A 144179-nucleotide genomic window follows, 5' to 3' on the forward strand; every position below is an offset into this window, starting at 1 on the left:
TATCCCTCCGAAAACAAGCTTCCTGTATGTAATGTGTAATTGATGGGGTGTATGTTTGTGATGTGCTATATACATCACTTGGGGCAAAAGCATCCCAATGGGCAGAACATCAGCTCAGTAGGTAGGACTGGACTGTCACACCCCAGGGTTGGAGGTTTGAATCCTGCCCCCACTGTGTCTGTGTGAACTTGCCTGTGCTCCCAGTGTTACACAGGTCTCTTTGGGGGCTCTGGCTCCCCGCCCCCACAGTTCAGAGATACAATTAGGCTAGCTGCTGTTTCTAAATAATGGTGTGTGGATTGTGATTGACTGTCTTCTTATCCAGAGTATCCCTCTGTGGCCTGGGATGGGCTTCAGGCCCTTTCCACTGCACTGTATAAGCATTTAGATGATAGCTGGACATACAGGCTTAAAAAGAAATGTTATATGCACAGATGTATAATAACAATAATTCCATAAAGTGAATGGCAGTGATGAAATGGCTCTCTCTCTTCCTGTGCTCATTGCTGTCAGGCTGATCTTGGGCACTTTCCATAATTGATGACACAGCCTGGGTCGTGGCCCCAGATCTTCTGGGACCAAGGGCCTGATAGAAAGCCACGGCACCAACAGCATTGTCCAGATTGAAATTCTTCTTTGTCAATTTCTTATGTTCTTTTGTTATTCAGACATGTCAATGGACTCATTGCCTTTTCGTTTACAACTTTTCTTAGTTTGTGCTTTTAATAATAAATAAGCTCAGAACAAATTCTCTTTTCTGTGCTGTACCAAAATTAACTGAAAACCTAAATGAACCATGAACTGAAGACTGAGGTTTGTACTAATCTGTGAATTTTGTGTACCATTACAGCCCTCATACTAAACATGAACAAACTGTGAAAATGACAATTTAGTCTACACAACCAGAGGTAGAAGGAGAATTCTTCAACTTTTTTTTGTTTGTTTCAGATCAATTAAAACACTGAGGCACAGAAGACTATGGTATATTGGCTTGTACCTAGGTTGGCCCTAGAAACAGTATTGTAACATGATTCAAATGTCACAACTTAAGAAGTGGGTGAACTTCTTTTTGAGTCACGAGTGTTCGAGTCTGAGTTAAGACTAAGCAAAAATTCACCGGCGTGTGTGACAAAAACAAATTCACTCATACATTATGTGGACTCAAGATCAGATTTGGGTACTACAGCTCTGCCAATTGGTATGTAAGACTCATTACTTGGGAGGTTGACCACAGCTAGGATGGGCTGTTTGTGACGTTGAGAAACACTTTGCTCTGGGATGACTGAGGCCACCTGTCCTATTCTCCCTCTTCATCACAGGCACCTGGATCAAACAGCTGGGACTATAGCCATCTCATCTCATGGTACTGGCAGACATCATATAATTGAAGAAACAATTAATGAGGCTCTGTACGACTGAGAGATTCTTGAAATGAATCTGCTGCCATCCACCAGGATGCTGAGGATGACACGTAGGTGGACCTTCCAGCAGAACAACAATCCAAAACACAGCAAAGGAAACTCAGTTGATTTCAGAACATTTGTGTATTTCGTGAGTTAATACCAATGTCTGGTGAAAACTTCATGCGAGTGGCCTCTTTGGAAATATATTAACTGAAAAAATGTTGATACGTTCAATATTTATTTCCCCCACTGTATGTGTGTTTTGGCCAGCTGCTTAGCTGGATATGCTAAGACCACAGGGGATTATATGTGATTGTACTGGGCTGTCACTGTTCAGTTGGGGCTTGCACAGTAAGCTCAGTGTCCATGACATGTTGATCCCTGTTATAAAAAGTCATATCTCTCACTTAGTGTGACTGTTTCTGATTGACACGTTAGGTTCCTGTTATTAAAAGTCAGATTTCCCACGCAGTATTATTATTATTTCTCCTATTATGATTCCTTCATATAAAGTGGCCCCCAAAGTGCTATTTTTGAAACCAGATATTCAGGTGGCTTGCTCACACATAAAACAATCTCCACCCTGTAGGCATGTAAACTGATGAGACAGAGGAATCTTACCCAGTGTTTTATGCCTTCATTCAGCTGTGTATCTAACAGCTAAACAATTGATGTGTCACGCCTTCTATGTCTATGTTTTCCTGCAGATAACAGACAGCTTACAATGTCACAAAGGACACTAGACAGCGAATATGGCTCTTGGTGACCCATCATGCCAAACTCCACTCATCCATACCTTATTCCCCTTACCAATGTTTCCAAGAAGGTGCCCCACTTTTCGCTTGACAGATGACCATGGAGAAGTGTCTCCTCATGACACAAACACACACACACTTACACAGGCAGTTATACATTCAGACTGTCCCTCTTGTATTTCAAATATGTAAAAGTCTTTTGTGCTGGTAAATGGTTTTGGATCACCTGGGATTCTTTGGACTGGGACTGGGGCAAGAGGGATGGAATTTGATGGCTGTCATTACCATGGTGACCAGTCTACCAAGGTTATCCGATCCTGTCCTTTATTTTAAACCATGATCTGTACCACATGCCTTGGGGAATTGTAAGGGAGACAATATAAATTCCTATTGAAAAGGACAAGATTGGTTTACCAAAACAAGCTCTCTGATGGACTGTTGTGGCTGTTTTTGGAGTTACAGCTTGATATTTGTTTCTCCCAGGTAACAGCCAGGTAGCTTGAAGGAGAGAGGAGGAGTTATGGGTAACAATGAGTCAGGTGGGAGGAGATAAGCGGAGCTATAGGTAATTGGATGGTGGAGTAGTCCATCATGTGTTAGCATCAACACTGTGTTGAGGTCTATCAGAGAGCATAGTGTGCATAGTGGTGCCGCTAGAGATGAAAGCATAATATATTGGACCTCCAATCCAGTTATGTTGCAAATGTTAGGGCCCCTGTCACTCAAAGGCCCTTGGATTGTCTTAACACAATCCCCCCCCCGTGTGCCTTTAGTCCAAAAGTACATTTGAGACAAGGAAATGTCAGACTGTGATGCCTTGAGAGCAAAAGATTCCTTTATTTATTTCACTGATGCTTTTGTTCAGTGTGACAAACAATTGAAAGCAGTGTGAGCGGCTCCCAGGACCAATTAAGGTCAAGGGCTTAACAGTGAAATGACTTGGATTAATACAGGATTTGAGGCGGTGACCTGCAATCATAGCCACAGAATCATACCCCACAGAGCCACACACTGCCACGACGCAAGTGTATTTGCACACAGTTTCAAACTAAGGACCTTTCACATGTGAGGTGAACATGATGTGCACTAAATGATGGAAACCAATCCTCCCAGTCTTCCATGGTATGTTTTGTTCCAGCACATGTACGAGTTTAATTTCCTCCTCTTCATTGCTGCCAATCTGTTTCAGTCCTCCTGATTCTCTGTCACTGATCCACAAGACCTTTGCTCTTAATGCCGTCTGTTCTTTGCATTTAGCACAGAAGCCTGCCATTAGCCAGTAGCCCTTAACTACATTTGGTCGAATATTAAAGGATCCTTTATTTGCACAAGTTTAGGTACATGGAAATGCTTTCCTTCACCTGCTACCATCCTGGTCTCCATGAGACACACATGCAGGTGACGCCAAGCTTGAGGGTCACAGCACAGTGTTAGCCAGTATACAGCGCCACTGTAGCTTGGTGTTAAGGGCCTTGCTCAGGGGTCCTCGGACATGTGACTGTTCTGCCAAAGCTCCAAGTGGTGATCATCTGGTCACAAGCACATAAGCTTAGCCTGCTAAGCCACTTACTACCCCTAAGTTGTCCCCAGTGAAACTTTGTAAGGAACTGCTGCTGGAACTCATACAGCAGTTGCCTTTTGACTGTCTATAAAGAAAAGCAAGAGTGGCCATGACCAAGGTTTGGTTTGGTCTAGCTAAAAAATCACACTAATTTTGGTTAGGTTGAGAATTGATTTGAATGTGTGTTTCTGCCCGTAACTGACAAAAGCATTATGATTCTGCATTAATCTTCACTACTGGCAGTAGGTGGGGCTTGGGTGCCAGTCCTGATCTAAAATGAACTTTGAGGCTACCTGCTGGGTTCATAGTGGGTGACAGGATTTAAGGTGGATGCTTTTAATATATACCATTCATATATCTGTAGTACTGAGATAAAGATATAATAATACTTCCACTGTGTAGTAGAATATGAGGCATGTTCCAGAAGGTGCCTTTCATGCTTCATGAGTGTTAAACAATGCAGATGATTGTTTGATCCTGGAGTGTGAGGCAGGCCCCCTCCAGACCAATGAACTGAACCCTTCAAATGTTGCACTCATATGCACAGCACACTCCACTATGACACAAAAAGGAGGCCGCTACCCCAGATGAAAGGCTGAATTGTTCATCTACTGTACAGCAATGTGTATGGAAATCTGTAGGGTGATTAGGGAGTGCTTGCAGCTATTGTTGCGAGATGTGGAACCGGACTGAGCAAACAGCACATGGTAGACTATTGGACATGCTTCAGAATAGACAGGACCTGAGACCACACTTCAGGGGCTGCTGGCAGGACTTGGTGGCCTGGGGGCTAAATTATGCAGTGTAATGCGGTCTGGCTGTTCTGACTCCCTGCTTGAATGGCCCTGGACGACCCAGTTGAGGCCCGGTCAGACTGTTATTATCACTTTCTCCATGGATGTTCAAGAGATCTCGTTGGGTTCAGTTATTTGAGAGCTGCCCCATCCACCCTACCCACCATCACCACTGCTCCACAAACATGGTCTTAGTGTCGGGGCCACTCAGCCAAAAACACTTTTTATTATTTATGTCTCTAGTCCACCATTCACTCACTGAGCTTCACTGTTATTGAAGCTTCTGGGTTATGCAGAAGGATCATTTACTGCCACATGATATGACCCCTCTGGTCACAGGTTTGATTGTAGCATTTACTCTATGGTGGTGAAGAATCAGATTGTGGTACAGAACAATATATGCACTCCAAAAATGCAAGCAGGACATTGTAACACACCTTTCTCCATGTTTAGTGGCTGACAGAACTATTTAAAAAAGTGCTTTCCAGTTCAATTTGTGCAAGGAGTACATTATTTCAGGACAGTACAGTGCATAAACTGAAATATAAAGAGATGGAGGTGTGAATCCTCTGCACTTACAAAAAAAAGAGTCCAGCCATATTACAGTTTTGTTCCCCAGGGTACAAACAACACCCTTAAAAGTAAAAAAAAATTACCTACAGCTAGGATACACCTGGTAGACCAATGAGGGTACAGCCCCAGTGACAAGTAATGGTACCCTCAAAGATCCAATTTTTTTCTGATAGTGCAGGTCTCTGTGTGGAGTTTGTGCAGCATTCCTCAGGATGCTCCCATTTTCTCTTGAAGTTAAAGAGGACATGAAGTTAGGTGAAAAGCTGCCCCTAAAGCACCTGTTGTTTGACTGTGTGTGTGCGTGTGTTCTGACATGCCATCCAGAACACCCCTTCCTTGTGCCTTGACCTAAAAAAATGGTTATTGTAGATCAATGATTACTAATTGACAGGCATATTATTAGATAGTAATAGAAGAAGTACAGCATGTTAAACTGGAGATTATCATTATTGCACTTGATAATAGGTGTCCATTATGTTTCTTGAGTTATATTAAGTGATATCAGTAACAGCAACAAGTTTAATTTATATAGTGCATTTCACCAACCCAAGAATGCTTTAAAGAGGAATGATAAACAAACAAAAGGCAATTATTACAGATAAAAATGGAAGACATATAATCACAAATTACATGGGCATAAATAGCAGACTAACTCAAAACACAAGTCAAAAGATTGTCTTGTAAATGTGGCTATTGAGGTGAGAGTCTATCTAGATAAACGTGGGGGCGAACACCAGGGGGCAACTGTTCACCATTCACATCTAAAAGAGTGACAGACGCAAACACCAACGCAGACACACACACATTTTCTCTGGGTTTGACACTGAGGCTCTGACCAGCTCTGCCATCTGTTTCCATAGAAACAAGGACTTCCCACAATGCCCCTGGCTTGGAAGTTTTTTTTTCTGAGTTCATGTGAACAAGTGTGTGTGCATGGAGATGCAGTGGCGGTGTTCTGAATCGCATAGCTGCTCCCCCCCCCCCACCTGATCCTGAGCTATAAGAGTGCATAATGTGGCAGGCTGACGTGGCAGTCAACTCTCTGCAGCTGCCATTTTGCTGCTCTGCTTTTTGCCTGTGAATTGAAACTGCATCCTGATGCTGGCAGGGTACAAAGGGCCTAACCAGCCATGAGGCTCATTTTCAGGCAGAGAGAGACGCCTTTTGTGTCTGAACTGAATGCTGCAGCCGGAGGACCTTCTGACTTGCTAGAAATGCCAGTAAGGGCTGTTTGCAGGGCTAAGAAATCAGCTGACAAAATCAAGCATCAGCAGATTTGCATCATCAGGCAAACCTTGTTTGGTTTGATACTATGTGTATGAAGTAAAGGCGTCCATCAGCCTGCCATCACTACTGTATGTCCACTGCTGTTAAATGTATGTCTGAGCATCGGCATGCTCTACATTGCTCTAGTCTTCTCCGCATCATCACACATCATTGAGCGTCAGCACTGATCATGTACCAGCAAGCTTACATAGCACATCAATATATTTTGGGAGCACGTCACCATGCTGATATTGAGAGCAGGGCTTTGGAATGCTCTAGGGAACACTATGCTGGTCTCAAGCTGTATGACTCACCCCCTGTGAAGTTCACAGTGCCACCTCTGGTGGTATGTATGTACAACAGGCACAAAGCATCCACCTAATGTAACATCACTCTGTGACCTCCATTTGCCCCTATTTGACAGGCATGTGAGTGTTACAGTTGTCGGTCAGCAAATGCAGTACCATTTATTTTAGTTTGTAGTACGTTTGATCATGTGACTTCAATGCAATGTGCTACATACACTCATACTGTACACTGTCAGTATCACGGTCTACTGGATCTCAGGAAACTTGACTGAGTTAAGGAGAACAAGACTACGCTGCTGGAGGCCAGCTGGAGCGGCTGTCGTCCCTGTTTCTGTGGTAACTGACCAGCTGTGGCCTGCTGCTGTTTATAAGCTCATAGCGGGGCACATCCTGAGCCATGTAAAAAGTGAATGTCCACTCAGACAAGGCTGGTAAAGGAAGCAGTTTGATTGGCTGAGCAAGCCTTGAGAAGATGAGCAATTGGGTGGGACTTTGTCACTAAAGGACGCCCTTGAGGGTGGGAGCCAGTACAACTGAAAGCCCTCACATCTCCTGGTATGTAACATTAACAAGTTTGAACCTCTCTCAAAATTTGTTGGAGTCCCTTGAAATTCATGGCTGCTGCTGCTTACTCAGCTGGCCATCTATGGTGGTGGTGTTGGGAGGTGGTCATTCTTATATACCACAGGACCTAAGCTCCATAAAACAGCTGGCAGCCATGTTTGTAAGAGTTGTCCTCTGCTGCCACCCCCATTTGTAAAAGCTCTACTTAACAATCTGCTCTTAAAGCCTTTACCTGAATCTCCAACCTATGTGTCCATGACACCTGCCCCTCTGTCTTGGCTGGTAGGGGCATCTGATCCAGGTCAGGTGTAAGTACTCAACTGGCTGCTACACTTGTAGCTACGCCTGTGCAGATTGCATACCAGCACCAAGGACACAGTTATGTAAAGTGCACTCGTAGCAACATGCACCCTAGCATAAGTGTGCATATGTGTCACAAAGAGGGGCAGAAAAACTGCACGACACCCACGCGAAACATTTCCTTTGAACGTAACTGTAAGTCATTCAGGCAACACGTAAGCAGGCTCTCTGACACAGAGGTGTTATGTAACTGCTGTTTTCACTGCAGTGCTGAGCCACTGAATGGATACGCTGGAGGGGGGAGCAGGGAAGGGGGTGATGTAGACCGGTTTAGCTGTAAGTGGATTGGTGAAAAACGGGGCAGCGAGCCCATGTGACAGTTGCCATGGAGACAGGACTGAGCAAAGCAGGGAGAGCTTTAAGGACCCTTTAGCAGACTGTGTATCTTTATAGTATGTCCATGTATGTTTCTGTTTTTTTCCCCCAAAATACTTGGCTGAAAGGCAAGTAAGGTTTACAACAGTGCAGCAGGAATTTGCAATACATCACCTGACAGTGATGTCAAGGGCAAAGAACCACATATCGATACCTGGGATACGTGAGCTACTGATACTGATATCTAAGGGATATCATCTTTTAGCTATCGATATCTACAGAGCATGATTAACAGTTCCATATATTGACATACAATGTCCTAACCCTGAATTTATGGTAATTCTAAAATGCTTGCATAAATTTTGCAGTGTGGTACGCATATTTTTACCCAAAATGCCTTTTAATATATATCAGTCCTGATTAATGAAACTTGATATTATTTCTTTTAACTTTCTTCCAGAACTGATTCTGTTGTGATTTGCACCAGTCCACATTATTGTATATAACTGGCATAGGGCTTTTTAAGGTGTTGAAACATTTTTTTTGTCATAGAATTATTAGTTGTCATACTTGTACTCAGGCAGCCAGCATTATTATATGCCAAAGTGTGCTAGTGTCAGCATAGTTTTGCATCTCTAATATGTTCACCAATCTCTTAACAAAAGTACAGGATCACACTGCTTGTCACTCACCCTGGGACACAGATCCGCAAATCTGCAAAAACCCTATAGCAGCTTAGGGTTTTCTCACTTAAGTTGTCCTGGTGGATGACAATGCATCCATGCAGCTTGCCTGTAGGTCACACCGATCAGTGATTAACTGGTCACTCATTCCCTGCATGCCTATGAGTTCACTTAGCAGATGTTCCCATGTGGCAGCACTGAGAGGACCAGCATAAGATTCACTGCCCACTTTTTTGGGGAGGCACATTTGAAGCTCTACTGTGCGCAAGTGCATCATGGGAGCTGAAGCTAGCAGGTGTTCACATCTGGCTTCCTGTTACTTTCCATTTAGCTACCTTTAATTTAGACAGGATTGTGGACTGTATTACTTCTACAAGCAGTAGGATAACTGAGGGTCTCAGCCCTAAACTGATGGACATGGCCACTCAGCATCAAGACCTGAGGATCAGCAGCTTTTACAGCACCCTCAGCACCATGGGGTTCAGTCACAACTTACACAAGCTACTCCCCTGCTGGGTGGCCTCACAGGAGGAAGCAAACCTCGTTCACTGAAGTCCAGGGGTCTAAATTCCCCAGTTCTTTTCTCACACTGGTCTTTGTGAGCATTCAGTTCAATGTACTGGAGCATCGCTGATAAGGAGCTCTGTGGACTGGCTTGGTATTTGGTGCCATCTGTTGACTTCAGAGAGGAACAACAATGACGGTACAAAATGGAAGCATTCAGTCTGAAAGAGTCTATAGCTCACTCACCTTCCATTGAGAGAATTCAGGCCAGTGCTGCAATATGAAATGAGGTGCATTTCTGGAAAAGTTGCAAAAAATCAGGACTGAAGTTCTACAATTTCTGCAATTTTAAATTTTATAGAGAATCATCTGCATACACATGCATTATTAATTCTGAGAAATAACAATCATCAGGAATGATAAACAACTTAGAAACAGCCTGACCAAAAATGTGCAGAACAAATTTACTGCACATCAAATGTCAGATATGAACTTTAAAAAGCACCCACATTTGACATAATTTTAATAAATCAATACCCAGTCTTCCATCCACATGTCTAGGTCAGGGTCACAGTGGGTCAGGTGCCTGTCCCAGGCAGCACAAGGCACAGATCAATCTGGGTGACAAGGACAAATGCGCTGACTGAGAGTGGTGGACAATGTCAGTCAAATGTTTGGACACAATAACCATACGTATTGTAATATTGTAGTATTTTCTAGATTTTAGAATACACATAAAGACATCAAACTTATAAAATACGATATATGGAATTATGCACTGACCAAAAAACAATATTTGGTAGATAGGACAGCTCTGTGGGTTGGGACTTAGAAGGTTGCTGGCTCGAATCCCTAGGTCAGCAGAGTGATCCAACCATTGGGCATGTTAGCAGGCCCTTAACCCCAATTTTTACAGGGACAGGCTGACCCTACGCCAGTTTCATGAGGTGGCCTGGGATGCTTTTCCAGCTGTCCTGAAGGAGGTCCCACATATATGCTTAACACTCATTAGCCACTTTTCCTTCATTCTCTGGACAAACTCATCCAAAACCATTTCTACTGTGTTTAGGTCAGGTGGACAGGTTGTAATGCAACACCCTATCACTCTCCTTTGTAGGCTTGATGTGTCCAAACTTCACTGGTATCATATGTGAGGGAAATGGCCCTGCTTGGTATTACCAGATTTACTATGTATGTCTCATTTCGAGGTGCTATGTAATTACTGCATTAATGCAAGTTAAAATCCAATTAAAAGGGGACAGCTAAAATTCCCTGCAAAGGTCCCCTTGAATCTGCCAGGGTATTCATGCCTCAACTGCACCTGTGACCAATTATCTATTCATCTTTCACCTTTCACATATACAGAGTAAGATGGCAGGGGGCCTGGATCCTGAAAGCACAACCTGCACAAAGTGTCCATCACAAGAAACACACACAATGGCCAACTGAGGCACAGGAAGTGAACAAAGAGCATGTCAGCAGGGGATGAGAGGGGAAGCCATGTAAACATCGGGACGGGCCCGTCAATCCTATAGGTGACAGAGAGAGACAGGAAGTGAGCAAAGGGGTAAGGGGGGAAGCCATGTAAACATCGGGACGGGCGCTCTGCCTCCGGGCCGGGGTTCCGGCTGGGCTGGGGGGGCTTGGGTCCTGGTGGGTATGCCGCCGGGGTGTGGGTTGGTGCATGCACGGGGGCTCGGCCCCGGTGCGGGGGCCTTCGGCGCATCGGTGGAGCTGGGGGCCTCTTCGGCTGGCGGGGAGGTTCTTACCATCTGTCCGCAGGGGATCCCTGCTTTTGGGGTATCCATTCTGCGGGGGTGGGGGGGGAATCCAATAGAGGAGGAGGAGGACTCAACCTGGATGTCTTTTGTCTTATGCAGTATGGGAGTTGACTGAATGCTGGGGTGGGGGCCAGTGAGGCGCCTTGGGCTCTGTGGGGCCGGGTGGCGCCGCTGCCTTGGGCCCCGGTCTGGATGGGCCTGGGCTCCCTGCCCTGGGTGGATTTCGGGGAGCAGGGGGTGCCTATGGGGGTCAGCGGGGGAGCTGGCTCCAGAGGAGGGGGGAACTTGCCTCCCCCCTCATTCCTGTCCTCCCCATCCCGAAGTGCCTCCCTCCTCCCGCTCCATCACACCACCACACACGTAGGGCTTTGAGGTGCAGGTGCGTTGCTGGGATACAGGGGAGGTATCCCTCCTCTGTCCCCTCGCGACCACCTGGATCTCAATCATACATCTCAATCATACATCACAACTTAGACACTCATCACTGACTCTCTCATGACGCATACATTTAGGGCCTTGGGGGTGGGCACACAGTATGGCATCCAGAGGGCGGTCTGTTCATTCAGACTTACCTCTGGTGCCAGGGCCCACATCTCAATTTTAATTGCACATAGACATTGAGGGTTCTGGGGAGGGGCTGAGCTAACACCAACTGTTGGTCTGCAGGGGGTGGTTAGCGTCATGCCCTTCACCTGTTTTAAAAGCACTTTAGAACAACACGCACCAACACCATATCTGAGCGGGCGAAGGGGGGCATGGGGTCTTTTCACACCCCCGTTCTCCGTTCGCCATTTGGGGCTGGGGGGTTGAGAGAGGAAGAGCTGGCCGTCTGGTCGGGGTCTGGACTGGTGGGCTTCTCGGCTGCTGCGGGGTCCGGGGTGGTCTTCTGGTCTCCTCGCCAGAGGAAAAAAATGGGGTATATATGGGGAGTGAGAGTATGTGTACAGCGTTCATTTCTGTGTGTCTCCATGTTGGGTGAATGTGTAAATATTTGTTTATGTGTGCATGAGGGTGGGAACGTATGCTTGTATATGTGTGTGCCTGTTTGTCTATACGCATGTGTCAGGTTGGGTCCTAGACTCCACCCGAAATAACATCTCGGGCTCTATCCCCCCCCGCCACACTCCCTGCCGGTGAATGTGGCCCCCGGCCGCTGGTGCGTTGGTGGTTCTCGTTGTCCGGGGCTGGGTGCTCGGGTGGGATCTGGCCCTCCTGGCTCTGTCGGGCCCTTGCTGGGGGGTGGGGGGGCCCTTGGATCTCTGGGCCCAGGGCCTGGTCTGCCCTAATGGGGCCGGCCGCCGGCGGAGCCTGCGGGCTCGCCGCCACGGCCCCCTGGGGCTCCTGCACTGTGGCTGCCGGATGGCCTCCCTCCGGAGCTCTCCTCTGCCCTCTTCTGGGTGAGGGATGCTATTCTCCCTGCGGTGGTCCTCCGAGGGCTTCCATGCCCTGGGGGGCCTCTGGATGTCTGGGGTCCGGGCCTCCTCCGTGTCGGCTTCATGTCCTGAGGGATGGGGCTGTGGCTCCCCACACACACTACTAGACATTTACATGGAGTAACCTTTTGAACACCGGCGCGCTCACAGATACAGGTGTGCACACAGGGGTACAAACAGGTACTCACAGACACATACAGGTGTACACACAGGTTATCACAGACACAAACAGGTGTACACACAGGTTCTCACAGACACACGCAGGTGTACAAACAGGTTCTCACAGATACAAGCAGGTGTACAAACAGGTTCTCACAGATACACGCAGGTGTACACACAGGTTCTCACAGACAGACACTGTCTTGATCGGCTGTTGCTCCTTAACATTCTCATTGTGATTCGTACAGATGTTGGTTGTTGTTTTCTCTCATCAGCAGGTATTGTAGCAGATTATCTGTGGTTTTCTTTCTTCTTTTCCTTTTTTTTCCCCCTTTTCCCTCCCTCCCTCTCTATTTCCCTTCTTCTCTGTTTTCGTCCTTCTGTCCCCCTCTCTCTCCCTCTCCCTCTCTTGAGGAAATAAATAAAAAAAGAATAAATAAAGAGAAATAAAGTAGTCCTCCGCAGCGGGGGGGTGGTGGAGGGAATATAAAAAAAAAAAATAATAAACATCGGGACAGGCCTGTCAATCCTATAGGTGACAGAGAGAGACAGGGAGTGAGCAAAGGGGTAAGGGCAGAAGCCATGTAAACATCGGGACAGGCCCGTCAATCCTATAGGTGACAGAGAGAGACAGGGAGTGAGCAAAGGGGTAAGGGCAGAAGCCATGTAAACATCGGGACAGGCCCGTCAATCCTATAGGTGACAGAGAGAGACAGGGAGTGAGCAAAGGGTTTAAGGGGGGAAGCCATGTAAACATCGGGACAGGCCCGTCAATCCTATAGGTGACAGAGAGAGACAGAAAGTGAGCAAAGGGGTAAGGGCAGAAGCCATGTAAACATCGGGACAGGCCCGTCAATCCTATAGGTGACAGAGAGAGACAGGGAGTGAGCAAAGGGGTAAGGGCAGAAGCCATGTAAACATCGGGACAGGTCCGTCAATCCTATAGGTGACAGAGAGAGACAGGAAGTGAGCAAAGGGTTTAAGGGGGGAAGCCATGTAAACATCGGGACAGGTCCGTCAATCCTATAGGTGACAGAGAGAGACAGGAAGTGAGCAAAGGGTTTAAGGGGGGAAGCCATGTAAACATCGGGACAGGCCCGTCAATCCTATAGGTGACAGAGAGAGACAGGGAGTGAGCAAAGGGGTAAGGGCAGAAGCCATGTAAACATCGGGACAGGCCCGTCAATCCTATAGGTGACAGAGAGAGACAGGAAGTGAACAAAGGGGTAAGGGCGGGAGCCATATACACTCTGGGACAGGTGGCCAACTTTGTATGGGGCACCAACTTTTCAGTCAATTACACTTTACCTTAGACAGGGGACACCATATTGACCGGTACTGCCCTGGGAGATCTAGTAAACCATACAGAGATCTAGGAGCAGAATAAAAACTTACCTGAACCTAAACAGAAGTGTAAATATTTTGTCTTCAGTTACCCATTTGAATATGAACAATTTAGACTTCTTGCTCATTTGAAGGTTTTTTCTGATGACTGACAGCAATATCGATTGTTTGGGAGGTTCTGATTAAATAAATCTAAAGGGATGTCGTATACTGTCTGCTGTCAGTAATGGTGATATGTGGGGCAACTTTTTGAGTCATGTCACCTGGCAATATTGCTCGGGCACTGATTTCCAACTGGACAATTTTGATCTCATTGAGCAACTTTTTGAGAGCAACTTCCAATCAGAATGCTAGCAGCCAATGATGTGACTGACTTCAGAAATATTCAACAAAAATGGCAATGAAAGTAGTAATGAAGCAAAGACAAGGAGCATCCATCCATCCATCCATTTTCCAAACCGCTTATCCTACTGGGTCGCGGGGGTCCGGAGCCTATCCCGGAAGCAATGGGCACGAGGCAAGGAACAACCCAGGATGGGGGGCCAGCCCATCACAGGGCACACTCACACACCATTCGACAAGGAGCATCTCCTTATATATTTTTACACTGGGAAGTTGTCAAGAGTAAACCCAAAATCTGCAATTTAACCTGTAATTTAGACATTGAATATTTTAACAACAAACAAATTTATTTTTATATAGCGCATTATCACATTACATTGTCTCAAAGCACTTTACAGCATCCCCACCCAAAGCCCCCAGTGAGTAAGCCATAGGCGACAGTGGCAAGGAAAAACTCCCTAGAAGGAAGAAACCTTGGGAGGGACCAGACTCAAAGGGGGAGCCCATCCTCCAGGGGCCGGCAGGGATAGTCAAATAACAATTAACAAAATGCTAACTGCCGTTAGTTGACAAGAGCTCCAGACTTTCTATGGGATCCAGTTACCTGAGTGTTCTCTTTTAATAAATGCAGGATAGCTCTTTTTAAAAAAAAAATTTAAAAAAAGCAAAAGCTGTAAAAGTTTCAGCGCCAAGTTTTGTTTTACCTGTCTCCCTGGTAATCAAGGCCATACTTACAATATATATTGGGGGGGGAAACATCCCACCCAATATTCATATGTACTCACAATATCCCCCCAGTATATATTATAATTACAGTTCTCAACTTTTGTTCACCTTGATTAGTTTCCATGTGTCTTACCTGGTTGCCCGTTGCCAGCAATATTGCTTATTACCCTAATAAAAGCCAGATCCCAATTTCAGGACATTAGCCAAACAAAATGATTGTCTTTTTAAAATGGGGGCTTGCACAAGTGGCAGTGACCAAGACAGGCACCATCTACACAAAATGAGGATGGCATTGAATAGCAGCCAGGTTCCTGGGCTGGCTGACAGGCTGCTGAGAGCGGTCATGTTTTCCCACAGTGAGAAATAAATTATATGCGCAAATTTATTTGAACAGTGGCTTGTCCAGAATCTCATTCTACAACCAAGGGTATTCAAATAATGTTGGCCTGACCATTGTTCCTATAATAGTGTCTGATTTCCTGGGAAAGCTTTCCATTAAATACTAGAAGATTGTTAGTGGGATTTGCTGCCATTCAAATTGAGTATTAATGGTGTGTTATGAGGGCAGAAATCTGGCAAAGTGGCTTGTTGGTAAGATGGCGTCCTATGATGGCACCATCATCACTGACACATACAGGCATTTTGCTGGAGATGCAGCACAGGACATAAACATGCAACAGGAATATAGTCAGTCCCTGGGTTATGAACAGCTGAGTCACGGACAACTCACACTTATGAAAGGACTACTATAAAGTCTATTATATTAAAAATTCAGTCTAAATACAATGGTTAATAATGAACGCATATACCATTTTGTGACGCTCGTAAAAACATGCTTCATGCTTCAGAGACATGTCAGCTCAAGGTACAATGCAGTACCATAGGTAGTTACTTTTATTACTACTAGATATGCACTGACTTTATCGACCAATTATTTACCGCCGATATTTCCCTTTAAAAAAGTGACCCATAATGCTTTGCACACCTGTGTACTAAACAGTTTAAAAAAATTCTGCTGTGTGGAATTAATGTTATCGAAAACAACATTATATATGCTTTTTTGCAACCATTGCTCTGCTAAAATTTCATGAGGATCTACTGTTAGGTTGAAGAAACTGTTATTAATCATTTGTTATCATTTCTGTATAATCAGCAATGAGTGTAAATATGTATATACATTATTTTGTTTTTCTTTACCTTCATAATTTAGATTATATTAGTTTATACGTATCCTGAGCACGTGTTTAAATAGTTGTCCACCTGAGTAAAACCAGAACTTCTTCTTACTCTCACAGTCCTTTCTTTGTTCTCACTCCAAGACCCCTGCCCCCCATCGACTATAAATAAAGGTGCCAAGGGGAACCACCCTTTGTAACACATTCCTTTGTAGCCTAGCATGCAGAGAGTGTGGTTACCCTTGTGCAAGTAAAACTCTAAGTGTGTTGTCTCGTAATTAATTGTGTGTACAGAGTTGGAGTGGAAAGCCTGTCGCTTTCTCCAACATATACTGTACTGTAGTTTGGTCCTGTGTGCAGAGTTGGAGTGGAAAGCCTGACGCTTTCTCCAACATCTACAAAAAACATTTCAACACAATAAATCTTATTGCTCAACTTAAGGTAAGAATGAAAAGTATGAGTCTCTAAAAAACAAATCCATTCCAATAAAGGAGGCTGCAGTACTGCCTCATAACACTAGTCCATCAGAACTGCAAGCATTTGATAGCAAAAGAAAATTCAGTGCAGACTATGAAATCAAGATATTACTAGGAAAATCATTTTCTAGTTTATCACACTCGATCACCCCTTTACTGTCACAAATGTTTTTGTATACAGTAAATATTTACTTTTTCATATTTTTGGAATGCAATTTATTATTTTTTATTTGGCTGGTGCGTCCCTTTAAATTTTAATTTAAGCAGAACCTCCCAAACAATCGATAATAGTCTCAGTTTTCGAAATGAACGGCTGTCAGTATCGGCCAGAAATTTCCTTATTACTTTGTAATAATAATTATCACCATCATCATAATATTTATGTACTGTATTATTATTTTTCTGGATTGAAGAGACATAGGAAACGGATCTCATTTATAACTGGGGGACTAACTGTACATGCATGCAAGTCCCCTTGGAGTCAGTTCATCAAATTTCTTTACTTTTAGGTCTCATTTTGTGAGTATTTCACTGTTGACCTCATATAGATGTTTACATACAGAAAAAAACCCACCATTCTTTTGAATGTTAACCTTAAGTCTGAAATTAAACCGTCAATAAAGTGCTACAGATTTCTGCAGAAAGACATTTAGAGTAACACCTCTTAAAGTAGCTTTTTATTATAACCTGGGATTAAAACATGCCTATAACAAATACGCAATATTTAAAAGTGCATTGTGGCACAGGATATTTTATATTTTCAAAAGAAAATCCAACCCTTCAAAAGACCAGAACAGTTTAAAATAGATAAAATGACAATAGAAAAATTCCTTGAAAATCAAGTAAACTAATGCCACTTGACCATGCAATGGGAGCTTGAGGGTGCAATTCTTCATCCTGGTCTCCCAGTTCCATCTGGTCCTGTTGGATGCTGGGACTGTTGTCCCAAAGGTGCTGTGTGCATCACTATTTTATTCAGACTTGTGAAAGTCATAAATATTTGTATCAGAAAAAGTGCACTTTAGTTGATGCAATAAATTTCAACATTTCTTACTCTTTCTTCCAGGCAGTCTCACTAACATTTCCTGTTTGGCTCTTTCCATCTTGCTGTCTGTATTCCCAGGAGAAATGACTACAGTGTCCGCTCCACTGATTCCACCTGGTGAGTTACTGGAGGAGTTGAGCCCTCAGTTACCTTGAGTGTCAAGACTGCTGGCAGTCATTGAGAGGAGCCTCACCGATGACTCTACACCTCTGTTTTTCCATACAGGTCCATGTGAGATGACACAATGTGGGCAGAGTCTGGAGAGAGTACTCCTTTCACACCCTCCTCACCAATGTGGCAGAGGCAGGATGCCCGTGGGAGGTGTGGTGCATACACCACCTCCAGTCTTCGGGCGGCACCAATCCCTGCCCCAAGGCTGGGGACACCCCCCAGCCGTCTCATCATCAGCCGCACCAGCAGCTGGTTTGCCCAGGCCATGCCTAGGGCAGGTAGTACAGCGGACTCCACCAGCCTAGGGGTACAGAAAACATCAAACTGAACCATCCAAGCACGCAAAGGTCAGTGCTCTGGTGTTCAGAAACTCTCTATCTTGTCTGATTAAAAACCACCCACAACAGACAGTTGTGGTTGTCTCTTTGTACATTATGAACGGGCAGCCACACTCACCCACAACGGAATTGTGATGCATCACAGTGCTCTACGACATCTGTCACCTGGGTACAGAGCAATAAACATTAGCTTAAATGAAAAGTAAAAGCACCACTACACATGAACTCATGATGCGTCTACAGCAGGGTTCTCTAACCCCGGTCCTGGAGAGCTGTTGTCCAGTTCTATTCTACCTGGCTTCTGATGAGCCACAGCTATTCCTGGTATTTACATGAGAACAGGTGTGGCTCATCAAAAGCCAAATAGGATTAAAAAACTTACTTAAAAAAACCTACTGGACAGTAGTTCTCCAGGACCGGATTTGGTTTGGTTTGCAGCATGTACTTAGCAGGCATATTAAAGAGTATTAATGAGCATCTCTTCCGCTACCTGGTTAATGCAGAGTACCGGTGCATTGAAGGAGTGACTCAAGTGCTGGAGAGTACTGGCTAAGGCCACTAGGTGGCGGGCCCTCTTTGAAGACTCCTCTGCCGTGAACTCACAGCGGAAGAGAGCAGCAACTGAATCCAGGACCACCAGCCGTGCCAGTCCACGAGCCAGTAGGATAGGTACACGCTGGGAAAGGCAAGTCTGCAACACTCCCTGGTGGAACACAGATGTCATTACTGAATTTTTTAGGTTTGGGGACACCCTGGATGAGATGCACTCCCCGATCACACACAATCACAAATTAGAGAATCCTGACTCATCCCTTTAGACTGCATGAGGGAATGAGAGTTCGGGAGCAAAATGGTGAATTCCACAAGCACAGGGAATCAAATTACCCTGAATATATGAGGCAAAAGTGGGGACCCTGTTCCATGGAGGGCCGGTGTGGGTGTGGCTTTTTGAGATGACCTCTCAGTCAGCCAATAATACTGGGTCCCCAGGACTGGAGTTCAGAACCACTGCTTTATTATTGGCTGATTGAGAGGTCATCCCAAAAACTCACACTTGGGGCTGTCATGAACATGTCGCGATATAATTGAGATTATATGCTGCATGTGCAATCACCAGGGCTTTAAATGACTCAAATGAGCTTGATGGGCCGAATGGCCTCTCGTTTGTAAATTTCTTATGTTCTTATGATGCGTGAAACAATTGTCCAGATGCTGACTTTTCAGAACTATATGGACGTTTCCTTACACACAATCTGGTAAGCAGATTCGGAGCGTGCCTAAAATATTGAGGCATATTGTGATGCCAAAAGTTATTTATCTGTATAAATTCAGCATGTTCTTATGTTTAATGAATGTCAACCATCCATCCATCCATCCATCCATTATTTTCTGCTTGATCCGAGGTTGGGTCGCGGGGGCAACAGTCTCAGCAGGGAAACCCAGACTTCCCTCTCCCCGGGCACTTCATCCAGCTCCTCCGGGGGAATTCCAAGGCGTTTCCAGCCAAGAGACATAGTCCCTCCAGCATGTCCTGGGTCCCCCTTCTCCCAGTGGGATATACCTGGAACACCTCACCAGGGAGGCGTCCAGGAGACATCCTAAGCAGATGCCCAAGCCACCTCATCTGGCTCCTCACAATGCGGATATCCCTCCCAAATGACCGAGCTCATCACCCTAAGGGAGAGCCCAGCCACCTGGCGGCCGCCTGTACTCGCCATCTCGTTCTTTCGGTCACTACCCATAGGTGAGGGTAGGAACGTAGATCGGCTTCAATCCGCTTGTCGATCTCCCACTCCATCCTTCCCTCACTCGTGAACAAGACCCCGAGATACTTAAACTCCTCCACTTGGGGAAGGACCTCCTCCCCAACCCAGAGAGAGCACTCCACCCTTTTTCGGCTAAGGACCATGGTCTCGGATTTGGAGGTGCTGATTTTCATCCCAGCCGCTTCACACTCGGCTGCAAACTGCTCCAGTGAGAGTCGAAGGTCACGGTCCGTTGAGGCCAACAACCATATCATCTGCAAAAAGTGACCTAATCCTGAGGTCACCAAACCGGACACACTCAACGCCCTGGCTGTGCCTGGAAATTCTATCCATAAAAGTTATGAACAGAATGACAAGGCCCTTAGCAAAGGGCAGCCCTGGCGGAGTCCAACCCTTACCAGGAATGAGTCCGACTTACTTCCGACAATGCGGACCAAGCTCTGGCACCGGTTGTACAGGGACCGAACAGCCCTTATCCAGCCTGGCACACCATACTCCCGGAGCACTCCCCACAGGACTCTCCGAGGGATGTGGTCGAATGCCTTCTCCAAGTCGACAAAACACATGCAGACTGGTTGGGCAAACTCCCACGCACCCTCCAGGACCCTGCCGAGAGTATAGAGCTGGTCCACTGTTCCACGGCCAGGGCGAAAACCACACTGCTCCTCCTGAATCCGAGGTTTGACAATCCGGTGGACTCTCCTCTCCAGAACCCCTGAAAAGACCTTACCAGGGAGGCTGAGTAGTGTGATCCCCCTATAGTTGGAACACACCCTCCGGTCCCCCTTATTGAAGAGGGGGACCACCACCCCGGTCTGCACTATATGCTTGGGTCTGCCAGGTCTGACCGGCTTCCTCCCCCACCAGCGGAGCCAACCCACCGCCGTGGTGATCAGTTGACAGCCAAGTGAGGCACGATCATCGAACTGTGGCCTAGGGTGTCCTGGTGCCAAGCGCACATATGGACACCCTTATGCTTGAACATGGTGTTCATTATGGACAATCCGCGATGAGCACAGGAGTCCAATAACAAAACACCACTCTGGTTCAGATCGGGGGGGCCTTTCCTCCCAATCATGCCCCTCCAGGTCTCACTGTCATTACCCACATAAGCATTGAAGTGCCCCAGCAGAACAAGAGAGTCCCCGGGAGGAGTGCTCTCCAACACCCCTTCCAAGGACTCCAAAAAGGATGAGTATTCTGAACTGCTGTTTGGTGCATAAACGCAAACAACAGTCAGGACCCGTCCCCCCACCCGCAGGTGAAGGGAGGCTACCCTTTCATCCACCGCGGTAAACCCCAATGTACAGGCGCCCAGCCAAGGGGCAATAAGTATGCCCACCCCTGCTCAGTGCATCTTCCTGTGAGCAACTCCAGAGTGGAAGAGGGTCCAACCCCCTTCGAGGAGACTGGTTCCGGAGCCCAAGCCGTGTGTCGAGGTGAGTCCGACTACATCAAGTTGGAACCTCACAGCCTCGCGCACCAGCTCAGGCTCCTTCCCCACCAGAGAGGTCACATTCCATATCCCTAGAGCTAGCTTCTGCAGCCGAGGATCGGACCACTAAGGTCTCTGCCTTTAGCCGCCGCCTAACTCACATCGCACCCAACCCCTTTGGCCCCTCCTACAGGTGGTGAGCCCATTGAAGGGGGGACCCACGTGCCTTCGTCAGGCTGTGCCCGACCAGGCCCCATGGGTGCAGGCCGGGCCACCAGGCGCTCGCCATCGAGCCCCACCCCAGGCCTGGCTCCCGGTGACCCGTGTCCGTGCGAGGGAAAACGGAGATCCATGTTTTTACTCATCATAAGGGGTCGCACTTCGTCTGTTTCCTCACCCAGGACCTGTTTGCCTTGGTTGACTCTACAAGGGAATAAAGCCCAAGGCAACATAGCTCCTAGGATCATTGGAACACACAAACCCCTCCACCACGATAAGGTCTCGGCTCCAGGAGGGGTTTAATAAATGTGTCAGAGATTAAACTGCAAAAAGTACCACCACACCATCACCATCTTTTTAACTTTTTCGTCCACAATATCTCTTCTTTCAAAAGATGCTGTGGTTGCTCAGCTGTCCCTTTCTTCACTGCCACTTCAGTGCTTATTGCTTCTATGATTTACCAAACCAGTAGTATGTAGTATGCTCTGCTAGCTGAATTTAAAGAATATAACGATATGCCGAATTTATGAAGACTGCTGACTGTTATGCATCACAAAATGTGTCTCATTATTATTATAGGCACACTACTAATCTGCTTACCAAATTGTCGGCGTAAGCAACCATCCGTATAATACCGAAAAGTCGGCATCCATGCAGATGTTTCACCTGTCATCTAAAGTTATGTTGGGTATTGCACATGCTCCCTATAATCGTGATTACATCGCCATGTGATTGCAACAGCCCTACCCACACCCACACCGCCCCTTCATGGATAAGGTTCCCCACCCCTGTGGTAGAAGGTACAGGGCAGTCAGACTGCATACTGCCAGACATGGGAACAGTTTTTATCCCAACGCAGTAACCAGGCTGAACCAGGCACTAAAAACTCTCACTAAGGACTCACACCGCCCATGTACTGCACCATCATATCTTACCTATTTGTATAGGTACATATTTATTAACTTTTTCATCATTTTTACATGTTGCTTACATATTACATGTCTTGTGTTCTGTTTTCATTGCTCAGGGAATTGCTATCCCAATCTCGTTGCACTGTCCTGGAGAGTATGTAAGGGATGAACCACAACGAGGTGTGTGAAAAAATAAACAACAACTTGGTGTAATGTGCCAACTAAGATGGAGTTAATTATATTTGTATAACCGCACGCCTAAAAGTGATTTGTCCTACTTATACCACAGCTAATGAATTATAATAGAATAAATGTCACTGTTAATTTTTCAGAAGGAAATTGCAATTAGCATTTAATAATGTTCCAATGTGCTCATAAAAATATGGTACCTATAAGGATCAGGTATTGTATTTTGAAAAACAAGGAAAATTTTTTCTATCAGAATGACTGCTTATTTCTAAGTAAAAAGTCACACAGGTTTTTATATTAACATGTTCAAGCAACCATTAAAACGCATTAACATAAAACTGTTATTAGACTGTGGGGACTACCTGTGCGGCTACACAAAAATAATCACCCACGTGACATCTTAGGACCAATAAGAAAAAGTATTTCCCAAGCTGTGGCATAACAATACAGAACTGAATCTTGAAACTATGCCAGCCCCTTGCGGTATATACTATAAATAAAGTTCTAGGCAATATAGAACATGCTAGTGATAGTCTAACACAATCTTCAGCAAACGACTCACAAGGCCCGAATGACACACAGAGAGGCTGCTGCTGCCTCACCAGGTCTGCAGCGTGTTCAATATAGATGTTGTCACTGAAGCAAAGGCCATGCAGAAGGTCTGTTGGCAAATCAGGCCTGAGCCGAGGTTGCTGGGTAATGAGCTGGTGGAGCCGCTTGATGGGAAAGGCATCTTCTGTGCAGATGTAAACAGCCCCTGTGGTGCAAGCACACAAATGTATTTAAATTCAATTAGATGTCAGATGAGATAATGATGACATTTAAAGATGATGATACAGTTCAAATAACGTACAAGATTCAGGATTCACAATGTTTTATAGGTCAAATGTCATTCCATTTTAACTTACGTTATTGCATTGCCATTTTTGATTTGGATGCCATATGAATTTCACATACCTTCCAGAGTTCTGAAAAGATTTTTATTTAACAGAAAAAAAACTTCCTTTTGCAATATAACACAGAGTGCTTACTTATGTGCTGGAACTTTAACCATTACAGTACTATGGCTCAAATACAGCTCAATGGAAAGCTCTTTTTTCAGAGTATGGTTAAATTGAATTGATTTTGCATAAATGTAACCACCCCATTAAAATTCCAACATGAAATTGGGGAAAGCATCCAAACCCCTGTGCTGTATGGCAATTGTACTACCCACTGAGCCACTTCAAACAACAAATTCAGGTCAAATACTTTAAATGCTGATACAACTGCAGGGCATTTCATCTGGTCAAAAATCATGTTTTTAACAGCTATGGTGCTGACAGATGACACTCTCCACTTCAGTAACCTTACCCGAACCCAGTCCCCCATGCACCTGAGGGTACTGCACAGACAGGCATAGCTGCAGGCCAATCTGCGTCTTCCCAGCGCCGCTTTCCCCTGCTAGCTCCGTGATACCGCTTAGCGGGATTCCTCCGCGCATCAGACAGTCTAGAGTCGGGCATCCCAATGTCAGCCGGTGACGAGGCTCCAGATCCGGACACTCTCCTCGATACAGCTGCAGTGCTACATTACATACGTGAACTTTTAATACTTCCCGTTAAATGGCTAATTATACAAGCGGATAAGCGCGACTGTGAGTCATATATGTCGAATCAGCGAGCTGTGTAAAAACTTTGGGAAGTACCAGTAACTGGCGGCGACTTTCGGAAGGCGACAGCGACAGCGGCTTGCAAACGCTGCACGTCGGACATGGAGAGTCGCGTCAGACGCTGCAGATCTGGACCCGACAGACCCAAGATGTCTCGCGCTGATTTCAAGTTCGCTGAAGGAAGAAAAACACAGAACACAATAATTAGCATTAACATGCAGTGATATGCACAAATAAAATCAGATCTCAAATATTGGTAGTATGAGCCAAATGCATGAAAAATACCCTTCTTGGCCGCACTTATAATTCTTGGGTTTAACTCTAGCTGTCTGAAGTCCATCGTTTTCAGCAAGCTCAAAAATAAACTCACTTAAATATCCACGAACACCATCGTTAATTAACTCTGTAAGGGTAAGCTTCCGCCCATACAATATTGTTCCGTTTCCGCTGTCAACTTTTCAAAATAAAAGCCCTGAAACGAAACCGAAATAACAGTCCGTTTTCTCACGTTCTCTGGATATTTCTGGAATAATGCACTGGTGATGCTTTAATCAATGAAGAAGAGCACAGACAACATAATCTAGTTATTACTGTCAGTAGGAAGGTAATAATTGTATTCCTTGGACATTTGTGAATACATATGCTTTTAGCACTGGTGCTTTGCTAGATAACTTAAAAATTTGTTTGCTTTTTTGTGATGTCAAAAGCTATTTGAACTATTTATTACTGCTTTCAGAAAAATATATGGATAAAGATCTATATCTGGTTTAATTTTCAGAAAAAAATGAAGCAGGAACACTGTGGCAATAAAGGAAGGAAATAGCAGTTGTTAGTACAATAACTCAAAATGTATTTCACAAATCTTTTCAACCTTTACATAGATGCTATAAGGTTTAGGTAACTGATCAGACTTCAAGACAATTTCACTTAAATTGAAGTAGCGCCACATAGTTATAGCAAACAAATGGCCAACTCATACAGGTAACCTTGGCAGCATGATAACTCAAAATTTATTTGGCAGATTTTTTTTCCAAACTTTGGAGTCACATTGTAAGGCTGAAAGTCTAGAAGTTCTGGAAATTTTGAGACAAATTACATCAAAATTGACAGCAAAGAGAAGAATGAGATAACAAGAGGCTTTTGCATCTGAACCAGAGGGGAACCAGTCTATTGGGGAGGTGTATGTGTAGAGTAGTTGAGGGATTTTTAAACTATGAACTGGGGGGGCAGGGAGGTTAGTTAAGAATATAGGTGGGGAGAGACGGAAAGCTCCAATTAATATTTAAAGTGGGCTCTGTAAAAGGCCTACCCTTTGCAGTCTGTATTTAAACGGCAGGAGTATTAGAAACAAAAATCATGATTTAGAAGCTTTAATATTATCAGCCACTTGCGACAGTATAGGAATAATTGAAACATGGATCAGTGACAATGATGGTGAAGAATATAATATGGATGTAATATGGAAATACGTTGTTCCGTAGAGACCGGATAGGCAAGAAGGGAGGTGGTGTTGCAGTATATGTAAAAGAAAACTTGCAGGCAAGGGAGCTCACTGATAAAAATAAAAGTACAGAAGCTGTATGGATAAAACTAGATGCTAAAAACTTAAATGGCCTAATTGTTGGTGTTTGTTATAGAGCACTTAATGTAACTGCAGAGGAAAGCAGAATGTTATATAATGATATCAGGATTATAACTCATAAAAAAACGATGTGGTGGTTATGGGCGATTTTAATTTACCTGGGATACAGTGGGACACTGTTTCTAGCTTTTCTGTAAACGAACTTGAGATGGTGGAATTAGTACGGGATTGTTTTTTTACTCAGTTTGTTAATACCCATACCAGGGGAGAAGCCCTTTTTGATCTTGTTTTCTCTAATAACCAGGATAGGATTGAAAAATTTGAGGTTTTACAACCATTGCATGGTAGTGATCATAGCATGGTTAAATTCAAGGTTAATTTTACTGTCCGAAGAGCAAAGTACAAAACAAAAGTATACAGTGTTAGGAAGGCTAACTTTTATGGTATGAGACGGAAACTAGAAACTGTAAACTGGATGGAGTTAAATAGCAAAACGGTTAAAGAGGCCTGGGAATTTTTTTAAAGCACCTTGTTGCAAGTGCAAGAGGACTTCATACATGTTTCCAACAAAACTAAATCTAGGAAACTGCAATGAAGGTGGTTTACTAAGGAAATTAACTACAACGGGATCTTGATTTAATTAGCGACTGGGCTGATACCTGGCAGATGAAATTTAACATAGATAAATGTAAGGTAATCCATACAGGGAGCAGAAATACAAAGTACAGATATTTTTGGGTTCCACTGAATTAAAGGTAGCTGATTATGAGAAAGACCTCGCTGTGTATGTTGATGCTTCCATGTCCCACTCTCACCAGTGTGGGGAAGCAATAAAAAAGGCCAATATTGTGTGCAGGTTTAGTCACCATACCGTAAAATGGACATTGCTGCCTTGGAAAGGTTGCAACGTAGGGCTACAAGAATGATTCCTGATCTTAGAGGAATGTCTTATGAGGAGAGGTTGGCTGAGCTAAATCTGTTGCTCATTAGCCTTGAGCAAAGGAGACTAAGGAGGGACATGATCCAGGCATATAAGATTCTAACAGGTCTGGATACTGTTCAGCCAAATGGCTATTTCAATATTCAGTAGAACTTGTGGCCATAAGTGGAAATTAACAGGATAACATTTTATAATTAATTTGACAAAGCACTTAGTTAGTGAGAAAGCGTGTAGTTAGACTATGGAATAGTCTTTCTTTTACCGTGTGAACCTGCACCTGGACTCTTGGAGATAACTACACTGAACAAAAATATAAACGCAACACTTTTGTTTTTGCTCCCATTTTTCATGAGATGGACTTAAAGATCTACAATTCATTCCAGATACACAATATTACCATTTCTCTCAAACATTTCTCACAAATCAGTCTAAATGTGTGATAGTGAGCACTTCTGCTTTGCTGAGATAATCCATCCCACCTCACAGGTGTGCCACATCAAGATGCTGATCTGACATCATGGGTAGTGCACAGGTGTACCTTATACTGCCCACAATAAAAGGCCACCCTGGAATGTGCAGTTTTGTCTCACAGCAAAATGCCACAGATGCCACAAGCATTGAGGGAGCGTGCAATTGGCATGCTGACAGCAGGAATGTCAACCAGATCTGTTGCTCGTGCATTGAATGTTCATTTCTCAACCATAAGCCGTCTCCAAAGGCGTTTCAGAGAATATGGCAGTACATCCAACCGGCCTCACAACCGCAGACCACGTGTAACCACACCAGCCCAGGACCTCCACATCCAGCAGGTTCACCTCCAAGATCGTCTGAGACCAGCCACTCAGACAGATAATGCACGGCCCCATGTTGCAAGGATCTGTACACAGTTCTTGGAAGCTGAAAATGTCCCAGTTCTTGCATGGCCAGCATACTCACCGGACATGTCACCCGTTGAGCATGTTTGGGATGTGCTTGACCGGCGTATACGACAGCGTGTACCAGTTCCCACTAATATCCAACAACTTCGCACAGCCATTGAAGAGGAGTGGACCAACATTCCACAGGCCACAATTGACAATCTGATAAACTCTATGCGAAGAAGATGTGTTGCATTGCATGAGGCAAATGGTGGTCACACCAGATACTGACCGGTTCTGAGTCCCCAGACCCCCAATAAAGCAAAAAACTGCACATTCCAGGGTGGCCTTTTATTGTGGGCAGTATAAGGTACACCTGTGCACTACCCATGATGTCAGATCAGCATCTTGATGTGGCACACCTGTGAGGTGGGATGGATTATCTCAGCAAAGCAGAAGTGCTCACTATCACACATTTAGACTGATTTGTGAGAAATGTTTGAGAGAAATGGTAATATTGTGTATCTGGAATGAATTGTAGGTCTTTAAGTCCATCTCATGAAAAATGGGAGCAGAAACAAGAGTGTTGCGTTTATATTTTTGTTCAGTATACATGAAACCAACTGGGACTTTATTAATATATGAACTCTAATGAATGTCAATATAAATGCAGTTTCCTGCTCCCCGGTTGCCCAGAGGAGGAGAATCTTTCTGCTAGTGTAGCGCAAGGTAAAACCCTGGGTTCCTTTAAATCAGAGCTAGATAAGATTCAACTCTGAGCTATTAGTTAAGTTTTCCCAAATGAGCTTGATGGGCCGAATGACCTCCTCTTCTTTGTAAATTTCTTATGTTCTTATGTACTTTCCCACCGCAGGACATTTTTTCCGGAAACATTAATATCTGTTGTGTTCCCACCGCAGGAACTTGGTCCAGTTGTACTTCCAGAACATATTTTTAGTCCGAAACTCCAGAGTAGGTCATTTTTATTCAAGCATGAACTACTGGGGTGGGGCTTAAAGCAAGAAATTTGTTGACAGCAAACACTGGTTCTACCTTGGAAACTATGCAGAATTGCAGGAAAAAGAGATAGAAGAAGTGCAACATGGAAAATTTGATTGATAGCCAATATAATTTTCTGGTGCTGGCAGTGCAACTTGTCAGCGCTTATTAACGGAATAACATTACATCAGTTTTTATTCTGTAGAAAAAGAAAGATTGATCTGCTGGTCAGATTTAATAATGAATTATAAACATGTTGTGGATCGTATAAATACGATGCCCCATGCTCCCGGGATAGGCTCTGGGCCCCCTGTGACCCCAGTGGGGATTAAGCGGTTACGATAATGGATGCATGGATAAAAGGTTGTGTCCTGTTTTGATTGTGATCAATCCCTCCCATTACTAACAAATAACAAGCAAAATTACTTGTCCATCCTCCATTGTTTTGGGGTGGTGTAGTTTCATACGAAATTACGTGCAAAGTTTAACCTATGAGCTTTTTATATCTCCTATGCTTACTAACCATAAAGGTCATAGCTCCTGGAGTGTAGTTGTAAAGCAGCATACAAATATGACTAGTTTCCAGTCAAGAAAAACTCAAAACTCGGAACCAGGAACTTGGTTAATGACCTTCAGTGGGAAAGCATCTCTTGTGGACAGGATCAGTCTGTTTTTTATTATTACTATATTTACTCTATGAGATCTTTGATGGTCCTTATTAATACTACAGCAAAACATTACATGGATGAAAATCTATACCAAAAAATGTACATTTCATCAGATCCAAAATTAGAAATGCAAAACAGAGGGCAGTCAAGAGAGAAATGACTACCACACTTTAACACTCACACCTGCCTCACTATTTGTGTGGTGCCTGCTAGGATTGTGTGCTCAGCCCACTCTTGTTCACCCTCTTGATCCATTACTGTATATGCCGACTATACAACACATCATCAAGTTTGCTGATGACACAATGGTCATAGGGCTCATCAGCATCAGCATGTAGGATGAAGATTCATGCAACTCATTGATTGGTGTTAGTCCATCAATCTAACTCTTAACATGGACAAAATGAAAGACACGATAGTTCATCTGCGAAAGTAGTCCCATGCTATCCACTCTCCACTGCACTTCAAGGGCTCCACAGTAGAGTTGGTCAGCAGCACCAGATTCCTTGGGGTACACCTGGTAGTTGACCTCAGCTGGTCCCTCAATTCCTACTCCTTAGCTAAGAAGGCACAGTAGCATCTTCACTTCCAACAGTGACCTAGGAGGGCAAGTCAAACTCCCCACTTCTTCATCACGTTCTGACCCCAAAACAATGAAGGATTAACAAGCTTTTTTGTTAGTTATTTGATAGTTATTGCGAGGGGGGGTATGATTGCAACCAATACAGGACGAGCCCATTACTTATATTTTATTCGTATGACCCAAGACATGTTTATATTTCATTATTACTTCGGGTCAGCAGATTGATCTTTAGGTTTAATAATAACATCGTAATAAAAACAATGTAATATATTCTATTAATAAGCGCTGGCAGGTTTAACCACCAGCACTGACAAAAGCATATTGGGTATCAACTGCATTTTCTGATGCATAAATTTGGCACAGACAAAAAAAAACATTTGCTGCATTAAATTTAATTGAGGTACAAAAATAATTCTGTCTGCTCAGTTTTTTTCATCCATTCATCCATCCATCCATCCATCCATCCATCCACCCATCCATTTTTTTCCTCCTATCCAGGGTCGGGTTGCAGGGGTAGCATTGTAAAGAGGAAATCCTCCCTCTCACCAGCCACTTCCTCCAGGGGGATACCAAGGTGTTCCCAGGCCAGGCAAGAGATATAATCTCTCCAGCGTGTCCTGGGTCTGACCCGGGGTCTCCTCCTGGTTGGACATACCAAAAATACTTCCCCAGGGAACCATCCAGGGGGCATCCTAGATAGATGCCTGAACCACCTCAACTGGCTACTTTTGATGCAGAGGAGCAACTTTAAGCTCCTCCCGAATGTCTGCGCTCCTTACCCTATATCTAAGGCTGAGCCCACCCACCCTGCGGAGGAAACTCATTTCAATCACTTGTATCATTCTCAGTCTCATTCTTTAGGTCACTACCCAGAGCCCATGACCAAAGGTGAGGGTAGGCACGTAGATCGGCTAGTAAATTGAGAGCTTTGCCTTCCAGCTCAGCTCCCTCAAAACAAAACAGTACAGTAGCCTCATTACTGCTGATGCTGAACCGATCTGTCTGTCGATCTCCTGTCTGTCACTTGTCATCTGCAAAAAGTAAAGATGCGATCCTGAGGCCCCTGAACCGGACCTTGGCTATGTCTAGAAATTTTGTCCATAAAAGTTATAAACAGAATCGATAACATATAGTAGGACAATGTCCACACAATGTTGAAGAGGCTTGTTAGCCAAGACAGTCTTACAACATAAAGTGCTTTCAAGAACTCAGGGTGAATTTCATCCAGCCCTGGAGCCTTACCACCGAGTAGTTGTTTGACTACTTTAGTGACCTCAGCCCTGGAGATAGGCAAGTCCTCCTCTGAGTCTTCCAGCTATACTTCCTCCGAGGAAGCCAGCTTCTGGAGTCCCATGAACTAACCAAGCCCTGAATGTCTCCTTCTTCAGCCTGAAAGCTCCTTTTACCACTGGTGTTCGCCACCACAGTGTTAATTTTGACTGAATTTTTGATTTAGTTTTATTCTTAGTCCTTTGACGAAAATGCAACTTAGTTTTAATCATATTTTAGTTATCTGATTTTAAGACAGGGGGCTGCATGGTGGTGCAGTGGTTAGCACTGTTGCTTCACACCTCTGGGCCCAAAGTTTGAGTCTCCGCCTGGGTCACATGTGTGCGGAGTTTGCATGTTCTCCCCATGTCGTCGTGGGGTTTCCTCCGGGTACTCCGGTTTTCCCCACAGTCCAAAAACATGCTGAGGCTAATTGGAGTTACTAAATTGCCTATAGGTGTGCATGTGTGAGTGAATGGTGTGTGAGTGTGCCCTGCGATGGGCTGGCCCCCCATCCTGGGTTGTTCCCTGACTCGTGCCCATTGCTTCCAGGATAGGCTCCGAACCCCCCGCGACCCAGTAGGATAAGCGGTTTGGAAAATGGATGGATGGATGAATTATAAGACAAACGTGTAACAGAATCAGAATCATGCTGACCGACATAGTGGAACACAGTGGAGGAGGGTTCTGCTTGATGCAATTATTTCCAATCTAGTGTTATCCAATTACAATTGTGTATGTGACAGGTTGAAATATTGAGTATTGCTTTCCATACGAAAGTACCTAATATTACTTGAATTAGGTCTGAGGGCTTTTAAGATTGATGGTCGGGGCTAGGTGATGCCATATACAGTAAGAGTGAAGGAGAATTCCTTCAGGACATACGTTTTGTTGACGTTTACGTGGTACCGGGAAGTTCAGTTTCCACATTGGTGGCGTGGTTGTACAGCTACTTAAGGTGGTATCAGTGTTTCCTGAGGTAGGTCGCTTATTGCATCTCGTGAGCCCTGGCTGGGTTGCAGTTATAATTTAATCCTGGTCTTTATCAATCCTTTTTTAATCCTTACTTTATCAAGGAGAGGGTGCCCTTAGTTTATTGTTGTAGTATGCTTGGAAAAAACATGAGACTACTTGAGACTGTCAGAGTACAGAGATGGTAGCCAAGAGATGGATGTCAGTATGATGACACAGCAGGCCAATGCATAGCAGAACACTTTTGTGCTTGTAATGTACAGTAAGTGCTATTGAGTTGTATTGAATTGTGTGGCCTACCCACCTTTATTCTGGTCCATCTGCAATGTCATTTTTGGCTATGCCACTGCTATAAAAGACCATCGTAAATTTTCAGGATATTTCTTTTTTTTTTTTTTTTTTTTTTTTATGGCGTCACATCAAAGTCAAAACTCATACACGTAAATATGCCACTCGTGAACGCAAAAGTGAAACTCGCACACACAGGACAAAGAGCTGCGTGTGCATTCATTGAACAGAACCCACAACGTGTGCATTAACTAACCCACAACATTCAAATAGCTACTGAAAGCTTCGATACAAAATGTTACAACTACGTTAGTAATACTCATCGTAAGTGGCTGCATGATGAGGTGTAGAAATTATGTATGGTCTATGGAAACTCATAACACATGATGAAGTTACTTTACGTATGGAGCCGAACCTAATGCCTGCCTCAGCATCCCAATAACGTGTGTCACTGCATTCGGTAACTGTATCTGTTTTATATTGATGGGGAAACAGGCAAGAGGGCAATGAGAATCAGAAATTATACTTATAACATAGATAAACCATACTTCATATATCCCCCATATGAGCAGCCAAGGCGCGAGCCGCGGGGTTCTCCAGTACCTCAGGTTTCTGCAGCCAATAAGTCGTCTCGCTGATCAGATCGCTGTATTCCGCCTCAGTCAGTGAAGGTGTCTTCTTACGGAGTCCTGTCATAGACGTTTTCACCGTGTTGTGGTGAATAAACCTGCTTGTTTTGGATCTCCATGTGCCTAACCCTGATTCCCTGCTTCCTGTTTGCTCGCCCTGCACACGGTCATCACAGTATAACAGAACTCGCACCTTGCCTGCTCATACGGGGGATATTTTGGGGAGGATTTCCCCGTTGATGGACCCGTTCCTCACCGAAGAGATGCGGTTAAACTTGCAGGAGCTGAGGAATGGCGTAGCAGAGCCAATGATGCGGCGAGTTGCCCTGGACTGCGGAATATCTGATGACCCGTTGCTGGAGCCTCCAGAGGTGCCCCTGAGTCCAGTCATTCTGTAACGACTGTGTGTCGACCGAGCGAGCAGGGAGATGACAGAGCGAGGAATCTGAGTCGGGAAGCCGTAGAGTCAGGAACATGGGTTTTATTCCACAGGATGACAAAACTCTATACACTGAGGAGACAAGATCAATGTCTGGACTGGGGAAACAGATTTGAACGTGGACTTAAATACACAAGACTACTCAGAAATAACATGACACAGTTGGTTAATCAGGAATTCACGTGAGGTAAAAGATAGGGCATGGCACACAGGAGGATCGACCGAGCAGGTCATGACAATTATGGTGGGGCTTAGCTCAGGCAGGAAAAAGAGGGATGGTCCACAGAGCGGCTCCAATGAAAATGGGTTCATTAACAAAAACTCAGGAACTAAATAGGAGAAATAAGAAATAAAAAGAACTACAAAATAAACATACTGGGGAACAAAACAGAACAAGGAGCACAGTTAGGAAACAAACATGCGGTAACAAGCTACAATGGCTCGCAGTAACAAATACAACGACAGACTAAAGAACAGATTTTGCGCTTGTAATCAAACCCACAATTGCTGATGCTCCAGATACTAGTTCAAATGCCAGTTTTATTGCTTCTTTAATTAGCACAATTTTCATAAATTAACCTTTGAAAATGATAAACTTGCATTAGCGAACAACATTCAACTGAAACACAGATCTAATTCTTGATGATAATGGGCCTATTTAGATATTATGTACAGTATACCTATGTAGATATTCTTTTAAAAAACAACCATTTCCAGTTATTTATTATATAATCATTTAAACATTAACAATGTCTCCACAGTAATTCTGATCAATCTGATGTTATTTTAATGGACAAAACACTTGCTTTTTTCAAAAGCAAGAAACCTATAAGTAATCCCAAACTTTTGAATGGTCGTGTATATGTACTGTATATACAGATGCTCCTTTACTTACGAACTTTCAATTTGCGAACTTTCTGACATACGAACGAAGAGTACTGCAAGTCCAAACTGTGTTCACTAGGGTCTTGTTTCCTGTCTGCAACATAAGTTCTTTTTTCTGCACGCCCATTCCGCCTAGTACGACTTCTGGCCTCTACTCCCGCCGCACAGCAGCGTAGCGTGCATACTTCCAGCATCCTAGTTCTTAGTACTTGCGTATACCCTTAAAATAATGTTGAATAACGACTTACGAACATTTCAAGTTACGAACAGCCATTCGGAACGTATCTCGTTCGTAAGTAGAGTGTCTGTACTTATATTTCATATATATTTACATTTTATGTTATGTATATAATACATATTAATATTAATTACTAATATTACAGTATTATATTTTACATTATATATCATATCATGTATAATAGTATAACTGATTATATATTTCATATATATATATATATATATACCTTTTATATTTATATTTTCAAAATTCAAATTTGTATTACGTATTATGTAGAGCAGCAGCTATTATTCTTGCACTTTGATCTATACAACTTTTCAAGGTATTAACCATTTTCACAGCATCCACAGACAAACTCTTACCTCTACTATAACAAGACTGTTATTCTATCATTGTGTGTTATTATGTGTGTTATTGTGAGCATTTGTTTGTATTTAAGCTATTGGATACCCGATCAAGTAAAATGTTACCAATATCTCTCTTTCCATACCTCAACTGCTATAGCCACCCTGCTAACGGTCTATTTTGCTTTAGTACATTGATAGTCTTGGATTACATGCATGTAGGGTTTCCAACTTTGGTCAACCGGCTAGAGTGAGATTTTCATTTTGAGGCAAATCTGTACACACATGCACATGCTTTATATATACAGAAGCGGACTAATTTGATGGTACTCTTACAACTCATTGAAACAATTCTTCATTTCTCCTGAAAAGTGATTCAATTAAAAGTGATTGTGTATGGTATACCTGCATGTCTTTAGTATGTGAAAGAGTAAACTAATAACATTGTGAAAATAAATGATTTGTTGTTTATTTTACAAATATATGCTAAAATAGCGTGGACAGTTTTGTTGGTACCCCTACAGAATATTTATTCTTGTATTATAGTCATGTTTAAAACTAAGTGTTTAACCTTAAATACACAAGGCACAGGTGCCTTCAAGCTTTTCATCAGCCATTCAGCCTATTTAAACTTAAAGAACATGCTGCTGTGTTGTTTGGTATCACTGTGTGCACCACACTGAACATGGACCAGAGAAAGCAAAGGAGAGAGCTGTCTGAGAAGCTCAGAAAGAAGATTATAGATTACCATTGTGATGCAATGTATTTGTGTCATTCTTTACTTTAACACAAGGGGTCGCTGTCACTATGACTGGGAGTTACTCGGAGTTATGTGAGGAAGGACATTTGAGGAGATACTGTGAGATCATGAGAGTGTGGTGTGTGACTTGAGAAGGTTAATAAAACAAGTTAACTGAGCTAAGTCTGATATTTCATGACAACCATGTTAAAGGCTATTAGACCATCTTTGTCACATCCTGATCGTGCCGCTCCTCCTATGTGCCACGCCCCCTCGTTAACCTGTATCTAGTCTTGTTTAATTGAGTTTGTGTATTTCCCAGTTAGTCTTTCTCCAGTATTGTCATTGACATCTTTATGTCACTGGTGTTTCCTCTGTTCCTGATCATGTTTACCCCTAATAAATCCCGAGTTTTTACCCTTCACTCTGGACTCCCACTCCTGTCTCCCCGCCGTGCTTCAGCGATACCTGACAATCTCCAAGCAGATAGATAGATAGATAGATAGAACTTTACTAATCCCTCGGGAAGGTTCCTCTGGGAAATTCTAGTTTCCAGCAGCAGTACACCAGCATATTACAAGTTATAAAAAAACAATAAAAAATACAATATAAGAGAATTTAAAATACACGTACTAAAGTAAGAGCCAACATACAGATAAGGATACGAGTAGGGAGGGGGGAAAAGGAAAAACTATTCACAATAAAAGGGAAATAGAGGGATTTAGCAGCAGTTATGTAGAGACACAGTGTGTATAGAGATTGTGATATGCATATGCCAATAATCTATAAGGTGTATATATAAATAGATATTGCATTATTGCACATGACAAATTGCGGTTATTGCATTATTGCACAGGAGAAAAAATTGAACATATATGTTCAATAGTAGAAGTAATAGATATTGCGGTATTGCACATGAGATTGCACAGTCCGAATGTTCGATTGTCTGGTGCAATTTATTGTTCCTGTTTCTCCCCGTCCTACTCTGACCTCCTGTTTCCCCTCCTCCTCCTCCCCCTCAGTGAGGAGTTGAACAGTTTGATGGCGTGTGGGACAAAGGAGTTTTTAAGTCTGTTGGTTCTCGACTTGGGGAGAAGCATCCTGTCACTGAACAGGCTCCTCTGTTTGTTCATGACAGTGTGCAGAGCGTGCCTAACATTGTCCATAATGGACAGCAGTTTGTTGAGAGTTCTCTTCTCAGCCACTGTCAACAGAGAGTCCAGCTTCATGCCGACTACCGAGCCGGCCCTCCTGACTAGTTTTTCCAGCCTGGATAAGTCCCTCTTTGCTGTGCTGCTCCCCCAGCACACAACAGCGTAAAAGAGGACACTGGCAACCACAGACTGGTAGAACATCCACAGGAGCTTCCTGCAGATGTTGAAGGACCGCAGCCTCCTCAGGAAGTACAGTCTGCTTTGACCCTTTTTGTACAGGTGCTGTGTGTTGATTGTCCAGTCCAGTTTGTTATCCACCCACAGTCCTAGGTACTTGTATGAGTTGACCACCTCCACTTCCTCTTCCCTGATCAGAACTGGTCGTGGACTTGGTCTGGACCTCCCAAAGTCAATGACCAGCTCCTTAGTTTTTGAGGTGTTAAGCTGCAGGTGGTTTGTGTGGCACCAAGCTACAAAGTTCATCACCAGACCTCTGTACTCCTCTTCTTGGTCGTCCCTGATACACCCCATGATGGCTGTGTCATCTGCAAACTTCTGGATGTGACATAGTTCCGAGTTATAGCAGAAGTCTGAGGTGTACAGGGTGAAGAGCAGAGGGGATAGCACAGTTCCCTGTGGTGCTCCTGTGCTACTTACTACAGTGTCAGAGGTGACGTCCTTCAGCCTGACGTACTGATGTGTATCTGTGAGATAGTTGTGGATCCAGGCAGCTAGGCAGGGATCTACCTGCATTCTGGACATTTTTTCATGGAGCAGACAGGGCCGAATTGTATTAAAGGCACTAGAGAAATCCAGGAACAGGATTCTGACAGTGCCTTTTTCCTTGTCCAGGTGTGAATGGGCTCGGTGTAGGAGGTACAGTACGGCATCCTCCACACCGACATCTGTCTGGTAGGCAAACTGTAGGGGGTCCTGAGCATGTTGTACCTGGGGTCTAAGAAGGTTGAGAAAGAGCCGCTCCAGAGTCTTCATCAGATGTGACGTGAGTGCCACCGGTCGGTAGTCATTCAGCTCACTGGGCCTGTTCTTTTTTGGAACTGGGACAATACAGGATGTCTTCCAGAGCGCAGGCACTCTCCCCAGTCATAGACTGAGGTTGAAGACACGTTGTAGCGGCTCCCCGAGTTCAGCAGCACAGGTTTTTAGTAGCCTGGGGCACACCTTATCTGGGCCTGCTGCCTTCCTGGGGCGAAGCTTCCTCAGTTGTCCCCTGACCTGGTCTGCTGTGACGCTGTGAAGTGGCTGGGAGGAGGAGGGGGTGGGGGTGGAATCACCTTGGTGTTGGAGGAGGGGGTTTGAGGGAGGAAGAGGAGGGGGTGGGGTTGCTGTGGGCTGGTCAAACCTGTTGAAGAAGTTGTTGAGTTCGTTTGCCTTCTCCACAGTCCCCCCCGCTGTGCCGTTCTTGGTGTTGTAACCTGTGATGGTTTTCACACCCTTCCAGACGTCCCTCATATTGTTCTCCCCAAGCTTCTGCTCTACCTTCCTCCTGTATGTGTCCTTTGCCTCCCTTACACATTGTTTTACCTCCCTCTGTGCTGTTTTCATCTCCTCCTTGTCTCTGTTCCTGAAGGCTTTCTTCTTTTTGTTGAGGACAGCTTTGACTTCCTGTGTCACCCACGGTTTGTTATTAGGGTAACACCGTACCGTCTTAGCAGGGGCGACCACGTCTACACAGAAATTGAGGTAATCTGTTAGACAGTGTGTTACCCCCTCTATGTCCTCACCATGTGTGCTCAGTAACAGATCCCAGTCCGTGGTGTCGTAGCAGTCTCTCAGGGCATCCTCCATTTCAGGGGTCCATCTCCTGATGGAGCGTGTGGTGACAGGCTGCCTTTGAACCAGGGGTGTATATTGGGGTTTTAGGTAGACCAGGTTGTGGTCTGACTTCCCTAATGGGGGGAGGGGGGTGGCTCTGTATGCATCCCTCATATTAGCATACAGAAGGTCAATTGTCCTGTTGTTCCGTGTGGGGCAATCCACGAACTGGTAAAAAGACGCCAGTGTATAGTCCAAAGTGACGTGATTAAAATCTCCAGTTATTATAATGAAGGCCTCAGGGTGCTGTGTCTGCAGTCTTGCTGTAACTATGTGTATTTTCTCACAGGCAGTGGCCGCGTCTGCCCTCGGAGGAATGTAAACACACACACAGATCACGTGACTGAGCTCCCGAGGCAAATAATATGGCCGCATGCTAACGACTAGCAGCTCCAGGTCTGGGCAGCATAAAGACGCTTTAACGGAGACATGCCCTGGATTACACCATCTGTTGTTAATGTAGACAATCAGTCCCCCTCCTCTGCTTTTCCCGCAGGCTTCTGCGTCTCTGTCGGCTCTCACAGACGCAAAACCGCGCAGGTCCACGTTAGCCTCTGGCGTTAGCTCGGTTAGCCACGTCTCCGTGACTCAGCGTCATGTTCCTGTGACCACAGTTGCCAATATTATTAAAAGTATAAGGTTCGTTGGATTATAGCCAACCTTTCAGGACGTGGACGCAAGAGGAAATGCAACCTCAGGTTAATCAGAAGGATGGTGCGGATGGTAGACAAAGAACCAAGGAAACCATCCAAAACCATTCATTACAGAAAGAAAAATTGAGCTTTAAAGGAAAGAACACCATACCTACTGTGAAACATGGATAGGGCTCGGTTTTGTTTTTGGGCCGCTTTGCTGCATCTGGCACAAGGAGCTGTGAATCTGCGCAGTGCAAAGTCTCAAGACTACCAAGGCATCCTGGAGCGAAACATACTGCCCAGTGTCATAAAACTCAGCCATTTGTCACAGGTCATGGGTCCACCAACAGAATAAAGACCTAAAACAAACTGCTAAAAGCACTCAAGAATGGCTGAGAAAAAAACAGTTGGACTATTCTTAAATGAGCATCTGAAAATTGTAAATGATAATGTAAATGATCTGAAAATTGTAGTGTGGAGACGCCACCATTCAAACCTGACAATAACAATACCATAATTGTTAATTTTTTTTTCTATTTATATGGCCACATCTGTTACTACAACTTATTGTATGCTATATATGATTTAAACACACAAAAAATATTTTTGAAAAATTTGTCAAATATCTCTGGACTGGAATGGACTTCCATCATCTATTCCCATGTTAGGTTGCATGTCTCCTGCATGTATGCAACAAAATGAGCAGGTGACAGAGAAAATCTATTAAGGCATTATAATGCAGTAACAAAAAACTATGCGGGTCAATTTGGTATTGTTTTTTTTAATCAAGTTTCTTCACTAAGTTTAATGTCATCTATGGCCATCGGCACAAAGCAGTACAGAGAAATCAGACACCCTCCTCTGTCATCACTCCCAGACATTTACCGCTAAAGCCAGCTTGGTCTACTACACTGTGGACACTAACATTTTACAAGGGACAGTTCAAACTAAGGCAAGATATCCAGAATAGATTATTTTCATTTAGTTTCTGTGAATATGCAACAGGACACAAGTCAGGTTGATGTAGAAAACAAACAAACAAAAACAATTATTTAGATATTAGTTATTTCAATGGTTAAACTAGTCCTCAAGACAAATAAACACTATATTCAACATTATGTTGTAACACTTAAAACAATAACACCAAGCAAAGCACAGCAAAGCTCAAATTAGTAAGAAAAAGAATGCTTAAAGAAATGCCTAAAGAAAACCTTAAGACCACTTCTTATACAGTACATCAGTTGTCATCAACGAATACACATTTTACTGTCACTTCATACAGTAGCTGCCATTTAAGTGTGCACTTCAGAATCAGCATTTATAACAGTTGTCACCCACAAGCACCCTGGCACGGACAGCAAAGGGTGGCATCTTGCCGTTAATGATTATATGGCTTGTCATTTTTATAATCACTAAATAAAGAGTTTTGGAAATAAAGAATGCACTCCCACTGGTGTCAATTACATGCATAAAAAGAAAAACCATTAAAACCACAGGAGACTCTTTTGTGCTATTACTTGAGGTACAAAACAAATAAATAATCTTATTTCCTAACTGTATTTCAGCAATTTACCTGCGAAAGATTAAAAGGAATTTATTACAATATGTTTTCATGAGATCAGCAATCAATGATAAAGGATGGCTAACAAAATAACACGGTGAGTATGGCTTGGAGAGGAAAATTAGTGTGACTGAAGCGACTGTGAATAAAGGAAAGTCTAAGAGCGGATGGTATGTGCACGTTACTCGGTGAGCACGGTGTCGATGCTCTCCTGAGAGATCTCAGAGTCTAATGAGTAACAGGAGCCGCCATTGTCCTGAGGGATGGCCGTCACCTCCTGCAGCCCCAGCTGTGCCTGGCCTTCACAGCAGGGCTGCAGCACATGGGCTGCTTGCCGGCAGCGTCCTTGGCGGCGGCAGAGCACCGACCTCTGCTCCTGAAGCTGACTTCCTTGGGCCAGACAGGTGGCGCAGGCAGCCTTTCTGCGTTGGGAGCCCCTTGGGTCGACTGCTGCGTCCTCCAGCTGCTCTGCATCGCTAGGTGTCCCCACTGCTGTGCCAGATTGTAGGGGGCGCTCTTCGGGCCCCTCTGACTCAGCACCACTGGCATCATGACTAAGTCCCTGGTCTGTGTTCTCTAGGTGGGCCACAGGCGAAGCCAGGACCAGGGAGCCAGAGGCATGGGTAAAAAGGTGCTCCCGCAGGCCCTGGTGAGAGCTGCAGTTCTCCCCACACTGGTGGCAGTGCAGTGGCCTGCGTCGCTCCCGGAAGGAGCCTTGACCAGGGAAGGAGGCCTGAGGCTCTGCGGTAACCTCAGACTCCAGTACCTCCTGTTTTACTCTAGGCTGAAAGTTGCCGTCTTCCCCAGAGGCCACAGAGCAGGTGCCGTGGAGGCTGGTGCGAGGTCTGTTTCGCAATGTTTCCTTGGGACCCAGGGTCGGGGAGGGCCGCAACCGCACACTGGGCTGACCTTCCTTGGTGCTAAGGCTCCCCTTGGGGCCTGACTGGGAGGAGATCTGAATCCCATAGAGGTTGGACATCCTGCTGGTGTCAGAGACAGGGTCCTGGCCCTCAGCTCCACCTCGATACAGCTGGTAAGCGTGCAGGAACCTGATGCCCTCTTGCAGCCTGCTCTGATCCACCTGCTGCTTGGGGCCCATGCCTGTGTACATGATGTGCAGCAGGTAGCTGAACACGTCAGGCTGGATGTCAGTGGGCTGGATCTTAATGCACTCACTATACAAAAGGAAAGGCCAGACTTCAGACTGCTTTCAGTACAATCAAGTTATTCATTTAAAACTGATCTTGTAAAAGTATTTTGTGAGTCATTTTTCAATTCAGTTTATTTTTATATAGCACGTTTTCATAACATTACATTGTCTCAAAATGCTTTACATTGACCCTGCCCAATGCCCCCAGAGAGAAAGCCAGAAGCCACAATGGTAAGGAAAAACTCTGTAGAAGGAAGAAACCTTGGGAAAAAACATATTTATAGGGTGACCCCATCATCCAGTGGGCATTTTTGATGAAACAGCTGCTGAATAAGCTTGCATTTAATCAAATTTGATTAGCTAGATGTGCTGGAGTATAAATTCACCCTTTTATGCATCTGAATCTGTTTTTAGAAATTCACTAAGCATGTATAATGAAATAGCCTAGACACTGAAAGTAGATTTAGTAACATCCCATATTTTTTTCTAACCTGGACTGGTGGATGAAGATCATTTTGAAGTAGTTGGAGAATGCCGCCAGCACAGCCCGATGGGCTTTGAAGTAGACATTCCCGATAGCCACAGTGCAGTCGCAGAGGAAGCCAAACTCCCTCTGGACATTCAGTTGCTGCAACAGGAACAGGCTGTGGCTGGACATCTCCATAACACCCTGCTGACCTGGCGCAAACAAAAGCACTGGTCTTCACTGCTGGCACAAACTTACACTAGTGGAACGAGTGTGTAAAGAGCCCCCTCTACTGGTAGGCTGCTGGATGTTAAAGCTGTCGGTCCACCAAATATATCCTGTGGCCTCAGACAGATTCCCTGACACTGGGAAAACGGATCAAACGTTCTTCTATTTCCCAGTAATTGTTCATTAGATATGATAAAGTAAGATTCTTGAGAACAGCTCTGAAAACATAACCTCACTAGCACGTGAAATAATTGTTATGAATGCTTCCTAAAATCGTTGCTTTCTAATATTAAAAGGGGGGAAATAATGGGATTTCAAAATCTGAGCATTTAGTTATTTGAATTAGTAAGCATTTATACAAATATGTGGAATGTGACTCCCCAGAAAGATTTCCTCCACCGAAATGGACAGGACAAAAAAACCCTAAAATGATTAACTGGCTGAGCAAAAAACCGTCTACCTGCCAGAGCAGATGTATGAATAAGTAACGATTAATATTTCACGTCAACCTACACACGTACAGCATAGACAGCACTTCCATCTTCTGATCGCATCGCGACAAATATAACTTAATTTTGATGACTGCTGGTGCTTTTACTGGTTAATGCCTTCAGAAAATCCTGTCAAGAATATCCATAATTTTGCACTAATCGATAGTTATATCGTTATTCAAGCTAATATAGCAACAGGGTTACACATATGCGCTAAATCGACACAACCCCCCTCCATGCAGCCATCACGTATTTGCATACGTACGAACTGAATGCACCATCAGCAATATCGATTAATGGGAAGCACTCTTACCACCTAATTACAGGGTATTGGCTCGAAATTAGGATGCGTTCCGCTGCGCAGCTCTCGCGCAATCTCGCGCCCCTTCCAGTGTTGTCGCAAACGACCATCCATAGCACGTGATCTCCATAGAGAATAGCCAAGGGGGTAACAATACCTGTGTAGACATTAAACGTATGTATAAATAATAACGAAACACACACACACACGCGCGCGCGTGTTTATGGTAAACATACTAATAACGTCCCTTGTGAAAAAAGTATACTAAAGTATTTACGTAAAAAATACACTTAGCACGAAAAATATACTTTCAGCAAAGTCTATTACAGTAAGTGTGTTATATCCCTAAAAAAATGTACTAAACTGTTTTTTGATTACAGACATACTTTTATGTGCTTCAGTGTACTTAATTATGTTTAAATGCAAAATATATTTTCTAAAAGTACACAGAAGTATAATGTCAGTGTATTAAAAAATATATGTGTAAAGAGAATGCATTTTTAGTACACTTCGAGTGATCAAAGGACACTGTTAATACACTTTATTACACAGTTTTTTCACCAGGGGTTGTAATTCTCTGAATGTGAGTTTTGATCACGTTTAAAAACACATTCAAAATTTCCTGTTTAATCTGGAATACTGTTCAAGTCTTGCAATCCTGTGAGATGTTTTTAAAGTGATGTCATATATCATAACTATAAAAACACTATATTACGCTTTTAATATGTATATATTTTAATGGGGGAGCCTGCACATTGTAAAAAAAAATCCGTAAAAACAGGGTCCAATGTACCGTATTAATAATTCTGTAGATATAATAAATGATTCAACTGACTTGTTGGTTTTACTTTATGTTGACACAGTGCATGAGTATTTCAACTCAACTGAATCATGAACTATCATGAAGAAGACCTTGCAGGACATTCTCTATTTATAAGAAAAATTGAACGGCTGTGGTTGTTCATGAAATTCCCCCCTGGGGGTGGTGTATTTCTTGATGTAAGGCCATTTTGATTACTGGTCTTATATATGTAGAATGATGTAAGGAAAGTTGTGATGTCATTTACTGTGCAGCTCCTGGAACCACCCACTTCCCTGTAGACCAGGGAATGCTGCTGGATGTATATATATAGCATGGCATGGTACTGACTTTCATATAAATATAACCCCCCAGATATAGAACCATTACATGTTGTCTGTAGCCATAGAAATGGATCTTGTTGGGGTCTTGTGTGCCTTTCAGTGGCTGGGTGGGAGGATTTATCCTCTGTACTCTGTATGTAGTCTCTTGTCCCTTGGAGACTGCTGGGGGTAGGAGGGTGGTTTTTGGCTGACCCACTACTAAGAACAGCAGGACTGGTTAGCCTTTACTACTTGCTATCCACACAGTTTAAATCTACAGTACTGTGCAAAAATCTCAGGCAGGCAAAAAAAAAATGTTTAAATAAATGTCCTGTTGGTGTAAAACTACGCTGTTACGCCTGTCAAAGTGTCAGCTTAGCCATTTCAAAACCTCTGCTAAAATAACTATCATTTCTAGCAACCATACAATACACGCTTGTATTTTTTGACCTGACCACTAGCCCATCTCATATTCAATATTCAATATTTCGTTCACTTTAACTAATTAAGTTAATTAATTAAGCGAGCTGGTGGTGAAATGTAATAAATACCTAGAACAGTGGGTGCCACTGAAGAGAAGCTTGGGAACTGAAGTGGTGGTCATCTAGCTATCCAAGTAGATATCAGTAACTTTTTGGAGAACAGAAGACATTTTTACTAGTTTTTATTGTGTTACTCGTAATTTTCATATGTTCTTGTCAGGATTGCGTGGCGATCGCTCTAGTAAACCGCGGACGATCGCACGGGCAGGAAACAGGTGACTGAGCAAGGAGCAGGCAGGCAGGCAGGCAGGCGGGATTCGGGGCAAACGGGAATTTAATTTCAAACCGAGGAGCAGGAAACATCTGACAAAGACTAACATCAATGATGGACAATGAACTCAGGCAAGACGGACTGAAATAGACAAGACTGGGCGAAAATAATCGGACACAGCTGGGTACGATCGGGGAAGCACACGTGGATAATCAGGGGGGTGTGGCACACACGAGGATTGTACGAGCTGGGCGTGACAGTTCTTATGTTAAATTACATTTTTTGTTCTAAGAAAATGTGCACTTACCACCCAGATAAATAGCGTTAAACATTTCTTTTGAGTGCCTAAGATTTTTGCACACTACTGTAAACAAACCAGATGAAAACATCAAGATTAGACCACACTAACCAGAATATACTGCATGCATTAAAAAAACTCCTCAGGATTTCTTTAAAGCCTCACACCAACAAGCACTAAAACAGTACCAAAAGAAATGGGCCATGATGCATACAGCAGTTAACTGTATTAAACCAGTAAGACCCTGAAAAATTACTAACAATAAAACAAAGTAGGAACTAATATCTGTGACATACCATCCTCAGTAATGTTGGGCTTTTAAAAATAAAGCCTATTATAAATCTGAATATTAAATGAGCAAAATGATTTGATTTGTTCTTCTATCCCACGTTGTGGTCTGAAAGCAAAAAGGCCTCCACCCATTATATCTGCTACAGGGACAATGTAGCCACTAGGGGCGCTCTTACCTTCTCTCCGTGTCCATGACAGAGGATATACTGTGAATCTACAGAATTTTCCATTTCAAGGCTAAAATTATCTGTAAATTTAATGGAAAAGTTATTGATAAATTTCTGCCCAGACATTTTCTGTTTTTTTATTATTTTTTTCAATGTGAGTAATTCCCACGACACTGAATCAGAATCATCTGTTTTGGGATTAACAGATTAATAAACAACACAGCTGTTCAGTTTTTCATAGAAATGGTGAACATTCTGTAATATCAATATCTGGCAGAGTCTTCTTTATGACAGTGGATGAAGAGTCTGAAGCCTAATTTAAATGGAATGTAAATGATTCAATTGGTTTAATTAGACATGAGTAAGATTTATTCAACTATGTTCTGTTCTCAGAACACACAGTGAATAGATAAACTTAAAAAATGGCTTTTCCTTTATTCCATTTTCTGTATGTACAAAGGTAAATGCAGTTGTATTATAAGGCAGTAAAACTGTTCAACTCATTAGCTTCTCGCGTGAGTTGAGTCAAAGCGTACCTCTTCTCGAACCTAGGTAGATGTGACACCTTTGTCCTTATCAGTGTAGAACCAGGGGCGCTACACTGGTCTAAAAGCTGGCTGGATACTCTGAACTGATGTCCAGTGCATAATCAGACAACATTCAGAGCCCATTCCTCGACACTAAGTTGAAGGGAGGCAACCCTCTCATTCACAGGTGTGAACGCCAACATACAAGCCAGAAACCAAAGTTTTATAAGTAGACCTACACCTGTCCTTCACATCTTACCCAATGGAAATATGGAAGTATATATTGGATCTGTAGAAGAAAAATCAGAAATACATCACTGTTCACAAATACATATTTCTACTGTGTTGGGTAAAATCATATCCACAAAAATACGGAGCGATGTGTACGTGTGAAAATATTTTTTTTCTGTCAAATTAATCAATTAATATAAATGTTTATACATTGAAAATTGATTCATTTTTTGAAAATTCCTCAACACAATACAAAATAAATAGGTGTAACCTTGACTGCAGGCATGCTGGTCAGTACCACTGTCCCTTTTGCACTAAGACAATTATTCAGACAGATGTGACTATTGAAACATTTGCAATTGTGACAAAATGTGTCACATCCATCCATCCATCCATCCATCCATCCATCCATTTTCCAAACCGCTTATCCTACTGGGTTGCAGGGGGTCCGGAGCCTATCCCGGAAGCAATGGGCACGAGGCAGGGAACAATCCAGGATGGGGGGGGTCAGCCCATCGCTGGACACACTCACACACCATTCATTCGCACATGCACACCAACGGGCAATTTAGCAAGTCCAATTAGCCTCAGCATGTTTTTGGACTGTGGGGGGAAACTGGAGTACTCTGAGGAAACCCCACAATGACATGGGGAGAACATGCAAACTCCGCACACATGTGACCCGGGCGGAGACTCGAACCCGGGTCCCAGAGGTGCGAGGCAACAGTGCTAACCACTGCACCACCATGCCGCCCAGAAGTTATAATGTCATGTATTATTTTTTCTGCCTCATGAAGGGAGAGCATCTTCCGAAATGGTAAATGGACTGCATTTATATAGCGCTTTTCTGCTCTTACGAGTACTCAAAGTGCTTTACATTTCATGCCTCACATTCACCCATTCACATACCGGTGGCAGAGGCTGCCAAGGTGCCAACCTGCACACCGGGAGCAATTTGGGGGTCAGTGTCTTGCTCAAGAACACTTTGATGGGGTCACCTTCCGGTTGCCAAACAATAGCACTACCTCCTATGCCACCATCTTCCCCTGAAGCTTGGCTATGTTACGTAGATGGTAAAATGAAGTTCTAGTAATAATTCTTATGTGAGCATCAAAACACAAATCTGAATCAACTAGAAGACCAAGATTTCTAACCACTGTGTTAGGTTTTGTAGGAAGGCCACCAATGTTGAGGTGGTGAAACTTATTTTGTGCAGCCTTGGGACCAATTACCAGTACTTCTGTTTTTTCTGTGTTTAACATAAGGAATTTTTTTGCCATCCAGCACTGGATATCTAATAGACAGTCTTTTAAGAGAGCCGTGATGCATCATCAGGGTTAACAGATAAATATAACTGTGTATCATCCGCACAACAATGAAACCCAACACCATGATTTTTAATAATGTTACCAAGAGGTAGCATGTATAAGGTAAACAGTAGCGGGCCCAATACTGATCCCTGTGGGACGCCGTATTTGACTTTGGTGGCCTTGGAAGATTCATTTTTCAGATGGGCAAACTGATAGCGATCAGTTAAATACAGTAGGAACAGAACCAATAGAGAGCTCTACCCTTAAATAATAAAGTCATCACTCTTAAGAACTTGCAGGACTTGCGAGTTTAATGAAGAATTATGTGTTAACCTAGACATGGATTCAAATAGGAATTTAGGATTGGTTTTGTTCACGTCTGTTAATCTGTCTTTAGAGAGGCTCTCTTTCCAAGCAGATTTTAAAACTTCTTGTTTAGTTGAGCGCCATTTGCGCTCTAGCTTGTGTGATGCCTGTTTGAGTTCACGTGTATGATCACAGTACCAGGGGGCAGGTTTCTTATCTCTATGCTTTATTCTCTTAAGTGGAGCTACAAGATCTAGAGTGCTACGAAGGGATTTTTCCATGTTTGCAGTTGCCTGTTCAAGTTAATTTACACACGATGCTTCAGATGTAAGGCTGAAGGACTGTGAAAGTTGTTTTATAAATGTTGTAGTTAGTGAACGGAACGTCTGATTCTGTACTTTGGAACTGCGGTCGACGGGAGGCTATACTGGATTTCAAACGTTAACAAGTAATGATCTGAGAGCAGAGGACTCTGTGGCATAATAAATACATGTTCCACCAGGATGTCATGGCTAATAATCAAATCAAGGGTATGGTTACAAGCATGAGTAGGCCCGACTACATTCTGACATACACCTACAGAGTCAAGAATAGCTGCAAATGCTATTTTTAAAGGATCACTGTCTTTCTCCATGTGAATATTAAAATAACCAACAATAATAGCTTTGTCAGTATGGATCACCAGGTTTGTTAAAAAAAATCAGCAAATTCCTCAAGAAAACTACTGTACGACCCAGGAGGTCGATACACAGTATCAATGGGGATTTGGGGTGAAGAGCTTCAAAGAGATGAGCCCATATGGCTAAGAACAAGATTTTCAAATGTGCTAAAACTACATTTCTCAGACACTCCTAGGTGGGTCTGAAAAATTGCAGCAACACCAACACCTTTGCGGTTTGGTGTAGGGTTATGCTTATAACTGTTTTCAACTGGAGTAGATTTATTTAGTGCCATGAATTCATCCGGTTTAAGCCAGGTCTCAGTAAGGCATAGGGCACCAAGACTAAAATCAGTAATCATTTCATTTATTAATAGTACCTTAGTAGCCAGTGATCTTACACTGAGAAGTCCAAGTTTAAGTTTAAGCCTTGCATCACAACTGTTTTCTAGTAACGGATTCATTGTAATTTTAGTAATTATGGCACACAATACGGTGGAATAGGCTTCCATAATTAAAAGTGCAGGGAACAGACATAATAAAATAATAAAATAATAAAATTCTCAATAAAATGAACCCTAGGTGATGACTCTAAGCGACTAGCAGGCGGTCGGTTATACTGCCTGGGATTGGCTCTAGTTAGTCAGTGATTTGCCTCGAGGCTCTGAGATTTGCTTTTGGACAGGAGGACACATTGAGCTAGAGCAGGATTTTTAAAATACCATTTTAATTAAAATAACCTGGATCTCAGTTAAATACCGAGTTCTTGCTGCGTGCTGATTGGTCAGTCTCCTATAACCATGTACTGTATATGCCACTGATGTTAATCTGTAACAGCTGGATGAGTTTTTCAATCAAAGCAGTCAAAGCACAACAAGAAGTGAGCTATTTAACCAAGCACAGGTGCACAGATGAACAATGTAACAGTGAAATGTGATTCAGATACATCCCCATCAGCACCATAAAAGGGGAGGGGTATGTGGCCAGGTGTGAATGGCTCATGCATACACATAAGAGCTTCTACATATTCAATAAAAGGAGACCAGAAATAGTGACATGAGTTAGCTTTTTCTTATTTATTTATCCAACTGAATGTTGCAACTACACAATTTAGTCATCTTCATGTAGCCAAGACTTTGGTGATCAGATATCTGGGATCAAAACAAACTGCCACCATTGCTTACTATGTACTTTTATAATGTTTCTGCAGGTGTTCCAAACTGCATTTTGAAATGTCTATACTCTGATGTCAAACTACAAACTTTACATTTACAAAGTAAATGTAAAATAAATAATTTATTTGCCATGAATTAAGTTATAAGTTAATTTTGAATGAAATGTGTGATCATGCCCCTGTAGGTGAAAGTGTGTTCCCTACCCCTAGACCCCAGAGGGTTAAGTTTTGCAACGTGGATCCACCAGTTGGAAACCCACTGTTCATCTTGCCTGAGGTGCCATTAACCTGGGCCCCAGGAACTCATAAACGTCGAAGAAGAGGGAAGAGGTCCGGCGTCCTGGTTCGGCTAAGACAGCACGCTAACAGACCACTACTTCCCAGCATACTTCTAGCCAGTGTACAGTCTTTGGAGAACAAGCCGTGTGACCATCAGGCACAGATTTCATTTTAACAAGAGACCTGGGACTGCTGTGTGATCTGCTTTACGGAAACCTGGCTGTTGGACAAGATACCAGACTCCACTATTCAATTACCGGGGTTCTCCGCGCACCGAGTGGACAGATTGCAGGACCTGACTGGGAAGAGCAGAGAAGGCAGCATGTGCTTCATGATCAATAATTCTTGGCGTGATTGCACGAACATGCACACGATGCACCCAAAGTCCTTCTGCTCCACACACCTTGAATTAGGGCTGAACGATTTGGGAAAAATATCTAATCGCGATTTTTCTGACAGATATTGCGATTACGATTTCATTTGCAACATAATTTTTTTCAGTTCAATATTAAGTATGTAATAAATTTAAAACATATGACGCAGCATTACTACTTGAGATACCGTTAAAAATATGAACTGGTCTATATTCTAATGCAAGGAGGAGAATTTAAAGATGTGATGTGTTAGGTTAAAAAAAGTAAAAGAATAAATAGATGTAGTTTATTGGTGATGTTGGTCGAAATTTCCGCTTTTTAACAAATGTATATGGTTTTTTATATACAAATCAATTCATAGAAAACAAAAAAATGTGTTCAGAGGTGCAAACTCCCACAGGTTTGAGTAACATGCTGTCAGACTCTCACGCAAGAAATCCTATGGCAAATCTAAATTATTCCATTATGAACATAGAATTAGCTGCATCAAAAACATTAGGGCAGTTTGCAAACCTTACAGACTATTTACATGGTAATAAAACTCTTACATACACGTAAATGTATGTGCAGACTCGTCTGAAATAGAAAGCCTCACTCCAGGTGGGTATTCCATGAAAGTAACTAAAGAAAGTCAGACTTTCCCTTAAACCTGCTTCATGGAATATCCCCCAGGCAGCTGACCAAAGTTGGCAAAAACCCTGCATTTTATTTGAAATGAGAAGTAAAATGCAGTTTTGAATGAAGCAGCTTACCATTCCTTTGATTTGTTGCTCTGACAAATACAAAACAAATGAGAAAACATTATATGCATCACCTTTTAATGTCTTTTCTAAACAATAAGACCGTACGTGCCCATACCCAACTGTAATATCGATTAAAGCGATCTGTTCCTTTAGTATTTATGTTAAAGCGAGGCTTTTATTTTATTACTTTTGTGCAATTAAAATCAATACTTAAATCAATGAGCACAAAAACATATGACATAAACACAACTGTATTATGGGTTTTACTGCTTTTCTGGGGGTCACCGACTCCGCTGCTGTGAGGATTACTGACTGTCTCGTTGTTTTGTTGGATTATGCTAATGCAGTTGCCCATTAACAAAAACAAAAGGTGTGATATGCTGAAGTATGTCACTGCTGGTGGTTAAAAGGAGGTCGCCGATTTTATTGATGATAGGACCTTTCTGAAAGGTTTCAATCTAGGCAAGAAGAAAATGCAGCATATTCTTCATATTTCATGTGTTTGCTGTTTGACGATACTCCATCGTCAAACGGGCCACTTCTGACTGGTGAGCATTACTGTCACACAGGAAGCACAGCATGAATTTGGAAAACTATTCTCACAACAAATCCTGCTATGTAATGTATGTCCTAAATCGCAGCCTTTGCAATTTGCTAATTGTGTTGTTTTGCATCGCGATTTCGATTTAAAATCGATAAATCATTCAGGCCTACCTTGAATATCTTATGCTTATGTGCTGGCCCTTCTGGCTTCCAAGAGAATTTACAACAGTCATTGTTATGGCTCTTGACATTCCCCCACAAACCGATACTGACTGGGAACTCAGGGAACTGTACAGAGTGATCAACAGACAGGAAACTGCTCAGCCAGAGGCAGTGTTTATCACGGCTAGGGATTTCAAGAATGTCAACCTCAGAAAAGTTCTACCAAAACTCCATCAACATATTCAGCACAACACCAGAGGAGGTCGGGTCCTGGACCACTGTTACTCATTCTTCCGGGATGCATACAAAGGCCTTTCCCGTGCTCCATTTGGCAAATCAGATCACAGCTCCATTTTGCTCCTTCCTGCCTACAGGCAGAAGCTGAAAGAGGAAGCACCAACTCTCTGGGTGGTGCATCACTGGACGGACCAATCTGCATCCGTGCTACGTGATTGTTTTGATCATGTGGACTGGGAAATGTTTCAGACGGCCACTGACAGCATCGACGAATATGCAGAATCAGTCTGCAGATTCATCAAGAAGTACATGGACAATGTTGTTCTGTCCATAGCAATTATATTTTATCCAAACCAGAAACCATGGATCAACAGTAATGTTCGCACAGTATTAGCAGCGCGGAACTCTTTTGCAAATGCATTCGGGCTACAGGCATACCAGATACTAACTCCAGAAGACCATAAAAACAGTGAAATGTGAGTACAGAGACTGAGTTGAATCACAGTTCAACCAAGGAGACCTCAATAGATAGTTGACATGACTGTTTATTTGATTAAAGGAAGGAGCCAACCCCGGACCAGGACAGGGAGCTGAAGGTGGTGGAGGCGAAGAGGTGGGTGAATTGAATAGCTGTAATGGCAAAGAAATGGGTTAGACTTACTCTTTATATAAAATGTGATTGGACACATTTGCATTCCTTATGTCTCCTTGTTTGAACTTTCGTATTGACTTTTATGTCAACCAAGGAGACCTCAATAGATGACACAATGACACAAGTGTTTCTTTGATTAACCAATTTAAATGAGTATGAGAACAATAATTTGGCGAAGCCCGTCTCTTGGTCGTTGGTTCCATTGACCAACAGTAATTTGTCAAAGCCAACAGACCTGGTTGGGCGACCAGGCAAGAGGCAAAGGAGCCAACCCCAAAAGTTAGTAGTATGAAGAGAGCAAGGAATACCAAAACTGTACCACTAGGTCTATCAAACGAGGCTTTAGACCTGTTGGGAGGAAACAGAGAACAATTTGTTTAGATAATGAGATCTTGACTACTTGCATGTGAGGAAATTGACCTTAACCTTTTATAGCTGCTGAAGGACTATTGAAATAAATTATGTGTCTTGAGAGCGGTATGGAACCGCTGATTTAATGAAAGACCGTATGGAGATGCTGAATGATTTCAAGAGTGGTATGGAGCCACTGGCGTAACGAGAAGGTGTTATGGAGACGCCAAGCGCTTTGCCAGCGGTATGGAACCGCCACATTAAAGCAGGAGCGTTCTGGAAACGCCAAGCGCTTCTATAGGGGTAAGTAGTTGTTGATATGACAAAGCATTATAGATACGCTTAGCACTTTGCCAGCAGTATGGAACCATCATATTAATGCAGGGGCATGTCAAGCGTTCTACGAGGGATGAAAAGCTCTTTGCCAGCGGTATGGAGCTTCCATTAATGCGTTTCAATATCGATGGTGGAACTCCCTGATGAGATGCAACGGATGCTGCTCCAATATGAAAGGAGTTCCCAAAATAATGAGTGTGAGGGATCCCACAAATAAATGAGAGTCTTTAGATGAGAGATGAACCAGGTGTAGGACATGGGTGTGCCGTTAGAAGTTAGGAAGAGTGAGTCTGAGGGAGTTAAACGAGGCCTTAGTCTAAGATATTTCATCTTGGAGCCAAGGGGACAGTACAGAGTATTGTTACACACAATGTAGAGAGTAGACCCAGCACTACTTGAATTTGATTTGGTACTGCTTAAAAAGATAGAAAAGAATGAGGCTGAAAAAGAAATATTGGAGATGTGAAGGGTCTGATTAGGGAGAGATGAGATAGATGAATTCCCCGGGTCGTATAAGATCGTAAAAAGTAAGAAGAAAAGAGTGTCAGTGAAGAGAGGAAAAACATCCACGATGGAGAACAATGATCATTGATTTTAAAATACCCAAAGTGATGGGACGTCTTTTATCAATGGAAGTGGGTGAAGATTTCTTAAAGCCTCTGAGTAAGAGTCGAACAGAAGGATTCGTACATCTAGAGAAGGTGGGCGGTGCAAGTATGGCGAATGAAGATCCAGACACCACGGGGGGGTGAAAAGGGTGATCTGCATGATCTCTGAGCGGGAGAGATCGGGAGCGATGGGAATCCCTCTTCCTCCACAAAAGTCCAGAGTTGCTGATCAGACCATTGATGGATGTCCCGGCTTGGTGACAGCTGAGAAAGTCGTGTGCTTCTCCGCAGGGGACAGGAGGCGCCAAAACCTTCACCAAGAGCAGGTGAAGGATAAACGAAAATCCCCAAAAGGAGGCAGAACATGACAGGGAGTAGCCTAGACAGTGAGAAATGGAACAAGGCACCAAAAAGAAGTGGGTTAGACTTACTTTTTATATAAAACCTGGATCGATGTGATTGAACACGCTTTCCTTAGGTCTCCTTGTTTGAAGTTTCTTATTCACTTTCATTTCAACAACTCCAGGAGAATGTGGCATGAACTATGAAGTAAACACTATCACAGACTTCAAAGGGAAAAACACTGCACTGCAGATAACAGCCTCTCTGTGCAAAGGACTGTTTTGATGATGTGCGTGAGAGCTTCAGCTGAGTGAACCCTTGTAAAGCTGCTGGCCCTGATGGAATACCCAGCCATGTCCTCAGGTCATCCGCATCTCAGCTGGCTGGAGTGTTCATGAACATTTTCCAACCTCTCCCTCTCCCTGTCTGTGGTTTCTACCTGCTTCAAATTGGCCACCATCGTCCCTGTACACAAGTCTTCAAATATCCCATCATTGAATGACTGGCGACCAGTTGCCCTAACCTCCATTGTAGGCAAATGTTTTGAGAGGCTGGACAGGGACTTCATCTGTTCTGCGCTCCATGACTAACTGGATCCATTGCAATTTGCATAACACCACAACAGGTTCACCAATGATGCCATAGCCCTGACTCTTCATACTGCCCTATCCCACCTGGAGAAAAGGGACACATATGCAAGAATCCTGTTTGTAGATTATAGCTCAGCGTTCAACACCATTGCTCCCTTGAGGCTTGTCAGGAAACTGCGGCCTGAGCCGCAGCTGAATCCTCAACTTCCAGTCAGACAGACAATAGGTGGTCAGACTGCGCAGCATTACCTCACCCTCTGTGATTAGACTAAACACCTGCGCTCCCCAGGGATATGTACTGAGCCCTCTCCTGTACTCACTCTACATTCACAACTGCTCAACAACTAACAGCTCCAACATCATTGTGAAGTTTTCAGATGAACAACGCGGCTGAAATGATTGTCCGAGACGGCCCCCATCTTGCACATGCACACTCACACAGACACACACATTTCAAAAAGGCTACACCAACGGGTACACATGTTGCTCTTTTATTTCAAATAAGACCCTTTAACCATAACGTTTTTTAAGTAATGAAACTCTTTTCGGTCAATGTGTTATTTAAAATAAAACATCCTAAGCTTTTAGAAAACAAGAATCAAGGAATAACGCAGGCAATCCTTGTTAAAATGACTCACTCTCTCTCCATTTCGTGTTTGTGCATAGAGCCACGATCCCCACACACCAATATCTTTTATTGAAAACAGCTGAGGCAAGTAGTTTTCTGAATTTTAAACTGTGTATAAAATATGTAAATGTGTGTAAAATAAGTATAAAATGTCTTATGACTGCTGACGCTGCACTGATCTGTCTGTCGACTTCCCGCTCCATCGTTCCCCCACTCGTGAACAAGATCCCGAGATACTATTTATATCACACTCATACTAATTTAAAATTTTGATATAAGAAAGAGATGCTTATACAGAAAAAACATAAACTATATATGTCTGGTGCTTTTTGATTGAGTTTGATTATCAAACTCTAAAGGCCCTCCCTTGGGTGTGTTCTTATGCGCATGTCTGATACAACTGAAGTTTGTACTTTAAACATTATCAAAAACAGTTACTCTCTTTTCTTTAAAATTTACAAGTCTATTTCTTTCTGTTTTTTCACGATGAGTTAGTGAATGACTAAGTTAGCATGTTTTAGGGGTCTGAATACACATCGCTGTCCTATACTTTGACAGACCTAAAGTTAAACTCTATAGCCCCCTGACCACCCTAGGTGTGTGTGTGTGTTTGTGCACATGAGGATAAACAAACATTTACTGACAAAAGTGTGTTTATTAAAATAACTAAGTCTTTATTCTGTCAAAGTTTTTAAAAATGTGTTTTTGACGCTTGTTACTAAATGCTGCTTAATAGTTCCTATCCAGGGTTACTCCCCCAGAGACAGTTGCTAGTCCATATAATGCTAGACCATATAACTTATTTTATATATATATATATATATATATATATATATATATATATATATATATATATATATATATATATATAGTTTGGATTTTTATTACTGTAATTCCACTTCTAAACCCTACGTGAAGCTCTGGTGGGTCTTGGATATCTTTACAGTTATCCCAGTTTGTGTATACATCCAAAGATGGTGCAATACCATAAAGTTTTACTTGGGTAAATGTGTGTATTATGTTTAAGCCTTGCGCATGATTGAAGCAGGTTCTTATTGCACCGGAAATAGGCGAGGCAATCTCTGTTGTTTTTAGCGTCACCTGACATGAGTTTAATTAGTTAGCACCAATAGCTCTCTGGTCATGTTGCATTCAAAATTGCTGCTTTTTGCAATTCAGAAACCCACGACTAACAGGAAACACAAGCTCATTAAATGGATTCAAAGTAAAAAGTTACTAGCAAGGAGAGTAAAGTGCTCAAGATGTGGCGATATGACAATGGAGAGAAATAGAAGACATGTCAACGGTTTTTATTGGTAAGTTAAACAAATTACAGATTTGATGTTTACACGATACACTTTTGATTTTTTTTTTCCATGGATATTATAGGTCTACAACCTAAAAAAGTCCTTAAAAGTTTTAAATGTCGTAAATATGGTTTTTCTTAATTACCTTCTTAAAACGACTTAAATCTAGATTCGATAGGTCTTATTTGGGTGATATTACCACAAAAAAATTTCCACAAATATCTGTCGATATCGATAAACGTCTTCTATATATAAATTTGAATCTGGCCGCAGATGAAAAACTTGGGTTTTCTAATATCACGCCGCCCCCACCTCCCCAGGTAGGTGAGTTTTTATTAGGGTTGGAGCTGAACTCTGCAGGGCTGCAGCTCTCCAGGACTGGGGTTTGCCACCCTGGCCTATGAGATATTGTGTGTGTTTGAATAATATGGCAGCAAATCTATGCCATTAATAACCGAGCGCACCACTGATGCTGGCATGTGACATGTTCTCTGCGCGCAATTCTCTTCATCTAAGTTTGAACAGTTTTCCCCTAAGTTAAATGTGTTGTCATTTGTGTAATGATGAGCTGACAACAATGTTAGTGATTTCCATCCATCCATCCATTTTCTAAACCGCTTATCCTACTGGGTTGCGGGGTGTCCGGAGCCTATCCCAGAAGCAATGGGCACAAGGCAGGGAACAACCCAGGATGGGGGGCCAGCCCATCGCAGGGCACACTCACACACCATTCACTCACGCATGCACACCTACGGGCAATTTAGCAACTCCAATTAGCCTCAGCATGTTTTTGGACTGTGGGTGGAAACCAGAGTGTTAGTGATTTTATTAATATTAATTTATATTTGTTGCCTGCAGAGCCTATGAGTTTCCTACATTACAATATAAAAAAAGATGCATCCAACAATCAGAATATTGCTTGGGGTGTAGGTTTCAAGTTTATGAAATTGATAATTATCTGCATATGAAAACAGTAGAGTAATAATAAAACATAAGTTTAATGTCGTCATTAAGATAGCTAAGTGTGCGTGTGTTTGGGTGTATTTCCATTGCAGGTTTGGTCTTAGATTTCATGTAAAGTGGTAATTTAAAAAAGTCTTTAATTTAATGTGTTCATATCTGACACCATGAATACATTCTCTCCACGCTGCAGTGTGTCAGGCAGCTTTGCCACAAAGACTTTAATAGGTGGTTATAATAAAACAGGCTTTATATATTGTGAAAAGTTTATATTTTACATGTTATCATGTTTGTATTATGTTACAGAAATAATGATAGTTCTGAGAGTTAGGGAAAAGAAAAAATGTTATCAATGTGTGTTAAAAATACTTTTGTCTACATAACCGTGTTTTGTTATTTATCATCATCATAGGATGTGCAGACATAAAAGTCATCGAGGCAAGAAAACCAGCCGATCAGTGCGAGTCGGGTCTCTCTTTGAGAAATCAAAACTCAGCTTGTCATCTTGGCTAATGTTCATTTACAGGTGAGTCTGTTATTGGACAGCTGAGAAGGTATAGTATAATATTACAATGCATTTCAAAGTTCTTTGTTTTAATTTTGACAACTCAGCTTTCCATCATCATTGAGTCATCATTGTGTACTTCACAGGTTCACTCAGTGGTTACGGATCAGACAAATTGATATGATGGCATTGCAAAAAGCTTCAAAACACTCTCTAAGATGGCTCGTATCATGAGGAATGTTAGCCACTATGCTATGAAATGATTCAGAAGAAGACATTGACAGATGATTGGAAGTGCTCTGGAATTTTCCGTTCTTGATGAAAGTAACTTTCGTCATAAAAGAAAGGTAAATTTAGAACCTATAAGGCAAACACTGCATTTGCTGACCACTGTTGTTGTCATTTGAACATTTCTAATTGGCATTTATTTGGTTTTGGAATGTCTGTGATGTCTGCTTGCTTACTATTTCTAGTAACATATAAATAATGTACAGGCACACATCTGTTTTTCTCTCATCTGTTTTCTTTTGTAAGGACATAAAACTTATAGGTCCTGCAGGCCCCAACTCTGATCAGCCTGCATCAGTCTATTTCAGAGCTCCGCTGGCCCAGGCAAGACTGGACTCAACTCTTCAAACCACCCCTTTTAAGGAAGGCAAAGGCCTGCCGGCTCCTGAGAGACTGGATAGGAATAACTGGAGCAACACAGAAAAAGCAAGACCTTTCACCCCCCGGAGTGGCCGGAGTTCCACAGTCAATCCACATCATCAACAGCTGTCAGTCTCCAGACACAGACACCTTTTCCACTATAAACAGGATAACTCACCACACATAGATGTTAGGGACAAATACACGCATGTTTGGTCTCATTTGAATAGGCATGAGATGGCGAGTATTATACTCTCAGATTTAAGGCAGTATAACTTTCCCCAAGAGAAATATAGAAACTTCGGCTAAACCCACCAAAAGGAGAGAGCCTCTCACATGGTAGAACAAGGGAATTACGACCACCCCCTAAAGTAATCTGATTGGCTGAGGACTTGAGAACCAAGGTCAGCAATGCCCCTAAAATTAACCATTGACCGAAATTGGTCAGTCTTCAGAGACATGCTATCACCTGGTTTGGATACTTAAGGAAGGGCTTCAGAAGAAGTCGGGGAGTCACTCTGTAATCAGAGCTCCCACAGAGAACTGGGTGAAAGTCCATCTGTAGTCAGATACTTTCCGCAGAACTTTGTGCACTCTCAGCTGAAGAATGTGATTGTTTAATATTATATTTGTCCAAATGTATTTACAAGTAAGTGGCCACATGTCAATAATTGTATATTGTAGTATGTTTAATAAATGTTGTTTCGATTACTTTATGACTGTCTGATTTGTTAACTTCTTTCTAAACTTTCCAGATTGGACTTCTATCCTTATTAGGACGAAAGTGATAAATACTATCTTGCAGCCTCTGGGTTAAATCCACTTTATCCGGGTCCCAAACTTGAATGCCCAAGTTAAGTTAGGTGGATACCAAAACTACACCTCTGGAGTTCGCACACGCTCAGTTATGGGCTGACTTAACCTCTGAGGTCAACTCATGCTGATGAAAGGTACCGGTCTACCCTCTGAGGGGCGTACACACTATGTTCCTAGGCACCGGGCATAGTCCCTGAGACACTCACATGGTAAGACAAGGAGTCCCTGAGACGAGCCCAAAGTAAACCTCGTACAAACTACCGCAATAAAAGGTGCGCCTTCACAGCCGCTGAGGTTGACACATGTTATGATATGGGCTGCTCCCGGCTGAGCCTCTGAGGTGGACGTATGTGTGGTTTGGGTAAACATCGGCTTAATCTCCGAGGCACCCACATGCTCAGTAATTGGCAGACACTGAGCCTTTGGGAAATTATATAGGTCGAGGGACCCGAATAATCAGAGACTGATATTGTCTTAAATGGTGGCGATTTCCGTACCTTTAAGACAAACCCTGTGGAACAAGCCCACGGATGTGTGATGTGGGATGTGGGTGAATCTGGCGGACTCCTTCGTCAGGGGTAAACTAGAGTTGGTAATCTAAAGGAGAGTCTCGAAGTAATCCGAACAACATAAACGTCATGACTACAATATACTGAAATAAAGGTCTTTAATAAAATGGAGTCAGATATGTGTCTAAAAGAATATCTTGTATATTAAAAGGGTAAGTAATTCCCAGGAGCGCTTGGAAGGACCAACACGCATTCATAGCCTTCGGCTGCGCCATTGGATTCTGCCATTGGGCCAATGGGCGGCTCCCTACACTTTTATTCTAGAAATAACCAACTGTTTGTATGTGTAAACCTTGTGTGTTTTGAAATAAAAATCAGCGACACTTGTATAAAGCTCCCCCAGACTTTCCTTTAATTTGTTACCCGTCTGTATGTGTAAACATGTTAAATGAATATAATGATAATGTACTGTTGCACCCAATGTGACCCAGTGTCCTATATTGAGATTCACAGCCAGCTAAACTCTCTCTTGCATCACTTCCTCCAAGGAACAGGCACGTGTTGTATTTGGATAGGATATAATGCAAAAAAGTGTGAAACTGAAATGATACAGAATACAGCAATGTCACATAAACATTAGCTTTGGTTGAACTTATGTGGACATATAAAACACATCAAACGTTTCCAAATCACTTAAAAAAATGTCATATACCTTGTCTTAAAGGTAAATACAATTAATAAACTTACTCATATTGCCACTCAAAGGGATTTAACGGAGTGGATGGCTTTGGATCGGAAGAAACACACCATGTCTTGCTTCACCCATGAGCAACACTTCCTATCACACTTCTTCTAGTAACTAATTGGCTCAACATAGCAAACTGTGCAAACCTGCGCCCCCTATAGGCCTGGAGAAATAACCATACCAACAGTTCCAATACAGATAATGTAGTATTTCTTTTTTTTAATTACATATTTAACTTTTACAGTATGGATGAGGGAGAGCATCAACAACATGCAGGTGAAAGAAATGGGTGTTTGGCAGTCTGGGTGTGAGGAATAAACACAGACACCCAATCTTGTGGCTTGTGAAAAGAAGATCAAGAACACACCTCATCCCCATAGCTGTGAAACATGTGCGTCCAGGCACTACCATTATTTCAGATGAGTGGAGAGCCTACCGGGGTGCTTTGGCCAGCATGGGCTACAGACATTTCACAGTAGACCATTCCCAGTGGTTTGTAGACCCACACAGTGGAGCTCACTCACAACACATTGAAAGAGCGTGGCTGACATACAAAAGGAACGTATGGAGACTAAGAGGGAATAGGACAGAGAAGATGCTAAAAGGACACCTCTCACTCATAGAGTGGACTCACTGGCTTGGGGAAAAACATAAGCAGGGACCACTTGGGCGCATAATAAAAGACATTTGCCATCAATTTCCTGTTTAGAGGACAACAAGCTGAATATTTGTATTTCGTGTAAAGCATAAGTAAAATAAAGGTTAAAATACAAGTTACCTTAGCCTCTTGATTTAAGATGCACTGACATTTAAACCTTTGTAAAATAAAAGGTGTGTTTTACCTTTTCATTTCTGTGTTTTTTTTTGGGGGGGGGTTACATGCTGATGAGTATGTAATTTAAACTAATCATCTTGGATATACTGGTGCAAAATAAGGCACATTATTGCTAACTCATTATTAATTACGTATAAAGTAACATGAATTCATGACTTGTTAATGTATCATTATGTCATGACTTTACTTGGGGGGGGCACATAATTGTTTACTCAATATTAATTACTTATAAAGTAACATGAATTCATGACTTTTTAATGCATTATTAAGTCACGAGTTAATGACCAACCCTAACCTAACCCTGACATTTTAAAAAAATTATCAATCATACATGTTTTATAAGCTCATGTAAATAAGATCTTTTTGTGCCTTTTGGTGGTTTGTAAAGAAGTAGAAGAGCAGAGGTCACATATAATTGTTTTTCTTTATTAATTTTTAACTGATTAGGTCCAATTTGACCTGATTTGTTACCATGTTCATAATTTTGCCAGCGAAGTCTTTGTTTTTTTATTAATAATTTCATTTAATTCTAGTTTTGCTTTACATATTTTGTTCAGCATTTCCTTTTCCTGGGATGATATGTAGGCTTCTTCTAAGGATTTGATGGTTTCTTCTAATTCCTGGATACACTTGTTTTCTCTTTTCTTTTTATATGATGAGAATGAGATTATTTTACCTCTCATCAGAGCTTTGCATCTTTGCCTGCTTCCCAGAGTTCAGATGCTTATGTTCCAGGCAGGTCAATATAGTCGAAATATAAAGCCCACTCTTTTTTAAAATAGTTAATAAAATCTCAATCTTTAAGCAATTATGTATTACATCTCCAGTTTCTACTTGGTGGAATGGCCTTCTTATTTATTAGGGTTAAAGATACAGGAGCATGATCGCTGACAGCTATAGGGTGTATCTCTGTGTCTGAAATGTCACTCAGCAGTGAGCTACTGACTAGGAAATAATCCAGACGAGAGTAAGAGTAATGGACATGTGAAAAGAAAATATATTCCCTACGGGTGGGGTGAAGAGAACGCCATGCATCGCAAAGTCCATAGTCGCTCATGTGCTGTTTAACTATATTTGTGGTTTCCCAATTGCGATGAGCAGCTGTACTGAGCCTGTCCATTTCTTTATTTAGTCCGAAGTTGAAGTCGCCCCCCAAGAGCAAGTGCTCAATCTAGGTGTTGAGAGAGTGCGGTAAAGAAAACGTGGAAGAATGAGGGGTTATCAACATTTGGACCATATATACTAAAAATACATAACTTTTTGTTAAGTATAGATAATTTACAGAGTTACAGCAGGCCGAGAACACATTAGGAAACTGAAAGTTCATCAGTAGCTTTGGCAGGTCTATGAGTCTCTTGTAATAAACAACGTCTGCCTGTAGTTTTTTAAGCTGGCTAAATATTTTTAACCTCTTCTCTTTGGAGCCAGCTCCATGCACATTCCATGACACAAACCTTAGTGTGCCCATAGATGTGTGTGTGTAGCTAATGTTGCACATGCAAATGAGTGAGGCACGAGCAAGCGTGCACGTGCTTGTGTGTGTGTGTGCGCGCTATGAGGTCGGAGTGGTTGTGTTGACGCCGTGCAGATGCGTAACGATTGAGGGTATTGTGTGTGACAGAGTAGAAAAGCAGGTGATCGGTGCAGTAAAAGATGGGAGAAGTGAGAGAGACATACAAAGGGGCAAGCTGGTAAGGGTATACGTGAGGACATGAGAGAAGCGGAAATATTGTTAGCACTGTATCGCTGCGGAGACTGATGGTAATCTATTTGATATGACATCACGTTAAATTAGCAGATTGACATGTATAAACTAGAGAGATGTTAATGGAAGAGGATTAGAGGAAATAAGAAATATATATAACGGGGTCTTATCTGAACTGGCGTTAATATAACCAGGGAGTGGTACTGGGGTCGCAGTACAGCTGCCCATCCACGTACAGCTGGTCTACGGCGATGACAGCTCGGGAGCCCTTCTGAATAATGTTGCGTCGGATTGGGAACAGAACTTTGTGTCGCTCCAGAATCTCTTTGGGGAACTGGTCGTTTACGCCAAAGTCCATTCCTTTCAGCTCCCTGCCGCAGCTCTTCACCTGCTCCTTCTGCTTAAAATGTCCAAATTTGGCCACAATAGGACGCGGCCTCAGTGCAGCAGGCCTCTTGGCTCCCAGCTGATGGACTCTTTCAAAGCAGATGTTTTTCACAGTGTCCTCCGAAAGCTTCAGGTGGGTCTTGCTAAAAGTTAACAATAACTTTTGCGTCCTCTTCGGCAGATTCCGGGATGCCTGAAAACACCAGCTAGGTTATCTCTCATGCCACGGGTCTGGAGATCGATGACAGTCTCTTTTATTTTTTTATTTTCCTCATTTAGATGGGTCACATTTTCATTTAGAGACTTAACTGAGTCAGATTAATTCCAAAGATTCCCTCAGGGATTTGAATTCCTGATGTAGAATCTCGACCAGAGACAACCTTGCGTCGAAGCTGGACAATCGCTTGTCGATTGAATCCAGGATGTCGGCAAAGTCTTTACCAGTCGGCGATGCTGTTCCAGGGGAGTCTGCCGGGCGACTTCTTTTGAAGGACGGCGTCTCGCTTTTGGCTGGAGAAGATATATTTAAATTCTTCTTCATGACTGTAATGTCAAATTACCAGTCGATGTATTCCTGAAGAGATTCTAAATTCCCCTTGCTGTCCTTGCTGTTCATTCAGATTTTCCGCCAATTCTCCGGCGTCTGACATCACAGCATTTCCGCTTCCGATAAGGGGCAACTTAAAGGGGCAAGGCGCAAGCTCCTGTAGCGCCCCCCGTGGTTCCTGTGCCTCCTGTAGCTTCGCCCACTGTCTGCAGGTCCCTAAGGACTCAGTTGGGAAACACTGTTGTAGTCTGTATAACTTGCTAGGGTCTGGCAAAAAGCTTCCAAAAATCCCAAAATTCCTGTCATTATAAACATAGATATGGCACTAATCCCAGTTCTGATGTACAAGGGGTGAAACGATTGTTTGTGTGTACTGTATAGTATAGATGAAAAAACATTCTTAAACATTTTTTAAAAGAGTTTGAAGAGTAGATAGTTGGATGGATGGATGGATGGATATGTAGCTTTATTAATCCCTGGAGGGAAATAAAGTTATCATAGCAACCAGGTACATTTAAATTAAACCATAAAATTACAAGACAATGCAATACCATAACAGAATAAAATAAAATGGAATTAAATTATAAAATACTGAATATTTTATAGACAAGGTCCAAAAATGCAATTAGGGGATATAAGGAATATGAGTTGCAAGGTAAAGCCAACAGACATAACTACTCTCATTTAGTGACCACAGCTCTGTCATGGGCAGTTGAGTTAAATAGGACTGCACAGGAATGATTTCTATATCAATGCTAAGAGACACAAGACAAAACACATACAACAAACATATTCAGAATAAACAATATGTACAATAACCCCCACTCCCTTAGTTCACACCAAACATTTAAACAGGTAAATAGTTAAAGTAAAGAATCGTGGCAGGCCTGGTCGATGATGGCATTCGTAGTGATCAAAAATGAAACGGCCACCCCGAAGAGCAAAAAACAAAGAAAATAAGACAGCCTATCAGTCCACCTTTTTCCGAGCATGTGGTCCTACACCCGTCCCAAATCCTGGAGCTGGGTGACAACTTTTTCATGCCACGGTTCTTCACCTCTGGGAGCAGAATCTGGTCTCTCTCTCTCGCCAGGGTGCACTGGAGTTTCTCTCCGCTCCACAGCTCACTGTGAGTTTCTAGCAAATCATGCAGTCCTAGGAGATTTTCACAAAATGGGCGGTCTTGTGGCCTCAGGTCCAGCGAGTTTCTCTCAACTGACTGTCCTCCTCCCACATCTCCAGCTTGGGAGTTCCCACTGCTTCTGTGCGCGTGCTCACACTCTCCCTCTGATTTATTTGATTGGTGGATATAAATGGAGTATCCAATTAAATCAAAGTTAACAAATGGAGGCAGGAACGTAAAACAAATTTATGCTATGCCTGCATTAGCGCAGCACCTACAGTACTCCCTGCCCTATACAACTCAGGTTACACAAAAACTCCAAGAAATAAGAGCCCAACACCAGGTTACACCGGTATGATGTCACAATTTCCACATCTGTCCCACTGATATCCACCACCAGCTGTTTTGTCTTTGTCACGTTCAACCTTAGGTGCTTTTCCCTACACTACCTCACAGATTGCTTAACCAGGTCCTGTATTTGTCCATTTGATTTGACATCAGAAAATTTTTGCAGATGACATGACTCATGACATACAAAGTCTGTGCATAAATGGTGAAAAGATAAGATAAGATTATTCTTTATTAGTCCCACAAGTGGGAAATGTGCATTGTCACGGCAGAAAGAGAACAAGAACAGAGCAGTAAAAATTAAAAACAACAGGATAAAAACTATACATGTAGAGAGTGGATATATAAATATAAATATATGTATAATACTGTGGACCCCCAATGTGACTTATCAGATGTTCAAACACACAGCTCAGAAGTCTCATAAAGTGTGGCCTGCCCATCAGATAGTTGCCAATCCATGTGACCAGGGGAACCTCCACCTTCATGTCCTCCAATTTAGCAGTCTGGGCTGTGGTGCAGACATAGTATTAGTCAGTTGCTTCTAGCACATCACGCATTGACTCCATGGCCTCAAGAGACTATTTCCTTTCAGTCCTCACTGTAACTGGCTGCTTCACAACAACAGGTTTATATGATGGTGTGAGCAAGATTAAGCTGTGATCTGACCTGCTTAGTGGGGGGAGGACAGTCAAACTGTCAGCATCTTTAACAATTGCATACAGCAAGTCTATGTCATGTTCTCTCTCGTAATGCATTAAACAAACTGGTAGAAGATAGGAAGTGTGGAGGACAGAGACATGGTTAAAATTCCCAGTGATAATGATGCTAGCACCGGGGTATTTTGTTTGTAAACCCACAGTTACAGAGTGGATGATGTCACATGCTGCTTCTGTATTCCCAGAAGGGGTCATGTAAACAGTAATGACGATAATGTTTGTAAATTCCCTTGGCGGATGATATGGGTGCAGTCTGATTGCAGTAAGCTCGATATTCGGGCTACAGACATACTCTTTCATCGAGATATGCCCAGCGTTGCACCACCTGGAATTCACAAACACGGAAAATCCCTTCCTTTTTTCTTACTGCTCGCGGTGGTATCTCTGTCTGCTCCTACCATGTGGAAGCCAGGGATAGTCACATTAGAGTCCGGTGTCTGTTTGTGTAGCCATGTTTCAGTGAGACAAATGATACTGCACTCTCTGTACTGTTTAGGATCAAGGATCTAACATTTCCCGTAATGACTGCAGGGATGCAGGGTTTAAATCTCGTTCTCTTCATCCTCCATTTAACACCCGCTCTGCAGCCTCACCTTTTCTCCGGTCATGAGGGATAGTTGCCTCAGCTGGACATGTGTGTACACAAACAGACATGGTTTCTTACTTCTGTATAGTGACAAAATGTTATGAACATCTGTGTCAGCAGATTTATGCCACAATAAAAATATCCAAGTTGTCCCAGAACACAGGATAGAAAAATAAAATAAAGTAACAAAATACAGAACAGATACAATAGATATTATACACAATAAAAACAGAAAAGACAGACAAAGTACTGGGAGCTGCCATGACTAGCTGCTGCTAGCACAGTGCCATATGTCAAGAACTGTTTGCTTTTTTAAGAGATGTATAATGTTTTGCTCCTTTGGTGTACGGTCCAGATCTTCACCCATATAATGTGCCTTTGAATATTGGAAAAGATCAGTCACATAATAATATGAGTTATGATGCAGACAAAATGGGGCGGCATGGTGGTGCAGTGGTTAGCACTGTTGCCTCACACCTCTGGGACCTGGGTTCAAGTCTCCGCCTGGGTCACATGTGTGCGGAGTTTGCATGTTCTCCCCATGTCGTCGTGGGGTTTCCTCTGGGTACTCCAGTTTCCCCCCACAGTCCAAAAAAATGCTGAGGCTAATTGGAGTTGCTAAATTGCCCATAGGTGTGCATGTGTGAGTGAATGGTGTGTGATTGTGCCCTGCGATGGGCTGGACCCCCATCCTGGATTGTTCCCTGCCTCGTGCCCATTGATTCTGGGATAGGCTCCGGACCCCCCGTGACCCAGTAGGATAAGCGGTTTGGAAAATGGATGGATGCTGACAAAATCAATTGTCTGAGCTGACCTTCTCTTTGCTATTGCTATGCAGTGCTGCTTTAATTTTGGTACAATTTGTCAGGTCCAGCTCTTCAACCTTACAACATGTCTGCAATGGTTGACAAAGATCTTTCAGATACTTTATGAGTTATTGTGCTAATGGGATTGTTGGGACAATTTCAGAAAAACATTATATCTACCACTGATCTCATTTTTAGACAAATTGCTGCAAAAATGAAGCAGCAGTGCTGTGTGGCAGCAAAGGAAGGAAACGGCAGCTGTAGAAGACACTTACTTTTGTGAACACAGTAAGTAGTATGTTTATGGTTTACACACCTGTAAAGTACTTTGCATGTGCTGTGCATATGTTGCACTGATTTGTTTAGGGGAAAATAAAATGTTTTGTTTCAACAGTATACTTGTAGTTTCTGTGCATTCTTTAAATTTGAACACTCTCTCCCTACAAAATCTCTACTTACAGAAGTAAAACCCACTAAAGATGACAATGATTTTGATTGAGCACTAGGCAAGACATCAATCTGGTAATATGATCAAAGAGTGTACCATTTGGTGCAAAGGTTTCCTTTTGATAAGTAGTTTTGAATACAGCACTTCATTCTGCAGAATACCTGAGGTATTTTGCCCTTTGAGTGTGTGGTTTTGTAAATAGTGTTAAGTGTTTTGAAAAAAATGAGCCCATTCACGGGACTATAAAGAGCAGCTACCAATAAATCCGATCACTAAAGCTTTTTTATTTCGATACTGTCCCTTTAAAAATTCGCGTCCCATCAGTTAACTTCAAGGTGGCGCGTTTGTGTAATTTGCCTTATTAGGAGATCACAAAGTAGCTCCACAAAAAGCGAAGGGTATATTGTTGGGGGATTTCGTCAGAATTGGTCTCATTCTTCAGGACATTTGGATTACTCGAATCTTAAGGAACAACACAATAATTGAGCTTTATGATTAATGGAATATATAATTAAATTGCAACAAACATGTGACTCATCTGCATATCTGGGAATCTGAACAGTTTTCAAGTAAGTAGCAAGACCTGATTTCCTTGATTCTGCCTTCGTCTCAACTTTAATATAACCAAGAAGCATACAGGCGGACTGGGTCGCAAAACAGAGGGAAAACAGCGTGGAGCATGGAAGACCGCGGCTTCATGGTCAGCTTATATAGAACTAAACCTACGACATACTCTGGAGACAAAAAGGCAAAAATGACTGCAAAGGACAACAGAAAGTGGGTGAGACTAGCCACAGTCTTGGCATATGTTTTGTCCGTATCACTGGCCGCTATCATATTAGCTGTCTACTACAGCCTAATATGGAAGCCGACATCTGCTGGAAGATTAGAGGTGAACCGAGAAGCTGCTACAGCAGCCGAGCTTTCCAGGAACATTTCCGCTATCATCACTGCATCTCCAAACTCCACACATCTCGGCTTTATATCACCGAAAAGCACAATAACGGAGGGGTTAGGTTCTATCCTAACATTCAGAGACAATACTGACAAATTTCAGCAAGATGATCGCTTTAAGGATCAAGTTATTGTCGCAGATGAAATATTATCCAAAAGTGCACTGCTTGGACAATATGACGCACTGGGGTCTGCGACTCCCTCAACCCCAAAACTAACCACGCGAAGTCTAACTACCGCAGAGTATGACATGCGTACGCTTCAGACCAGGGGAATGCGGCATGATCCATTGGAGGGATCTTCATCTGGTTTCCTGCCGGACACGGAGGATTTTAGCGACTTTCTGAATACGAGGCCAGAACTATTGAACATTCCAGCACCAAGCCAAAAACATAATCGAAACCGAAACCGTGAGGGTTCTGACGATCAATCCACCTTTTGGATTTTATGAACTCCTAACTGACACAGTCTCCTGAAGGCATATATGCCTGTGGTTAACAGCGTACAGATCCGTGTTGTAATGTTACTATACATCTGCGGATGGTCAAGAGAAAATATTTATTATGAGTGCGGTTGAAATTAATTGTTTTTAATGGATTGTATTTTAAAATATATTTGATGTATTTTGTCAGACAGTCTTTATCACAATATTTAAATGCATGTCTGGAACTAATTTAAGATCATATTATTGTATCTTGATATACAAATGGATCCTGAATTAGCTGATAGAAAATGGTATTAATGTTCAGGCAAGTGCATATAGTTAAGTAAATGTAATATTTAATGTATAGTTTTATGTTGTTATACCACATTGTATGATCTAGTCTGGGTCTTTGTTTTAGACAAAATATGTATTTGTTTTAAGTATTTTTTACTTTGTCAAAAGTGTAAGGTTATCTGAAGACAGCCCTTTATATTTTTAGAGTTGAGATATGATGCTAAACTATATTTTGTTATTTGACCAAATTATGTTTATTGGATATTTTTAATGTATTATGTTCTATACACTTGTCTTCACAGTATTTTTACGCGTACCCAGTGTAAAACTTAAACTGTACATTTGACATTTTTCTTTTTTTTTGGTTTAGAATTTGGTTACGTCGTGCGTTAAGGTGTTAAATAGTATGCCGTACTTGACATTGCAGTAATGTCATAGCATTTAGTAAGATCTCTCACATTCCTCAGTAAAGGCATTTGCACTGTCTTGCAACATATTCTGGCCTTTTGACATCTGTCATATTTGGGATTTCCCAATTGTTGTGCACTCTGGTAAACTGTCAGCCTGATTGTGTTTAAATGCTCACACTTTTACGCTGACTCATATCTCTGTAGTCCTAAGTATAATAATTTAAAATACTGCTCGGTAAACTGAGTGGGTCAAACATTTCAGTAAAACATCCATTTCCTACCCTAGGTTTCCCAAGTCTCATCTGTTAATTTATTTTAATTTATTTTCCATCTTTTCATAGGTTGTTTAGCAGTAAACTGCAGCAGGAACTTACATGAACATCAAGGTTCAACACAGCAGTGGGGATTAAGGAACATGCCAGAGAATGGAATAATGAATATATAATATATTCATCTCAATAGTTTTCCTGTAAGTTATCTTGCTCACCATGAGGCAGACCGACATGTATACAGATGAATATTTTGGGATCAGAGCAGAGGGTCAGCCAGTAGCAGGGGCAATTGGGGTTAAGAGATGTGCTCAAAGGCCAAACTGTTATGATATAATGCTAGCCAGGGGATTTGAACTGGCAACCTTCTGATCACAGGCACAGAGTCCAAACCTTAATTGCCGCACATCATCATGTGTTCATGCACATCTTTGCTTACCTAAGATAAAGTGTAAAACTGGCTTCTATCTCTAAGAGATTAATGGTCAGTTCTAGCCTTATGGACTCAATTGTAGACTGAATGCTGAGGGGACCCTACACTATAGACATACCCCCACAATCTGAGAATAAATGATTAAGCAGCCTCTGCCCAGTCTCAAACTCATGACCAGAAGGATTCAGCCTCTTAGCCACACATTTAACCCATTGAGCTACACAGCAGTGCAGGAAGCAGGGAAACACACTAAGGGCTGAAGTGCTACAAGACAGAGAGGAGGGGAAGCAGGATGAGCAGTGAAACTTGCTGTCCGATAAGAGAAAAAGGCACATAGGACATGGTCTGATAGGAACTGACTGACCCTGACTGCTCTGTGGTTTGGGACTCAGAAAGTTGCTGGTTCAAACCCCATGGTCAGCAGTGTGATCCCATCACTGGGCCCATGAGCAAGGCCCTTAACCCCAATCACTCCAGGGACTGGCTGACCTTCTGTCTCTTCTATGCCAGTTTCATAAGATGGCCTCCTGGGATACTTTTCCAGCTGTCCTGAAGGACGTCTCACATATACTGAGCACTTATTCGCCACTTTTCCTTCACTCTCTGGTAGGGATGTAACGGTACACTTAACTCACGATTTGATATGATTGATATGACATAATTTTACACCAGTTTTTCTGTTAAAGTCACACATTTACATAGATTTTTAATCGATTCATGATTCATCGTTACATGCCTACCATTTCTTCTGTGTTTAGGTCAGGTAGCCAGGTCATGTGATGTGACACTCTATCACTCCCCTTTGTAGGTGGCTTGGCATTTCCAAACTTTTGACTGGTACTGTACCGTACTAGGGGCGGCATGGTGGTGCAGAGGTTAGCACTGTTGCCTCACACCTCTGGGATCCGGGTTCGAGTCTCCACCTGGGTTACATGTGTGTGGAGTCTGCATGTTCTCCCCATGTCGTCGTGGGGTTTCCTCTGGGTACTCCGGTTTCCCCCCACAGTCCAAAAACATGCTGAGGCTAATTGGAGTTGCTAAATTGCCCATAGGTGTGCATGTGTGAGTGAATGATGTGTGAGTGTGCCCTGTGATGGGCTGGCCCCCCATCCTGGGTTGTTCCCTGCCTCATGCCCATTGCTTCCAGGATAGGCTCCAGACCCCCCACGACCCAGTAGGATAAGCGGTTTGGAAAATGGATGGATGGATGTACCGTACTATACAATAAAATATACAACAGAAACAATTTGGTAAGAGTCACAGCCTATCAGCAGCTACTGCTGAATACGTAACCATGTCCTACACAATGCTGAAGTGTAAATTCATTTTGTATTTGCATATTTGTAAGTGCCCACTAAGCTATTCTTTGAGCTGAATATGATTTCCATCTGTTACATCTGTTTAAACAGCTCAGGGCATTTCTAGAAATATTATCTGCTTGCACAATTATATGGGAAACACATAAAAATGAATCTGTCCATCTTCTGCTTATTCTGTTCAGGGTCATGGAATAGAAAAGAATAAAAGAAATAAAACTCTGAAAGGCTGTAGAAAATGTAATTTCCCCTAAAATCTGCTCCTTGTTTACCCAGAGCTTTCTGCAGTGCTTTTCAGTCTTTGTATACACAGCGGTGTACAAAAACAACCCAAACTGATTTGCATTGCAGCCTTAGGTCCCATTACTGTGTTCTGTAAAGACATTCATCAAAGCTTTGATGCTCTGATGTATTCTTCTGTTGTCTTCTTTGAAGCTAAAGACAGATGCTCTGCATGTGCAAACATATGCTTATAAGCAGATAAGGTGGCGCATACTGATATACAGCGTATTACGTCTTTGCATGCAATATTTTAATGGTATGCAGAAAGTGTCATTCTGATTCAAGACCTGTAGACCTGTCTCTCTCTCAAGGAGCTTAAACACATATATGTTCACATACACAGTTTTACCATGTAAAGTATGCTGAACACTGATGCCTAACAGCAAATCATGGATTAATAAAACAGAATGGTTCACCCCCCCTGCCATCATAGCAACAGGCTCATTCATAATGGTTCATTTCCTTTATACTGTACGTTTACCTTCCCCTTAGGTTTGGGACATTTATTAAGTTTATGAATTTCAGCAATGCTGCACAATTACCATGTTTCACCCATAGATAAAGGCTGTAATCTTACCTTGGGCACTTGTAATTCAGTGATTTTCCTCTTAATTTTGTGTTTATTTATTACTCTTCTGCTCCACATGTATTAGAAAAATTCTTTGTTGGTTGGAGCACTGAGTGTTTCTGTTTTAAGGGGTATTTATCGAATCATGTACCTTTTCATTCATTTCCCAGTTTTCTGTAATAAGTAATAGAAAAATTATTCGCAAATGTGTGTGAAAAGTTCTGTGACAGTATCTCAATCCATGTAATCTGATTTGCAAATGTGTACAGAGATATGTAAAAGTGTATTCAGAATCCGTGTACCAAGCCTGCAAAAAAGATTTGCAAATATACTTTTGCGATTTGTACACGTGGAGACAAATCTGTAAATGCATACATAGGGATTAATAGCTCAAAAGTCTAAGTAATTTGCTCCATACTCTGTAAATACATACAAGTCATCAGTTGCAACTCAGGTGGACCTCTCACTTGACTGTCATTTTACATGTGACTTTTGCTACACTTCTGCCGTGGCAGATCTGCAAATGTGTGTGGAGATTTGTGTACCCATATCACAAGCCGTATGTGTGTACTGTAATCAGATTTGTAAATGTGTTGGAGAATCTCCAAATGTGTACGGGGATTTGGGAATATTCCCTGGAATCTGTACAAGCCTATTCATGATCCATCTGCATAATCGGATTCATAAATCTGTAAAAAAAAAAAAAATCTCTAAATGTGTAATAAGGTTTACAAGTGTACTCACATCTGCCAATGCGTGTAAAGATTTGTCTGTATCTACAAGGTTTTGTTTACTCTGAGCTATGGTTTGGGAATGTGAAGCAGCCATGTTTTGTCGCTTTTCATGTGCGTTTTGTTAAAATAGTGTCGTAAAAGTATGGTTCACCCCTCAAACACCAGCAGTAGCACCCGGTATAATAGTATAGTAGTAAAGATAATAAGATACACCCCATTTTCCAGAACAGAAAGAAGGTGAAGAATTGAAATCTCAATCTGTTGCTGTAAGTTAAAGGTTTTGTTTTTTGCAGTAGTTGTCTTAAGTAGTATTGCATATGCTCACTGACAAGCTCCTACATCAAGTACTATGAGTTATTGGCTTCATAAATTTGAATCTGTGAACATCGTTCACACTTCACCAAAGTGCTAAACTTGATCTATTATCTAAAATGAAAATGTTGTTGATCGCTACATTATATAGTTTGCTAGGAGTAGATGGTATCTAGGTGGAAGCCAACAAATTAGCAGTCCTTCACCGTTGAGATGAATGCAGCTGAAACACAGATGTCCATCGTTGTTCAAAAGGCGACGGATAGTGTGATCAGAAAGTGACATAACTTCACCTTGGAGCTCAGCTTGAATGGTTCTGGATGGTTTCCTTGGCTCTTTGTCTACCATCCGCACCATCCTTCTGATCAACCTGGGGTTGCAATTCCTCTTGTGGCCACGTCCTAGGAGGTTGGCTACAGTCCCATGTCTCAGGTAGACAGTGAAAATATAATTAGAAGTAATTAGGCGTAGCTATCCGGCATTGCCCATGTATTATTTTTCTTTTCTGTTTAAAACTCATGTTTGTCTTGTTTCTGTAGGGTCTTAGAGTATAATGTGGAGTTTGTTACCAGAAACCTTATCACCCTCATCCAACAAAATACTGGAGGCAGTAGTGAGGCAAGAAGATCTGCTAACCCCTCACTAAGAGCAGCCACTGACTTAAATCGTCCGTCTAGGCCTTCTGCTGTCTTCAACACCTTTTCCAGAGCAGCCACCACTATGCAAATGTCAGTGTTGTTGTCACGACAGCACAGCATGGTGCAGGTGGAAAATAGGGTGACAATCCACTGGGGGCTCAGAAGACAGAAGGGGTTTATTAGGGAACTGAACATTGGGGAAATCACAAAATAAAGGACCACAAGGGTTCAAAAGCAAATGAGGGGAAAACAAGAACTAAGTACAGATAATGCAGCTCAGAAGCAGAGGAACACTAGGAACAGAACTAGGAGAACCAAACAGAGAGCAACAGCACACAGAATGCATCTCACAAACTCATTCAAATACATACATACATCTATTCCCCCCTGTGCAGGAGACTCTGACGGCACTGAGCAACTCCTTTAGTGGCAGGCTTTTGCATCCATGATGTGGGAAGGAGAGATTCAGAAGGTCTTTCCTTCCAACTGTTGTCAAACTCTATAACAAAATCCTTGCAGCTGACCACGCACACATATGCATAGACTAACAAAACACACGCATCCAATACACCGTGGTGTTTTCTTATGTGCAGTGTGTGGCTCAGTGGGATAAGCCTGTGTGCCTGTAATCACAAGGTTGCTGATTCAAACCCAGCCTTAGCATGTCTGTGGGCCCTTGAGCAAGGCCTTAACCCCCATCTTCCTGGGCACCGCTACGGGTGGCAGCCCTTTGCAGACAGCTTACTCCACGAAGAGCAAGTTTAGGGAGGCATAAAGACAGTTATAAATAAAGTATCTATTATAATTAATATTTCTTTGAGTGCAATTCCACAGTGTACATATATTTATATATCCACTATATACATATATAGTTTTATTCCTATTGTTTTTCATTTTTGCTGCTCTGCTCTGTTCTGTTCTTGTCCTGTCCACTTTCTGCCGTGACAATGAAAATTTCCCACTTGCGGGACTAATAAACGATTATCTTATCTTATACAATGACTGATTTAAGAGCAAAGGAGGAGCAGGTACTTAAATAGACACAAGGCTAAGAAGACAACGCAGGACAGGTGAGAACAATCATGAGGCACAGGGAAACAGGAAACAGGTGGATCTAATAAACTTAATCATGGACCTAAGAGACTAATGTGGAAACTCTGAAAGAGAATCTAACACTAGGAATGTAACAAGACAAGTAATATTCAATTAAATTTTATTTATACAGCGCTTTTAACAACAGTCATTGTCAGAAAGCACTTTACATTTAACCGGCCCAAACCCCACCAAGCAAGCCTGAGGCGACAGTGGCAAGGAAAAACTCCCTCTAGCAAGAAGAAACCTTGAAAGGAACCTAGACTTGGAAGGGTACCCCATCCTCCTCTGGGCAACCGGGGAGCATGAAACTGCATTTATATTGACATTCATTAGAGTTCATATAGTTATAAAGTCCCAGTTGGTTTCATGTTGTTATCTCCAGGAGTCCAGGTGCGGGTTCACACGGTGTAGACTCGGCTCGGTATCAGCTCAGAAAAAGAGAAGATGGAGAAGAGTTATTGCCCTACACCTAACCTAACCTCCGGCAGGACTAAAGTAACTATGACAGCCTGGCTAAAAGAGAGACCTGGAAGGAAGCACGGACATTTCCATTTTCAATTTCCATTTCCGTATTCAAGTTCTTGCCTCAGTTCAGTTCCCTAGTGGGTCATTGTTGTAGGTCTTTTTGAATGTTAGTTGTGTTATTTGCTGGCTGCCTGCCTGCCTTCCCACCCACTCCTCATGGTCCGTTTTGTTTTGTAGTATTCCCTGTGTTTTCGATTTTGTGAATAAATTCCTGTGTTCCTTGAGCCACCAGTGGTTCGTCCACATTTTTCCCGGCCTGCACCATGTCACACCCTGGGTTCATGACAATATCAGGACACTGACTCAGTCAGCATATAAAAATTTCTTTGCCCTGTCAAACTGGAGGATTGTTTCAGATCCCAAAATAGCTGTTGGCTTTTCACCCAATAAGTGCTGTCCAATATGAATGGTTCTGAAGAGAATCGTTTCACAGTGAACTTGAGGAAATATCAGGAAGAACAGGACAGATTCTATGTGAAGTTCTAACCTGCGTAAAGTTATCCCCCCATATGTTTCAGATTTTAACTAAGTTGGTCTCAATCGTATGTGTCGCGTTTGTGCTGGATTGTGCCATAAAAATTTTTGTTTGTGATGTTTTAGTTTCTGAGATACAAATGTTTGTTTACATGGTCACACGATGCCAGCGTGAAGTTAGCCCCCCATTTGTGTCTCATTTCCACCTGACTGATCGCAATCGTGTGTGCTATGTTTGTGCTGGTTTGTGCCGTTAAAACTGTCCTTTGTGCTGTTCTGTGTGGCAAATTTCATAGAGGTATGCAACCTTGCAAAGAACATGTCTGTGTCAGTAATGTGCTCTGGCCCCATCCATGCTAGTTGTGGCAATGAAATATACAGTAGATTATCGTCACTGCATTGGAATGGTGCATGATAAATGGTGTGGGCTATATAGACAATTGGCAAATGTTTAGGGGTAGGTCTGGGCATTTGAAGAGGGACTGTATTCACCCCTCGCATGCTGGTGCCAAACCAGGTACTCTGGTTTCCCCCCACAGTCCAAAAACATGCTGAGGCTAATTGGAGTTGCTATATTGCCCGTAGATGTGCGTGTGAGAGTGACTGGTGTTTGAGTGTGCCCTGCGATGGGCTGGCCCCCCATCCTGGGTTGTTCCCTGCCTTGTGTCCGTTGCTTCCGGGATAGGCTCCAGACCCCCCACACCCAGTGTGCCCAATACTGTTTTACACTAACTTTTATACGTTCTTATCATTGATAAGTTCTTATCATAAGAACTATACAAACGAGAGGAGGCCATTCGGCCCATCAAGCTCACTTAGGGAGAACTAAACTAATAGCTCAGAGTCGTTAAAATCTTATCTAGCTCTGATTTAAAGGAACCCAAGGATTCAGCTTGCACTACATTATCAGGAAGGCTATTCCATACTCTGACTACGCGCTGTGTAAAGAAGTGCTTCCTTAAATCCAGCTTGAAATGTTCTCCCGCTAATTTCCACCTATGGCCACGAGTTCGTGTATTTAAACTAATTCAACCCCTTGGTGGGGTTCTGGCCGGTTAAATGTAAATGTAAAGTGCTTTGTGACAATGACTGTTGTTAAAAGCGCTATATAAATAAAATTGAATTGAATTGAGTTAAACGTAGTCACAAAGAGTGAGACTTACATGTGAAACATTACTGTACCCCAAAAATATGCTGTGTCTGTGTGAGAGAGAGAGAGAGAGAGACCAGTGACTTGCTAAGGAGGCTGAAGCTGCTCTTGTTTGAAGCAGTTATAATTTTTGATATTCTTAAGCTTTCAGAGAGCACAATATCATAAGGAGAGTCTATTTTTAGTTGATTTAGAAATTGCACAGTCAGATACTCTTTCTGAAAGTGTCCACTACCAGGGCTGTTTTAGCATTTAGTCTGGCATTTCCAGAAACCTGAATAAAAGCTCATCTTATTTAGTACAGTCTTTTTCAGTGTTGGTAATACGGAGGATGCCCATACGCCAGCTGGCTTGGTCGGTATCATGTAACTCCAGGGCTGAAATACAGTCCCACTTCACCTCTGGGATCATTAGTCTATTTTCCATAATGATGGATGCAGTACAGGGTCAGAGTGAGCCAGAAGCCTTTCACACAAAGCACAGGAGAACAGACAGGAGGCAGCCTGGAGGGATGGCCAGGCTATCACAGAAGCAGGGACGGATTATGGACCGGGCCAGCGGGGCCGCTGCCCAGGGGCCCTTGGGGTGCAGGGGGCCCGTGGGGCCCCTAGCCCAAAACAATTTGCAACGCTTATCAACAATGTATTTTCGTTTGTCTATTTTAGAGGGCCTACATTCTTTGATCCTCTGCCTACAAGGGCCCCTGACCCTATAGGGAGGGTGTTTGGCTGCTAAGGGCCCTTGAATTGTGGTGGTGGTGGTGGTGGTGGTGGGGGGGCCCTTGCGAACGTTTTGCCCAGGGGCCCACACAACCCATAATCCGTCCCTGCACAGTCTGAAATGGGGAAGCAGGAGCAGAAGGATGACTTGGGTAAACAGAGTTTTATTTTGGGAAACACCAAAACACAGGGCTGAAACGCATACAGACCTTAATGATGTTAATATCTCCCCCTAGAAACACTCTTCTTAGGCATTATCTTTTATCTGCCTGCTATAACCACTAAGCCAGTACAGGGTTGCTCTGGAGCCTATCCCAGGAAGTGCAGGGCAGAGGGCAGGGGCTCTCTGAGCAGGATGCCAGGCCTTCACAAGGCAGGGCACACAATAAGGGGGGTTTACAATAAGTGCTATGGGAGAAACAAGAGAGGCCAGAGGAAATGCTTAGAAACACAGACAAATCTGCAAATTCCACAGCGATAAGGGGAGCATTACAACCCAGAACCCTGGGATTTGAGGCTGCAGTGATAACCAACACATGCCACGTAATTATGGATGTTTACTTATTACCAAAGAAAGGCAAGTTCGTAAATTAAAGTGAAAGGATCAATATGATGTTATCAATGGTATTAATCTCTTCATTCATCGGGGTAAATCAGTATTTAAAGGCCATTAAATGAAGAAGCCAATTCCCTGAGGTTATCATGGGGGTCAATGGCAAACCCCCACACATATGGCATATGTGTGTGTCCAGCACAATTAACGGTGCAAGTGTAAACTTCATCTGCCACTAAGAATCTGAAGTTTGGATTCAGAAGCTATCGTATTACTTCTGTTGTTAATGAGCTTGAATTCATACCTCACTTTAAGAAGTGCTACTTGACAAAGAAGTTTATGCAAAATATGCCATTTACCAAATTTGCTGATTTCCTTCAAACTCGACATGCAACCTTTCTGCTGCAATTCCGAAAACAACACAGCCATGTGGCCTCAAAGTTGATTAGCCCCTGTCTGCCATAGTGAGCTGATCCAGCTGTGGGAGGGTCTTCGCTGCTTGTCTTCCTACGTCTTCCTTTATGGGATGCTCTTAGTATCGCTCCCTCACAGGAGGCAGGAAACCCCCAGAGCAGGCCTATGGGAGACAGAGTATACGGTTGCATGTAATTAAGGCAGTTACATAAAGTGGGTGTTAAATGGCCAAATTCTGATGCTCAGTTTAAAAACAAAATTACACTGTTTACTTTTGGGTCTTTAAATCAGACTGTTTATCTTTACAATTCCTGAAGAATAGTGAAATCATTTAACCAAAAACTACATCACAAGGCAACTCATAAGCAATTACCAGTTTACCCAGTTCCATAAAAAATACAGATATGTTATGAGGGCATGCTGTCATTATGTATTACACATTGCCTAGAAAAAAAACTTAGTTTAACATTAGAATATATTCAAATAAACAGTAACACAATAGAAATTACGAAGATTTTTTTCTGCTTTCCACAAAGTTACTAATGTGTTGTTAGATAGCACTTTGGAACATCCAAATGACTGTGAAAAGTCATTACTACAGGGAGGTCACTGTGGAAAGTTATTACTGCATGCTGATCACTGTGGAAAGTCATTACTGCATGCTGATATACTGTGGAATGTCATTACTACAGGCAGGTCACTGTGGAAAGTCATTACTATTAGCTGAACCAGAGTGAGGGCAGGTCAATGGGGCTGCCTGTACTATCACTGCTACTGTCTTGTGCTTTATTAATTCAACTAAGCTTTGGTGCAGAAGTATTCATTTCAAAATTGTTATGAGAACAGTTGTTGCGCACTGTTACACAAAGAAAAGCCAGCAGGTCAGGTGACTTAAGGCTGATTTATACTTCTGCATAGTATCTACGCCATCGGTAGCCATGTAGCTGTGTAGCCTACACCATAGCATGACGCCTGTAGTTATACTACAGTTCAAAAGTTTGGGGTCATTTAGAAATCTCCTTGTTTTTGAAAGAAAAGCAATTTTTTGTCTATTAGAATAACATCAGAAATACAGTGTAGATATTGTTAATGTTGTAAATGAGTACTGTATATGACTAACAATGTAATATCTATGTTGGCTTACCATGGTCCATTATCATTCCTGTGTTTCAATGGTATGTTGTTTGCTAATCCAAGTTTATCATTTTAAAGGGCAAATTTGATTATTAGAATGTTATTATGTTAGCACAGTTGAAAACTGTTGTGCTGATTGAAGAAGCAGTAAAACTGGCCTTCTTCAGATTACTTGAGTATCTGCAGCATCAGCAGAAGTGCGGTAGACCCAAAAAAGCCAATAAAGAACTTTCTTTTGAAAGTAATCCATCTATTCTTGTTCTGTGAACAAGTGGGGGACTCGGTGGCCCACAGCTGCAGAGGATTTGTTGCTGGATTGGGCGCTTCAGGGACTTTGTGAGGGTTCCAGGACAGATAACAAGAGCAGTCTAGTGCGGAGGTACTAGCGGGCAGTGCAGCAGGGTGAACTGATTCCAGCCTTGTAAATAGTTCTCTTTAGTTGCTTGGGTGGCGTTACTGAGGGAGGAAGTAGCGAGGGAATACGGAAATGGACAACCCGACTACGCCACTCTGGGAATTGCACCCAGAGAATTAGAATACCGGAGTTCAAAACCCACTCCAATATAAAAGGACACAGATTCGTGATCACCATAGGGGAGACGCGAAGACCATAAACACTCCCTTTATTAGGCTGCTGTTAATTCACACTCCAAATAAAAACACAAAGAAACCAAACAGCAAATTACTAAAACAAAATCACAGCACAAATAATACAAATCAAACCATGTTTAAAACACTCCAATCACACGACAAAAGAGGAAACCCAAACCAGGCAGCTGTTATCGGGAGGGGAATGGGAGGCATACAGTCAGACAACACACCAGGGGGTCCCGCAGTACATGATGCAAGTACATCCACCCAAGGGGTGGGCTAAAAGAAAGCAACGCGACCACGCAGCGCGGTATCGCCCGACACGGATCCTCACCCACCAGCACCAAGCCTTCCCAACGACACCCCCCCAATTTACATCCAATCAATGAAACACATTAATACTTAAAACCAATTAAAACATGAAACAAAATGTAAAACATCCAGGCAAAACAGCAGCAATTGTAGTGACTTAGTATCCCGTCGATGGTCTGGCTCACGTCGGTCCGGGACACTCCAAGTCGCGATCCACTACAAATACAAACACAGTATTAGGTATGCCCCTACTACCCAAACGTTGGTAAAAGGAGATGAGACATACCTGGCAGATTACACGCGGTAAAAGTTGGAAAACCTTAGAAGCGGAAGCAACCGCAAGCTGCTAGATATACCAAGCCCTTGCAACTGTAAGGAAGATACCAAAACACATTACAACCACCCATACAGCAAGCAAACGACCCGTCCACTAATGCCCTACCTGCAGCGTTGGATATAGCCACAACTTCCGGAAAAGGAGATACTGGCGCACGGAGAGTCACGTCACCGATTACAAATCAGTCACACACGCAACCACAACCGGGTCCTATATACACGCGCTGGCTGCAACAATTAAGCAATCAGGTTAATGAAATTACCATGCCCCAACCAGATCGCACCCTCCAGCTCCACCTCATTACAATCGTGTTGTAATGTGAATGTGCTGTGTTGTTAAATCACATATTTTGTTGAATATTTATTGTTGTGTATGCACACCGTGCATTTTAGGTGTAAGTGGGGCAACGGACACAGTGGGTAGTGCGAATGTTTTGTTAGCACGAGTGGTATGGGTGAAATAAATGCCACCAAGTGGCATTTAGCCTAATTTCTACCTACAACATGGCCTGGAGACCCATTTTTACTATATTATTACATGTCTACAAAGCACTAAATGGTCTCAGGCCCAATGGTGCATTGATTATCTCTCAGAACTCGGAAATTCTGAGGTGAGTGACATCATATCCGACAATCTCCCGTTCGAGCTACCACATTTCGGAACAAACATGGCTACCTCCATGAACATACTGTTGTGTGTTGTTGCTTTATATCTTAGCAGATTTGGAGTGAGATTCTTATTCACACCAGGAAAAGAACTGCTTTTTCCAGCTGTGTCACCTCCCTTTTCCCTTGGTCCAAAACCTGTCATAGGTTTGGCACTGTTGGAGTACAGCGGGTGACACAGCTGGAAAAAGCAGTTCTTTTCCTGGTTCTCCACCACAAATAGCATCGATGCTACATATAACTATCACAACAAAAATGGCTATCATGGAAAGGCAACACAGTTGTGACCCTCTTAGGGGCCAAAAGAACCACCAGGCATGGACACGCATCTGCAGTGGACTTGATGGACCCAAGCGTCGATTCCCTCCACTTTCACTGTGTGAGGGGTCACCATCAAAATCTGGTGTGGTCCCCTCCATCTCGGCGTGTTCCATCTCTTCCTCCTCAGGTCACGAAGCGGTGTCACAGCTCGTGGCGGCTCTCCTCCAATTGGCACGGACCTGGTCCCAGGCTGCACCTATCGCTTACCACAAACCTGTAAGATAAGTCAGCAAATCCCCATACACGGTCTCCAGTGTGACATATCGTGAGGGAGACAAAACACGCATCGTGTCAACACTTCCTGTCAACACTTCAAAAGCAGCCAACCCTGTTTGGCGGTCTGTCCTGGCTCGCAAGAATGACAAAGCCAGGGGCAAGGCATCCACCCAGGGCAGGCCCGCTGTCCCTGAATTTTTCACCAATTTCAGTTTAAGTGTCTGATTTGCCCTCTCTTGGGCTGCATTGGTACACTCCATCCATGTCCTTCACTGCTGCGTAGATCTGAGCTCCCCCACACTTCCGTGGGTTGGGCAGGGCCTCTGCCACCTCCTTGATGTCACCAGGCTCCCAGTTCCATTGCACCATCATGACAGGGCCTCGTTCAAGTCAAGGATTCGGGACCTCCACCAGAGGAAACTGATGTTTTTCCTCTTTCTGCCCTTTACGCTGCAGACGGCCTGTTTTTCTCCATAAATGTGATACAGTTTTACAACATGTTATTGTCTGAACCTCTACCATTAAAAACATCCATTGAACTATTTACAATAAAATGGAGTATCTACTCGAACACAGATATACTCAATAGGCACATCTGGATCCAGAATACCATGTAATCCTGACCAAAAATGGCACTAGGGATAAATGTTTTCTCCTCAGCCTAATGCAGACCTTTAATACCAGAGTTCTCCAGTAGGCGGCTCATGGGGCAAATCAGAGAGTCAAATGTTCGTGATTGACCTGGTCCCCTGGCCCACTCTGTAAATTTTACCATTGCCCACCTTTTATTTTGCACCACAAAAGCAGAATTGGGCCTTCTCAGCATGAACACATGGTCAGTAGCAGTCTCTCCCACTCACGCAACATCATCCACTGTGCTTCTCATGGAGATATGCTAAACCCATAAAGCCTACTTCAGACTTTAGCCCTGGGGGAGGGGGTAAGATGGCAGAGTAGATAGACAAACTATATGCAGGCTCTGTCAGTCGAGTATGCTGGACCTTCAAAAATATTGCCAAATGTCTGCCAAACTAGTTATTTGTTAGCTGCCGAAATGTTATGCGCAATTATACTGTATGCACTTCGAGCAGCTTCAGATTATTTTCACCACCTTAAAACGGTAACTATAACAGGAGTTAGCAAAGAGCATGGCTCCACTGAGTGTATGGGACAGGAGGATGGTGAATAAGTCTCCCAGAATGAAGTACAAAATCCTCAACCAAGAAGACAGCATGCTCAAATCAAAAGCCCTAATCCAAAGAAGACGAAGAAATCTTCGGACTATAAGGATGATATTTCAAACAGCATTCTCCTGAATGCCATTTACGACCTAACTCCTAAGTTTGATGCTCAGAGTGACCATTTCAAGGCCCTTGAATGGCGGCTGAAAGAAAACACCGAAGCTGTCGTCAAAATTAAAGAGTCAGTCGATGCTAATGTGCTTGATTTGAAAGGGATGATGGAAGACATAACTAAATTGAAGACCCAGTGTGCTGTCCTGCACCAACGCCTTGCCAGGGTCGACAGCTCGTGTTAACTCCTCTTCAACAAACCACATGGACAACTCTTATGGTGCTGAAGTCAGGTAAAACTAACACAACAAATACAAACATTCAGAATAGGATCCAAAAAAGACTAGCAAATTAGCTTAAGTGCCCAAGTTAACTTCACCACGGAAAAATACTGACGTAAGATTACATACAGATATCTTTCTCCTCTCAACGTCTTAACTTAATTAACATTAATCTCACTACAATACATAAACATCTCAAACATAAATCATATACATACCAACAATGCCTTCAGGAGGCAATTCATGGCAAAGAAAATATTACGACTCTGCATGGACTGTCGCAATGCTTTTAGCTGAGAACTACAAGTCCCGACCATATGACACGTTGAGCAAGGTTCCAATATTACAACTACCACCTCTAACCATTAGATGGCATCAGAAAATTATCTACATTAAATATTATCTTACTTCAAAGGTAAAATGATGCACAAGACAGAACACCCAAGTATTTAAACTGCAAAAAGAAAATGTGGAGCTTCGTGAATGGTGTTTTGAACATGCAGGTACAAGCGAAGGTGGTCGCTGCAGTTGAATGGAGTTTCCGAAAAAGATAGAGAGAACATTTGCAAAGTAGTGATTAAGATCCTGGCTACAATTGTTCCCCTTTCATCAGACTAACTCCTCAACACGGTGGACATGGTACATAGGTTGGGCCAAACAGACCCCGACAGGTTCACCATCTAGTTTGGGATGAGAGTCGTCCATGATCAAGTGTGGAAGATGTCCAAAAATGCAAAGATCTAATGAGCTGAATATCCACCTTAGATAGGATCTGTCTATGGCTAAAGGTAGCAGAGGAGAGGAAGAAGGATCTCAAAGCTCACCTCCATGACTGCTGTGCCTTTATTGATGGACACCGTGTGACTGAGTGAAGAACTTTTTTCAGTAATAAAGGTATACTTAGCTTTTATGATTTACTGCTACAGTTCCTAAGTGTATTTCAGTAATTCTGAGGAACAACACTTTTTACGGAAGCTAACTGTTGTTTGGCTCTCTTAGCTTTCAGATTCATATTTCTAATTTAAGGCATTGAGCCTTGAAGATGTAACTCTTTTATTCCTGGCAATTTCTTAGTTAAACTTTTCTGAAAGTCAGTATATGATTAGATTCCTGCACCAGCTCACAGAGTGTTGACGCTACTTCAATGTCCCTTTCATTAAATGTTCGAGGTTTAAGAAACAGCACTAAGGACAAGGCTATTTTTCTATATTATTGTAGAAAGGCAGTTGATGGGTGCTTTTGGTAGACACATTGCGGTATGCCCTGGGTACAGCCTGTGTATATGTATAAGCAGGTCAATGATTCTGTGTAGTGGTAAGCATTTGCAACTGCCAACACATCGCTTTCACACTAGCAGAAGGGATAGCCTTCCTCGTGTCATCCCTTGAGGACGGTATGACAAGGCATCTGCATCTACGTTCTGCTTGCCCGGCCTATATTTCAAACTAAAATCGTATGTCGACAACGCTGCCAGCCAGCAATGTCCGGCTGCATCTAATTTGGCCTTACTGAGGACACAAATCATCAGATTATTATCAGTATGCACCTCAAACTTCCCTCCATAAAGGTAATTGTTTGTCTGTAACAGCCCACTTTAAAGCTAAGAACTCAAGTTTGTGCATGGTGTAATTCCGCTCAGATGGAGAAAGGCTCCTGCTGACAAAAGTGACAGGGCGTAGACCATCCCCTTGATCCTAATATAATACACTACCCAAACCCTCTCTGCTAGCATCACCATGCAGAGTGTAAGGTAGCTGAGGATTGGCAAAGGCCAGAACAGGTACTTCTGTGAGACTCTTGAGCATCTGAAAAGCTGCCTCGTACTTACTGTAGCATCCCAACTAGAACCGAACGGCTCCAAAGGATAGAATAGTTGCATTGGCACATCACCCTCCTTGGGCTTTTCCGCACGTTTACCTTCTCAGGATTTCTGGCCAGGTTTCCCTGCAGTGATACAGCCCTTCAACAGCTGATTGAGCGGAAAACTGATTTTGGAATAATCTTTCACAAAACATTGATAATATCTACTACAGCCCAGAAAAGAGCGAAGAGCAGATGTTCTTGGGACTTGGCCAGGACATCAACACCTCTACTTTGGAGGGGTCCGTAGCAACACCATCAATGTGTCCCGAATAATTCAACGAAGTACAACAAAACTTACATTTGTCAAAGGACAATTTAAGTCCTTCCTCTTTCAATCTGCCCAATACCTTGAACAACAATTTCTCATGTTCCTCGAGTGTTCTCCCGAATGCAACGAAGTCATCTAAATAAACATGAATGGAGGTTCATGTCTCATACTATTCTCTCCATTGCCCGCTGAAATGTGGCTGGTGCCCCAGAAATCCCCTGTGGCATTCTTGGTGAAAAGCAGCCGGAAAAATGAAAGCAGTTTTTTCTTTGTCAGCCTGACCTAAGGGTATCTAGTAATATCTGCTCCTCAGGTCTAGCACAGTGAACCACTGGCTACCACTCAGGCAGGTAAGAGCATCCTCAACACGTGGCACTGTGTACTGGTCAGGAATTGTTTTTTTGTTCAATGTCCTGTAATCTACACACATATGTATTGTGCCATTTTTCTTGCATACCACCACAATGGGGGAAGCATAAGGACTGAGACAATACCATCTTTGAGGAGATTGTTAAGATGTTCCCTCACATCTGCCACATTCCCTGGAGATAAACATCTGGAACACTCCCTGAAGGGCTTATCTTCGGTCACACGAATTGAGTACTCTATGCGTCTTGCACATCTGACATCAACAACAACAACAAATTTATTTTTATATAGCGCATTATCACAACACTACATTGTCTCAAAGCGCTTTACAGCATCCTCATCCAAAGCCCCCAGTGAGTAAGCCATAGGCGACAGTGGCAAGGAAAAACTCCCTAGAAGGAAGAAACCTTGGGAGGGACCAGACTCAAAGGGGGAGCCCATCCTCCAGGGGCCGGCAGGGATAGTAAAATAGAGAGATGGTTAAGTGCCAGAGATGGGGAAGCGCCAAGTCACATTGTCCCAATCATAAGATTTGGGAAATAACTGGAGAGCAAGGAAGATGACAAGCCAATGCCGATGCCGAGTCTTCTTCCAATCGCCAGGCAACCAGAGGTAAGGCAGCGGGTCATACATGGAAGATCAGAACGATGAGCTGGATGTAGGGACGTCACATGTGGCCGGGTGTGCTGGATATCTTGATAGGTCTCCAGGCATCACCCCCCAGAAGGAGTAGGGGAAATAAAATGTACAATTAGGCAAAGTAGAGGAGGCTATTGGCAGAGCTAAAAGCTAGGTGAGTGCAATATGAAGTGCAATGTGCAAGCTCCGGCAGATATGGCTATGGCAGCATCAGTAGGAGGGAGAGGCAAGTGGGAATGCAGGCATGGGGAGTCCCTGAAATGTCAGCACTCCAGTTCCACAAGAGATTGCGAAGCTAGAGTGACAGCACTGACAGTCCAGTTTATCCAAAGCCAATGGCACCGATCCCCACCCAGCTCTACACCTCACACTACAGGTCTGACTGGGAGTGAAGAGTTTGCTAGGGCTAGAACTAGTGTCCCTATATGCTGAACTAAACAGGTGTGTTTTTAGTCTGGACTTGAATATTGAGAGTGAACCTGAAACCCGCACATCTGGTGGAAGACCATTCCACAGCTGAGGAGCTCTGTAGGAGAAAGCTCTGCAGCCTGCCATAGCTCTTTCTACCCTAGGCACTAACAGATATCCCATGGCTTGAGAGCGAAGCAAGCGTGGAGGGTTATATGTGGTCAGCAGATCACTAAGATATTCTGGTGCAAGGCCATTTAGTGCTTTATAAGTTAATAGCAGTATTTTATAGTCAATTCGAGACTTAACTGGCAGCCAATGAAGAGAGGATAAGACCGGTGTTGTCATGACCTGCTCGTCGACTCCTCATGTGTGCCACGCCCCCTGCTTACCCACGTGTGCTTCCCTGATTGTATCCAGCCCCGTCTGATTATGTTGCTCAGTCCTGTCCTATTTAAGTCCTGGTCTTGCTTGTCTCCCCTGTCTGTCATTGATGTTAGTTGGCGTCTGATGTTTCCCGCACCCTGTGACCCAAATAAACCCCCGGTTTTCCCCGTCATCTGCCTGTCTGCTTGTTCCTTGCCAGCCTGCCCAAGCGATCGCCCGCTTTTAATCAGCGCGATCGCAGCCGATCGTGACAGGTGTAATATGATCAAATTTTTTAGTGTTTGTTAGAACTCTGGCTGCAGCATTCTGTACCATCTGAAATTTATGCAAGGATCCAGACGGGCAACCCGATAGGAGGGCATTACAGTAATCCAGTCTGGAACTTACGAAGGCATGTATTAGTTTTTCTGCATCATTAAGTGAGAGCATCTTACAAAGCTTGGCTATGTTCCGTAGATGATAAAACGCAGTTCTAGTAATACTTCTTATGTGAGCATCAAAGCATAGGTCTGAATCGACAAGAACGCCAAGATTTCTAACAGATATGTACAACTGTGTATCATCTGCATAACAATGAAACCCAATACCATGATTTCTAATAATGTTACCAAGAGGTAGCATGTATAGGGTAAACAGTAGCGGGCCCAGGACTGATCCCTGTGGGACACCAAATTCAACTTTTATGGCCTTGGATTATTCATTGTTCACATGGGCATACTGATAGCGATCAGATAAATATGAGCGGAACCAAGAAAGTGCTGTCCCTGTAATGCCAACTACACCTTCTAACCTGTCCAAGAGGATATTATGGCCCACAGTATCGAACGCTGCAGTTAAATCTAGCAATACCAACAGAGATACACAGCCACGGTCAGAAGCCACAAGTAAATCATTCATTACTTTGACTAGAGCAGTTTCTGTGCTATGGTTTGGTCTAAAGCCAGACTGATATAGTTCATTGGCATTATTTTTTTGTAGGAAAGAGGACAACTGACGAACTACAACCTTTTCCATGATCTTTGAAATGAAAGGAAGATTTGAGATAGGTCTATAGTTTCCTAAAACACTGGGTTCAAGATTTGGTTTCTTTAGGACGGGTCTGATAACAGACATTTTAAAAGGTTTTGCAACATATCCAAGCCTAAGAGAAGAGTTTAACACATTTAACACGGTAGTGCCAATCTGTGGTGCAATTTCCTTGAAGAATTTTGTAGGAATTGGGTCTACAAGGCTAGTAGAGGATTTACAGGAGAAAATTAAGCTCAAAAGTTCTGAGTGTGTAATAGGTGTGTAATGATTCAAAGGTCTCATTATTGGTAGGCATAAGACTAGCAGGAGGCAGGCAGCCGTAAGTAGGGAAAGGTGTGCACTGGATAGTCTGTCTAATTGTAGTTATCTTACCATTAAAAAATGTAAGAAAGTCATCACTCTTAAGAGCTTGCGGGATTTGCAAGTTTAATGAGGAATTCTGTGTTATCCTAGCCACGGATTCAAATAGGAATTTAGGATTGGTTTTGTTCATGTCTATTAATCTGGAGAGATACACAGACCGAGCAGTCACTCGTGCTTGTCTGTATTTAGAGAGGCTCTCTTTCCAGGCAGATTTGAAAACTTCCAGTTTAGTTGAGTGCCATTTTCGCTCTAGCTTGCGTGATGCCTGTTTGAGTTCACGTGTATTATCAGAGTACCAGAGGGCAGGTTTGTTATTGCTATGCTTTATCCTCTTAAGTGGAGCCACAAGATCTAGAGTGCTGCGAAGGGATTTTTCCATGTTTGAAGTTGCCTGTTCAAGTTCATTTACACACAATGCTTCAGATGTAAGGCTGAAGGACTGTGGAAGTTGTTTCATAAATGTTGTTGTAGTTAGTGCGTTAATAGAACGTCTGATTCTATACTTTGGAGTGGTGGTCAACAGGAGGCTATACTGGATTTCAAATGTTAACAAGTAATGATCTGAGAGCAGAGGACTCTGTGGCATAATAGACACATGTTCCACCAGGATGCCATGACTAATGATCAAATCAAGGGTATGGTTACAGACATGAGTAGGCCCGACTACATTCTGACATACACCTATAGAGTCAAGAATAGCTGCAAACGCTATTTTTAAAAGATCATTATCCTTCTCCATATGAATGTTAAAATCACCCACAATAACGGCTTTGTCAGTACTGACCACCAGGTTTGTTAAAAAATCAGCAAATTCCTTAAGAAAATCACTGTACGGCCCAGGAGGTCTATACACAATAACAATGGTGATTTGGGGTGACGAACTAGAAAGAGATGAGCCAGCAAGGCTAAGAACGAGAGTTTCAAATGTGCTGAAACTCACACCACATTTCTCAGACACTCCTAAGTTGGACTGAAAAATTGCAGCAACACCACCACCTTTGCGATTTGGTCGAGGGTTATGCTTATAACTGTATTCCGCTGGAGTAGATTCATTTAGTGCCATGAATTCATCCGGTTTAAGCCAGGTCTCAGTAAGGCACAGAGCACCAAGACTAAAATCAGTAATTATTTCATTTATTAATAGTGCTTTAGGAGCCAGTGATCTTATATTCAGAAGTTTAAGTTGAAATATTGCATCACAACTGTTTTCTAGTAACGGATTCATTGTGATTTTAATTAAGTTATTATGGCACACTCCACGGTGGAATAGTCATCCATGATTAAAGACGCGGGGAGCAGACACAGTCTCAATGAAATGAACCCTAGGCGACGACTCTAAGCGACTAGCAGGCGGTTATGCCGGTTTGCCTGCCACCTGGACTTGACTCTAGTTAGTCAGTGATTTGCCTGTAGACTACGAGCTATGCTTTTAGACAGGAGGTCGGCACCAGCCCGCGAGGGGTGAATACCATCCCTCTTCAAAAGCCCAGGCCTACCCCAGAACATCCGCCAGTTGTCTATATAACCTACACCATTTATCGGGCACCATTCCGACAGCCAGCGATGTAGCGACGATAATCTGCTGTACATTTCATCGCCACGTCTAGCAGGGATGGGGCCAGAGCACGTTACTGACACACACATCTTCTTCGCAAGGTTGCACACCTCTTTAAAATTTGCCTTAGTGATCTCCGATTGCCTCAATTGGACATCATTACTGCCGACGTGGATAACTATCTGAGAGTATTTACGTTTACTTTTAGCCAGCACTTTTAAATTTGCTGAGATGTCGGTCGCTCTGGCTCCAGGGAGACAACTTACAATGGTCGCTGGAGTTGCTACTCTCACGTTTCTTAGAATAGAATCACCAATTACTAGAGCACTTTCAACAGGTGTCTCAGCGGGAGTTTCACTGAGTGGAGAGAACCTGTTGGAAACGCGGATAGGTGAATGGTGCCGGTGTAAGTTTGGTTTGGATTTACGACTATGCCGCCGGGTCGTCACCCACTTGCCTTGCTGCGAAGGCTCTGCTGCCGGAGCGGGGGGTGACTGACTGGCTATCGCGGACATATCCGGAGCCGCTAACACTGAGTCAATAAAACTCTCATTCTCCTGAATGTTATGTAACGTCCGGATACGTCCCTCTAACACTACAATCTTCTCCGTCAGCCTAGCGACTAACTGACACTTCTCACATGTATAAATACCGCTAATGACTGGAGAAGAATAGCTAAACATATTGCACTCAGAACACGGAACAGGAGACATGGCGTTGTACTTACGGTAAACTGAGGCTCTAAGGCTGGAAGCGCCTTCTTAATTGAACGGAGATCGTGGGTCTGGACTTGCGTAGGTGATTAATCCGTCGGGGTCTGGGAAATTTATTTTTTTGGAGGATTATTAATCTTGTGAAGCTTTTTCCAATGACTTAACTCAAATTATTATTTAGGTGATATCTATAGTTTCAAAGTTCGCGCGCTAGCAGTCAGTATCCCCCTCACATCAAATTTACCTCGGGAGAAAACCTCTTGTTGCTCCAGCATCTTTGTGCATAATCACTCCTTAACCTCTCGGGGTATCGGTGAATCACCGAAATTAAATGCAGATTGAGTCAGCTCAATCAACTCTATGTTATTTTTCTTCAGTGGATCTTTATCCACAACATCCACTGGAAACAGGTGTGCAACTGGCATGCCACGTTTCAGTGTTACCTCACGAGTGGACAAATTCCTCACATTAACTGTGATATGAGGCTTATGAACATCTGTAGCATTGTTAAGGGTGGTGTAGGATCACACATGCACATATCACAAAGCTTAAATTCCAGGTGGCCTGAGACAAGGCCTACCCTGGTACGAGAAGGCACACATCGGCCTAGGCCTCAAAGGGGGGTTCATGACCCCACACACATAGATAACCAGGGAGGCCAGCACTCCAACTTTTATTGCTCAAAGTTTTAACGACCTACAGATAGCAGAGTGGATCCCCAGGGACAGGGGCCCCTCGACTTGGCACACAACCCCATCCCCTGACATACCACTCACCCAGCACCCCATAGAAAGTTTCTGTTAAGTTTGGTTTTGTATACCCTGTGTAGTATGATGCTTATGTCTCAATATGCAAATCAATTATCAATTATTTTACCCCTCACACTTAAACACTTGTATAAATTTGAATAAATAAATAGGTATAGCTACCACTGCATATATGTTATACCAGAATAATCTTGGAAATTGAATAGTCTAACCAGGGATCTTAGTGTGCCCTAACTTTCAAAGATTCTTTTTCTTTGTCTGAAAAACCTTCCCCCCCCCCTTTTCTTTGCCACATTCCTCGGCAACCCTTATCTGATCTTCGTATTCTACCATGCCCATCTAAGGGTAAGATGTGCTGATGACAAAAGAATATGTCATATAATGTCTGTATAAAGGGTATACATCTGTTGAGGTGTAACCTATACTGTATACCATATATACCACATACTGGTGTGAGTAACAGAACATAACATTATAGCATAATATAAGTAATCATTAATTAATCATCACAGATGGTATTTGGTGTGAACTGCTAGGCTGGTACGGCATGTTTGGTATCAAACTGACGGGAAATCACTCCAGTTTCCAAATCTGGTCAGTGGTTACCACAAAAGTGGATATATCAAAAGTTACACCAGCCTAATGAAAATCACCATTACCACAGAAGTCAGTCTGGTCATAAATCCCAAAAGGACTGATACAGACCCCCTTCCGAAAGCCCGCCAAATGGATGGTCAGCCATTGGTCCAGGACTCGAATTCCTGGTCACTCCTAATCACGAACCTTATGCTATAAAACCTGGCACCTCAGAACAAAGCCGGGGGGGGGAGAAAAGAAAAAAAAGGAGAAACAAGCAGCATTCTTGCAGCCCGTCGGTGAAGACCCAAAGAACTGCAACTCAGCCCAAGCTTCACCAGAAGAAAGAACCGGAGGGACTCCACTCCAACAACCGCTGCAAACACCGCGCCTCCCTGAGAGCCATCACAAATCAGCTCATCAGCCACTGCAACCAACTGCAAAGACCTCCCTCTTTCCTGCATCCAAGTAAACCAACTTCCTTTCCTTTCTAACAACCTAAACTGTCCTATTCACCTGCTATATTCCTTTAGGTTTATATTCCTACAAACTGCTTGCTTTGCAGAACAGTTTTTCCCTTTTTAGGTTAATCATTTTAAATCTGGTCACTGCATTTTCATGATTACATCGTTTGTGTCTATTCCGTTATTTCATGTTTATTGTTTGTTAGGTGTAATGTCTGTCTTATGTTAGTTGTAGGAATAAATGCATGTCTTTTACACAACTTCAGTCTCCATCATTGAGTGCTCACAATAGTCCCTGCCTCTGTGTGATCTGGCTACTACGCTCTGAAGCCTCAAACTCGCCTGAAATATCGCGAGACTCTCTCTTATCGGCCATGACGCAGCTCGCTGGACGAGCCTACTAACCCAGGTTATTAAGCGATACTGGTTATTAATGAATCCCATATAAGTCTCACATTAACAGACTCACGGGGATTCGCAATTGAGTTTGGAGGAGCCGACCATTCGGCATAACAATTGGTTACTAATCAGCATTAAATTATAATTAATTAAAATTAATAAATTTCAAAACATATTGGTGGAGATATTAAAATTTACCTGAGCTAATAATTCCTACAGTGGGTAACACCATAAGCTCATCCGAAAATGGCCCTCCTCCAGAATAATCAACTAGGACTGTGGGACTTGACAGAAGACCGGAAAACTTAGGGATGCCAGTAACAGCAGCAGTTCCCCCTGGGGGTAAGGTCATAGGCATAGCTTTAGCAAGCCGCACTATGTCTCTTTCCATCTCAGCAAAGTCATTTGGGGATTCTTGAAATTTCCGGTAGGCCTGTTTAAACTCAGGATTCACAGTCAGGGTACTCAAAAAATTCTCACCCTCTTTAAGTTTGCAAGCATTGAACAGCCGCCTCACCACAGATGTATTTGTCCCTACGATGACAGAAACCTCCCCTTTGTTGGTTGGGTCAGGGCACACAAGCACAAGTGTGTCAACTGTCTCTGCTACTCCAACTACATCACTACTACACTCTAATTTCAAACACAGGTAACCATCATAGAGATACTCCTTAACACTGAGTTACCATATCTCCAAACAATCGATCGGAATCAATGGCATGTGTTTAAGATACCTGTTGTAAGATGATAAAGAAGGGTAACTTGAGACCTGCTATCAAGTAAAGCTTTTGCATATATGTTTTCAATTCGCACTGAGACAATAGCACTAGGCCCAATCAGTCCCACTGGAAGTGCAGCTTCTTGTCCTTTTAGCGGTTTACACTTTGTGGAACGTACCATTCCCGGGACACCAGCCCGTTCCTCTACTGGGCCCCTGAGAAGTTTCCCGGTAATCTTTTCAACTTTATAAGGCACTTGTTGACCTTCCTGAGGTTCTCAGGATTCTGGCATTCCTGCTGGAAATGACCATCTTCACCACATTTGTAACAGAAGACGTCAGCTCGGGTAAGCTTTTCCTGTTGTTCTCTTTGAACTTTTGCAGATGTCATTTCCCTCAGTCTTAAGCCCTTGCACTTCTTTGCTAAGACTCTCTAAAGCAGGATATTTTTCTGCAGAAGCAGGTACAAGCCTTAGTGCAGCTAAGATAGTCTCACATTCAACTGGCTGGACCATGGAAGATGCAGCAACATGGGTAGCACCAGGCCTCTCCAATATCATATCTTCCTCTTCTTGTACATCACGGAGCACTTCAGTGAAGGTAGGAGCAGGTTTAAGTCTGTACTGTATGTCATTCTAACACGAAGGGCAACAAGGTGATGTGGCAAAGACCCTCTTGCAACCTGCTCAATGCGGGTTCTATCCATGTCACCCAGTCTAATTCCACTTTTCTGGAATACAGAGTGAAGCATTTTATAAATTCTAAGCAGATACATTGAAAGCTTCTGACCTTCAAGCTGGAATGTGTTACAGAGCGTAAACATGAGATCGATGGCGTTCTCTGTCATTACAAATGCTGTCTCAAAGGCTGTTAAGTAATTGTTTGCTGTAGCATTGGGACTACTGACTCTCAGGCATCTGACAATATCTGCTGCTGGCCTTTTAAGGCTTTCAGCTATTCTCTGTTTCTTTAATGAATCTGCACACTTCCACTCATCAAGCATGTGCGCGGTCTGTTCAGCCCAAGCATCATATTCCTCTTCTCCATGAGGAGTAGGCTTCATGCCAGAGAATATACGAAGCTTGCGATAAACCTGATTTTCAGCTGGTGCGGCCTGACACTTCTCAACCAGAGAGGATATAGCATTGACCAGCTGGGCATTCAGGTCTGGAGCAACTGGGGAGGGAGTATCTGAGTTAAACAGCCCTTTCATGTCAGCCAGTGTTTTTCCATCATTGGCCAAAAATGTCATCAATTTAGCCTGAAAATCATCATCCTTCTCGATGGGGATTTGTAATGGTGAAGGTTCAATAACAACACTGAACAGCCAGGGAGCCACCCCACCTCTTACACCTATCTGCTCAGGTATACTGACTGTACTGTACTGTACATTTGAGATTTCAATAAGAACTAACAGGCTTTTCCCATACGGTGCCAAGCAACACCCTCTCACTTTGGATCGACCAAATACTTCAGCATGATCCAGATCATGATAAAGAATATCTTCTGTGACATGAACAGGCACTTTACTTAGCACAATGGCATTTTTAGGATTAACACCCTTCTCTTCACATCAGCTCTCTATCTGCTCTGCTTCCATGTTGCAATAGATCTCACAAAAACAAATAAAGTTAAATATATATTTACCACCCTCACTAACAAGAATGATACACAATAATTTCACATGTGATACAGTACTGCCATTATATACAGTACAAGCATTATGACAGGTTCACCTTAAGGGAAGGAAAAAAACATGTATCTAAATATTACAAATACAGCATAGAGATATCCTGGATGATTATTATATAATTATAAATTATAATTTATTTAAATAAATGCAATGCAATTTCTAGGGGTACTACTTCTGCATTAAAGTCCCACATGCACAGAAATTACACAATTGCTGTGTCACAGAAACAAAAAACATATCAGAATATTGGTAACCAAAAATGCAGTGTTCAAGGACGTGATTACTGTATGTGGCCCATAATTTGCCCTTCCTGTGTTCATTTAAGATTACACATACACAACGGCAAAAAAAAAAAAACTTCTCTTTTTGAGTGATGCTCAAAATATTTTAGTGAGGTCATCCTTTGCCACACACATATCTAGAAAACATAGGCAGTCATCCATTACACATCCAATTGCATGACAAGATACTGAAGTCCAACACCACACCAGACACCACAACCATGCAGCAGTGCTGGACCAGCATAGTGGTAGTGCTTCTTTTGCTGAAGCACTTCCTTAAAAAGGAGGACTCCATCATTTTTGTAGATTTAAGTAGGCAAATCGTATTATGAATTACATGAAAAATATATTTGGTCATTTTCAGGTTGTATTTTTATTATGAAATAATCTCAGACTTTTGGTGTTTTAAAGGCAACTGCAACAAAGTCATCAATCGAGAAAGACTTGACCCTGCCAGCCATGGTGAGACTAGCTATTTTAGGATTTTAAGAAAGGTTATTGTGTCATGTTTGCAGTATGCCTTTTAGGAGTGTGCAATTTTTATTTGTTGTCTCTCTGAGAGCACATTCCTCTCTGCAACAAAGTGGATGGTGAGCATTGAGGGAAAGGTGGCCATCATTTTGTAGGAGCATCTGAGTTTTGCAGATGCCTTGTGTAGCCAAGTGGGGAAAATTGATCCCTTTGCCCTATTGGTTCCCCTGTGTTTTGGATGGGGCTTAGCGCTATATAGAGGGTAGATTCGGTTAGGTATGGTGCTGACGCAGTTCCTGTTGCTGGCGGTGGAAGTAGCAGCTGTGCTGTGAGTGGGCAGGGGGTTAATTGGTTTCCGTAACCATCCCTTAACCATTGGTTGCGGTATATTGATCGCATGGTTGGTGAAATGCATGCCGCTGGGGAGTTGCGTCCTGTTGCTGTTGGGGAGGTGGTGAAGGCAGCCCCAGCAGTGGTATAAGTCTTCCGGTTGGTGGTAGGTATATCGGGGAGATTAGCGGGGTATTTAGTTGTTAGCGTGGCCTGTAAGTATTTTAATATATTGCAGGTTTACTGGGGAACGTGGACCTCGCCGCTGTTTTGTCTGTCCGGTTACCAGTGATCGACATCTGTGCATCCTGTGGAGAACGTGGATTCGTGGGGTGGCCAGAGCGGGACTTTGGTGCCAGGAGTTGCTCGGGGTGCTGCTATTCCGCTGCCGATTGCGGCATCTAGTCCATGCATATACTGCCTCAAGATTTTGTATTTTGGTTGTTGTGGTATGTTTTATTTTATTGCATGTATTAATTATTTGTGTTTGCCTTGGTTTGTTAATTTATTTTGATTGTGATTTTGTATTTATCTTGGGGGCGGTTAAGCAGGCCTAGCGGGGTAATGGAAAGCGGCGGTACCCTACTAACCTGGTGTTTTGTTCCCTCATCTGTGTTTCAGGGCTAGTAGCCTTGCGCAGCGCCCGCCTGGTGTATGGTGGACGTCACCCGTGTGCGTGTGCTGTAAAGTCACCGGTGTTGGTGTATTACGCCGTGTGCGGGGTTGATGGAAGGGATTGGGCGTCTATGGGGTTTTAGATTTATGGTGTAGAGTACTGAACCTTTCCATGGAATGTAATAAAACAAAACTTTTACTGACTCGCGTCTCTGGCCCTTTCCGGTGATTCGAACCTGTGTGCTGTTTTGAGGGTTGGGGTGTTAGGGTCCCCAGGGCAGTGTCCCTGGGGTGGCGTAGTCGGCTACTCATAGGGAAAAAAGGGGTATTATAGATCGCTAGGCCACACTTGTTTGTGTTTTTTTACATGTTTCTATGATTTCAACATAAAATACCAGGAGCCTGCCTGTGCGACAACTGAACTCTTACAATGGTAAGTCTTTTTTCCTTCACATTAATTCTCACACAGTTCTCTCATGTATACGTAGTTGTTTATCTGAATCACAGAAATGCACATTTTCTTGTTCTCTGAGCTGCAACTAGCCATGTAGATGGTTTAATCTTTAAACCCACCACATTTATACACGAATTTAGCCAGTGAGTAAATGCATTTAAATGAATTTTTGTGTTAGCATATTTGTTATTGTTGTAGTGGTCTAGTGGCTTAACACCACTGCTGCTCCTTGTGTTTCCCGGTAATTTCAGGAAAAGTGTCCTGTTGTGGTTTTTGGTTTTCTTATATTAAAATATACTGCACCATTTTTCATTTTATATAATACACGTTGGTTCCAGAAGTCACTTATGAGTCTCCATGGTTAATGCTAATCAATATCTGTATTGGCCCTGAAATATCGACCCCTAACTCTGATAGAAACAGTTACTCTTTTTCACAAAATGCAAAAATAGAAACACAACTAATGTATTGCATCTTGATGCAGGGCTCATCTTTCTTTGCCACCTAACAGAGTTTGAGTGGAAGAACTTGGATTAAACAGTACACACCATTACATGTTTATTAGGGACACAATGCTAGAACATTTAGTTTTATATGGGTTTTATACTCAATAAAATTGAGTTTTATTGACTCAATTTGTTTACAATTATAATTTTGCAAGATTAAGTTTATGCAGTTAGTGAACTGTATGTTGTACTAATGGTTGTTTCTGTAATTTATTCTGTATGTTAAATAGTAAACATGAATGTAAACACAGTGTCACACTTTTGTCAACTTTTCAGCCTTTCTTCGTGTTTTTTAGTTTTAATAAAATAGTTTATTAAAATAGTTTCAAATGTATCTTCTGTCTATTTCAGTCCATGTTTTGCCTTGGTTTTCATCCGTCATTGATGTTAGTCAATGTCTGATGTTAGGTATTGTGAGTAGATGTTTCCTGGTCTCCGTTTCCTTATTAAATCCCCGTTTGCCCCGACTTTTGCCTCCTTGCCTACTTCCTGCCCATGCGCCTTACCCGCTTTTACCAGCGAAATCTGACAGGCACTGAACGCACTTATAATTTTTTTTATGTGAAAGTTCATGTGTTTTGCTATTTAGTGTATTTCTGAAGAATATCATTTGAAATTACACTGTTTAAATGCAAAGTTCACTAAGCATTTCGAATGTTTTAAATAACGATTTTTGATGTTTTGTGATAATTGTGTCTTTGGATTGAATCCCATTAGTAATTTTGTAGGATAAAAATAAAATTGCACTCTTTAATATCTCTTCCCATTACACTCTTGTGCATGGATTATAAACTTTGAGCACATGTTTATGTCTGTAGCCTCAAAACTGGGTTGAGCATCATAATTGATGAAACTCAATCTGGGTTCTGTCACGCCCAACTCGTACGATCCTCGTGTGTGCCACGCCCCCCTGATTATCCACGTGTGCTTCCCTGATCGTACCCAGCTGTGTCTAGTTATTTTGCTCCGTCTTTTGTATTTCAGTCCGCGTCTTGCCCTGGTTCCTTGTCTGTCATTGATGTTAGTAGATGTCCGTGCTAGCTGTTCTATCCTGTCTCCTGAATAAATCCCAGTATTTGCCCGTATTCTGCCTTCTGCCCGTCTGCCTGCCCGAGCGATTCCCCGCTCCCCAGCGATCGCGGCGAAACGTGACAAGTTCATTAAAGGCAGATATATTTATAATCACATTTGTAAAGTTTTAGACATGCTTGACTATACAGTAATTCACTGATCCCAATTAATAACCTTATTCTGTTTTTAGACTTCTTTAAGGTCTTCGACTCCTTAGAGCACCTTTCTTCTTAAATCCTTGAGTATATTTGGCTTTGGAACTAATTTCTGCCAAATTATTTGAATGTTTTATAATGATATTAGAAGTAGCGTTTCTCTTAGCCCAGGCTGTTCACCAAGGGTTCTTGTTAAAAGGGGTTTCTGACAGGGTTGTCCTATAAGCCTTCTGTTGTTCATAATAGCCACTGAACTGATGACAATTTTTATTAAAAATTCACCTGACATTCAAGGAACTGAAATACTACGGAAGAAATTTACAATAATTTGCTGATAATACGGCCTTGTTTCTATAAAATGAACCTATGCTCTCTAAAGCAATCAACAAAATAATTTTTTTCTCAAAGGCTTCTGGTCTGACTTTAAATCTTCAGAAATGTGAGATTTTAACAGTCCACAATTTGGACTTAGTTTCTGTTGTTAACATTCTGGTAAAGAAAGAGATGAGATACCTTGTGTTAGGGTAACCTTGACAGGAAGACACGGATCCAGGTATGCAATCCCACGCCTTATTTATTGGCGCAATCGGGGCTCTCAAAGGTACAAGTTTGGACAGGCAAAAATCGTGGTCGTTGGACGGGCAGAGAGGTCGGGATCAGGGAAGTCAGTCCTACAAATAGGCACGAGACGAGAACATAAAGGGGGGCAGGAACGGGACATGCCTTTCTCGGCTGGGAAATCGGGTCAGGAGCGGGAGCGGGTCTGGGTAAGGAATGGGAGGCAGGTAAGGAGAAAACACTGGGTAAACAGAGCAGGCGAGGGACATGAGGGAGACAATAGACAAAGTAGCGCTCGGTACGGATCAGAATCATCGGATCAATACTTCGCGTTGTGCTGGGGTAATTTGGCCGTATTTGTACTCTCTCTCATTTCCCACAATTCCACACACCCGGTGGTTCCCGCCTGCGTGGGCATGACACCTTAGCTTAACATTAACAAGTTCCGTGGTTGAAAATTTTAATATCACTCCGAGATTAAATTCTTTTATCTAAAAACTGAAGGCCTGTCGAGACTCATCTATCCATGTCATTCTTTGTTTTTGTCTCCCAAATCTTTAAAAATTTCAAATTGTATCATATTTAAGTTGACAGTATTTGGAAGAACAGAACTAGTTATTTGAGCAAATAACAGTTAGTCAAGGATTATGAGCATGCAGGTGTAAACATCGTAGACTTTGAATCTATAATTTCTGCCTTTAGAGTAAAATGGTAGAATGTCTTTCTGAACCTTATTCTATGTGGTATCACATTCCTTACAAAATTTTTAATAAGATTGGTGGGATTGATTTCTTGCTTAGATGTGACATTTTAATGCCAAAAATTCATTTAAAACATTCTAATTTTCACAAACAAACATTGGAGTATGGGAAAATGCTTTAAAGTACAAAACATAGATTTTATCGACTGATAAGTGTCATGCCCTGCTCGTCCTCTCATTCTGTTTGCCACGCCCCCCATCTACCCCATGTGGAATCCCCGTGTTTATCAGCTGTTTCTTATTGTTGTCATTAGTCCTATGTATTTAAGTCTGCGTTAGGTATGTTTTCTCCAGTTCAGTCATTGACGTTGTATTATGTAGAGTGATGTGATGATGTGACAGAATGACTGGACTCCAACAGAAGACGCCTGCCCTGACCGAGGAGCAATACCTCGATCTCGTGAATGAGGCTCTGCATTGGCTCGAGCAACACGAAGTAAGGGGCGAGCCCTTGCTTTCCGGACGAGGGATACACTTAAGGAGATATCCTTGTCCGAAGACATGCACCTCACAGAGGAGGTGCGTGAAAACCTGCTGCGGCTGAGACGCGGGGTGGCAGAAGCTAATTTAAAGCAGGTAGCCACAGCTTGTGGCTTGCCTTACGGTCCTCTGGCGGAATTGCCAGAAGTACCCCAGGCTCCGCCGAAGGGCAGCAGAAAGAAGCGGAAAAGATGAAGATGGGAAGACACTCCGGAACTCTTCCTAGGGGCTATCTCGGTCTCTGCTGCCACCCTGCTTGTGTGTCAGGAGGAGCCCCTCCCGATCCTTAACCCTGTGGTGTTTGTGCCTCACTTCACAGCAGCTGCCTGCCGCTTTGCCCAAGGAGCATTTGCTCAACACTTTGCTGCCAGCATCGGCAGCCTGCCCCTTTTTAGGGATGTGCCTGGCATTTAAACAGGCCAGGTCAACACTAGATGCCATCCTGTGGATCCCCAAGCTCCTTAAAAAGGCAGTGCCCACTTCTGGGGTGCAAACCTCAACTCCTCCCCCAAGAGGTTCCAGTTCCTGTCTCCCCAGATCCCATGTTTGAGGAGGTCCCTCGACATTCCCTCGATCCCTCGACTCTTGTTCATGCTTCCTCAGTCCATGCCTGCGCGTTGCACGACAATAAGTATAAACCTAAATCATACAGACATATCCAGTTAAGCTTGCTTTAAGCATTAAACTATGGGGGACAATGCACAACATGCACTGTAACTATCATATATGTGTTTTATACATATTTATTAATGATGCCACTCTGTCATTTCACCACCAGTAACTGTGAAAAAGACAACTGGGCTATTGAACGCAAAGTGCACACAAACATCATCCTTGCACTCTCATTGGAGCAAGTGGGCAAGTGTAGAGGGATCACAAAACTTCAAAAAATATTTTCCTACCCTGACCTCTTAGGAGCTCTGTATATTCCACCTGTGTATTCATTATTAATGATTTCTACCAAAAAATCATATTTTATCACAAGAATCGAATAGTACATATTCGGGCAGAGATAATATTAAACATATTTACTGTCCAAATGGTTTGTGAGACAAACCTGACATCAGTTTAACAGTTTTACAAAAGAAAGCTATGTTTTTGTTTTAAAAACCTGAGAAGTCGTGAAACTTGCGGTCATAAACTGCATCTCATCCTGTTTTTGCATAAGCTTCATTCTGACCTAGGAGACCAGTGTTGTCAGGTCCAGCAAAAAATCTCCAGCCCAAGGTCTGCTTAAAATCCACCCAACGGAAGCGGAAACTAGCCCAATATTTTAAATCGCAGTATAGTATCTCGAAGAAATAATCCAGTATTTTGCATGTTGATAACCTTCAAGTGTTCAACATTTTAAGACCACAGTTAAATAATGACATCTTGTAGATGGACATATTCTTAGTGTGACCAGATGCCCTCTTACTCAGACATGTCCTCTTTTTAAGACCTAAAAAATGCGTCCGGTGGAATTCTAAAATTGTACAGGATTTTATTCTACCTAAGCCTCAAACATTCTTATATTGGATTTGCGTTGCCCTGGTACGTTCTCAAACTAGCTACTTTCACTCACTTTTTATAGCCTTAAGGGATAAATCGAGTGGAATTGAGTAGGGGGAGGAGCGAAGTAATAGTTTCGGAAAAAGAATTACTCCCCATAAGGGGAAAAAAAATGGATATTTATCACGTTATGGGGACATTGTATACCTGCTCATGCACATGCACACACACACACACACACACACACATAAACATTAATAAAATGCAAAACAAAACACAATCACTAAGCTATAACAATGGAAGTAATAATTGAGGGTCTAGATATCTTGTCATGGCCGTGTGTACTGTATAGCCAAGCCGGATACTGAGAGCCTAAGTGAAAATGGGTGCTTACATAAAAGTACCGAAGGTCACCAACAGAACCCTACAGGGCTTGGCATTCTGCACCTGCACCCTCAACTTTTTGCACTCCTTCTTCAGCACATCCAGGGTCTGCTGGAAGTTACAGCACCACTGTCAAAGAACTGTCTGGGGACCTCTTGGATAATATGGACTTTTAGAATGTGCAACTCCTCTACAGTACGTTCTGTCACATGGCAATAGTAATGCCTCACCAGGTTTCCTTCTTTATGCTACGTGAGGCCATGCCCTATGCTCAGCACATCTGTCTGGAGGCCTGCCATTTCATGTGTTTTGAAGAACCTGAAGAACTTCTCCAGGCCAATGTTGCCCAGAAACCCAGCCTGTGATTGGTGGCCAGATTACACTGTGTAAGGAGAAAGCTCAGCATACAGAGGGCTAGCTTACTTTATTTAGCAGATGCTTTTGTCCAAAGCAGAGAAAGAGCACATTGCAAACATAACAGAACTGGCCAACCCCAGGTTTGAGACACCTTGGACACCGCAGCACCCAATGCTTTAGCTCTTTGAAATCTCCAATTAGTAATGCACTGTATTTATTCATTCTCTACAACCCTGAAAAATTCTTCAAATATTAACTTCTCTGATCAATTGTATAAGATGCCATGGTACTTCATGAATCACCAGATAGGAATTAGGATGTTTCAGCAGAAAGATCATAAGGCATAAGCAATCGACCATAATAAATAAGAATAGCAACCAAAATGCACTGATGTAAATAAATGAATGACCAGAGAAGTAAAGCTATGGATGAAAATTTATGGATGAAAGGGAAAGGGGACATGGAATAAGGGAAGGACAGAATGTGATGGACAAGGGAACACATATGGATTTAAAAAATTTTTCTGATTTTATTGACATGCCACAGACACAGAACAAATAAACCTGGTGCAAAAGGACTCAAGAGTGACTATAGCAAAAACAATAAACAAAACCCAGCTTCCAAAAGCAACCCAAACCAAAATTACCTAAGTGCAGAGAAAACAAAAACACAATGACAAATTTTATACCTAACTCCCTATCCAAACAACATAAAACATAAGCTCGCAAAACAAAATGGCAGTCACTCCCTACGCACCTGACACACACACAGAGATCAAAGCATCAAAGTTCGAGGGGCGCCCGAAGATGTTCATCAAAAACCGGTCAAGAATTTGAAACCAAATAGCAAGTACACCCAAGCAAAAGTACAGACAAGAGCAAAGTTAAAAACAGAAATCCAATAAACCAAACAAATCATGAATAGTAACATGAATAGCAAACCAACAACAATAATCAATAAGTGAGCAGAGCTCCCGAGACATCTTGTGCTTTTCACTTCAAAAGATGAAAGAGAGACGAATGCCGCATACAAAGAGTTGTGGGCGGAGTCTGAACGTGGAGATGGAGCAAAAATTGAATGGAGAGCGAGCTAGACAAGGCTGTGGCCGGAGCCGAACTTACAGCGGCATGTAAAACTGTGCAAAATCCATGGCTTCATAAACGACGTGTAGTCCCTCCAAAAGAAACTCGATATCATTACAGAGATACGAAAAAGAAAATCACTCTGAGTTGTTGCAGACCAAGTCTACGGTAGGATATCTTTGGAAGAATAAAGAAAAAAATCATCCAGCTCACTTGATGCTGGTTAAAAACTGGATGAGCACTGCAAGAATAAAACGAGATGATTTGCTAGCTCAGACTGGAATAACATCCTATTATAAGCCTTGCACCTCATAAGTATCATGTAGTTTGTATGTGTACACATGTACGTTGTACTGTACTTTTCCGTGTATTTCTTATGGGCACCCCTCAGTCCCATTCTGCCCAAATAAGGGAGGTTTGACTGTACCTTCATAATGCATTGTAATGCATTCATGAAGTATTATAAACACGGCTATAAATATTTATAAAAAGGCATATCACATTATAGCCATGCTTTTTATGCATTATGAATGCACTATGAATATATTCATAATGCAGTACAAAGCATACATAATTCTAATACTGATCATTTTAATGTATCATGCAGGTATTTATAGTGCATTATAGATGAGAACTTCATAGAGATCCATGCTGCATAATAAACATGGCTATGATGTTATGCCTTTTTTATAAATATTTATAGTAATTCTTATAATACTTCATAAATGCATTATAATGCATCATGAAGGTATGTTTGATGCATTATAAAAGGGGGCTTCATAGAAAGTGTTACTCATATTTCTGTCAGATACAGATATAGACTGTATAAGGCAATTATACACAGTTCCCTCCTTGCATTAAGAGCATTGTACATTTGTTTATGAACAAAATCAAATAACAAACAATCAAGTTAACTCTGATGATCTTTCAGTGTTGCGATATCGCTTGTCATAATGAAACTGAATTTAAAAGGATCGACTTACTTCAGAGTAGGCACTCCCAGCAACTCTACCTGAGATGAGAGAAAAGTAGTTATCCAGTTATTGTAGCTGGTTTTCTAATGGAAAAACCTCATTTACTCACATTGCTTTCTTTTAACATTTTAACTTCAAATACTTATGCATCCAATTTGATTGGTTACTCTAATTTCACACTTCATGTTCACCTTTGACATCAAAGCAGGGAGCATGGACTGGATACAAGCATGCAAAGAAATTTTGGTTCAGATGCACCAAGCAGAGCACTTACATGGCCGCAGCCCGGGTTCAATTCCCGGTCAGGGAATGATTAGTTTTGGGGGCAGCGTGTGGCTCAGTGGGCTAAGTCTGTGCCTATAATCACAAGGTCACCAGTTCAAACTCAGCCTCAATATGTCTGCGGGTCCTTGAACAAAGTCTTTAACTCCCAGCTCCCCGGGCACCACTACAGGTGGCAGCCCTTTGCAGACAGTTTACTCTACAAGGAGCAAGTTGAGGGAGGCATAAAGATGGGGATCAATAAAGTATCAATTATTCTTATTAGAACTGGTGTCAGCCCTAGAACAGCTTTTCCCTCACCTGAGGGGCTTGATCGTGATGGGGGGGGGGGCAGAGGATATAATTGGAAGATGGCACAAAAGCTAAGGTATGTCTACTGAACTGATCACTGTCAGATCCCAGACCTTGAGGGTCACAAGGGGGGTGGAAGAAATGGTAAAAATTGAAGCTGAATGAAAAAACATCTCTAAATGAAGTATTATTATGAGACTACATTACACACTCTCCCCTTAGTTATGAAAAAATCTTAAGGAATTTACTGCATTGAAGGACATTTTATGGCAATAAAATTGTACTTTACATGGAGACCATTTGTTTGCATGCTCTCACACCTGCTCATGATACCTGTTATTGCTTGCAGTGTTAATTTCATTGACACAAATTTTGATGAGGATTTTTTGCACAACTACAACTAAAACAAAAACGTCATTTAAATATGTGTTTAATGACAATAACAAAATCAATGTATTATTCATCCGACAAATATAAATATAATTTAAAAAGGTGGCTTTTGTCCCCACTGCATCCTTATCTGATGAAAATGTGCACTGTTCCCCCTGCTATATTATGTTCACTATGAGTAGGTACTTTTCACTTGACTAAGGAAAACTGAGTGGAACATATAGTGATAAACTTTTCTGAATGTTTGACGACAAGCACCAGCACTAACTAGGAAGATATGCAGAAGTATTGGGAAAAGAGAAGTAGTGTAGGATAAACTGAGCATATGGAATTATTGTTATATCTCAGTTACATTAAATGCATTTTTGCATGTGTATCCATATTTCTGCATCGGAATAATTTGTTTATATATTAAATATTGCCGGTGCCCAGGGCGAAACTTGACAGCATTTATAAGTGGGATAACGTTACATCGTCTTTTTGTTCGGTGACACCGAAAGATTGATCTGCTAGCCAGATTTAATAATGGATTATAAACATGTTGTCATGCCCCAATTGTCCAATCCTCCCATGTGCCACACCCCCTCATTTAGCCTGTGGAGAATCCCTGTGTTACAAGCTGTTTCTTGTTGCTGTCATTAGTTCAATGTATATAAGTCTGCATTAAGTTTGTTTCCCCAGTCCGATCTTTAAAGTCTGATGTCTGTTTGATGTTCGTGGGCCATATAAATAAAATTATATACCGGCTGTCAGTCAGGTAAAATCAATTGATCATCATTAATTGTATTCATTGAGTACTCCCAGTTGCAGGATACTCTTCACAAGATTCATTCATTTTATTCATTTATCACCATCAACTTAAGGAAATTAAGTTGCACCTGGCATTTTAACATTGGTGTGTACACCTTTTATACTCATTGTAGATGGCACATGCCTGTATTCACAAGAACTCTCTGTCATTGCAAGTCCTGTTTTACAATTTGAGATGATTTTGTATGAAGTGCACACTATGCATGTAGATTTTCAGGCATAATAAAATCCATCAAAGATCAAATAGAGTAAATAACATAATAACAAACAGACTTGTGCTGTTCATAAGGATAAGCCTTTAATCATCTCATCCTTCTGTTTGCTGTTGCTAAGTGCCATTACTTCAATTTTAGTGTGATTTGTTGTAAAATTTGACTAGGTCCAGATCCTTACCCATACAATTTTGGAAAAGATCAGATAACTAATTGTCATTTGGTTATCATGCCGACAAGATCAAGTGACCTCTTTGGTATCACTGTGTGGCGCTAAATTAATTTTAGTGCAATTTGACAGATATTCACTCTTAGAATACATCTGCAAGGGTTGAAAAAGATCTGTCAAATACTTTTTAACTTTCTGAGTTAGCTGACAGAATCAAATTTTCTAAACTACCATTTTATTTGGTATCACAGTGTGGCACTATTTCAGTTTTGGGTAATTAGTTTCAAAATCTGATGATTTCCACCTTGTTCCTCTTTCAATAACACCTGCAAAGTTCGAAATAGATCTATAAAATACTTTTAAAGTTACTGTGTGTCACGGGTCGTGCCGAATGGGAGATCGCTCAGGCAGCGCGAGCGATCAGGAACGAGCAGGCAGGCAGAAAACGGGGCAAACTGGGGTTTATTAGGGAACACGAAGCACGAACATTCACTAACATCAATGACAGACAAAGGACTCAGGTAAGACACGGACTGAAATACACAGGACTGATCAAAGTAACTAGACACATCTGGGTACAATCGGGGAAGAACACGTGGGTAATCAGGGGGGCGTGGCACACACGAGGAGCGGACGAGCTGGGCATGACACTGTGTTCACAAGGCCAAGTGTCTTCTACAGCGTCCAGTCGTACAGTCGTTTCCTTTGTATACAGCCACTTTTCATTTTTGTTTTTTTTTTTTTTCAGAAAACGAAACCAAGTGCAGATCTTTATCTATATAATGTTTTTGTGAATCAGAAATAAGATCCATCAAACTTTTTGACTTGTCACATTCACATAACCCCTAACCTTTTACTCTGACTAATATTGCTTTTCCATTGCATCAGAAACTGAGCCGTTCCCAACCAGTATCAGTAGCTGACAGTTTTCCATTCCAAAATTCACAAGCCGTACTAGATCCATACCTGTGCGGACATGGCCCTGCTTACTATCAGGGCAGAAAGCATGACCAAACTGAGCTGGTTGCGTTACCACCATCTGATTGTTCGGAATGCACAGAGATACCGGTGATCTGTGTCGATATACACAGATCATCTGAAGGAATAAACAACATATTCTATATAGGTTTGGAGAGCGACGGTGACATAAAACCAATCAGATGCTAATTTACTGTTTGCATCATGATTTACTATATGCAGTCTATTATTATTGTTGTTGTTGTTAGTATTATTATTATTTTACTGTGTGCCAATTTCTTCTAGCAAGCAGCAGACATGAGTGTTTTACATAGCCAGTTTTCCTAATATTATTTTTAGCTTAAATAATAAATGTCTTTTACCAACTGCTCAGGTTTGCCTGGGTGTAATCCATTTTATTGTAGCTAGGTGATCTACATAGTCAGTACAGATAAAGTGGGCAGGTAAATGACGGATGAAGGTTGCTTTCCCCGCATACCTTGGTACTGGGGTCTGTCTACTTATCCTCGAATGATTTAAACTCCCCTGTCCTGGATAGTTCACCTGCAGGAAGCATTTGGCGCTCTGCACTGTGTTCTGTTCAGGAAGTGACACAGGAAACAGTATCATGGCCTTAACAGACATCTATGTGTGTATGTTTGTCTGTTCTATATATATATATATATATATATATATATATATATATATATAGAGCATAGCATGTTTTTGGACTGTGGGGGGAAACCGGAGTACCCGGAGGAAACCCCACGAAGACATGGGGAGAGCATGCAAACTCCACAGACATGTGACCCAGGCGGAGACTCAAACCCGGGTGGCGCAGAGTTGGGGGTTTGAACTCCCCTTTGCTCTGTATGCATACACTGAATCTGTCACATGAGATTCCACTTGGATTCCAAGGACATGCAGTGCAATTGATTGGTGTCCACAGAACAGCATGTAGTGCATGACTTTGTGTGTGTATGTATGTGCCCTGTGATGGACTGGCTTCCTGTCTAGGGTATACCCCTAGAAATGGGCTCCCCTATGCCTCTGACCAGTATCTGATCAGTATCAGATGGAGATAATAATTCAGAAATGACTATGCATGACCAATACTTTACAGTCATTTATATCCATCCATCAATCCATCCATCCACTCTTCAAAAAAAAATTTGTAAAATGTCTTTTAACCACTTATCCAGGATTTCATGTGTGTATCTGTAACTAGGCATGGGTGCATAACAGTGTTGGTTACAGGAGAGCAAGATTTTACAGCCATGATACAGCCATTCTCTCAGTGGCTTCCTAAAGATATCGAAAGCCTGTGCACAGTGACTGAATGTAGAAATACCTGCATGAGCATGGCTACAGTCATGGGGCCCACTCCTCCAGGCACAGGAGTGATGAATGCTGCCCTCTGCAGAGCAGAGGGTTGGTGAACATCTCCAAGCAGGCGCTTGCCTCTACTGTTCCTGTTATCTGAAAGGTCCATGTGACAGGTGAGAGGTTAGCAAGACAGTATGCAGTCAAACGCCCAGAGAGCACAGCTGGGCTGGAAAACTCCTGAAATTCACTGTGCTTTAAAAATCTCAAACTTACTTACACAAATGTTCAAGTTACCTATATTTGCAATATCTTAATTTAGCATTCTTAGCAAAAACAGTATTACAGAGAAAATATTAATTATTTTCAAATTATTAAAATTATACAAACTAAAACAATGCAAATTAATATACAGGCAGTCCCCCGCTTCCAAACAAGATGAGTTCCCTAGGTCTGACTTTAAGTCAAATTTATAGATAATTTGGAACAAGTACATATGGTTCTTATTTAGCGTCAGTCAAAAAATTGTCTTAGTGTATAGTTTATATTATACCATTCTACCCATATGAAACATTTAAGAAACACTTTCAAATATGCAAAACATATTTAAAATAATAATACAGTACATAATTTTTATACAGTAATAATAAAAGATACTAGATATGGTACTGTACTTTACCTTGAGCCAATGAACTGCTGAAATCGTGCAATATTTTTCATTAGCGTCTCAAAGTAGTGTGTGTGTTCGCTATTACTAACCACTGTATTTAACCCAAATTTTGTATATACAGTATTAGGCTTTATGACAGTGTGTTCGTAAGTAGGAGTTGTCCGTAAGTCAGATGTTCTTAAGCATGGAACTGGCTGTATTAAAATTTTCTTTTGACTGATGATATCCCCGATATTTTTTCCTCATCAGTGGCACTCCAAATAAAATTATGCTTAAAGAGATAAGACAGCTTGGTATCCATTCTGTATCCAGCCTTAGCTTCATACCCATTTTATATTTCAGGCTTATCTGTGAGGCAGTAATTTGGTGCTGATTTTTGACTGTCCCACAGTCACATACACACCTGAAATGTGGTTGATGCCGCAGTCGATGACCAACGCCCCGACCTTGACCCACTCCCCCTTCACTATCTCTGGCTTCCCAGCCGCCACCACGAGAATGTCAGCTCTGCTCACCTGAGAGGACACTCTTCGTGTGAGTACTCCAGTAAGTGACACATTTGCCAGTCATACACACAATAAGGGCAGAATATTTTGCCAGTGTTCTGTGAGGTCTCACCTCAGTCGCAAGGTCAGCCGTTTGGGAGTGACACGTTGTCACGGTCGCATGGTTCCACAGCAGCAGGTCATGCATGGGTGCGCCCACGATCTTACTGCGCCCCACCACCACCGCATTCTTACCGACTACCGGCACACCTGTAACACAGTCACACACGTGTGTGTATGAATACAAAAATCTATATAGAAGCATAGAAGCATACACACTCGGGTAAATTTCCATTTGGTTTACTGATGTTTAATATTGAACATATCATACTGTCCTGATGCCACTCTAGGAATCCTGTGACATGAAAGTTTTACTTAACTGGAATAATTTTTATATTTTATTATAAAATTGTTCATTTTTAGTAATTTTAGTTTTAGAAATGTATGAAAGATACAGTATAACCTCAAATATGCGAGCATAATAATAGATGTAAAAACATATTAATAATAAATTTCTTGTTGTTGTTGTGCACGATATCTATATATATATAGTTAACATGCAATATTCATTAAAAGCAAGATATTGGCATCGGTCTGATGTATCAGTCTTGCTTGCCAATATTCAAATTTGAAATAATGGAGAAAATTGTATTGGATGATCAGTCATATTGCATAGTGGAAGATGAGTCTCATTCACCACTTAGAAGAATTCTCAAAGTATCACCTCATAACAGGTTTCTAACTCATTAAAAATCATGCCCAAAGATTGATCTTTCGATTTCCATAGCTGAACAGAAAGTACTCATGCCTGATTTTTAACAAACACCTCATTTCGAAGTGCAAGAAATGCTAAACATGAACTTAAACCTTGTCTGTTCTTTATTATACAGTGGGGCAAAAAAGTATTTGGTCAGCCACCGATTGTGCAAGTTCTCCCACTGAAAATGGTGGCAGAGGTCAGTAATTTTCATCATAGGTACACTTCAACTGTGAGAGACAGAATGTGAAAAAAAAATCCATGAATTCACATGGTAGGATTTTTAAAGAATTTATTTGTAAATTAGGGTGGAAAATAAGTATTTGGTCAATAACAAAAATTCAACTCAATACTTTGTAACATAACCTTTGTTGGCAATAACAGAGGTCAAACGATTACTATAGGTCTTTACCAGGTTTGCACACACAGTAGCTGGTATTTTGGCCCATTCCTCCATGCAGATCTTCTCGAGAGCAGTGATGTTTTGGGGCTGTCGCCGAGCAACACGGACTTTCAACTCCCTCCACAGATTTTCTATGGGGTTGAGGTCTGGAGACTGGCTAGGCCACTCCAGGACTTTCAAATGCTTCTTACGGAGCCACTCCTTTGTTGCCCGGGCAGTGTGTTTGGGATCATTGTCATGTTGGAAGACCCAGCCACGTTTCATCTTCAAAGCTCTCACTGATGGAAGGAGGTTTTGGCTCAAGATCTCACGATACATGGCCCCATTCATTCTGTCCTTAACACGGATCAGTCGTCCTGTCCCCTTAGCAGAAAAACAGCCCCAAAGCATGATGTTTCCCCCCCCATGCTTCACAGTAGGTATGGTGTTCTTGGGATGCAACTCAGTATTCTTCTTCCTCCAAACACGACGAGTTGAGTTTAGACCAAAAAGTTCTACTTTGGTTTCATCTGACCACATGACATTCTCCCAATCCTCTGCTGTATCATCCATGTGCTCTCTGGCAAACTTCAGACGGGCCTGGACATGCACTGGCTTCAGCAGCGGAACACGTCTGGCACTGCAGGATTTGATTCCCTGCCGTTGTAGTGTGTTACTGATGGTGACCTTTGTTACTTTGGTCCCAGCTCTCTGCAGGTCATTCACCAGGTCCCCCCGTGTGGTTCTGGGATTTTTGCTCACCGTTCTCATGATCATTTTGACCCCACGGGATGAGATCTTGCGTGGAGCCCCAGATCGAGGGAGATTATCAGTGGTCTTGTATGTCTTCCATTTTCTGATAATTGCTCCCATAGTTGATTTTTTCACACCAAGCTGCTTGCCTATTGTAGATTCACTCTTCCCAGTCTGGTGCAGGTCTACAATTCTTTTCCTGGTGTCCTTCGAAAGCTCTTTGGTCTTGGCCATAGTGGAGTTTGGAGTCTGACTGTTTGAGGCTGTGGACAGGTGTCTTTTATACAGATAATGAGTTCGAACAGGTGCCATTAAGACAGGTAACGAGTGGAGGACAGAAAAGCTTCTTAAAGAAGACGTTACAGGTCTGTGAGAGCCAGAGATTTTCCTTGTTTGAATTGACCAAATACTTATTTTCCACCCTAATTTACAAATAAATTCTTTAAAAATCCTACCATGTGAATTCATGGATTTTTTTTTCACATTCTGTCTCTCACAGTTGAAGTGTACCTATGATGAAAATTACTGACCTCTGCCATCATTTTCAGTGGGAGAACTTGTACAATCGGTGGCTGACCAAATACTTTTTTGCCCCACTGTATATATTTCTGCCCTCTCTTCCTGCTTATTGTCCTGTTTCATGTCCCCAGACAGCTGGGAGAGTTTAACCTGAAGCAGCTCAGGATCAATGGTATTAAAAGCTGAGCTAAAGTCCATATATAGTACTCTCATATACTGTAGGTCCCTGAGGTGTCAAGATGCCCTAGTACATAGCACAGGGCCAGGAAAACATCATCATTCACATACCTGGTAACCCTCTATGTAGACTGCAAGGGGTCAAGCAGAGGGTTCGTTTTGGCTTTCAGATTGATCAAGACAAGGCACTCAAAGACTTTCATAACTGCAGATGTCAAGGCAATAGGCCTGCAGTCGTTTAGACCACTGATAGCCTTTTTGGGGATAGGGATGATATTTGAGGACTTGAAATGTGGGAACAGAGTATAAATTCTGTGATTTATTAGAAATGTCAGTAAAGGCTGGAGCCAGTTAGTCAGTACAGTACCTCACCCAATAGTGATATCTGGCAGTGCCAGCTGAACAACTCACTTTTTGTTTTGTAAAGAGCCTGCAGGCATACTGTTCACAGATAGTGAAGGGGGTTGTGGGGGGAGAAGTGGAGTTGTCTTCCTGCACTTGCAGATGAACTGTCTTGAGTTTGAAGGGGAGAATGGTCGGCAAACAAAGGATGGGAATTGCCCTGTGTAATCTGAAATTTGCAACAGAACTCATTCAGTTCTTTGGAGAGCTGGCTGTTGTCTGTGAGATAGGTGGAAATTCTCTGCTATGGCTAGTGATTCCTGTATGGTTTTCATGACTGATGTTGAGTTGTCAGTATCTGGTTGGTTCTTCCACTTATCTGAATCCCTTTATTTAGCTGCTTTAATTCCCTTATTTAAAACCATGGCTTGCCATTACTGTACCTCACCCATTGCTTTACTGGGATGCAGATCTCTCCACAGAAGCTGACGTACAATGAGATATTGATATTTTACTCCAGCACATCCGATTCTTCCTTGAATACATCCCAGTCTGTGATTTCAAAGCAACTGTGTAAGTTCCCGATGGTTTGACTAGTCCACCATTTCACTGTTGTAATCATGGGCTTGTTGGTTTTAAATTTCTGTCTTTAAGTTAGAATCAAATGAATGAATCTATGATCAGAATTTCCAAGACAAGCTCACACCACAATGTGATAAGCATCTTTAATTGCCCCCTCCACGAATCACCACCTTATCATGGTGATCCTAGGAGCTATGTTGTTGGGGGCAATTGCTCCTGGTAGGGTCTCTCAAGGCAAATTGGTCCTAGTTGAGTGGCCAGACTAAGTGTGGTTCATGAAGACCCTTATGATGAAGAAAATCAAGAAGGAAGAAGGAAGGTCCCAATTTTTAAGAAAGGGGGCAGGAGTATGTGTCCCAGCTACAGGGGGATCACACTCCTCAGCCTCCCTGAGAACGTCTATGCTGGGGTATTGGAGTGGAGCGTCCATCTGTTGGCCGAACCTCAGTTCCAGGAGGAACAATGCGGATTCCGTCCTGGCCATGTAATACTGGACCAGCTTTTCATCCTCACAAGGATACTGAAGGGTTCATGGGAGTATGCCCAACCAGTCTACATGTGCTGTGTGGACTTGGAAAAGGCATATGATCGTGTACCTCAATGGGTCCTGTGGGGGGTACTTCAGTAGTATGGGGTACAGGGTCTGTTCTTGTGGGGCATCAGGTCCTTGTACAAATGGACCGAGACCTTGGTTTGCATTGCCAGCAATAAGTCAGACTCATTCCTGGTGTGTATTGGACTCCATCAGGACTGCCCTTTCTTACCAATTCTGTTCATAATTTTTGTGGATAGAATGTCTAGGCATAGCCAAGGGGTAGAGTGGGTCCAGGATCGCATCTTGCTTTTTGTGGATGATGTGGTCTCGATGGTGTCATCAGCTGGTGACCTGCATCATGCATTGGGATGGTTTGCAGCTCAGTGTAAGGCGGCTGGGATGAGGATCAGATCCTCCAATCTGAGGCCATTTTTCTCGACCAGAAAGAGTAGATTGCCCTCTCCTGGTGAGTAACGAGTTGCTGCCCCAAGTGGAGGAATTTAAGTATCTCAGGGTCTTGTTCACGAAAGAGTGAAAAAGGGAATGGGAGATTGACAGGTGGATCTGTGCATCATTAGCACTAATGAGGACCCTGTACCATTCTGCTGTGATGAAGAGATAGCTGAGCCGAAAGGCAAAACTTTCAATTTACCAGTCGATCTAAGTTCCTTCCCTCGCATATGGTCATGAGCTCTGGGTAGTGACTGAAAGAAGGAGATCACAAATACAAGTGGCAGGAATGAGTGTCCTCCATAGGGTGTTTGGGCACAACCTTAGAGATAGGGTGAAGAGCTCGGACATTTGGGAGAGGGTCAAACTAGACCTGCTGCTTCTCTGCATCAAAAGGAACCAGTTGAAGTGGTTCGGGCATCTATCGAGGATACCTCCTGGACGGCTCCCTGCGGAGTTGTTTCAGTCTTGTCCAACCAGGAGGAGGCACCGAAGTGGACCCAAGACATGCTGGAGAAATTATATCCGGAATCCTCTGCACATAAGGCACACAAGCGATCCTGAGCACCGGCCTTTGCATCAACTTCAGCACAGATTGGGGACCCACTGTGAGGATCTCCATAATATATAAGTGTTCGGGAAGAAATTCAGTATTGAAAAATGGCAGGTTATTGTCTTTGAAGGTCAGCAGCTGTTCTCTGATCCAGGTAATGAGATTGGACTTGACACTCGCAACATAAATTAACAAAAACAGCACACACATGGGAGCAACACACCACACCAGCCATTCCTGGTGCTATCTTGATCTCTGATCAATCTCCCCACTAATGGAAATAAGGCACAGGTCATGTGATGGAAGAATGAGATCGATGTGAAACTCTGAAAAAAAAAACTTTGACTTTAAATCGAGATTTAGATCGAGATTTTTCTCAAGAATGAAATCACATAGGAGAATGAATCGAAATTGACATTCAGCCCTAGAATGAGATTGCATAGGGGTAACAATTGAGATCCAGATTCAGCCCTAGAAGGAAATCACTTAGTAGAAATCACCTACTTCGCACCCATGAATGCTGCAGACAGTGTGTTATCACTGTCCTGACTCACCTGTCTGTCTGATAAGCTCCATACAACCACTCGGAGTGCAGGGGATAAAGCAGCTTCTTAGGTCTCCACGGGACAGTTTCCCAGCATTGATATGGGTCAGGCTCACACACATACACACAGAGCACAAATACACAACAGACAGGCACATACACCCAAGTGTGAGACTGGCATCATGTCAAAGGAAAGTCGTGCTGTAACATGGGCTTTCTTGTGAAAATGCATGCTACATACACATTCCTAATGAGGTAAATTAGATTCCTTTTGTTGCTACTCGTAGGGATACTGTTTCTTTTTAGCATCATGCCTTGTTGTATTCAGAGATGTGGATGTGTAAATCAAAATGGAATGGTTTTCTATTGACAAGCATGTTAAAAATGAGAAGATAGGATGTTCTGGTGAAGGTGGGAGATGCTCACCCATCCACGTCTTTCTCCGGGTTGACGGCATTGATGACCTTCTCAGTATCTATGGGATTAATGGAGTCTAGGGGCAGCTGTATGATCAAGCCGTGGACTAAGGGGTTTCTGTTGACAGCAGAGATGCCACGGAGGACCTGGGGTAGGAGAAAAGGAATCAGTAAGGATGTGAAGGAGACTGAGATACAGCCATTCATGGTGGAGTCAGCCAGAGCATTGCAGTATCAGCAAAAGATAGAGGCCGGTACTATGAGGGGATTTAAAGAGAGCTGCCAAACAGAGTAGACACAGTAAGCATGGTTTGGACAGTGTGCTGCAGTCCCTGTGACATGCTCATAGGAAGAGCTGGTATGCTCCATGAATTGTTCTAGCTTATTTAAAATATTTGGACATAGCTATTTCATTTTTATTTTAACAGCACACAGTTAGACATTACGAATTATATTCAGTAATAAAAACATACATTGTACATTATATAGTACTGTAGAGTACTATACTCTTGAATGAGATGATATAATATATGATATTTTAGTCTAATTCTCAAGAGATGATAGAGCAAATAACAAAAGTCATGTAACAAGGGATGACAAAGCAATTTAAATGCTTTTAATACATTTTTATAACAGACACTGTGATAGTTCAACTGACAATGAATTTTATACTTTTTCATAATAATTTAATGATTCAATCAAAATCAATAGAAATTATATTTTCCTTTATGGAAAAACAATAAGTTAAAGAATTCTTGTGTAATGTGTGAGGGCTTGTATAATGCACTTCAATCACCCTCACACCATTTCTATTGGATTAGGACCTGAGCTTTGGCTTACATAAACATCCATTTCTTCTTTCTGTTCTGTGGATTTGCTTGTCATGTGGCCAGATCTAATTATGTTTCAGAGTTTTGACAGATGTCTGAGAGTACTGAAGCCTCACGTTCTGCATGAGTACTCCCTGGAACAATGTGGAATTCATGGATTACTTGTCCTGATGGTCAGGGAAGAAAAAATCCATTGATGGGATGACCTCATCATTCAGTAGATTCTGGTGCTCAGCTGACTTCATTTTATTGTTGCATAATGTTGTTGAGCTGTAGTAATGATCAAATCATTGGCTCATAAATATTTTCTTATTTAAATGCAAATTGAGACCTATTTTTGGCTTTTTTGTATTTTGATGAAACATCCCTCACCTTTGATATATCTGTCCAAAGCACCTTGTTCCAGTAGCCCTATTTTTTCACACAGGTGTCTAGCAACCTTCTGTCATGCATTTATATTCTTTCTTGCACAGTAGAGGCATCCTTCTTGCAGTTCTGCCATGTATGGCAAATTCCTGCCCATTGACATTTGTTGGAATAACTTGGCAATGAGCAAACCAAATTTATATAAAGCAGGGCCTTATAAGTTAATGGCAGAGCAGGTTTTTATAAAGTGAGGTCATATAAGTTAATGGCAGAGCAGGTTTTTTTTAAAGTGAGGCCCTGTCAGTTGATGGCAGAGCAAGTTTATATAAAGTGCAATGAAGTATGAAGACTATGAACAAGTGGTAAAATGGCAAGTCATTTCTACCCACATCATCTTCGGTGGCAGTCTTTGGCAGCCTCAGATGGTTTGCACTGATTCCAATCTTTGGGAGAATGAAGAAAATTAAAGTGCAGAAAAAACACAAAGAACAAACTCTTGAAGTTAATGCCTCTGTCAGTCACTAGGAAATACCTCTGCTGCAGCCTTCAGCTTCATCCTGATGTAGAGGTTGGAGTCTTCCCTGTCACCCACCTATAACCAATATGCAGGAAATAATAACCTAGCTACCTCTGGATCAACTCATATTCAGGGAACATAAGTCTGCAGTATTTCAGACCATGTCTACTGACAGTAACTCACAATATCTCTTCTGGAGTGATGTGTAGACACTTGCACAGAAAAACAAAGCCAGAAACTGTGAATTAATCCATCCATCCAATTGCGTTCTAACTTCTTGTCAGGGTCACAGAGAATATGAAATGATGAGTACCATATTTGAAAGGATATAGCCAGTGCCGGTCAAAGCCCATGTGAAACTCTAGGCAAGCTTCATACTTGGGGCTCCCTACCACAGTGCTAAGTTATCATCCTCTCAGAAGATGCCTAATGGATTGACTGGCACTAGATATAGCCCAGATTGACTAACCTGTAGCACCACCAGACCAGGCCTGAACCCTGAGTACTGAATCTTCATCTGGTCCACATCCCTCCTCAGTCTTTGCCATATCTCCCTGGAGACACAGTGAAAGGCTTTTCAGCAAAATGGAGACATTATCAGAGCTTGCAGCGCTTATTGCAGGGCACAGTGTCCCTCAGGCTTACAGGGAGGCCTTCTGTCCTGAGAGCACCACCGCCTTGGACTGTTGGCTTCTGCAGCAGCCTGAAACTCGCCACAGCATCCAGAGAGTGAGGTAAACCATAGCTAGACAGCTGAGGACAGCACAAATTCTATAGCCCGCTTTACAAAAAAGATTCTGGAGTAACCAGTGAACAGCAGTTACGAGAAGGTGCTGTGGTGTTCTTGTAGAGGAATACAAGTTTTGTTACATGTGTGTGAATGTTTCTATTGGGAGATGGAAAGTTCCTGCCTCCAGACATTGCATAATGCACTGATACAGGCTTATTGGTACAGCTGGGGAGGTTTCCACGATTATCTTATCATGTTTACTGAAGTTTTGCAGAGTATTTAGAAAATTTTGGCAAAGTGATGAGTCTAGCACTGGTAAAAAAAACTGAAAAACTACAAAAAGTTGTGGATTAATAAAAAGATGGGCAAAGAGAAAGGGGTTAAATAGCAACAACAAGGGTGGGCCTTCAAATCGAGTGAACCTTATATCCCACGGAATTAAAGTGGACAGATGTGTAACGTGTGCAACGTGAGCTAATTTTCCACCTTACATGCGTTTTCAGGGGCAGCGTAGGGCCCAGTGGTCTAAGCCTCTGTGCCTGTGATCAGAAGGTTGCCGGTACAGGCTTGGCACTAATCACATCTGTGGGTCCTTGAGTGAGGCTCTATATCCCCATCTCCCTAGGTGCTGATATGGGTGGCTGCCTTTCATGGCTAACTTACACCTACAGAGAATTTCCCCATGGCGATCAAAAAAAGTCTCTATTATTATTAATAATAATAATGTTCCTTACGAAAGGAGGTCTCTTCCCAGTTCTTGATTCCTGGTTCCACGCTTCCTATAAAGCTGCTTCTGATTCCTCTGGGTCACTCTACACTCTACCTCCTGGTTAGCATGCCCTGCCCCAAGCATAAGATGAGACATAGCAACATTTCTGTAATTCATTCATCTTCCATGCCAGTTCACCTGAGCATGTCTTTTGGAGAACAGGAAGGAAATCCCAGACAGGAAGAACAAGCAAATTCCTCAGGGAATCAAACCCCTGGTGTGAGATGACCGTGCAAACCACAGCCCCACCATTCCACTGAATTTCGACAACATTCATTTTAACTCCTTCAATATATCCAGTCCCTGGATTAACAAAGTTCAATTCAATTATTATTATTATTGTTTTTTCTTTTTTTTTTGGGGGGGGGGGGTGAACCTTCCCGGGCAGCATGGGTCCGACTCACTGAGTCACTGCACCCTCCAGGTCTGCTGCTAACATTTAATAGGTACGACATCAGCTGTAGAGCTCCAAGTATATGGAATCATCTGTCAATGTTCATTGGTGTCACGCCCACGCAAGCGGGAACTACCGGGTGTGCGGTGTTACAGTTAATTAGGGGAAGTACAAAAGAGACCAACTTACCTCAGCAGGTATTGAGCCGAATGTTTTTGAGCCATACTAAGCGTTTCATTGTCTCTTGTCTTCCCTATTACCCACACCTGCTCCGTCCGCCTAGTCTGTTCTCCTTACCCGCTTCCCTTTCCTTCCCCAGAACCGCTCCCGCTCCTGACCTGACTCCCCCGCCGAGACCGGCACGTCCCGTTCCTGCCCCCCTGTGTGGTCTTGTCTCGTGCCTGCTCGTTGGACGGATATCCTGGCTTTCGACCCCCGCTCTCCTTAACCGACCACGATCCTTGCTTGTCCCTACTTGTGCCTCTGTTCCGATCTCGCCAATAAACCAGCCGATTGCTTGCATTCCTGGATCCGTGTCTTCCTGTCCGGGTATCCCTCACAATTGGCCTCCAGATTTAAATATATAGCAAATACCTGAGTATACTATGGAGGTGCAGTGATTCGCACTGTTACTTCACACCTCAGGGAGCAGTGTTTGAGTCTCTACCATGGTCTCGACACCTTGTGTTTGGTGTTTGCATGTGCTTCCCGTGTTGTCGTGGCTTTTTCTCTGGGTACTCCAGTCTCCCACCACAGTCCAAAGACATGCCAAGGTTAATTGGAGTTACTAAAATGCCTTTTTGAGTGTGCCCTGCAGTGGGTTGATGCCTTGTCCTGGGTTGCTCCCTGTTTTCTGCCCCCCTCTACCCTGAATTGGACAAACGGTTACAGAATATGGATAGATGGTGACTGTTTGTCTGGACCGGCAATGGAGCACAAAGACAGGCACAGACATAAAAACACGAACAGGGGATTTATTGAACAAGATAAGAAAATGCAATATGGCAGGCAGGAAGACGAAAGACAGAACAATGAAACAATAAGGCGACTCACCGGGAGAACGGGTAAGTCCAAAACAACCCATCCAATAAGGATAATCCAGTGAAAAACAAAATGAAAATGCATAGTAAAATTCAATCCACGAGAAAATCAGCAATATTCTACAGAAAATGCTAGCAGCGGTGTTTTTGGTGCTGACTAAAATAACCTGACCTGTCTCCATTTGCCTACGCACAACAAGGTTTGTTGAGTTAATACTCCACATACTGCTATTCTAGTAATACTCATGAGGCATGGGAGAGAAATGCTTTCCCTCAGAGTAAACTTCAGTGGCAGTGAAGTAAACACAGCTGCAACAATATCTTGCTATTATGGATAGACCAACTAAAAAAACATTTGTGGTGTGGTAGTACTTCAGCAATTTAAAGAAGCCTACAAAACAGATTGGTGCTGACTAAAAATACTAAAAATACTATAAATTTGTTTCACCTCTGGAAGCATTGCCATCCAGTATAACATACAGAATGCAAGTGCTTACAGTCATAGATACCAGCAATTAGTGTGGCAGCTTTTAGTTACATCCTTTATTGGTTCTAAATGGGTCACAGCATTTTACTTTTTCATATAGTACAATCCCATTATAACAGACTTTAAGGGATCTGGCTAAACAGTCCATTATATCCAGAGTTACTGTATGCACAGAACACAACTCACACACATGTGGTATGGATTATTATATTGTACATGTAGTAATCCAACTCTACCTGACCAGATGCGTGAGTATTAATAATCCCAACTACGTATCTGCGCTAGATATCACCGACATGCCATGTCATGGTACAAGGCACATGTAGGCGGAGCTGCATGTCCGTTATAGACAAACAAAACTACAGCTAAAAGCGGCCCTGGGGACCAAATTGTTTGTCCATTATAAGCGAAATTTTGTGATATGCGAGTCCGCTATATCCGATGCTTTTTCTGCATGTTCTTAAAGGCACACAGTGGACCTCGTCTGTTATAGACCATATTCCGTTATAAGCGAGTCCACTATAACAGGATTACACTGTACGAAGTGGGTGGCAACTCTACTAGCTATTTTAAACTCGTCACCTGTAACAGGCAGTGAGGGAGTCAGGGAAAAAAACGTCAATGAACCATACTGTCAGCGCATTACTAGTATTATGCCTTACAACAACAAAACAAATGGATGATTTATTTATTAAAATTATGTTTCAGTTTGCAGTCCACTCAACTTGTCATTCCTTTTGTATTCTGGTGGTCTACTGGTTAAGGAAGTGTGCTTGTGATCAAAAGGTTGCTGTTTTGAATCCCCAACCAGCAAGGTACTGCCCCCATGTACTACTCCACAGATGCTAAAGAATAGCTGCCCACTGCTATGTCACAATGTTTTGTATGTTTTAAATGCAGAGGACACATTTTGTTGTTGTGTGTTGTGGTATGACAATTAATTGGTTTTTACTTCTGTTTAAGGGGAATCCATGGGAAATTTTAAGCATAAATAGAGCATGAGAATAAAGAAATAATAAATTATTAATGAAAATAATGATTCATGAATTATATCGATATATTGATATCGACCAGTGCGAAAAACTTCATTGCAATAAAATTTTTGGCCAAATTGCCCAGCCAACAAGAAATAGAAGTGCAATAGAAATCCCTGCACTGAAACATCAAATGAGTCACAGGACTGAGAACCAGCAAGTGTGATGTACAAACAGATTTCCCTTTTTCCCAATGGAATTTCAAAAACCTGCAAGTGAACAATTAGGGATAATAGAACGTGACATTTTCATGGATGATCTATAAGCTGACATATGAGCATAAGCTGGACCATGTAATCCTACATAAATTATGCTTAAACTTGTCAGGTTATGAATTTTATCATATAGAAGCCCTTGAATAGGTCCTATGTAAACGAGAGCTGCAGGCATTTGGGATAATAATCAAAACGTTCCTATAATTACCTATAACCTTGATCAGCATATGTGGGGCGTATCTGATGACCAGTAGAGACCCATGGGTTCAACCCCATTGTAGCTACCACCCAAATAACGATTCACCTACTCCCAATGACTTGTCCTGGAGTATGGGGTACACCCTGTATGGGATGCCAGTTCATCACAGGGCATACTCACATGCCATGTACAACTAAGAGATGCTAGTTAGTCTAACTGCATGTTTTTTGGACTGCAGCAAGGAACCCATGCACCACAGGGAGAACATATAAACCAGATAACATGAGGAGAACATGAAAACCCACACTGAGTCACCATTTCACCTAAACTCAGAGAAGTAGAGGTTCCTAAATCAATAGTACCGCTGGAGTCTGCACTATATGCGGCTGATGACTTAAAAAATACTCCTCTATCATCAAGTAGTTTGGATCTCAGCTGCACATGCTGCTCTGGAATAAATATCGATGATATTTAACAGTCAATGTCAGTTTATTAGCAGTGTTGGTAGCAACATGTTACAAAATAATAAAGTCACAAAGTTACTTTGGGTGGTAATGAGTAATGTAACTAACTACATTTTCAAATTAATGCAATTGAAAGTACTGAAATTTAAATGGGCTTGTTACTTTTGCTAACAGGAAAATATACTTAACGAGGAAATGTAGCCTATTTCCCGTTTATGATCTAAAGTCATCTGGTGGCACAGTGAATGAGTGATATTAAGTACAGTAATAGATCAAATTTGACAGTTGTATTGTGTCGGTCTGGGTATATGAAAATAATTCCTTTTTCAATTTAAAATGTAAAATACTAAAACTAAAAAACAGATTGTTTTCACCAATTTGACTAGATCAACAGTGAAGGGAAGATCGTAAGACAGTTTGTTTTGCATTAAGTTCTGTCATTAAAAGAAGTCAGAAAACGTCTCATATATTCTGTTAAACTGGAGTTCGTTTGGGCTTGGATGGTTTGGGTGTGCCATCTGTTATTGGCCAGGCATATCATAAAGACCACTCTTCCCGCAAAATCACTGCAGAATAAAAGTGTAACTTGTGACTATGGGAAGGGCTGGTGGGTAATTATATGAAAATGTGCCATTTTTACTGTTCACGGATGAATATGCTGATATACAATTGACATTTTCACCTAAATAAATCACAGGGCCCTGATGGCATCTTACCTATAGTGTTAAAAGAGATGAGGGATATTATTTGCCGACCCTTAACTTTACTGTTTCAAAAATCCTTATCTGAAGGTGTGGTACCTTCTGATTGGAAGCACGCCTTCATAACGCCTATTTTCAAAAAAGGGGATAGAAGTAATTTGTCTAACTATAGGCCAATCAGTCTAACTTGTATAACTGGTAAAGTTATGGAGGCTTTAATCAAAGAGAAAATGATAGATTATCTGGACTCCAATAACATTTTGCGGGATAGCCAGCATGGATTTAGGAGAGGTAGATCCTGTTTAACAAATCTGTTGGAGTTTTTTGAGGAAGCTACTCAGGAAGTTGATGATAAGAAGGCCTATGATGTCATCTACTTAGATTTCCAAAAGGCTTTTGATGTTGTCCCCCACAAGAGGCTCCTACTTAAACTCAAAGCGACTGGTATTTTAGGTACCGTAGCGACCTGGATTGATAACTGGTTAACAGATAGGAAACAGCGAGTAGTTATAAGAGGCACAATGTCACAGTGGGCTTGCGTTCATAGTGGGGTACCGCAGGGTTCGATTTTAGGACCACTATTGTTCCTAATTTACATAAATGATATGGATACCAATATATACAGTAAACTGGTGAAATTTGCAGATGACACCAAGGTGGGTGGTGTAGCAGATACTGAATTAGTGGCTCAGCAGCTACAGCGGGATCTTGATTTAATTAGTGACTGGGCCGATACCTGGCAGATGAAATTTAACGTCGATAAATGTAAGGTACTCCATCTAGGGAGCAGAAATATAAAGTACAGGTATTTCATGGGTGTCACTGAAATAAAGGTAGCTGATCATGAGAAAGACCTTGGTGTGTATGTTGATGCTTCCATGTCCCATTCTCGCCAGTGTGGGGAAGCAATAAAAAAGGCCAATAGGATGTTGGGGTATATCTCCAGGTGTGTGGAGTTTAAGTCAAGGGAGGTAATGCTAAGATTATACAATTCCTTGGTGAGACCTCACCTAGAATATTGTGTGCAGGTTTGGTCACCATATCTTAAAAAGGACATTGTGGCCTTAGAAAAGGTGCAGCGTAGGGCCACAAAAATGATTCCTGGTCTTAGAGGAATGTCATACGAGGAACGGTTACTTGAGCTAAATCTGTTCAGTCTCAAGCAAAGGAGATTGAGGGGGGACATGATCCAGGTATATAAGATTCTAACAGGTTTGGATGCTGTTCAACCAAATAGTTACTTCAGCATTAGTTTAAATACACGAACTCGTGGCCATAGGTGGAAATTAGCGGGAGAACATTTCAAGCTGGATTTAAGGAAGCACTTCTTTACGCAGCGTGTAGTCAGAGTATGGAATAGCCTTCCTGATAATGTAGTGCAAGCTGAATCCTTGGGTTCCTTTAAATCAGAGCTAGATAAGATTTTAACGACTCTGAGCTATTAGTTTAGTTCTCCCCAAGCGAGCTTGATGGGCCGAATGGCCTCCTCTCGTTTCTATAGTTCTTATGTTCTTATGTTCATCTTCTGAGAAAAGTTATGAAAACAAAATAATTCCCCAGTTTCTCATGGTGTATATCTGATCTCTTTAACTTTAACTCTTTAACACAGAAAATAGGTTGATTGTACAATTGTCTTTTTGTATTTTTCATTATATTAGAATTTTAAACAAGTAAAAGGGTTGACAACAGTTAATGATGAAACATTTATAAAAAATTCAAAAGGACCAAAAAATAGCAGGCAGGTGAACAGGCAGGTGAGCAGGCAGGAGCCGTCTGGGCAATGTCCGCAGGTGAGCAGGCAGGAGCCGTCTGGACAATGTCCGCAGGTGAGCAGGCAGGTGAGCAGGCAGGAGCCGTCTGGGCAATGTCCGCAGGTGAGCAGGCGAATGAGCAGGCAGGAGCCATCTGGGCAATGTCTGCAGGTGAGCAGGCGAGTGAGAGGGCAGGAGCCGTCTGGGCAATGTCCGCAGGTGAGCAGGCGAGTGAGCAGGCAGGAGCCGTCTTGGCAATGTCCGCAGGTGAGCAGGCAAGAGCCGTCTGGACAATGTCCGCAGGTGAGCAGGCAGGTGAGCAGGCAAGAGCCATCTGGGCAATGTCCGCAGGTGAGCAGGCAGGTGAGCAGGCAGGAGCCGTCTTGGCAATGTCCGCAGGTGAGCAGGCAGGTGAGCAAGCAGGAGCCGTCTAAGCAATGTCCGCAGGTGAGCAGGCAGGTGAGCAGGCAGGAGCCGTCTGGGCAATGTCCACAGGTGAGCAGGCAGGAACCGTCTGGGCAATGTCCGCAGGTGAGCAGGCGAGTGAGCAGGCAGGAGCCATCTGGGCAATGTCCGCAGGTGAGCAGGCGAGTGAGCAGGCAGGAGCCATCTGGGCAATGTCCGCAGGTGAGCAGGCAGGAACCGTCTGGGCAATGTCCGCAGGTGAGCAGGCGAGTGAGCAGGCAGGAGCCATCTGGGCAATGTCCGCAGGTGAGCAGGCGAGTGAGCAGGCAGGAGCCGTCTGGGCAATGTCCGCAGGTGAGCAGGCAGGTGAGCAGGCAGGAGCCGTCTGGGCAATGTCCGCAGGTGAGCAGGCAGGAGCCAGCCACAGTCAGAGTGTTTGGGGAGGGGCAAAGCCTGGACACCTCTGGGGATGGACAGAGCACCTTACGGAATGGGTGGAGCTCGACCACTCTGGAGACAGGAGGAATGCCTCTGGGGATGGGTGGAGCTCAGATGCCCCTGGAGATGGGCAGAGTTCAGACACCTCAGGAAAGGGACAGAGCACCTTGGCGGGGCCCTGTGAAGGCAAGCGAAGCTCGGCGGGGCCTTCTGGCAGTGAGCAAGGCACAGGAGGGAAAGAATGGCAAGAAACAAGTGGAGCCATGGCTTTTCCTGAACTTGGCACTAGCAGAGTCCCCTTATCCTATTCAGGGTCACGCCATTCGCTCACGCATACACACCTACAAGTACAGGCAATTTCGCAACTTCAGGTAGCTTCAGCATTTTTTGCACTGTGAGGGGAAACCCCATGATGAGATGAATTGATTGCTGGGGAATGCACTTTAACGGTTTAAAGCTAGGTTGCAGGATCAGGAAGCTTGAACCACCACAGGCTATTTGATTAAAGATGAATATGGTTTATCCATTACAAAGGTGCTCAAAGCAGTGGTTATACATGTGGTTTTAAATAATCTTCATGCTCTCCATAAACTTAATAAACGAAGTCATCCAAAAAAAGCATCCTAAATTAAGGATGTGGTCTGGCTGTTAGCAACTGGTAGGTATCAGACCCATTAAGTTGGCCCGATATGTTTCAGATTTTAAGCAAACCGGTCTCAATCATTTCTGCTGTGTTTGTGAAATTTGTTTGTGTCTTGCTCTAGTTTATATATTTGTTTATATGTCAACTGTCCCTGTCTAAATACTATCCCCCTGTGACATGTCGATAATGCAGTTTTAAGTTACCCTGTCAGTTTCAAGTTCACCTTTACTGTTGCTGCAAGTGTTCCTATCAAAAAAACTTGCTTATGATTGTTATAAAATGTTTTAAGAACATCTTCCCCGCGACATGTGTGCGCTGACTTGGTATACATACATTAAAAAAAGAATTGAAGTAACACAAAAATTACTTTCCGTAATAACCAATTACTTTCATATGCAGTAATTTGTAATCAAATTACTTTTGAATGAATTAACTAGTAACTGTAACTAATTACCCATTTTAAGTAACTTACACAGCATTGTTTATTAGCTCATTTCTGCTTATTAAAAAAGTAACTTTGTGTTGTTTTTGTTGTACTGCCCATTATCCCGGATGCGATTCCCTGCTACAGTGTCATAGACAGTGAGTCAGTGTTCATTAGATGCACTGCACAGAGAGTCAGGTTTTTTCCTCTTGTTCTCACAGTTTGCTGAGTGTTTCTTTTTTCTTAGGGTGACCAGATAATCTGTGTCAGGGAGAACACTTTGAGCTACTTCAGGTTTTATAAACTACTTTAAAAGTGAATGGCTCCTGTCCTTGGCTAAGAGTTTCAGTTCTTCATGTGCTTTTTATTTGTTTGTTTTCTAGCTTGAAGGACACATCCAACTGGTTCCCATTAACATTACCGACACATGAAAGATTATAGGAGACTGACCAGTCAGCACACAATTCAATTCAAATTCAATTAAATTTTTATCGTCAGTAAGAGACATTGTGCGGGCACATGTGAAATTCAGGTACTTTTAATTTATACAGTAGTTTTAAAATGCTGTGCTAGGTAATTCATGACATGACATGGATTATCTGGCCACCTTATTTTTTTCTAGCACCACTAAACTGCTGTAGCCATAATTCATGTGTCCAGTGGGTGGCATTATGACTCTAAGGTGCTGCTGAGAGCTAACAGAAGGGGAAATACAGGATCCTTTTGTATTCAGTCTTTAGCAATACTTCATACTGCATGTATCATATGATTTTAACCAGTTCATTTTTTATAAGGTGGAAATATCACCTTAAGATGATTTAGGTAATATTTTAAATAATAAGAATTGTCTTGATCTAGTATTTATAAGTATGTAAGTATGTTGCTGTTAATTTTATGTGCTGGAATTGGACTTGACTGCCCAACATCAAGACTCAACCTGAAAATCCTCACAGCGATGTTCCAGCATTTAATGCAAAGCCTTTCCAGAACAGCAGAGTTTGTGATAGCAATGATGGACTGACCAACTTCAAATGAATACCTTTGGTTTTGGAATGAGGTGCTGAAAAAGCTAATGTCCACATTCTTTCTGACATATATTTAAACTTAAACAAGAAAGGCACATTTACAGATGTAGCCACTTGAATTTTTCCCTGTTTCCATGATGGGGCCTTGGCTGGTCCTTGGCTGGCCCCTGCTGGGTCCTGGGTGGGACCTTGACTATAATGAGATCCCCCACGATGATGTAATGAACAAGGGGGCCGGCATGATCCGCCCCTTGCCTCTCTGTGTGTAAAGTACTTGCAATGATGCATCCATCCACCAGGGAGAGCAGTGATTATGAAAGCTGAAGTGACTTACCTGAAACCAGGTAGAACACCTGATTTCAGGTATCTTAACTTCACTACAGAAAATGAAAATCTAAGCAAGTATAATTTTCTTATAGACAAAATTCCAGTTTCATTAATAAACTGACTACACTGCAATAAATGGCCTGTGAAATTTAAGAAATTGTTTCTGTTGTGAGGCAAAGATGGATCAAAATGTGTTTTAGTTAGTTTATTGATGAAATTAGGATTTTGTATTTTATTTCACCTTTTGGAGATGAGGCGGACCCACGATGTGTGCAGTATAATAATTACAGACCTAAACAAACTAATAAGACTGATATTGTCAAGCAATGAGGGACAGTGTGGTATATGAAAATTAAACAGATTTAATGCTTGTTTGGCACATGATGAAATACTTCATCTGCAAGGAGGCCAAGAGAGGTACAAAGCAGCAGCGTGTCCAAGCAATAAAGTTATTTTGGGAGAGGAGGGTGACCCAAGATGTGTGTAACAGACTAATTACAGGCCTAAACAAAGTAATAATGTTGACTGTGGAGAATAAAGGTGGACAGAGTAGAAAATGAAAAATAAAAAAACATATGGTTCTGTACTGTGCTTGAATAAAACAGACACATTCCTTAGTATGCTCTGTCTTTCTGTCTGGCTAACAGTCTGAAAGGCTGCTGATGGCTGCATATTCACGGGGTGGGGGTGGGGGGCAGTCACAATGACGTGTGAATGTGTCATTAACTTCTCTGCTTGGCCACAATATTCAAGGGGTTTTCTTAAGCTAAGAGGTTGATTTTGAGGTTGAGGTTGTTTTCTTAAGCTAAGAACACTAGTATACATTTAAACTGGTATCTCATATACTTGCTTCATGACCAACCTATGTGGAAGCGCATGTCCTTATAGCCAATTTATAAAGCAAAAGTTTTGATTAAAGTGTTTTGAGCATTCTGACTAGACCCTGATATTCAATTCCATTTGGTCTCACTTTTATATCTTCTAGGAGAAATAAACAGCTTATATTACTGAAAAAAACCAAGCATACACACTGTATGCAACTGAGACGCCCTCCCCCACACAAAAGAAAAGCCTCAAAACAAGGAAAAGCTCTGTGCACTAGTTGCACATGCTTGCCTGCACAATTTTAGTGGAAAATGCCTTTAGGCCATGCCACAGAATGAGGGCAGTCATTGCTGGCCCATCTGATATGAGCACAGTGTTTTCTGGTTTCACCCTATGCGTCAGTTGCACTGGTAGCCACTGTAATGTGATGACACCCAGGGATGGCATGCAGAAGGACAGGAACATCAGACTAATGCTCTTGTGTAGAATCTCCATGGATCTCAGTAAAATTCCTGTATGCTGCTATTTTTGTATGTCAGACATTTATATATCAGCAATTCATCGTGTGTCTTTTGAATCATGTATGCTCCCTGTATCTGAATTCACTTCATGATTTGGTAAAACGCAAGAGACACATGCTGGGTTACTGCAGCACATGTGACGCAGGTGACATGAAGATGTAATAGGGCTTAATTTACTTGTGAGTGAAACACAGTCCAGTGTAAGGACTGGACAGGAAAGGAAACCCTGATGCAGTCATCCAAAACAGACAGAAGGATGATGGCCCTAGGCCTCACTTGCAAAACCTTAGACCATTTTGGAAATAAAAATGGGGGCTATGTGGAAAAACAAATGTTTGTTTGTATATGGATAAATGTTGAATTATACCTCATAATAATTTCCTCCAAGAAAATTGCTTATTGTTTTCACTGTTATGGTATTACAAGTTTTCCCTGATGTAGCATATTGCCAACGATAGCCTTGTAACTGGTTTGTGTTTGTGCAAAAAATAGCTTAATAACCCTTAAGAAACCTTAATAAAACAAATTTAGAATCAGAAGGTGCTTGAAGAATAAAACAGACACAGAAAGCAACTTGTTTACCAAAAATGCTGGTTTAAAAGTTAGCAGCTTGTGTATCGTTTGGTCAGCTGTGTCCTTGTCATGCTCACAGTTCTCACTTTCTGAAGACTGCCAGCCACAAATGTGTAAAAACTGCCAGTGTAATGACATGGACATTTGATTTTTAATGAAAAATAAGACTAAACAGTATGTTTTTAATAAACAAATGCTTTAATAAGTAGATGGTGCCACAAAAACTATTTGTTGTATTCACACTACAAGCTGGTATATGTTGTATTCTTTTAAGTTTAAAATTTTGACACTCTAAAAATTTTACTTAATTACATTTAGTTCCCAATCTGATGAGCGACTTGTGCTACCCATGCACAAGAAAAAAAAAGTATATTTTAAAGACTAAAGTCTGACACCCTCACACCCAAAGTGTCAGTCTCAGACTTTTTCCATCACAGATTATGATTTTGCCGAGGCTGGGGGTCTTGAGGGATCACTAACTGATGTTGGAGAGGGCTCACCTTTCGGTTGTTAATGTCACATCACTACTTGCATGAGCCAAAAATGCCTATGAATTAAACACGGTTCATTTATCAGAATGTAAAGTTGAGAAAAAGAACGACTTAAAACCTCTTACACAGATGCCAGAAGCATGCCACAACTCCAGCAAAACATGATTTTATTCCAGTACTGGAAATTTGTCTGACAGTGAAATCTCTTGCATTACACTTTAACACTTACAGGTCGAATTTGATTGGTAGTCTCCTGAGATTCAGATGTCAGTTCACTGACTAAGAAATATTTTTCAATCAATGTGTATACATGATATAATTATTGGCATAGAACTAAGACAGTCTACCGAGTGAGTATGTGCATCCAGCCTCATTTGCCTGCTCCCAGGAGTACAAGGTGCAGGTCTTGCATTACTCAATAGAATTACCTCCTTCAAATTCCACTGCAGTGAGCAGACATTCTTTGTCAAACAGGTCCTGTGACCAGTTCTGGCACATTGCTGGGGCTACTTAGAGCATGAGGACTCCAAATTCCCAGCATTCATTACACTCTCACCTCTTCCTCCAATCAGCCATCTCAGAACAAGTAAGAATTAATAACACAATCCTGTCCTTCAGTTATTTAAAAACTGTAAATGAACAAACAGCATAAGGTATACAGTCATGAGAAAAATGAAGTATACCCTCTTTCAGTTCTATGGTTTTACATATAAGGACATAACAAATCTGGTATATATCAGGTTCTGAAACTATTTAAATCTAAACTCAGGCGTAAAACACACAAGATTCCACCATGTCAATATTTATTTAATAAATACAAAGCCAAAGCGTAGAAGTCATGTGTGAAAAACATACACCCGATGATTCAATAGCCTGTATAACTACCTTTAGCAACACTAACTTGAAGTAATCGTTTTCTCTATGACTAAGTCTTTCATATCAAAGTGAATCATAGCCAGATACATCCACTATCGTCTCATCTGCCAAAAGGACATTGTTACAGAAGTCTTGTGGATTGTTCCGATGCAACTTTGCAAACCTATGCCGTGCTGCCATGTACTTTTTAGAGAGAAGGGGCTCTCTCCTGGCAACCCTTCCAAACAAGCCATACTTGATTAGTGTTTTTCTAATTGTACCATTATGAACTTTAACAATTAACATGCAAAATGTGCCCTGTAGAATCTGAGATGTTTCTCTTGGGTTTGTCACAATTTCTCTAAGCATTGCTTGATCTGATCTTGGGGTGAATTTGATGGGATGACCACTCCTGGGAAGATCAGCAGCTGTCTTGAATGTTCTCCACTAGTGAATAATCTTTCTCAGTGTAGAATTAGGCACTTCAAATTGTTTGAAAATGGCCTTAAAATCCTTCCTGGATTGCACTGGCTTCTCCAAGACAATTGCTGATGTCTTTCTTCCTTCCCATTGTGTTAACACAATGAATGCTACAGACCAGCAAACTGCCAACATTTCTGCTTTTATAGAGGTGGTCACACTTACTGATGATCAATTAATTAAGTGCATTTGGTTAGCAGCACATGGCTGCTATTTACCCTCTTAATTTCTATGGAAGTAATACTCAGTTTTTCACACACACACTGTTTCTGCATTTTGACTTACTTTCTGTTAAAAAAAAAACACACTGAAATTTGTCATGTGTTGTTGTTCACATGAGGTTCTATTTACCTAATTTTAAGACCTGCTAAGAACACGATTATTTTTTATCATGTCTTGATATGTAAAACCTTAGAATTGACAGTTACTTTCTTTTTCACGTGACTGTACATTCTTAATGATCTTCAGCAGTAAGATTTTCACACTGTCTGTTTCCCTTTGTGTAGATTCCATGAAGTAGGTCATGCCCACACAGTCTATAGACACCCTCTGACTTAGCTGCATGTGTCTGGGGAATGGTAAGAGAAACTATACGTATTATTAAATATTATTCATATTATTCACATACTGCACCTTGAAAAAATACTCATTCCCTACATTTTTTTGTTGTAGAAAAACAAGCTGAAAAGATAATTTGCTAAAAATAACAGAAAAAGAGTACATTTAAAAAGTACTCATCCCTGTACCATCAACTACAAACTTGTCCGAATGCAATAATTTAAGTAAGTAAAAGTCACTTACTCCATCTGTGTAGTAAATTAGCAAATTACCTGTTGTAATATTTTGAGGTTTAAATACTCCACTCCTGCAAGATCCTACAACACCTGAGAGACCTTCCAAAGCAAACACATCCTTGCCCATATAAAATTTGCTACATGTCATTTAGAGTCCTAAAGTAGAGCTGATTGGTGTATAAGCAAAGGTGCATTTACAGTATGGCATACATCAAACAGTGCACACCAACCTGGAACCCCCCCCCCACATGGTAAAATATGGTGGTTGTAGCATTATAATATGGGGATGCTTTCAATAACAGGTAAGATATTCATCTTAGGTTTGATAAGATGCCAAATAGAGGATATTACAGAGAAGTCCTAGAAACCCTGATACCTTCTCTTGCAAGGAAGCTTTTCAGCAGGAAAATGACCAGATGCAAATTGTTTTTAATGCAAAAGGCCTTAAACCGACTGAAAATCAGTGGCCCTTTATCTGACCTGCGTTGAGAAAATTTTCTAGGAAGAATCTGAATGTAAAAAGTTAATGGAAATGTATCTAATAATAGCTACCAAACAAGGTTTAACCAAATTTTTGCAAACGGATGAATATTTATGAAGTGACATTTCAGCTTTTTTTTATTGTTTGCTTATTCATTTTATTTTCTTTTGTCATGTGTTAAGATAGATGTGTGACAAATAACCCCATATATAAAACTGAATTCAACTACATTCAAACTAAATTATGAGAATATTAAGTTTTAAGAAGTAAATGAAGACTGAGTTTATATTTCACAGGAAGATCTCCACAGATTATGATCAGCAAGTGAGGAATTGTGGTGGAATGCATAGTCAGTGATGATGTTTGATGTTATAGGTTTAGGGGGTAGTCTGTGGTTCAGCAGGCTAAGCCTCTGTGTCTGTGATTAGAGGGTTGTCGGCTTCAGCCCGGCCTCGGCAGAATAGTCACACATGCGTGGGCCCTCGATCAAGCCCTTCATCCCCAACCATCTGAATGTTGCAAGGTGGCTGACCCTTCACTGTGACCCCAAGCTTGTTCTCACCTGTATGGAGGTAAAGCAAAATGAGAAATTTCTCACAGGGATTAATAAAGTATCACTAAAAGTAAATTAGTTCAAGTCAAGAGCAGGTTTTAGTCTCTTTCTGTTTGCAAATCATTCTTTGTTCATGAGTGCTTCTTTGGCTCTGTCTGCTTCTTCTCACCAGACATATCTAATAACATTATTTGTGGCAGATTGTCAGAATCATTCTTTATTCTGAGCTGCATTATTAGACTTCCTTTCCAAACTAATGTTCTTAATACCTTGCTTTTCATGTGTCCCTCTGTTAATGACGATCCAATACAGGCCCTGCCCTAAGCTTAGGTCTAACCTATCTGAAAGCATCATCTTCTACCCCATACAGGCCGGACTGGACCAGGAATGTAGTCTGGTACCATATCTAGGAGACAACGAGATTCCATTCCCTGTGAAAAAAGCCTTTGTTGTGCCACCTTTTACGATCATAACATTATCGCATGTTTGGTTGTAATACAATACAAAAGAATATACTGTATGTGAAGTAGAAAAAAATGAAAACAACAGAAATTCCACTCATCACACTCTTGTGGGTCTGTCAGGTATTTTAGAAATAATAATAATAATAATAATAATAATAAGAAGAAGAAGAAGAAGAAGAAGAATAGTGTAGTAGTACTTTATCAATCCCCGTGGGGAAATTCACTTTACATCTACCCCATTCTACTCTCCATAAGGGACACAGACACACGTACGGGTGAGAGCAAGCTTGGGTTATAGCAAAGGGCATTAACTTTGCAGTGTCCCTAGAGATGGAGGTTAAGGATCTTACTCAAGGGTCTACGGACATGTTATAATAATAATAATAATAATAATAATAATAAGAAGAAGAAGAAGAAGAAGAAGAAGAAATCTCCATTAGCTGGGTTAAGCTAGGAGTCATGAGTTTAGGTAAGAAGCATTCCTCTTAGACATGACTTCTAGCTTAAGTTAACCGAGATAATTGAGAAATCCTGCTTTGTGGAACATTCCCCAGGCAGAAAGCAAATCAATGAGGCAATTTCCATCCATTTTGTACCAATTTTCTGTAACCTCTTGTCCTGTTCAGGATCGCAAAAGGTTTGGAGCCTATCCTGGAGGCTATGGACGCAAGGCAGGGAACAACCCAGGATGGGTCGCCAACCCAAAGCAGGGCACTCGGATAATTTCATTTTATTAATAGAATGATTAATAAATATCCATATTCTATGTGGACAAAACTATTGGGACACACCACTTAATCATTAAAGTCAGGTGTTTCCTTCAAAACCATTTCCACAGGTCTATAAAATCAAGCACCTAGCCATGCAGCCACCTTTGCAATAAGTCAGTTTGTGAAATTTCTTCCATGTTATATATTCCGCAGTCATCTGTATGTGGTACTATTGCAAAGTGGAAACATTTATGAACTATAGAAAGTCTATACTGTATGTGAAGTGGCACACCATGTAAAGTAACAGAGCATAGTCACTGAGTGGTGAGGCACATAGTGCACAAAAGTCACCAACACTCTGTTGACAAAATAACTGGCATTGTGCCAGCTGTTTGGTGGAGGAGGGTTAATGGTATGGGGTTATTTTTTAGGGGTTGGGTTAAGCCCAGTGAAGCCCAGTCCCCCAGTGAAGGGGACTCTTAATGTTTCAGCACACCAAGACATTTTGGACAATTCTATTCTCAGTGCACAAAGATCTATAAAGACATAGTTAGGTGAGTTTAGTGTTGAAGAACTTGACTGGGCCACACAGAGCCCTGATCTCAGCCCCATGGAATACCACTGGGATAAACTAGAACAGAAATGTGAGCCAGATCTTCATGTCCAACATCAATGTCTGCCCTCACAAATGCTCTTCTAGAATAACAGGCAAAAACATGACAGACACACTTTAAAATCTTTTGTGGAAAGCCTTCCCAGAAGAGTGGCAGCTGTTATAGCTGCAAAGGGGGGAGCAAATCCATATTGATTCTTATGGATTTAGAATGGGATGTCATATTAATATGCAGAAAGCACCTACTAACACTTGTATTTCTGTATAATAATACTGACAGGCCTGTGCAAATTTGTAGTTTCTGTTTTGTAATAGTATTGGAGTATGGACATGTACTTAACATAATTTAAATTTTCTGCTTTATGTACTGATCCCATGTTCATTCGTAATAAATTAATCATGATGGAGTATTAACTGAGTAACCAAATTATTTGTGCACCCTCAAGTAAAGTGTTACTGAAAAGTTTAGAATAATTTGGGTGACCTTAGTTTTATGATGGAAAGAATACTTATTTCATGAATTACTAACACAGTTTTGTTCCTGTAGTTCTGATGACTGGATATGTGGCTCTTCAAATCCAAGCACACCAAACCGGTAGACCAAGTACCTACAACAGGACATCAGATGCAGGTTAGAGCCTGCTTTAGCCTTTAGAAGGAACAGGAAGCTCATGGAGCCAGTCAGACCGGCATGGCATTCATTCCTGACAAGACTGTAGAACCTGCTTGCAGTGTCTGCTGAGATGCAGCTATATAAAGAGACGCGTTTCACAGCCACGCTAGAGCTGCGGTGTGAACTCCTTAAATCTACAGAAGGTAAAGTTGTTAAATGCTGTGCTGGAAAATGTGAAGTTGTTTTCAACCTTTGTTTCATTTGTTGTCTTATTTGTTTTCCTTGCAGAAGAAAGATGCTGCATTTGAAGCCTTCAACGATATGCTGGTATGGCGTCCTTTGGTCAAGTGGTTCTTAACAGTTCAACAGTTCTTTACCAAAATTGTGAAATGTTTAGGACCACTTGATCAGGGTGATGATTATGTCAAAGAATGAAGACAAGAGACATCAAAGAGGACACTTAATGAAAATAAATTCAGTGCCAAAGAACTTAAAGTAAATGCTTATGTCTTTAAGAATGTTTCAGTGCTGAAACTACTATAGCTGCCTCTGCATTTTTCATTCTAGTTCATTCTTTATTAGTTGCTTATTCAAGCACACTTAAATTTATGTTTGATTAAATAATTCAAGTTCAATTAAACAACGGATAACTTAAGTAATGTTACATTAGGATGATAAAAATGCCATGTTTGTTTTTAATAATCTCTGACGGGTTTTTTTTAGTTAAGATTTATGAGGAAATGTATTGCCACTGCACTGCAATGCACATGACATCTGACAAGACATTCCTGATTATTTATTAATAGAAATTAGATTAATTCATAACCATGTAATTGGTCATGTTATTTGCAGGATGTATAATGCCTGGATGACTGATGGCCAATTCCTGGTCCTCAGACCAGTATCCAGGTGAAGATTTAATCTCTGTAGCAATGACTTACAGTACTCAGAAGGGATAAACTGCCTGTAATGAGTGTCTGATAAAGACAAAAAGTTACTTTTTGTATCTAAAAGCGAGTCACCCTATGAGAACTGCAGTTAGCATTAGCATCAGGGTAGGGAGCACTATTGGCTCACACTTTCAGGCCAGGGGATTTAAATCCCTTCCCAAGTTCCCCCTGTGTTACATGGATTCATCCAGCTGAACTGACATCTCTAAGTTGGAATTCTATCTGCCTCATGTCTTGTGCTTCCCAGCAGAGTCTCAGCACAGGCTCACTGTAACCTTATAATGGGTATGTGTGATAGATGATGGATGGTACTGATATGACTGAAAGGATGCTAATGATAACTGTATACATACAGTATGTCAAGCACACTGCAATGGGAAATGGATTTATGTATAATTTGCACATTTCCAGTAATGTCCTGAGCTTATATCAAAGATTAAAAACGGAGCCAATCCAATCATTTTTGATACGACCGGTATCGGTTGCCAAAGCCTGACCCAAAGCCTGACCTATTTAATTTCTGCGTACTTTATGTCAGTTGTGTAGATTGTAAGGTGCCATCACATGCTGCAGTAAGCGTTCAGGTACATGTGGCTTGAAACTGTTAACTATCGAGATGTTAGTTGTGTCAAATTGGAAACCCAAAGTAGCCCAATAGCTAGGTTTTCACTGCCATCCATTTAAGCGGTACTAGCAACAAAGTGTCATTTAATTCAAGGGATCTAGTTAGGCATTTGCAGAAACATCATAAGGAAGAACACTGCGGTATGGCGGTATGACTGTATTTGTAAGTGTATTTACAGTCAGGTCCATAAATATTGGGGCATTGACACAGTTCTAATCTTTTTGGCTCTATACATCACCACAATGGATTTCAAATGAAACAAACAAGATGTGCTTTGCAGAGCGCACACATGGTGGGGGTGTTGCTAAACCCGCAACCTTCAGGGGGAATGTAACACTGCAGCCCACTGAGGCACATGTTGGTTATATTGTAACACTGCAGCCTCACTAGATGGCGGTCTTCATTTGATTTGGGACATACTTTTTGCCCTTTCATGAACAGAGACCACCATTGACTGATGTAAAAAAATGCAGCAAATGGTTCATGAAGCATCATTTTGTCCATCACTACTATTTACACAATCTACTAGACTTGTTGCTGTGTTACTTCTTTGTTCTCTCCAAAAGCAACTGATATAGCTTGTTTTAGGTTGGTTACCATTTCAGTCTGTGACATTCAGCACCTCTCTGTGTTTGCCCATGCAGGTGCAGTGGATAACTCTGGTACCTCATGCCTTTAGGGTTAGGGGTTTGAATCCTGCCAGGTCAGGTGTAGCAAATACAAATCCAAACCAAGAGGTTATTTAAACCATTTAAACAGATCAGTACTCGGTGACTGTGACTCTTTATACTCAACTGGTTGCTAGAAACAAAATTTTGGTCAGAATTTGTACTTTCTGGATCTCAACTCTCCATCTCTAAATCCTGGCCTGTGTGTGGAATCTGCATGTTTCCCCATGTTGTGTGGGTTCCATCCCATGGTCCTAACATATTTTGTTAATCAAATTCATGTGTCTGAATTGTCCATTGTATGTACCCTGTGAATCACTGGAATCCCATCCAAAGTGTACTACTGGAATAGGCTCCTGGTCTGCCTGAAAAAGCTTTGCATATACAGTAAGCAACTTTTTATTCATTTAATTGTCCAATAGGCTTTACATGTGCTTGTTATGCAGTCAATTGTAGCTGAGAATAACACCACTCTACAATTAGCACATGTTCATGTACATATGTTTGACAATTTGCAAACTGCCCTGTAATAAAAAGACAAGATCGTGGGCAAATTTTTGAAAAGGAAAAATTCCTAAAACATACTTGATGTGATATGGAATGTAATATGTTATTAGTAAGATCCAATTAGTAGCATGTCTTAAACAATGGTGTGCCACGGGATATTTATTTTATTAAAAGTGTGCTAAAACTATATTAGATATTCTATATGGCCAAAAGTATGTAGACACCTCTCATAATTAGAGGATTATTGCTTGATTAAGCTAAACCCACTGTTAACACAGGTGTGTAATTAAGCACACAGCGATTCAATAATTATTAGCAGAATGGTTGGTTGTTGTACAGAAGAGGTTGGTGATTTAGCACTTAGCACCATCTTTACAACAAGTTTGCCACATTTCTGACCTGCTATCATATATGTTATCATATATTTCTATTCACCCTCACGACAGCTTGGGAAAATGCACAGCTGTTTCTGAATTTGAGGTTTTCTCTTTTTTATCCATTCCTTCATAATCACACCGAAAGGGCTAGGACTGAAACTCAGGGAAACACTAACAAACCACAAGCAGGTTAACAACCACAACACTGACCAACGGAGTAACAAGGCACAGGCAAGCACATATATCAGAGACAGACCAAACAGGGACATAACAGAACTGGCAGAGAGAGATACTGACACAAAGCAACATACAATTCAGGAAGCTGGGTCAGCTAGTCACTGAAGTATTTGGGGGTTAGAATTTGGGGGTTAGGCCTGAGGCCTTGTTCAGTGTCCTAACTGTGATATCACTATGACAACCCTGAGATTCAAACTGATGACCTTCTGATCAAAGGCACAGCATCTTTACCCACTGAGCCACCGAAATGCAAATTCTCATCCAACAGAAGGAAGTAAGTTTAATGCAAGAAGCAAAATTCCATTTCTGACAATCAATAAATCAGTAAAATTACTGAATATTAATTAACTGAGG

At 42.2% G+C, this 144179-nt stretch overlaps 2 protein-coding genes across 4 annotated transcripts; both read right to left on the bottom strand.

Moving 5' to 3' along the window:
* Window positions 1-16895: 16895 nt before the first annotated feature.
* Window positions 16896-24677, bottom strand: LOC125720886 (DNA repair protein XRCC3-like). Its single transcript, XM_048996792.1, has 7 exons — window positions 24533-24677; window positions 24284-24421; window positions 23950-24162; window positions 23199-23353; window positions 18567-18779; window positions 18195-18241; window positions 16896-18039 (listed from the first exon to the last, which is right to left on the bottom strand). Exons 1-7 carry the CDS (start codon window positions 24585-24587, stop codon window positions 17769-17771), a joined length of 1092 nt encoding a protein of 363 aa, XP_048852749.1. The 5' UTR covers window positions 24588-24677; the 3' UTR covers window positions 16896-17768.
* A 15249-nt stretch (window positions 24678-39926) lies between these two features.
* Window positions 39927-66348, bottom strand: LOC125720883 (zinc finger and BTB domain-containing protein 25-like). 3 transcript variants are annotated; one of them, XM_048996788.1, is made up of 5 exons: window positions 66126-66348; window positions 64450-65623; window positions 43514-43658; window positions 42507-42693; window positions 39927-42040 (listed from the first exon to the last, which is right to left on the bottom strand). In XM_048996788.1, exons 4-5 carry the CDS (start codon window positions 42677-42679, stop codon window positions 41047-41049), a joined length of 1167 nt encoding a protein of 388 aa, XP_048852745.1. In that variant the 5' UTR covers window positions 42680-42693; window positions 43514-43658; window positions 64450-65623; window positions 66126-66348; the 3' UTR covers window positions 39927-41046. The 3 variants fall into 3 exon arrangements, with proteins under 3 accessions (XP_048852745.1, XP_048852742.1, XP_048852744.1); XM_048996785.1 differs by having other exon boundaries at window positions 64450-66348; XM_048996787.1 differs by lacking the exons at window positions 64450-65623; window positions 66126-66348 and having other exon boundaries at window positions 43514-44293.
* Between the last annotated feature and the right edge of the window lie 77831 nt (window positions 66349-144179).

This window comes from Brienomyrus brachyistius, unplaced genomic scaffold, assembly GCF_023856365.1.
Source record: "Brienomyrus brachyistius isolate T26 unplaced genomic scaffold, BBRACH_0.4 scaffold27, whole genome shotgun sequence".
Lineage (NCBI taxonomy): Eukaryota > Metazoa > Chordata > Actinopteri > Osteoglossiformes > Mormyridae > Brienomyrus > Brienomyrus brachyistius.

Excerpts from the sequence above, each read along its gene's own strand:
- LOC125720883 (XM_048996788.1), bottom strand. The coding sequence starts at position 42,679 with ATGGAGATGTCCAGCCACAGCCTGTTCCTGTTGCAGCAACTGAATGTC. Across the intron at positions 42,041-42,506 it reads ATCTTCATCCACCAGTCCAG|TGAGTGCATTAAGATCCAGC; the intron begins GTTAGAAAAAAA and ends CCTTTTGTATAG.
- LOC125720886 (XM_048996792.1), bottom strand. The coding sequence starts at position 24,587 with ATGGACTTCAGACAGCTAGAGTTAAACCCAAGAATTATAAGTGCGGCC. Across the intron at positions 24,163-24,283 it reads AAAGTCGCCGCCAGTTACTG|CACTGCAGCTGTATCGAGGA; the intron begins GTACTTCCCAAA and ends TATGTAATGTAG. Across the intron at positions 18,242-18,566 it reads CGGTACTCTGCATTAACCAG|GTGACAGATGTCGTAGAGCA; the intron begins GTAGCGGAAGAG and ends CTCTGTACCCAG.